Below are 125,041 nucleotides of genomic sequence, written 5' to 3'. Positions count from 1 at the left end.
CACCTGCACAACAAGTCCCAGAGTGGAGACAGTGACATGCTCTGCTCTGACACATAGTGTGCTGCATGTCACTATCTTTCACCACTCTGGGACTTGTGCAGGTGACCGGATGATACATGTCACGAACTGCCCCACTCTGAGACTTGTTCAGGTGAGAGTGTATACAGTTGGAACAATGCAGCAGAAGTCACAGTGGAGCAAGTTAGTGACATGTATCATCCGGTCACCTGCACAACAAGTCCCAGAGTGGATACTGTGACATGCAGCACACTGTGTCAGAGCAGAGCATGTCACCAACTTGCTCTGCTCTGTCACCTGTGGTGCTGCATGTCACGTTTTTGCCGCGATTTGGTGCCTTTTTTGCTGCGTTTTTGCTCACTGCGTTTTTAATCAGTGCACAATGCCATTAAAGATTGTTGATGAAAAAAATAAAAAAGGTCTGATGTCATTTCCTTATTCAAAATGTTCATTGTATGCAGGAGAGCAGACAGCAGCTGCAGAACTACAAGGCTCAGCATCCTCCATCCAGGACTGTATGCAGTTTTTTACCCAAAAAGAAAAAAAAAAAAATGACATGGGCTTCGCCATATTTTTGTATGCTAGCCGGGTACAGCAGGCAGGTACGGGCTGCCCCCAACCCCCAGCTGCCTATTTGTACCCAGCTGGGAACCAAAAATATAGAGAAGCACTTTTTTTTTTTTTAATTATTTCATGAATTTCATGAAATAATTTTAAAAAAAAATGACGTGAGCTTCGCCTAATTTTAGTGTCCAGCCGGGTACAACTAGGCAGCTGGGGATTGGAATCCACAGTGAAGGGGTGCCCAAGCTTGCAGTCCGCAGCCACCCCGGAAAATAGCGCTTTCATAGAAGCGCCATCTTCTGGCGCGGTATCCAACTCTTCCAGCTGCCCTGATGCCGGGTGGCTAGCTAGGTAATAATGGAGTTAGGGCTAGCTGTATATTATCAGCTAGCCCTAAGCCCGAAATTCATGGTGTCACGCCAATATTAGACATGGCCACCATGAATTTCTAGTAATGATAAAAAAAAAACACACAACACACAGAAAAATATTTTTATTAGAAATAAAACACAACACAATTAGTGACTCCATCTTTATTGAAATAAAGAACCCCCCTCCGCAGTAATCCTGGGTCAAGGGTCCCGCGCCGTCCAATCAGGATCCAATATCATCTGATCGGTTTGCTGGAAGGCAAAGCGATCAGATGATGTGTCAGGTTCTAGGGGCTGAATCACATCACACATCAGCTGATTGTATAAAAGCCGATTATACAATCAGCTGAAGCATCAGTGCAAAAAAATAAAAATAAATAAATACTCACGTCTGTGCTGATTACCGGCAGCTCCTGGAGCGGAGTCTGATCCTGGCCCATCACTGCAGGAGCTGCCGGTAATCAGCTGATGAAGTCCCCTGACGGCAGGATCAGCTGATAGCCGGCCGGTGCGCGAAAAAGCCGGCGACACCACGAGAATCGATCAGCTGATGCGTCAGGTGACTGCATCAGGTGATCCACCGCCAGGTCCTGCAAGCTTCGTGCGTGCCCCAGGGAGACTGCACACAGCCGAAGTGGCGGGTACCGAGACAGGGGCTGGAAGCAGGCATGGCACCGGGACCCTGCAGGTGAGTATGACATATACACACACACACTCACACACACACTGTATATATACACACACACACTGTATATACGCGCACACATACACATACACTGTATATACGCGCACACACACTTTCTTCCCCTGGCTGTGTAGAGCTGCTGCTGTCTCTGTATGATTGATCTCAGTGCATCCACTGGGAAGAGGCAGGGAGGAGGGTTTGGGTGGGAGCAGAGTGGGTGTATTAGACACAGTGGGTGTGTTAGATAAGCTAGACACCGCCCTAGAGCCACAAAGAATTCTGGGACTTGTAGGAACTGAACACAGGAAGTCAGAGGAGAGATTAACCCCATCAGAGCTGGAGCCAGCAATGAGCATGTGCTGCTGGTGCACAATAAAAGGTAATTTTGCTGAAAAAACATAATAGATGTGTTGAGGGGCACAGTATTAGCAAGATTTATCAGAAAAAAAAAAATCAGTTTTGGTAACTGGACAACTTCTTTAATTATATTTTTATTTTTTGGGGAGGGGTACCAATTAGAACTTTCGCTATGGGGTCCCATGATTGGGATTGGGATGCAAATTTTCTAAATCGTCCATGGGGGCGGGCTCTCTGGTGTCCATTATGTCCCTCCTGCCAATTTACACCGTCCCCCAACGCAGCATTTCATACTTCCAGGATGCTGCCCAGTGAGCCCGTGGTCCGGCGCATGCGCAGTGCCACTGTAGCGGGACTGTGCGCAGTGCCACTGTAGCGGGACTGTGCACAGTGTGACCGCTGGTGACGTTTGCGCAGGCACGAGATTATGGGCGGCGCTGTGTTGTCATCTCAAGTGCCCGCGCTTTCCCCTCTGCCTCCAGCGTTCTGCGCAAGCGCTGGCCAGATGACCGCACGTCCCCTCTTTCCCATCTTTCCCTGTAGCAGGAAATAGATGGGAGGATCGGAGCAGGACACCACCGGTTACGGCCAGCGCTTGCGCAGAACGCTGGAGGCAGAGAGGAAAGCGCGTGCACTAGATTATGGGTGGGCACTTGCAATGATAATCACAGCGCCGGCTATAATCTCGTTGGGGGACGTCGTAAATCGGCAGGATGGACATAACGGACACCAGAGAGCCCGCCCCCATGGACGATTTAGAAAATTTCCATTCCAAAAGGTACACCTTTTATAAAATATTATATTTGGTCTAAAAGGGAGCAAAAAAACAACAGGAACCTTGCTAGAATGCAGCCCACGAGCTGCAGAGGGGGAAACATTTAGGTTTAAAGCAAAATTTCTGATGATAGGTTCCCTTTAACACTAGAAGTCCCAGAGAGGGGTCATTTAACATTTCTACCTTTGGAACCCAGAGAGCTCGAAAGTTCTGGGACTTCTAGTGTTAAAGAAAAACAATTGAATAAAACTAATTTTCCTCAAAAAGATTTAAAAAAAAAAACAACAAAACAACATTGTTGACTAAACAAATTTTCAAATGACGGAAAAATAAGCATTAGGGCGTCCAAATTGTGAAGACAAAACAATGAAGGAAATCCCAATGTCATAATGTACCACACTAAGTGGATCCTGCCACGTCTGCTTCTATCCCTGCTGAACTGACTCTGGGGCCGCACGGGCGATATAGGAGGCGTAGAGGCCATGCATGGATTGGTCTCAGGGTCACACTGCTCTGGTAGCAGAAGCGTCCATCTAGAACCTTCCACATGACTTTCCCTTCTGTCCCTGACTTTTACATTATTTATTTTACAGCTTTGAAATTCAGGGAAAAGATATGCAGAACGCTGCAGACACAATGGAAAAAGGAGAAATGGATGTGCGGGGTGATGAACGGAGTAGAGACCTTTCCACAGGTAACCCTCCTCAGTGAAGAGTCACCATTAAATAACAAGGAGAACAGTCACATTCCCAGCTGCAAGGAAAAAATGAAGTTACATTCTCCCTGCTGCCGCTCGTATACAGTCACCGATGCAGTGCGGGAAACAGTAACACTTACAGCTCACAGGCTGTCAGCCAAGGAACAAGAGGGTTGATTACTGGGCACTCACTATTTAGTGACTGGTGACTATTTCAGCCTCTCCCACTGTGCTGGTGACTGGAAGTGAGCAGCTGCTGGGAGAATGTAACTGCATTTTCTACGTTTGTGCTTTTTTTTTTTTAAACGTACCAGAATCACTGACATACGCAGACCCATTATAATGAATGGGTCTGTTCACAAATCAGTGATTTTTCACTGCACGTGTCTCCGTGCGGCGTACCCGCGTGTGCGTGATTGCCGCACGGAGACATGTCCATTTTTTTCTGGCATCACTGATGTTCCACGGACCACGCAGTGGTGTGATCCGTGAAACACGTGCCAGAAAAAAACGTGCTTTTAAAATAAAAATCATTTTTACTCACCCGGCTCCAGCGATGTCCTCTGCAGCCCGTGCAGCTTGCTGCTTCTGAGCCGGCTCATTACTGTCGCGCATATTCATGATGCACGACACAGCCGACCCGGAAGCAGCTGCTGCGGGGGTCAGCACCGGCCGGATGTTGCACCGCGGGAGCGATCAGCACCATGAAAAGCGGGAGCGGGCACAGGTGAGTTAATCTCTAAGTGCAATCACGGAGAACGGAGCCCGGATTGCACTTAGACAACCCACGTGTGCCGTAATTTACGGCACACGGAGGGACATGTGCGTGTTTTACACGCCAGTGAAAAACGTCAGTGTTTTTCACGGACGTGTGAAACGGGCCTTAGATGCAGTGAGTGACAATTTTGCCTCCCTATGGAAGCAGGCCGTGCCAAGCTGTTCATTTGTTGAGCGACAGCTCAATTCAATCTGAAACTTAGAGGTGCTTGGTTTCTTCAGGGGTTCCCTGTTCTGAATGATCAGTCCTTTAGCTGAGTAGGCAGTCCCAAACAGAGGGTATCACAGAGGAGCAAAGGTAGCTGGAGCAGGGACCCCAAAAATGACCCGCAGACTAGGGTCCGTTATCCCAGAGGTAGGCTTGATGGTATCCAGGTCTGGACCACCAGCTTAACCCTAACTCTTGTCCAAACCCTGATCAAACACCCCCTCTCCCACCACCTGGAGTGGAGATGCAAACACCATAAATGCCACAAACCGGAAAAAAAACAAAACTCATACACACTGCACACAAAAAGGAGACACAGTACGTGTATTGGAGGGAATAAAGTATAAGGAAGGAAGTAAATGTACAACGGGGAAACTTCCACACCACTCAAACAGCAGTATACTGGTCACCAAGAATAGGATCGCCAGAAAGACCGGAATCACAGGAGCATAAGTTGGAGGTATCATCTGCACAAGAAACACTCTCAAACCTTAAATAGGGAGAAGACAGGTGTATATAAATTAGCATTCAGAGTCTCAAGGAGCCACACACCACTCCACAGGAATTAACTCAGGACTGGAAAGCGGTGGAAAAGACTCAGCTGAGGCTGAGCAACTAAGATCAGGTTGCCTGTGAACAGAGTCCGACGCCGCAGCGGCAGCCTGCGAATGTGGGCCTGAACACCACATGACACGGGGCCTTTGTTATCTGTGCCCTGATCTATAGCTGCCAGACCTTGGACCTCCTCTTACCATTCATTTGCCCTGATCCACTATCCTCCTTATAGTCTGACCCCAGACCTGACCATGCCTCTGTCTTTCCCCTTAGTTCACGGCATGCTCTCTTTGTATCTGACCCCAGAACATTTGACAACCCTGCCTCACGGCTTGTCCATGCAGTGACTAGTGTCACACACTGTTCCAATAAACCAGATAGATATCATTTAAATCATGGTTCCCCAATTCCAGTCCTCAAGGGCCGCCAACAGTGCATGTTTTTAGGATTTCCTTAGTATTGCACATGTGATAATTTAATCACCTGCACAGTTGATGATTCCAACACCCATGCAACGCTAAGGAAATCCTGAAAACATGCACTGTTGGCGGCCCTCGAGGACTGGAGTTGGGGAACCCTGAAAATGCTAGGTACTCAGATTACCACTATATCTTTAGGTAAATAGTGTTTTTGTAGCTGCCAGGTTTTCTTTAACCCCTTCTGGATATGTAACATATTATTAGATCCTATTACTTCTTGTGGGCTCAGAAGCTGAGTCTGCATTATTGACAGCAGATGATGCTTGAGTTATTCAGTGGAGGTAAGCTTCACCTACTGCTGTTAACTTTTTAATCTTTGACAGCAGTATTCGCAGCACGCAGCCAATGAGGTACAATGTACATATCCAACGCCCCCAGCAACATTTATCATTGGGTGCATATGGGTCGATATAATAGCTGGGGGTCTGCTAAAGGCCCCTAGCCCTATATAGGAGTACGCCTATGATCTCCACACCTAGATACATTCCTTCAGTGGTGTAGGTTTCAAAATGAGATAATTTGTGGGGTGTGATTCCACTGTTTAGGCACATCAAGGGCTTTACAAACGTGACATGGCATCCTCTATTTCAGCCAATTTGGTTCTCCAAAAGTCAAATGGTGCTCCTTCCCTTCCAAGTCCTGGGGTATCGGCGTATACATGAGAAATTGCACAACAGAATGATATGGTCCATTTTCTCATCTTACCCTTGGGAAAATGAAAATTTGTGGTTAAAGGAACACTTTTGTGTTGTTTATTTTTTTCTTTCCACATAGCTTTAATTTCTGTGACTCATTACTGCTGTAGGAATATTACAAAAAAGGGATAAATACATAGCTAATGTGAAAAATAAGTAAAAAGACATAGGCATTGCATTACTGCTTTAGAGATATTTGCACAGCGAGATTCCTTAGCTTATGTATTGGCCAATCCATGTGAGCCCGATAACCTCGACAAGGTGATCTCATTATATTGGGAACCTAATCTTAAATGCCTCTGTGTGAGATTAAATATCTGCATGTCTGGGCATGGTCTTATTCCTGACTAAATAATATGGTGGACACACCCTAGCTATAGGGCAGAGTGCTTGGTCAGGTGCTTGGCAAGGTTATCGGGCTCACATGGATAATGCACAATACACAAGCTAAGAATCTCACTTTACAAATATCTCTGTTGTTTTACTCATTTTTCTCATTACCTGTGTATTAATCTCTTTTTCTAATATTTCTACAGCAGTAATGCAATGCCAGAGTATCCTTATATTATTGAGTGCCACTGGATATGCTTTTGTAGATAGGTTTTATTGAATGTCATTTTGAGCACTTCGAAGGGTGCAGTTTTTAAAATGTCATTTTGGGTATTTTGTCACATAGGCCTTTTAAAGTAGAACACTACACACTTTGGAATTTATATGGATTTATGTGTGCCTGTATATGTTTGAGGTTATATTATTAAAAGCTTATAACTTCAATTTTATTTATGGCAGATGATGGTACCAGGAGTTCAACACAGAAAGCTAAGGGCAGTGAAAGTCACAAAGGAGAGAAGCCATATTCTTGTTCAGAATGTGAGAAATGTTTTGCTAAGAAATCAAATCTCATTACACATGAGAGAATTCACACAGGAGAGAAGCCATATTCATGTGCAGAATGTGGAAAATGTTTTGCTCTGAAAGCACATCTTATTAGACATGAGGTAATTCACACAGGAGAGAAGCTTTATTCATGTTCCGAATGTGAGAAATGTTTTGCTTGGAAATCGGCTCTCAGTACACATGAGAGAATTCACACAGGAGTGAAGCCATATTCATGTGCAGAATGTGGAAAATGTTTTGCTCTGAAAGCACTTCTTATTAGACATGAGGTAATTCACACAGGAGAGAAGCTTTATTCGTGTTCAGAATGTGAGAAATGTTTTGTTTTCAAATCAGCTCTCATTACACATGAGAGAATTCACACAGGAGAGAAGCCATATTCATGTTTAGAATGTGAGGCATGTTGTGCTTCCAAATCAGATCTTATTAGACATGTGAGAATTCACACAGGAGAGAAGCCATATTCATGTTCAGAATGTGAGAAATGTTTTGCTTGGAAATCAAATCTTGTTAAACATGTGAGAATTCACACAGGAGAGAAGCCATATTCATGTGCAGAATGTGAGAAATGTTTTGCTCGTAAATCACATCTTATTAGACATGAGAGAATTCACACAGGAGAGAAGCCGTATTCATGTTCAGAATGTGGGAAATGTTTTTTTCAGCAATCACATCTCATTAGACATGAGAGAAGTCACACAGGAGAGAATTCCTATTCCTATTCATATTCATGTTCATGTTCAGAATGTGGGAAATGTTTTTCTGCAAAATCAAATCTTATTAGACATGAGAGAATTCACACAGGAGAGAAGCCATATTCATGTTCAGAATGTGGAAAATGTTTTGCTCGGAAATCACATCTTATTACACATGAGAGAATTCACACAGGAGTGAAGCCATAGTCATGAATATAATGCCTGTTTTAGTAAATATTAATAGACTTTTACTATCTGTTAATAAAGAGTTCAATTTTGTCATTACAGTTGTGTACTTTTTATGATGGATCATTTACAAACTATTCATCTTTTTACCCTTATTTTTATTTTTGATGGAGAAAAAACTTTTTTTTTTTTTTTGTTATAGCAAAGTTGTACGCTTTTATTCATCCATTTGTGTATTGCTTAAATGAGAGCAGAATTCATTTTGTTAAATCTACACTCCATTTTCTCTTTGTGTAAAGGTACCGTCACACTAAGCGACGCTCCAGCGATCTCACCAGCAATCTGACCTGGCAGGGATCGCTGGAGCGTCGCTACACGGGTTGCTGGTGAGCTGTCACACAGGCAGATCTCACCAGCAACCAGTGACCAGCCCCCAGCGACGCGTGGAAGCGATGCTGCGCTTGGTAACTAAGGTAAATATTGGGTAACCAACCCGATATTTACCTTGGTTACCAGCGCACACCGCTTAGCGCTGGCTCCCTGCACTCCTAGCCAGAGTACACATCGGGTTAATTACCAGACGTGTAGTCTGGCTATGTGTGCAGGGAGCCGGCACTGATGGCGTGAGAGCGGCGGACACTGGTAACGAAGGTAAATATCAGGTAACCAAGGAAAGGGCTTCTTGGTTATCCGATATTTACATTGGTTACCAGCGTCCGCAGAAGCCGGTTCACTGCACATTCAGTTGTCGCTCTCTCACTGTCACACACAGCGATGTGTGCTTCACAGCGGGAGAGCAACAACTAAAAAATGGTCCAGGACATTCAGCAACAACCAGCGACCTCACAGCAGGGGGCCAGGTTGTTGCTGGATGTCACACACAGCAACATCGCTGTTGGGTCACAAAAGTCGTGCCTCAGCAGCGATGTTGCTAGCGATGTTGCTTAGACGTGGCCTTAAGAGCCTGTACTGTGTCCCCTGGTGTAATGCAACAGAGACCCCTCTGCTTACTTTAGATAAGGGCTTGTATAGTTTCAGTTTTTGTTAAAAGTGAAGTTCAGGAATTTAAAACTAAAAAGTTTATATAGTCTTATCTTATATAAATGAGTGACAATGATGTAATCTTTGATTTGTTTGAGACCAAGTGAGAGCTACTCCTGATACTTGATTGTCTCAGAGGGGCGTCTCCTATACATACATACATACATACATACATACATACATACATACATGATCTCTCTATAATTTAATTTAATTAGGACCCCACACACACACACACACACAATCTTGTGTCCCATGCTGAATGGCGACAACACAATCTGGTGTCTAAATAGTGATCCACTCCTCCTGGGAACTGCTTATCCAACCACCTTGTCTTCTTCAGAAAGGCAACTCAAGCTGTATCAAAAGGTAAGAAGCTTTTTCTTACAATATTTGAATTTAATGCTCAGACAATTTTGCAAATTTTCCCACCTGCAAAGAATGGAGAGGGCTGTAATTTGTTTTGTAGGTAGCTTCAACTGTGACAGAATAAAAAAAAATACAGAAAATTATATTGCATGATTTTTAAATAATGAATTTACATTTTATTGCGAGAAATAAGTATTTGATACAATGGAAATACAGAACTTAGCATTTGGCACAGAAACCTTTGTTTGCAGTTCAAGAGGTCAGACGTTTCCTACAGTTCTTGATTCAGTTTGCACACACTGCAGCAGGGAGTTTGGTTCACTCCTCCATACAGATCTCCAGATCTTTCAGGTTTCTAGGCTGCATTGAGTTTCAGTTCCTTCCAAAGATTTTCTATTAAGCTCAGGTCCTTAGTTGCCCTGTCTGTGTGTTTCGGGTCATCGTCATGCTGTAAGACCAAGCCACGACCCATCTTCAATGCTGTAACACTAATTCTATTTTGGTCTCACTTGACCAAATGACCTTTTCCTATGCCTCCCTGGGTCATCCAGATGGTCACTGGCAACACTGGCAAGATTCAAATGAGCCTTGATGTGCTGACATGAGCAGAGGGACCTTGCGTGCCCTGCAGAATTTTAATCCATGACGGTATAGTGTGTTACAGTAATATTTGAGAATGTGCTCTCAGTTTTGTTCAGGTCATTGACCAGGTCCTCCCGTGTAATTCTGGGCTGATTCTTGACCTTTCTCATTATACTTACCTCCAGGAGGCGAGATCTTGCATGGAGCCCCAAACCAAGTAAGATTGACAGTCATTGGGGGGGCGTGTGTGCGGCAGAGCATTGGGGGGCATGTGTGCTACAGAGCATTGGGAGCCTGCATGCGACAGCATTGCAAGGGTGCGTGCGGCAGGCCATTGGGAGCGTGCGGCAGAGCATTGGATGGTGTGCATACGGCAAAGCATTGAGGGGCGTGCATGCAGCAGAGCATGGTGGGCGAGTGTGCGGCAGAGCTTTGCGGACTGGTGGTAGTACGTCAGCATTGCTGGCTCAGGTGCAGAGCGCTATTTAAGGAGCACTATGCAGCTGTTCTTGGTGACACCTTAGACCTTAGGATCACTTTGCGCTCACCAACAAAATAGCTCCGCCCTGTGATCCTAAACTTCATTCTCTCTTATCCTTTTGCAAACACCCAGAACAGGAGGGGGAGGTGACATTACACACATGAGCAGATTACACCCACTTTTACTGCAGTTGTAATGTAAGCTAGTTCTACAGTAGGATTGCAGCAGCTGCTCTTCCTAATGCATAAAAGTGGAAAATATAATTTCAGCTGAAGACTTTGCCACTTTCTTCAAGCAGAAGATAACCATCAGAGTAAGCTTTGGTGCACAATCACCACAGCCCCTCATCATAGCTACTCAGCCGTCTTCCTCCAAATCCAGCTTCTCCACCATGACAGAAAACAATCTTTTCACTCTACTCTCAAGATCACATCTAACTACCTGTGCACTTGACCCGCTCGCATCGCACCCCATCCCCAACATCACCGCAGTCCTAATCCCAGCCCTAACCCATCTCTTCAACCTATCACTAACAAGTGGTGTATTCCCTTCATGCTTTAAACATACCTCCATTACACCCATCCTCAAAAAGCCCTCCCTTGACCCATCATCTGTGTCAAACTATTGCCCCATATCCCTTCTCCCCTATGCCTCAAAACTACTGGAATAACATGTCCACCTTGAATTGTCCTCATACCTCTCCTCCTGCTCCCTCTTTTTTTTTTTTTTTTTAATCAGATACTTTATTAAAACAGAATACATACAACATAATAACAAATCGGCATCCAAATTAAGATTATCACATCTATTACCCCTTCTTTAACTCCCCCTCCTGCCCCCTCCCCCACCCCGGCAGCAACACTTCTCCCCGATACTACATCCCATTTAGTACACACTTAGAATACCCTCCAACTGCAGTATAGCAACCATCCCGTTGTGCAGGAGGAACAACTAGTAACACAAATAAAACAAAACACACACATCAGAGGTCTCAGACGGCTATCCCAGTCCCAAATCAGTTTACTGGTCCATCACTCGTCCTATTCACATTGCAGCCAAGGAGACCATAGCTTCTCAAACATTTTAACATTCCCCCTTCTTTCATACACTCCCTGTTCCAGCTGAAGAATACATTTCACCCTTTTAATGTACTCTCCCCTGGTCGGGGGGTCTTTTTTTAATCCAGGACCTGGCGATCAGCTTTCTTGCCACATACAGCAGTCTAGCAATGGCAATTTTCATAGTATTTTCCACCCCAAGCTCCTCAACATATCCCAATATGCATAGCAATGGTTCCCTGGGAAGGACACACCCATATGTTCTTCCTATCTTGTGGATAACCTTAGTCCAAAAGGAGACCAGTCTCGGACAAGAAAACATCATATGAAAAATACCTGCGTCAGATCCCTGACACCTTGGACACTTCGAATTCCTTTTCAACCCCATTTTAAACATCAGTAAAGGAGACCTATATACCCGGTGAATCACGTATAGGTGAGATAGTCTGGCCGGTTCGCTCATGGAAAGTTTAGGGACATATTCCAGGATACTCTCCCACACCTCCTCCGTTATCGGCCCAACTTCCTCCTCCCATTTAGATTTAGTTTTAATTGGGTAGTCTAAAAGAAAGGTATGTAGTATATCTTTATATGTGCCAGAAATGATCCCTTTAGTGCTTCCTCCGCCCTTACACACATACTCCAGTACCAGGTCAGTCTGTATGTCCACACTTTTTTTTTAGCCGCTTGGGCTGCAATCGCATGTTTTAATTGACTGTAGTGGAGCCAGCCGGACGCTGGTAACTGAAACTCACTCTGTAACTGTGGCAACGATTTCATAATTCCTCCGTCCAATATCTGATGCATGTATATTACACCCTTGCCTCTCCACTCCTCAATATTTCCCATTTTCTGAATCTCCGAGAGATTACTGTTATCCCAGATAGGTGTAAACTTAATTAACCGGGTCACCCCTCTCACCCTTTTCAGCCTATCCCAGGTTTTGTTTATAAGTGCCATTGTAGGAGACGTTCCACCCAAGATCCCCACCACACCATCCTCTAGTCCCATTACCAATGGACTTCTACCCACTATGTATTCCAGCACTTCTTTAATCCCCCCATCTTTCTCTCGATCAGACCAGCCCCTGAGGTGTTGACATTGCGCCGCCATATAATACAATTCCGGATTTGGGATTGCTAGACCCCCCCCCCCCCTCATCTTTCGGCCTTTGTAAAGTCTCTAATCGCACCCTAGGCTGCTTTTTACCCCACACCAGGTCCCTAAACAGCGAGTTTATCACTTTAAATCTTTTCTTTGAAATACAAACAGGGGCATTGTGCAGTATGTATAGGAGTTTATGCATTACTACCATCTTTAGTAAATTAACCCAACAACTGACAAATGTAGCTTGTTCCAGGCATCCACTTTGGCTCTCAATTTTTTAAGAAGCGGCAATAAGTTCACCTGTATGTATTTTTCTACTGGCAGAGATATCTGGATACCTAGATATTTAAATTCGTCCACACTCTTCAATTTGTTAGCCCCAGTATCATCATTTGTCCAGGCTACTTCCCCATCCACTTTAAAGAGGCTCGATTTAGACCAATTAATGGTCAGTCCCGAAACTTCTCCAAATTTCTCTATTATCTGCATGGCATGATCCAATGAAGCTGACGGATCCCCCAAGAAAAGTAATAAATCGTCAGCATAAAGAGCTATTTTCTGGGGGGCGTAGCCAGCAGGCAGCATGAGCGGTCGCATTTGAGAGCAGCTCCGCAGTCCAACGCTGATATATTCTATTAATCCTGCCGAAATTGGTGCCTAAATACACCTCCGGATTGCCTGTGGTGCGGTGGTCATTCTGATCGGTAATATGAGTAGAGGTCGCAGTGCTGCGGCGGCTGAGAAGCTGAAGAAATTTGCCCGAGACTCCCAGCAAGATGGCGCCGGCAAACAGGCAGAGCGGGAAGCCAGTGAGGCGGAGGAGGAGGAGAACATGGAGGCCGGATCCAAGGAATCGCAGGAGCTGACCTTGCAGCAAGTCACTACGCAATTACTTGCCGCGATCCAGGATTCAAAAGTGTCGCTAATGGGTAAAATTGAGGAGATTAAGATCGATGTGGGTCTCCTCAGGCTGGATTTGCAAAATCTGAGAGAGCGGGTAAAGGAGACGGAGCGGCGGATCTCCACGCTGGAGGACGACGCAAGAGCGACGCCAGGCAGATTGTCCATTTTGGAAAGCGCGGCAAACAACTGGGCGCAGAGGGCTGATGATCTGGAAAATCGCCTGCGTCGCAACAATTTAAGAATCCTAGGGATGCCGGAGAGAGCAGAAGGGAGCGACCCATGTAAGTTCATGGAAACATGGCTTTCCGAAACTTTCCCTGATGCGACGCTCTCAGCGGCCTTCGCCATAGAAAGAGCCCACCGGGTGCCGGCCAGACCACCTCCTCCAGGAGCGCAGCCCAGACCCCTCCTGGCCCGACTGTTGAGCAGCAGGGATAGAGATGCGATCCTTGGTGCGGCGAGACGCAAGGGCCCGATCTTACACAACAACGCTCCCATATTGATCTTCCCTGACTTCTCTGCGTCTCTTCAGAAAACAAGGGCATCCTTCATCCAAGTGAAAAAACGCCTTCGAGAACACCAAATTGCTTACTCCATGATCTTCCCAGCCCGTCTCAGAGTGGTTCATCAAGAGCGCTCCCTTTTCTTTACTTCTCCTGCGGAGGCGGATGATTGGATCAACACACTGAAGAGGAAGCGCTGATGCGTTGCAGTTATGGGCGATGCCTGGAGGGTCGTTGTTGTGCTGGCTTCGTGGTTTTGATCCACTTATTTCTTCTTCTCCGGAGTGAGGTCGGTAATGCGATTCTAATTCCTGGGACGTCGTGTCTGAAATCGCTGTTGCGATCGCTTTATGATCATCCTATGCAGGTATTCGGCGTCCCTTGTTACTGAAGGCGCGAAATATTTTTGTTTTCTTCTCCTCTTCTGTCATGTGAGTGGAGCGGGGCTCGGGATCGCCGTTGCGTCCGCGCCCTGATCTCCTGGTTCCAGGACGCTGAGAAGCTGATGAACTTATCAGGATGCGCTGGTGCGCTTGTGGCCCTCCGGAAGCTTGTGAGCTACTGGGTGCGATTATTTTTGGCCTTCCATTGAGCCGGTTTCCAGGTCGGCCCCCCTCGGGTCTGGGTAGCTGGAGGTCGCGTCTTTGGATGTGACGTGGCCTGCAATCATTGCTAAGTCCAGTTTGAGCTCCAGATCACTCGGTCGCAGGTGCGTCGCTGGTGGGACCGGACCGAGGTGAAATCAGGCGGGACTTGGGCCAGACCGCTGTTGCGGCACCAAGAACACTTTCAAGCGAACTCGTGTCACCCTGTATCTTTTGATCTAACATGGGACTTTATTTTGGGTTCGCAACATTTGGTAACGCACTTAAGTTCATAATGCTGAATTTTGTTTTTAGAGCTGTATTAAGTTTCTAAGGTCACCATACATCATAATATCTTATAACCTAAGGTTACCTGCAAATTTTCCTCTCATCTCCTCCACACTTCCATTCCTTCTCTCCCCCTCCCCCCTTTTTGCTTAACTCCTCATCCCACCCTCCTACCCCCCTCTTGTTCCCTTACTCCCCTTCTTCTCTAAGTCTCCCCCTTGCTCCTCTCTCCAGCTTCCCCCTTCACCCTTCCTCCCCCCCCCAGGTTCCTCCCATTTTTGCCCTCCGCTACCTCTTTTCCTCCTCACATCTCTATATTCTCTCTCCCTCATCTTTCTTTTTATCTCTTATCCCCTTTTTTTTTTTTTTTCTTCTTTCTTTCTCTCTTCTCTCCCTTATTTCTATACCCATCTATTCTTGGTCCTTTTTATTTATGCATGATTTAAGGATATGTTGCAGGGTAATTCAATTTATTGGACTGCAGGAGAAGCTTAAGTCCTTGTTTGAGGACACCCCCGTACCAAGTACACCATCTAGCCACCTTGGTTCACCCTAGTCGTTGCTAGGGAAAAATCTCTCCTGGTCGCACTACTGGACCAGTTCTTATCGGCTGTGTGAGTGCAGCCGATTGTTTGTATTTAAGGGTACGTTTACCTAAGTTCTACTGTAGGTTAAGTTTTTGACATTTTCCATTCAATTTAGCAAGTGGTATCTTTCAATGGCTTTAAACTTGATGACATGGAATGTCAGGGGACTGGGCACATCCAGGAAAAGGGTGGCAGTATTTGCACATATCAAAAGATCCAAAGCTCAGATTGTATGTTTAAAAGAGGCCCATTTATTGTTGGAGACCACTAGAGTGCTTCAGAAGCCTTGGGTTCAATGGTCAGCTCATTCTGTTCATTCCTCATATTCTAGGGGAGTATCGGTACTAATCCACAAAACACTGCGGTGGGACCCAGGTAAGATTATAAAGGATAATGATGGGAGGTATGTGTTTATCCAGGCTCATATCGATGGGGTAATAATAGTGATCCTGGCCATATACATCCCCCCCCGCGATGGGAATCTCGATTCTGTATGAGGCCGCTAAGTTTGCCTCACAATTCTCACAAGCTTTGGTGCTCTGCATGGGGGACTTTAATTTGATTAATAACCCAGGACTGGATAGATTCAGCACCCGACAGGTCCCGATCTCCCCTACGATACAAACTAGACTGAGTGCATTCCTACAGGAGGTGGGATGGTGCGACATGTGGCGGTTTTACAACCCAGTACTGAGAGAATATACATGTTATACTCCCGGGAAGAACTCTTTATCTCGAATTGATTACATCTGTGGAAACAAGAGTCTGTGCCCATATACAATCGGTATGTCACCTGCCCAGATCAGTATCAGATCACTCCCCGGTATTTGTAGGCATTAAATGGGAAGGATGTAAATCTCGTAAAATGTCACGGAAGATTAACCCTTGGTGGCTTTCACTCTTTGGAACCAATGATAGGATTCCTGATCAGCTCAGGGCATACACTGAGACGAACTCCGTGGAAGAGAATCACTCGGCCTATTGGGATGCGCTTAAGGCGTATTTGAGGGGATGCTGTCACTCCTCTATCTCCTATCTCAAGAAACAGGCGGCCAAAGAGGAGGAGGAATTGGGCACTCAAAATAGAGTGCTCGAACATAGATTCACCTCGGACCCTTCTGAGGAAAACAGATCTCAATGGCTACAGGCTGGGAGGAAATATCTTTTGTACTTGCAAGATAAGGCTAAGAGACATGTCTTCTTCACGAACCAGAGATATTTTGAGCAAGGGAACCGATCTAGTAGTTTACTAGCGTTCTTGGTGCACCAATCCAATAGCTCACCTGCGGTCCTTAAGATTAGAGACCCTAGCGGCGAATCAGTCACTTCCGTCAATGGTATTCTGGAGGTGTTCTTGGACTTCTATAGGAACCTATATGAGTTCAGGCTGACCGTGTCAAGGGAGGAGATCGCTGATTATTTACGAGATCTGGAGTTTCCCAGATTGACTTTGGCCCAGAGATCGGCCTTGGATGAGCCCATTAGTATGGAGGAGATGGTGGAGGCGATGGGAGCCATCAATAGGGGTAGGGCGTCTGGGCCAGACGGACTACCGATTGAGATATTTGAGAAATATCAGGGGGAGCTGGCTCCAGCCCTCCTGGAGACGGTTGAGGCTTCGTTCCGCAGGGGACGGTTGCCTGACTCTTTTTATGAGGCAACCATCGTTCTACTATTGAAACCAGATAAGGACCCATTGGACTGTGTCTCGTACAGACCGATCTCTTTGTTGAACTCTGATTATAAAATTCTTACCAAAATACTAGCAACTAGACTCAACAAAGTGATCTCCTCCATAATACATGAGGATCAGTCTGGATTTATTCCGGGTAGAAGTACTTCGGATAACCTGAGGAGGGCGCAGGTGGTCTTACAGATGGGCACCAAGTTAGAGGAGGATTGGGCTCTGGTCTCACTGGATGCGGCCAAGGCCTTTGACTCTATAGAATGGCCATATCTGCTGGAGGTATTGCGGGCATTTGGTTTCGGCAACGAATTCATTAGATGGATTGAGATTATATATAAAGCTCCATCTGCTAACATTCAGGTGGGTGGCGGGGTGTCGGAAACTTTTCCTTTGGGGAGGGGAACCAGACAGGGATGTCCCCTATCCCCTCTCCTGTTCGCCCTTGCCATGGAACCGTTGGCGGTGCGCATTCGGGCGGACCCAATTTGCCGGGGAGTGAGGCACCGTAAGGGAGATGAATGCTTGTCTCTGTATGCAGACGACCTGCTATTGTTTGCGTCTTATCCGGATTCCTCCATTCCTAGAGCCGTGGAACTAATTGACCGATTCGGGGAGTTCTCGGGTCTGTCAATAAACTGGTCAAAGTCGTACCTCCTCTTTCTGTCTCGGGACAGAGAAGAAACGGCGAACACCCGCATATGTAGGGTTCCAGTAGTGGATCATTTTAAATACCTTGGGATTATACTGGCGGGAAGCCCTTCGGAGAGGATAGCAAGAAATATTGCCCCCCTGTTATCGCACCTCGGGGAGAAATTTAATAGATGGAGCCAACTCCCGCTCTCAGTGGCGGGAAGGATTAACCTCCTTAAAATGATAGTGCAACCAAAGTGTCTTTATATTACCCAGCATGTATTTGTACAGATTCCCCGCTCTTTCTTTCGGTCCCTGGAATCCTTAATGATCACCTTTGTCTGGGGCACATCCAGATCGAAGGTCCAATTGGCCAAATTACAGAGACCCAAAGACATGGGGGGTATGGCCCTTCCTGATCTTTATATATACTACCTGGCCGGACAATTGAAATATCTGGGTCAATGGACACTTCCTGGGGTAAGGGGTTCTCCGGAGGGACTCTTGGCAGAGTTCACAGGTGTGGATCTCCTATGGCCACTATTGACAGATCACAAGAAGGCCCCTGAGGGTCGTGTCCTCCCGATACACAAACTAGGGGCCAGGATCTGGAAAGAGGCTAAAGCCATATTCGGATTTTATGATATACCAACTGAGACCCCCTTATGGGATAACCTGGACCTTCCACACTTTTGTGGGTTGCCGGGGTTTGGTGAATGGAGGAATCGCGGAATAGTCTCCCTGGGATCACTTGTCCGGGATGGTGAACTCCGCCCCTTTGCACAACTGCGTACGGAATTCGATCTGCCGGAATCTCATGGGTTTCAGTATCTTCAGATCAGGCACGCCTTTCGGGCTCAGTTCTCTGGTCGTGGGGTTAGATTCTCTTCCTTTCCAGTCATTGGAATTATTAGATCGCAGGGCCCTGGCGGTCTTATTTCCAAACTATACTCCTCACTTATTCGGGCCAAAGCCATGAACAGTCCTCTTTCTGTCCGGGAGAGGTGGAGTGCCAGGATCTCTAAAATTGATGATGTAGTGTGGGACGACATTGTCGAATCCCACACATTGGTTTCTCCCGCAATTAATAATAGACTGATTCAGTTATATATAATATACCAGAGTTATATCACTCCCCAGAGACTGAAAAAGACAAATAATTTGGTGGGGGTGGGTTGTCCGAGATGCGGGAGAGACGGTGCAGATTTCTGGCACATGATATGGGATTGCCGGGTCATTCTGTCCTATTGGAGTGAGGTTGTAACGACTCTTTCCACCATACTTCAAAAAGCGGTTACTATGTGCCAAATCCTGTGTCTATTTGGGGTGGTAGATGTACACTCCTGGTCCCAAGATGAAAATCTATTAATAAAAAAGGTCCTGTTTCTGGCCCGGAAGGGCATTATACTGAATTGGATGAGCACTCATCCCCCAACTAGAGCCTCTTGGATTGCATTGGTAAATGCTATAATGCCGTTAGAACACTTTGTATATAAGACGAGAGGTTCTTTACATAAATTTGACAAAATATGGGGTAGATGGTTGGGATCGCCTTTGACCGGAGGATCACCCGGTTCCCTGACTGATAACCTACAGGCATTATTATCGCAGTAATAATCGATAATGCTCCAGTGAGGGGAAAGGAGAAAACATGCGATCCATGAAACTCCGTATCAGTGATATGACGAGGTCCCTGAAACCTGGGTTGCACATTCCTTGTTAACATGGGCTTTTTGCCCCAGGATGTATATGCCTCGCGAGCTGACACCTTTTGAAATGTTTACTGTACTAAGGCCATGCTGAAAGCAATAGACGTTGACTTGATTGTTGTTGCTTTCTTACTCTGCTTATTAACCAATTTACAATTATTTTTACGGTACAAATTGCTGATTTATCCTTTGCTGTAATGATTTACTTAACCTTCAATAAAACGAGTTTAAAAAAAAAAAAAAAAAAAAAAAAAGAGCTATTTTCTCCTCTAAATGCCCATACCTAAATCCATGGATCTCCTTTGATTTCCTAATGGCCGCCGCCAGAGGCTCTATTGCAATAGCAAATAGGAGCGGCGATAGTGGGCAGCCCTGCCTTGCTCCCCGGTGCAACTCAAACGCTGAGGAGGTCATACCGTTAACTAACTTTAGCAGTAGGCCAATTATACAACAGCTGCACCCACTTTACAAACCGTGGGCCAAAACCCATATGTTGCAACACTTTCCACAGATACCCCCACTCAACACTATCGAATGCTTTCTGGGCATCTAGCGAAGCGATCACCCTCCGGCCAGGGTTGTCAGGCGGCAACTGTAGATTAAGATATAATCTCCTGATGTTAGCAGCTGTCGACCTATTGGCCATGAACCCTGATTGGTCCATATGTATTAGGTTAGATATAACTCCAGTCAGCCGGTTTGACAACACCTTAGCTAGAAGCTTCACGTCCGCTGTTAATAACGAGATTGGTCTATATGAGTCTGGAAGCCTCGGATTTTTATCCTCCTTAGGAATTACTACTATTATTGCTTCTCTCATAGATTCAGGCAATACACCCTCCCCCTCCGCCACCTCAAAGACTTTCAATAGTTTGGGTAATAGGATTTCTTCTGTTTATAAATTTCAACTGGTAGCCCGTCTGCAACCGGTGCCTTGTCATTGCCCATGCCATGCAGAGCGCCCTCCAGTTCATCAATAGTAATAGGTGACTCCAGTTTATCTCTATCCGCCACAGACAACACCGGAAGCTCACCTCGCTCAAGAAATGAGTCCACCTCTTCCACCCTCATCTCTCTGCTAGAAGAATATAGCATGCGATAGAAATCTTTAAAGACCCCAAGGATCTCCTCAACCTCAGTGACCTGTGTCCCCTCCACTGTGTCCATACCATGCACAATGCACAATGAACTACTCCTTTGAGCTGCAGCCATGACCGATAATAGATGACCAACTTTTTCTCCCTCCTCATAAAAATGCAATTTTTGGAATGCCTGCTTCCTTACTGCCTTCTCCAAAAGCATCTTATTAACCTGTTCGTGCGCCTGCCTAAGATTTTGCTTCGCGTCCGTAGTTTTTTTCCGAATTGCTTCAAGCTCTGCCTTATCTAAGGCCTCCAGGCCATCTTTCTCATCCAGCCTCCTCTGTGTTTTACGTTTACAGATATCCCTGAACAGGAGCCCCCTTAGGTATGCCTTCATCGCATCCCATACCACCATGGGACCAGTGCTACCCTCGTTGTGGATAAAGAATTCCCCGAGATCCCGTTCTATATTCCCCATATTAATATGACAGATCCATGCTGGATGAAGCTTCCACTCTCCCCTCCTTACACCTGTCAGGATCCCCCGTCGTATGGACACTAGAATCGGGCTATGATCTGAAATCACTCTTGTCAGATATTGCACGTCGCCTATCATTACATCCATCAGATCACTAGCTAGAGCCATGTCAATGCGGGACAGAGTGTTATGCGAAGCCGAATAACAAGAGAAGCAGGATACCCTCCCATTCCTCACTCGCCAGGCATCCACCATTCCAAGTTCCCCAATAAGAGTGCCAAACGAAGTCATCCAACTATCCTGGATACCTGGAGGTCTACTACTCCTATCCCAGTACAGATTCATCACACTATTGAAGTCCCCCACCAGTAAAAAAAGGGATTACTCCCCCCTTCTCAGAGAACTCACTTATCTCCCTTAGTTTGGTGCACATATATGGAGGTGGTATATATATTGCAGCTATACACATGAGTCTGCCAAATATTTTACACTTGACGGCCACACACTGTCCCTCTTTATCCACATACACTTCTATCTCTTCATATTGCACAGAGTTATGGATCAGCAGTGATACACCCCTTGCATAGTTGGAAAAGGTGGAATGATAGGCCTTCTGCACCCATCTCCTATTTAAAACATGCGTTGTCTCCTTTGTTAGATGCGTTTCTAGTAGACATATTACTGACGGGTTCTGGTCTTGAACATATTTAATTATTGCCGCTCTCCTAGACCTATCTGATAACCCTCTAATATTCCAACTCAACACCTTAATTCTATCCCCCATTATCCCACCCAGTAAAACCATCAAACCTTGTAGTATCTCCCCATGCTGCCTCTACCCTACCCCTTTCCCCCCTCCCCCACTGCCTCCCACCACTTCCTGTTTTTGAGTACTCCCGTGAAGCATCGGGTTTTCCAAACCTGGTCCATAATCCCTACTAAATTCCCCCCACCTCCCTCGCCTTCCCCTCTTAGACACATTTTAAAACTCGTTCCTTTTCCAACAATTCTCCACTCCCACCCTTTCTATGTATAATCATATTCCACTCAACCAATATAACAGTAAAATGGCGAACAGTAATTAAACTGGAATCTCAAATTGTAAACACCACCACCGCGCCTAATTAGGCAGTCCTCATGTCCTGGGAAGCTCACATCAAACCCTTCGCATTCCCCCTGCATACTACCTCAATCTCAAAGGGAAGGAGGAAAAAAAAAGGGAGAAAAGAAAGAAAAAACAAGAAGGGTCCCCTGTAAGCTCCTAAGGATGTCGTAGAGTCTCAGCCGGCCTTCTCCAGCACACTGCAGATTCAGACAGTCAGCTCATTCCTTCAAACGAATCCGCTTTTTGTTTGCGTCCAACCACTGCATGGCTTCCTCCGGAGTTGTAAAAAAGTGCACCCGCTCCAACGCCGTCACTCTTAGCTTTGCCGGGAACATCATTGAGTATTGCACCCCAATCTCTTGCAGGCGCCTCTTTACTCCTGTAAAAGTCATACGTAGCTTTTGAACAGAAATGTCCGGGTATATGGAAATTCTCTGGCCGTCAATCATAAGATCCTCCATGTCTCTTGCCTTTCGCAGTATAGTGTCCCTGTCCCTGTAGTTGAGGAGCTTGGATAGCATAGTGCGAGGGCCCCTGCCTGCTGGTTGTGGCTGCATCGGGACTCTGTGTGCACGTTCCACGGCATAGAGCTTGGATAAGACATTAGCACCAATTTTCCCCCTGAGCCAGTCTTCTACATATTCAGTGGAGTTTCTTCCTTCCGCTTTCTCAGGGATGCCGACAATCCGGATGTTATTCCTTCTAGAGCGATTCTCTAAATCATCATTTTTTGCCATGATTTCAGCTATCTGCTGTGCAAATGTTTTTTCAGACTTTTGTAGTTTTGTAATATGATCCTCTGTTATCCCCACTCTTTCCTCCACAGCTCCTGTTCTCAGGTCTGCTTTTTTGAGGTCTTAATGCCAGCAACCTCTGCCTGTAATCCCTTAACTTGCTTTGTCAGGGTAGTCAGAGCTTCTTTACAAAAAGACACCACTGCAAAAATGTCCTTTAAAGTGAGGTTTTCTGGAGACTCCTCTGCACTATGTGCTTTCTCCACTTCTCCTGTATTATCTTGCTGCTTTTCACCATCCCCCATCTCATCAGAGCTGGCATTGTCTTCCCCCTCCTTTCCTTTCTCACCTCTGTTATCTATATGCTGACGTGATTTCTCTGGAGTCCAGGCAAACTTCTCCAGCCTTGCTGCGACCTGCATCCTCTGCTGACAGGCTGCATTAACTTTCTCAGCTTCCTGCCTTATCATGGCACCATCTTGAGAGCTAGGGACTTTCTCGCCTCCATTATCTTTTTGCCTGTGACGGACCATGGCACCGCTCTGCATCCACCAGACTCACCGCAGACAAGTCCTCACCACCGTATCTTCCTGACATCCGGCTGAGGCAGTGATAACAGCGGTGTTCAGGTATTTATCATGGGTGTTTGCAGGAGAGCTCCACAGACACGTCTCCTCACATTGCCGTCCAGGCCACGCCCCCTCCTGCTCCCTCTTGACCAGCTACAATCTGGCTTCCGACCACATCACTACTGAAACTGCCCTAACCAAAGACACCAATGATCTTCTAACCGCCAAAGCCAAGTGACACTACTCTATCCTCCTCCTCCTGGACCTGTCCTCTGCCTTCGACACAGTAGACTATTCTTTCCTACTACAGATTCTCTCATCTCTGGGCATCACAAACTTGGTCCTATCTTGGATCTCCTCATACCTAACCGACCAAACTTTCAGCGTCTCCCACTCTCACACCTCTTCCTCATCTCGCCGTCTATCTGTCGGTGTCCCTCAAGGCGCAGTTCTTGGACCCCTACTGTACTCCATCTACACCTTCGGCCTCGGACACCTCATAGAGTCCCACGGCTTTCAGTATCATCTCTATGCCGATGACACACAGATCTACCTCTCTGCACCTGACATTACCTCTCTACTAACCAAAATTCCACAATGTCTGTCTATTTCATCCTTCTCTGCGCGATTCCTAAAGCTTAACATGGACAAAAAAAGAGTTCATTGTCTTTCCTCCTCCTCACTCATCTCCTCCAACAAGCCTTTCCATCAAACTTGATGGTTGCTCACTCTCCCCAGTTTCACAAGCTCGTTGCCGTGGAGTAACCCTCGACTCTGCTCTCGCCTTCAAGCCACACATCCAAGCCCCCTTCACCTCATGCAGACTACAGCTCAAAAATATCTCCCGGATCCGTGCTTTCCTTAACCAAGAATCAGCAAAAACATTAGTGCATGCCCTCATCTCCCGCCTCGACTACTGCAACCTCCTGCTCTCTGACCTCCCTTCCAATACTCTTGCACCCCTCCAATCTATTCTAAACTCTGTGACCCGCTTAATCCACCTCTCCCCTCGCTATTCCCCAGCCTCGCCACTCTGCCAATCCCTTCACTGGCTTCCCATCACCCAACGACTCCAGTTCAAAACATTAACCATTACATACAAAGCCATCCACAACCTGTCTCCTCCTTACATCTGTGACCTAGTCTCCCGGTACCTACCTGCACGCAACCTCAGATCCTCACAAGATGTCCTTCTCTACTCCTCTCTTATCTCCTCTTCCCAGAATCACATACAAGATTTCTCCCATGCCTCCCCCATACTCTGGAACGCGCTACCTCAGCATATCAGACTCCCCCCTACTGTGGAAAGCTTCAAGAGGAACCTCAAAATCCATCTCTTCCAACAAGCCTACAACTTACAATAACCCTCAGTCCAGCACACCACTGCGCAACCAGCTCTGACCTCACCTATTGTACCATCACCCATTCCCTGTAGACTGTGAGCCCTCACGGGCAGGGTCCTCTCTCCTCCTATTCCAGGCTGTTTTGTACTGTTAATGATTGTTGTACATATACCCTCTTTCACTTGTAAAGCGCCATGGAATAAATGGCGCTATAATAATAAATAATATTAATAATAAACCTTTTATTTTTCTCTAGTCACCCTCCACTCTCCGCCCTAATAGGGACAGGAAACACAAAGAGGTTAAATAACTCCTCCCCATCTCCAGTGTTGTTTACTGTCCCTATGGGGCATGAAGAGGTTATCTGCGGTGCTTCCGTGGCCGGTGATGAGAACACCGCATACATACTTCCTTATCAACCGGGCAGCTGAGGTCTTAACCTGCTTCCTCCTCCAGATTCGGGATCTGCCTGCGCCTCCAGCACCTCTTGGAGGTAAAATGGAGCAGGCTGACTCGCCGGGGGCCTCCCTGAGTTCTGCGGCACTTCCTCCTCTCACGCGCGGTGGCTATCGGGCGCTCCTTGCCAGCATCACTTCCGGATTTCATGCGTTCCACTGTGGAACACACGCTCGATCACAGCCCCTTGGCAGTAAACCAGGCACTCGCCCCGTTAGGTGGTCCGTGCCCCCCCCCCGACCGATGGAGGAGGTGGAGTCACCCACACAGTGGGAAGCCTGGATATCATCCGGACTGCATAAAGATCCCAGTGAGCGCACTCTCCAGGCTGAACTGAGGATGGAGGGCGATCGCTCTACCCACTCTGCTTCTGTGGAGCCCAGCACAGCCCCCGGTTCAGTGAGTATACACCAACTTGGGGGAAGGACGGGGGAGACAAGAATGTGGATCGCCATTTTTTTTTTTTTCCTTGTCTTCCTTCCCTAAGCGCGCGCGTGTAGTTGGGCGGGCCAGCATGTCAGCCAATCCCAGACACACACACAGCTAAGTGGACTTTTAGCCAGAGAAGCAACGGCATGTGTGATAGGATGTCCATGTCACATGTCCCTGCATTATAAAAACGAGTATCTGCCCGTCCGGACGCCATTATCTCTTCTGCGTCCTTGGTGTCAGTCACCGCTGGCGCAGCTCCTATCTCCGATACTGCTGTGTACGCTCTATACACAGCGCTGTACAGAATAGGGATAGCACTTTCTATCAGTCCTTTTAAGGGCTAATACCGGCAGGGTCAGAGCCATAGGTGACATGTCCGTGAAAACAGAGTTTAACAGCTACACAAGATGACAGCGTCTGTGTAGCTAAGGTCAGGGATTTCCTCGCTGCATTTCCCCATTAGGAGGGATAGAAAGGCAGGCTTCCTTTCCTCTACCCAGAGACCCACAACCCTGCCACTGTACCCTCCTGCCCTTTGCACACTCAAACTCATTGTTACTAAGCCATTATACTAGCAAACACTGAGTGAACTTAGTGGCATCCTAAACGTGGCTGTTGGACTTCTGTATTGTCCCACTAGTGCAAAGATATTTGCAGCACGTCTGCCTGCATTGCACACTCAAACTCATTGTTACTAAGACATTATAATACCAAAAATTGAGTAAACTTAGTGGCATACAAGAACTGGCTGTTGTACTCCATTAGTGCCTCACTGGTGCAAATCTATGTGCAGCACCTCTGCATGACACCCTCCTGCTCTGTTTTTAATAAGCTATAATGATAGCAAAAAATGCTGCCATTTAGTGGCATACAAGAACTGGCTGTTGTACTCCATTAGTGCCCCACTGGTGCAAATCTATGTGCAGCACCTCTGCATGACACCCTCCTGCTCTGTTTTTAATAAGCTATAATGATAGCAAAAAATGCTGCCATTAGTGGCATACAAGAGCTGGCTGTTGGACTTCTGTATTGTCCCACTAGTGCAAAGATATTTGCAGCACGTCTGCCTGCATTGCACACTCAAACTCATTGTTACTAAGACATTATACTAGCAAACACTGAGTGAACTTAGTGGCATACAAGAACTGGCTGTTGTACTCCATTAGTGCCTCACTGGTGCAAATCTATGTGCAGCACCTCTGCATGACACCCTCCTGCTCTGTTTTTAATAAGCTATAATGATAGCAAAAAATGCTGCCATTTAGTGGCATACAAGAACTGGCTGTTGTACTCCATTAGTGCCCCACTGGTGCAAATCTATGTGCAGCACCTCTGCATAACACCCTCCTGCTCTGTTTTTAATAAGCTATAATGATAGCAAAAAATGCTGCCATTTAGTGGCATACAAGAACTGGCTGTTGGACTTCTGTATTGTCCCACTAGTGCAAAGATATTGCAGCACGTCTGCCTGCATTGCACACTCAAACTCATTGTTACTAAGACATTATAATACCAAAAATTGAGTAAACTTAGTGGCATACAAGAAGTGGCTGTTGTACTCCATTAGTGCCCCACTGGTGCAAATCTATGTGCAGCACCTCTGCATAACACCCTCCTGCTCTGTTTTTAATAAGCTATAATGATAGCAAAAAATGCTGCCATTTAGTGGCATACAAGAAGTGACTGTTGGACTTCCATTAGTGTCCCATTGGTGCAAATCTATTTGCAGCACCTCTGCATGACACCCTCATGCACATTTTGCTACGCTAATGTTATAGCAAACTCAGGGAATTCATTGCTGCATTTGATAATTCGGAGGGATAGAAAGTGAGGCTTCCTTTATCTTTTCCTTCTGTTCATAGACAGCATCTCCAAGTCCACACCCGAAGAGCAATTTCTCCTCCACGTCTAAGTGTGGAGAGGCAGCTAGTGCGCATGTGTGTGCCGATTTACCCCAGCCGCAGCCTAACTACAGTGTTTCGCCTAGTGAGTATGCTCAGCCTGACTGTGCCATTCCTGAGGCTAAGTCTTCATTTCGGGATACAGCGCATGCTCCCACACTTAGTGTGAAAAGCCTCTTTGCACAGGTACTTGCATTCCGTGCCGGGTCTAAGTCCTGTGTTGTGCCTAGACACCATGCTAAAGCTGATAGTCTTTTTTCGGAGACTGTATTTCATGCTACTGAGCATGCTCAGGCACTTACTGCATCAGAGACTAGGTCCGGTAATGAACTCTTTGGCACTGCCCCTGATGTGGGGGACCCATATAGACCACAGGGCATCAGATGTCCTGACGATGTGGCCAGGCCACTCCCAAATGGCTTACAGAGGCCCACCCTTATGACTTGTGACCTCATTATTGATGGTCAGACGATGACTGGTGAGGTGTTTGTGTCGTGGCAGCCATGAGGTCATTATTGAAGTTGCGGTTCCAAATAGAACGCTAGTTATGCCACTCATGATGTGTCACTCTGCTTTTGTCTTCAGGAGGTGCATTGTGGTCCACCCTAGTTTGGGGCGGACCCAGGTTATAAAACGGGCTGGAGCCAACAAGGAGGTGCGCAGTCTTCTATTATTCTCCGAAAGAGCACACCTCCATGTGTTGAACCCATTGCGGCTTTAGGCCAGAGGTAGGCAGTGATAGGGCGTCGATGCAGGCCGCCACCACAGTTGGTAACGCAGAACGGTTAAGACCAGCTCCTGTACTACAAGTCCTGCTTGTGCAGCTCAGTGGCATTAACAGGCCTGCTGCTGCTGATGCGCCTGCTGTCCACAGGTGTGGCCCCAATGCACACGGTCAGCATACTCAATGGCCCCTGTGATGTTAAAGGGAACCAATCATCAGGATTTTCGTGTATAAGCTGCAGCCAGTGCAGTACTGGCACTATCATGCACAGTGTGTACATACCATTGGGGTGCAGCTCGGGTGTTTAGGCAGTGAAATTCATCTTTATAAAGTTTGAAATTTCGTGCACTTTTTGATTGACGTGTGCACCTCTCTGTTAATGTCCGGGCGGGTTATGCAGGAGTTCCCCGCCCCCCCACCAGCCTGTTCCTCCCTCTCTCCTGATGTCCGGGCGGGTTATGCACGTGTTCCCCGCCCCCCCGCGCCGCCTGTTCCTCCCTCCCTCCCTCTGGCTGTATGTAAATATCTAATCTTCAGAAACATGGCGCCGGAGTGGGCCTCTGCGCACAGCGCTTATCTCCGGCGCCATGTTTCTGAAGCCCGCATCACACAGCTTGGTATTAGAGGGCGGCGCATGCGCCCTCGCTCCTTCAGATCCCGTTGTGACCGCAGGAGCGAGCGCGATCACAACAGGACTGCAGAACAGCTGACCAGAGGACGCGATTACCTGCTGCTCCTGTATCGTGCCGCCCCAGGACACCGGGCCAACACACCAGCCGGTGTGACATCGCTGTGGCGCCGCCCTCTCAGACACCAACTTGTGTAATGCGGGGGCTTCAGAAACATGGCGCCGGAGATAAGCGCTATGCGCAGAGGCCCACTCCGGCGCCATGTTTCTGAAGATTAGATATTTACATACAGCCAGAGGGAGGGAGGAAGGAACAGGCAGCACGGGGGGCGGGGAACACGTGCATAACCCGCCCGGACATCAGGAGAGAGGGAGGAACAGGCTGGTGGGGGGGCGGGGAACTCCTGCATAACCCGCCTGGACATTAGCAGAGAGGTGCACACGTCAATCAAAAAGTGCACGAAATTTCAAACTTTATAAAGTTGTATTTCACTGACTAAACACCCGAGCTTCCCCCTGATGGTATATACACACTGTGCCTGATAGTGCCAGTACTGCACTGGCTGCAGCTTATACACGAAAATCCTGATGATTGGTTCCCTTTAACAGGGAATTCCTGGGCTGAGTGGGCGTGTGGACCCTGTGACGCTAACAGGGCTCCCAGTCTCCAGATCCCAGTGGCGTCTAACTCGGTTCAGGCTACTATTAGTTTCATAGCCACACAGATCTGTATCCTCCACCTAACCTTCCAGTTGCCAACCTCTCCTTTTCCATCTGGGAGCACGGTGGACATTGACTGCTGATAGGGATATATACCTTTCTCTTTCTTTTCTTATTAATTTTCGTTATATAGCAGTAACATAGTATATACCACCTTATCCAAATCTGCCAGTCCCACCATAACAGATGGTGTTTCTTCATCAAATGTTACTTTTGCTTAACCACCAAACCCACGGACAAAAACTTTTTTCCCCTTTCCAACACAACTGTTCCCCTTTCCACCAGCATCTGTCCTTTTTCAACTCATTTGGTATATGACCAAAAGTGCAACTCTGCAGGGACACCGTACTCAATGCCATCTCAGCACAGCAGCCAGCCCTCGGTCCCTCAGATGTGGACAAGTAAAAGACCATTTCCTCCTATCCATGACAAAGCGTTGAGATTCACTCTGTGCAGCACTGGTGTTTACTGGAAAAGCAGATCTAAGAATCCGTACCACCTTCTGCAGATACTCCTGTATATGTGCGTCCTTTTTATGGCAGGAATTATTTCGCCAAATTTTGTCTTGTACCAGGGATCTAACAGTGTGGCAACCCAGTAGTTAGCATTACTTCGAATTCGTACAATCCGAGGGTCATGTTGTAGGTAGTGCAGAAAGAAGGCGCTCATGTGTCTTGTGCATCCAGGAGGACCAAGTCCTTGGTGTGTTGGTGGCAGAGAGGTGAGAATCGTGCTTCCTTCCTCTGCCCTCTCCCCCCAACCTCGCACAACCGAAATGTGAGCAAGCTCTCACTCATCTGCTGAGTCTTCCATGCCCATCGCCAGTTCGTCCTCCATTTCTTCATGGGTTCCTGCACCTTCCTCAACAATTTTTGCTGATACTATGCGCCCTTGTTAATCCCTCTCCCCCACCATGACTGCCGCCAAGGTGCCGCTCACCGTCTGGACCTTGTAGATCTTATTGTCCCTTCTGCATATGACTCCTCCTGTACTTCCTCCCCTTCCTCTTGGACCAACACCTGACTCCGAATAATGCTTACAGTGTGCTCCATCTTGTAGATGACTAGAATTGTCACGCTGAGAATGGCATCGCCAGTGCAAAACATCTTCGTCGACATTTGTAAACTGTGTAGAAGGGTGCATAGGTCCTTGATCTGACACCACTCCAGCAACGGGATCTGCACCACCTCTGGATCAAGTTAGCCCAGGGTATACGTCAGACCGTATTTCAGCAGGGCTCTGCGGTGCTGCCACAGACGCTGCAACATGTGCAGATTCCAATTCCTGCGTGTTGGAACATCGCATTTCCGGCGTTTAACCGCCAGACCCTAAGACTTCAGGAGCGATGAAAGTTGTTGAGCTGCTGGGTGCGAAGGATGAAAGTGAGCACATAGCAGCGTGCCTGCTGCACAAGGCCATGTAGGCCGGGATGGTATTTTAAAAATTGCTGGAGAATCAGAATCAACACGTGAGCCATACAAGGCACGTGTGTCATTTTGCCCTGCCGAAGGGCCGCAGACAGGTTTGCATCATTTCCGCACACGGCTGTTAAGTCACCAACGTAGTCCACTCAATCAATTTGTACTCCGGTCGCCAGGTGACTACGTGTTCCTTTCGTGCATAGTGCTGATGATGGGAAAGGAGTCGATGCCAGCGGCGCAGGTGGACGCAGGTTATGGTCACCCACTGGGTTGCGTTACCTTGACAGATACAGAACCACAGGCTGAATGTAGGTGGTGGGTATCTCACAGATGAAGTACCATCATTCAGCTACAACCAATGGGAAGACACCACACCCTTTTTTAGGCCCCTCCTGTCTGCAGACCACTGCCAGACAAAGCTATGAACCTCTTGTTACTGTTACCCCCACTTCAGTTTTATGATTTTGTGTGCTTGTTACCTGACTACTTTTCCTGCTTGCTGTTTATGTACCTCGTTGGCCGATCTGCATTTCACCTCTGCTTGTTTTCTGATTAATATAGAAAATAGTTCTGGCACACTCAAAGGATATATGGAAAGAGAGACTCTTGAAATGCTTGAAAAGTTTTATTTGTGCATAAGTCAAAAAATTTTTTTGAGTTGATAATTCGTCCAACGTTTCGACCATTACATTGAAGGTCTTTATCAAGGACAGAGTTTATCTAGTATAATAGAAACATGTGTACAATTAGTGCATAATACAAACATATAATAATGTAGTATTTTAGACAGAAAGAAATAGTCTGTAATTACAGACCCTCTGAACGTATCAAATAGCACATAATAAAATAAGAGTACATATGTGCACATCGAATCCATGCATATACAATATAAAGAAAACCCATCATAGGAAAACACATACAAGTGAAGACATAGTTCAATGAATGGAATAGAAGAAGGCAGTAGTAACACGCACCTATATGAACAAATGTGCGGTGTATGTTCTATAGTATGTGGACATCATCATAGGGTCAGGAAGGACAAAATTAAATCCTATGCAGGAGATAGAGTCAAATGAGTATTACATACAAAACGTACATGCATGCAAGTGATATGAGAAAGACATTCATTTTTCAAAAAAATTCCCGCAGGAACTGAACACAATGAAATTTACATATATTCAAATGTTTTTCTCTCTAAATACCTTATGCACTGAAGGGGATAGGTAAGTAAATGGTAGAGACCGTTTTCAATAAAATGAAAATGTCGTGGAATATAGGCAATTCTAGATGCAAATAGGTATAAACGTACATATTAGAGTAATACACAAGATATCGGGGACTACACGTATTGTGACAGATGGAAATTAAAAAATCAACATGAAGAAAATAGTCTACCTGAAAAAGTGAGTGGTTGTCAAAGGTAGGTACCCTAGGGACTAGGGGGGGGGAGTTCTCATGTTCCCTTCACTGTTGGTTATTCAATTGCCTCAGAAGAACAGGAAATGTTCTGAGCAAAAGAGGCATATATATTTGCATCAAAATAATGTTTTTTGAAAAAAAACACACACATAGAGAGAAGGAGAGGATATACAGAATGATACACGTGTACCAAATGTCATATAATGCGAAGGCAAACCACCTGGAGTGCAGAAGCAGTATTCTGATACTTTACTGTGAAAATTCTTAGTGACCACAGCATGTCATGAATACTATGAGCAAAATAAACGAAAATCAGTGGTTACAGTCAGGGTAAGAAAACCAGTATAAGGTACAGGTGATATGGTGGATAAATTATCCATATTACCTTAGTGTTATTCAGGAAGAAATCTATAAATATATAATTAGAGACTGGACCACCCGAGTCTTATGGGGTTCTATAGGAGATCCTATTTGGAAAGTATATGATAAACGTTATTAGATCCTATATAGGAGATATTGGCAACAGGCTGGTATGAGCACATACCTGTAGGTATTAGAGCCTGGAAGTGGTGGACAAGCCATAAATCTAAATGAGATAAATGAAAGCCGTAAATCTAAATGAGATAAATGAAAACATGAGTGATCAGATCTATAGCGCCATAAGGCCCTCAGGTGAGAGTTACACATACCTTGCATTGGTGGTATAGGCCCCAGGGAGGTGTGCATCGTGCGGTGGTGGCGTGTTCTTATATAGTGGGAGCAGAGTGGCGTCCACCGTCCTACTTCCTGGACGGTGGAACGCAGTGTGGGCTGGTGGAGCGCACGCCGCGCATGCGCAGTACAGTGTAGCGTACTGCGCATGCGCGAGGAGCGCAACCATAGACGGATGAAAGGGGGCGTAACTATGAGTATGTGTGGGTCCATAGAGAGTGGAGATTGGCCCGTGGATCGCACCGAGCACGCGCACGGCGCCAGTTAATAGCACAGTGCACGCGCCGGGCACGGAGCACGGGCCAAGGTGGAAGACAGTGGCATATTAGGGTGGGAGTGTGTGTGACCCCTTTAATATGAACTGGCCTGTGGACTGCACGCAGCCAATGTGCAGTGCCAGGCTATTTGCTCAACGCACCAGCCGGGCACAGGGCACAGGTCAGGAGGTCATACATAGTGGCATAAAATGTATGTGATCACAGTGAATAGGGAGTCACAGAGTGCTGGCCTGTTGACTGTATGCAGCGCGCGCGTACGGTGCCAGGCTATTTGCACCACGCACGAGCCGGGCACAGAGCACAGGTCAGGGTATATAATGACCAGGACAATATGGACAGTGATGTAAACACATACTACACAGTGCACATAACCAGAGTATCAAGTGATGGTCCATTGAAGTGAGCGTGACACGTAGCTGTGGTGATGACCGATGATAGGTGCATGGGTAGTGGAAGTTTCAAGTGGAGGGTAGAGCCTGGAAGAAAGAAAATATAATCAGGGAAGGAAAATGAATATTCCATTATGAACACTGGAATGATGTTATTACTTATCCTTATACTGGGTTTTAACAATCCAACACATGCATTTGAAGAGTATTAAGATTGACTGTATGGAGGCTGGAGAGTAACCGAAATCGAACAATATTAACTGTTGTTGTAAAAAGACAAACACAGTAAGACCAATGAACAGACATATCGACGTGACCTGTCATGCAATGAAAAAATTGTTATATGCACATGCCATGCTCCCTATTGAGACCTCTCGGTTCCAGTGTGTTAAGGGTGAATATCCAATAAGACTCCCTTTCCTTGAGGGTGCGTATTCTGTTGCCTCCCCTTCTAGAGGGCGGTACATGTTCCAATACCTGATATTTCAATTGAGCAATAGTGTGACCCTGTGTGATGAAATGATAAGGAATAGGGAGCATGATCTGTCTACATCTGATGGTAGATTTATGCTTGCTAATGCGGTCTCGGACATGTTGGGTGGTCTCCCCAACATATCCGAGACCGCAGGGACACTTGATCAGATAGACTGCAAACGAGGATTCACAAGTGAAAAACCCATGTATGGGAAAAATGCGTCCGGACAAAGGATGGGTGAAAGTGTCTCCCTTGGTGAGGTTGTTGCACTGCACACAATGGTGACAAGGAAAATTGCCTTTTTTAGGAGTGCCAAGAAAAGTCTGCCTTTGCGTAGTCTTATTGGAACCTATGTCTGCCCTAACAAAATTATCATGGAGATTCCGGGGTCTCTTGTTACAGAACAAAGGGGGTGCACTGAATTCGCTTACCTCTGGATAAGCTTTGCTCAACAGTGGCCAATGTTTGCATATTATACTCCTAATGAGGGGAGAGAAAGGATGGTAGGTATTGATGCATGAAATACGCGGGGTGTTCTTATTGTTATTGGGCCTTGGGGAAAATTTCCTATTCGCAATATCCATTGGATATCCCCTTTGGAGGGACTTCATACTCATTTCAGAGGCCCTTATATCACGTTGTGCGGGATCAGATACGATGCGTGCCACACGTTGGTGCTGGGAAATGGGAAGTCCTTGTTTCGTATGCCTGGGGTGACAGCTCGTATAGTGTAAAAGACTGTTGCGGTCAGTTGGTTTCACATATAAGTCCGTACTGAGGATACCGTCAGATGATATAACCATGGTATCGAGAAAACTAATGTTATGGGTATCTAATTGAATGGAAAAAGTAAGACCTGGTCTAAAGGAAGTAATTTCAGTGTGAAACCGGGATAAAGATGTGGTGTCACCCCGCCAAATCACAAAAATATCGTCGATATATCTCTTCCATGTAACCGAATGTTCTGACCATAGTGGGTGGTTATAGATGTGAAGTTCTTCAAAATGAGCCATAAAAATGTTGGCGTAAGGGGGTGCTAAGTTTGAACCCATTGCGGTCCCCCGTTTTTGCAAATAAAATTGGTCCTGGAACAGAAAAAAATTATTTTCTAGAACCAGTTGGAGCAGGTCAATGCAGAACTGATTTTGTGAGGCAGAGTAAGAACTATGTTTGTCTAAGAACCAGCGCACGGCCTGAATGCCATCAAGATGTAGAATGCTTGTATAGAGACTATTGACGTCCAAGGATACCAAGAGGCAGTCTGATGGCAATGACTTAATAGACTGTAGTTGTGTCAAAAAGTCAGTAGTATCCTTAAGATACGATCTGATATTCGGTATGAGAGGGGTAAGGATTCTTTCGACAGTAATTGCGAGGGGCGATAGTGCGGACTCCGTCGAGGCCACAATTGGACGACCCGGAGGTTGGCTCATATTTTTATGAACCTTGGGCAGGGTATAAAACACCGGTGTTATGGGGTGAGTTTTAATAAGATAATCAGCTAATTTCTGGTCTATGGTATTGTTAGCTGAATAAATGTCGACTATCCGTTTAATGAGACCCTATATATGAAAAGTGGGGTCTCGTGGAATGGGTGAATAGGTGTTAGTGTCACTAAGTTGACCCAAAATTTCATCAATGTAGTATTTTTTGTTCAATACCACAATCTCCCCACCCTTGTCTGCCGGTTTAATAATGATATTGGGATTACTTTTTAGATCCTGTATCGCCCGGCTTTCCTCTAAGGTAACATTACGTTTAATCCTAAAATTACCCTCACCAACCATTTTCAATGTGTGGTTGATATCTCTGGAGACCAGGGAAACGTAAGTCTCGATGGGATGATACGTCTTAGGGGGATTGAAGGAACTCGGAATTCCCAAATCCAATTGTTTTAACCGAAACATAGTGTCGGATTCACTGGGAGTAGCGTCGACCGGTGTAAACCTGTCAGTACTAAAATGAGCTTTTAATCTCAAGGTCCTAAAAAACCTCCTCATTTCTTGGTCTAATACAAATGTGTTGAGAGGTGGGGTGGGACAAAATGATAACCCCTTTTGCAGTACCTGAGATTCAGTTACAGACAAGTTATAAGATGAAATGTTGTATACTAGATTGGTACCTGTGATCTGGTCTGCACGTGATATGTTGATGTGGTCCCGGTGGCCCCTCTTACTATGCCTCATTTTCCTCTTTGGTTTGAACGCTGTCCTAAAAAACGGGATTGTCGTGAGGTGTATTGTTCCGTGTCAGATCCGGATGATGTTGAGTAACGGTTGTAGGACACAGGTCGCCTTGGGAAGTCATCCACGAATTGCCAGCGGTAAACCCGATTTTTGGAGTAGTCCTCCTGATCTCTCACAAATTTCGACCTCTTGCGTTCTTGTAGAGTCTTGCTGAAATCAGCTATAATAGCCTTGGTTTTGGAATGAATCTTCTCCCACTCGGCACTGGGAATAGTGTTCTGAAGTTGCTGTTCAATCGAATTGATGTTCTGTCCCAGGTCCTCAATTTCTTTTTGTAAGAACTCAATTGTCAAAATTATAATGTCCATGGAACATTTATTAATTATGCTTTCAAATTTCGTACAGTAATCCGGTTTGTCGGAAAAAAAGAGTCGGTTTCAGCGACACTCGCAAGCCTCTAGGGATTCGTTGTACTCTATGATACTCCGCTAGCGTAGCACAATGTAATTCCAGCGCAGTATGCCTTCTTAGTAGTGATGAGCGAGTACTAAAAAGCTCGGGTGCTCGAAGCTCGGGCCGAGCCTCCCAAGATACTCGTGTACTCGGCCCGAGCAACGAGCCCAATGTTATCCTATGGGAGACACGAGTATTTTTGTGAAATGACCCCCGGCAGCATGTAGAAACCCTAAAAATGTCACAAAAGTCTCAGAAGAGTGCTCAAATGACATGGCATCAGCATGGGGAAGACCCCTTGAAGCATTTATCACTCAAAAGTCACAGCTCTGAACAATTTTGTCCGAGTTTTACGCCATTTTTACGGACTCACCTGAAAACCTTCCAAAATGACACCAAAATGAATTTTCATGGCGGAAATGTTAAGGGCACATACCCAAGACACGCCCCCCACACTGAGTGACAGGTGTCACACTGCACCCAATCACAGCAGCCGGTGGGCGTGTCTATACTGTGCAGTGAAATAAATAATTAAATAATTAAAAAAAACGGCGTGTGGTCCCCCCAATTTTAATACCAGCCAGATAAAGCCATACGGCTGAAGGCTGGTATTCTCAGGATGGGGAGCTCCACGTTATGGGGAGCCCCCCACCCTAACAATATCAGTCAGCAGCCGCCCAGAATTGCCGCATACATTATATGCGACAGTTCTGGGGCTGCACCCGGCTCTTCCCGATTTACCCTAGTGCGTTGGAAAATCGGGGTAATAAGGAGTTAATGGCAGCCCATAGCTGCCACTAAATCCTAGATTAATCATGTCAGGCGTCTCCCCGAGATTCCTTCCATGATTAATCTGTAAATTACAGTTAAAAAACACACACACACGAAAAATCCTTTATTAGAAATAAAAAACACTAACAAAGTCCCTCATTACCAATTTATTAACCCCGACAAACCCTCCATGTCCGGCGTACTCCACAGTCCTCCAGCGTCGCGTCCAGCTCTGCTGCATGGAAGTGACAGGAGCTGCAGAAGACACCGCCGCTCCGGTCACCTCCACGCAGCTAATGAGATGAGTTTAGCGATCAGCTGAGCTGTCACTGAGGTTACCTGGATGCAGCGGTGGCCGCGGGTAACCTCAGTGACAGCTCAGCTGATCGCGCTACTCACCGCCGCTCCGGTCAGCTCCATGCACCAACTGAGGTGAGTATAGCGATCAGCTGCTGTCACTGAGGTTAATCGCGGCCACCGCTGGATCCAGCGGTGGCCGGGAGTTACCTGACTGACAGCAGCTGATCGCGCTATTCCCTTCATTAGCTGCGTGGAGGTGACCGGAGCGGCGGTGTCTTCTGCTGCTCCTGTCACTTCCATGCAGCAGAGCTGGACGCGACGCCGGAGTCCGTGGAGTACGCCGGACATGGAGGGTTTGTCGGGGTTAATAAATTGGTAATGAGGGACTTTGTTAGTGTTTTTTATTTCTAATAAAGGATTTTTCGGGTGTGTGTGTGTTTTTTAACTGTAATTTACAGATTAATCATGGAAGGAATCTCGGGGAGACGCCTGACATGATTAATCTAGGATTTAGTGGCAGCTATGGGCTGCCATTAACTCCTTATTACCCCGATTTGCCAACGCACTAGGGTAAATCGGGAAGAGCCGGGTACAGTCCCAGAACTGTCGCATATAATGTATGCGGCAATTCTGGGCAGCTGCTGACTGATATTGTTAGGGTGGGGGGCTCCCCATAACGTGGGGCTCCCCATCCTGAGAATACCAGCCTTCAGCTGTATGGCTTTATCTGGCTGGTATTAAAATTGGGGGGAACCACACGCCGTTTTTTTTAATTATTTATTTATTTATTTTACTGCACAGTATAGACCCGCCCACCGGCTGCTGTGATTGGGTGCAGTGTGACACCTGTCACTCAGCGTGGGGGCGTGTCTCACTGCAACCAATCATAGGCGCCTGTGGGCGTGGAAAGCAGGGAATATGAGATGGCTGTGTACAGAGCACAGCGCGCCCGCCGGTATAAAGGCTCGGTCACGCTGTGCAGGGCGGCCAATCACTGCAATTCCACAACTAACAGGGCTGTGGCATTGCAGTGGTCTGCCACCCAATCCCTGCATGAGGGCTGGCTCTCAAAAGAGCGCCAACATGCAGAAATGAAGACCACGAGTAAAGCACGAGTATTGCAAAATTACTCGGTACCCGCCGAGTAGCCCGAGTACAGTGATACTCGTGCGAGTACCGAGTAGTAACAAGCATACTCGCTCATCACTACTTCTTAGTTCTTTCTCATAATCTCTGGAACGTACCTCTTCAGTGGGTACTGATAGAAATGTATTAGGTATGGTTACCTTAGACAGTATACTACTGACCTCCTCCGCATCATAGGAGAAAGTAGTAAACGACATGTGGACTGATGGGCAAAAAATAGCTGGAGCTCAGGTAAAAAACAAAGTCAGTGTAAAGCGATTATTCCTGGCTCACTGCATACAATAATATAGTAGGTGCTCAGAAAAAAAGTAGTCCAATATAGAAAATAGTTCTGGCACACTCAAAGGATATATGGAAAGAGAGACTCTTGAAATGCTTGAAAAGTTTTATTTGTGCATAAGTCAAAAAAATTTTTTGGGTTGATAATTCGTCCAACGTTTCGACCATTACATTGAAGGTCTTTATCAAGGACAGAGTTCTATATTTTCTATATTGGACTACTATTTTTCTGAGCACCTACTATATTATTGTATGCAGTGAGCCAGGAATAATCGCTTTACACTGTTTTCTGATTAAAGGGAACCTGTCAGCAGAAATGTCCCCTAAAACCTCACAGATTCCCCCTCTGCAGCTCGTGGGCTGCATTCTAGAAAGGTCCCTGTTAGTATTGTGCCCACTTTCTGACCAAAAAAAAGAGTTTATAAAGAGGTACCAGGGATGACGTCCCTTTGTCACGTGATAGGGGCGTGTTCAAAATACTATCACGTGACAAAGGGATGTCATACCTGGAAGCAGCCCATACAGTCTAGCATCTACACTGAGCACAGTGTGACGCTGGAGAGGTTTGCGCGCTCACGAGATTATGGGCGGGTACTTGCTGATAACAGTCACAGTCCCGCCCATAATCACTTGCCTGCGCACACGTCACCAGCAGTCACAGTGCTCAGTCCCGTGAGACTGGCACTGGGCATGCGCGGGGATGGCTGGAGCAGTGGGCGGCGTCCAAAAGTATGGAAATCAGCGATGGGGGCGGCATACAGGACCAGGGGGCAGAATAACGGCCATCAGGCAGCCCGCCCCCGTGTCTGATTTATAGAATCCGAAGCCAAAAAGGTACCTCTTTATAAACTCTTTTTTTTGGTCAGAAAGTGGGCACAATACTAACAGGGACCTTTCTAGAATGCAGCCCACGAGCTGCAGAGGGGGAATCTGTGAGGTTTTAGGGGAAATTTCTGCTGACAGGTTCCCTTTAAGTCCTGGCCATCCCATTCTGTTCCTATTCCTCAATTAATGTTTTTGACCCTGCATGACTACTATTCTCTGGAACTGCAGCCTTCCACAGGTATTGATCAACTTGGGCCCTGTGTAATTCCAAATCACTGTATAGGGGTTAAAGGGTTTCAGGGTTCTGGGTGTCCAACTTGGTGAGTGGCTTGCCTCTAGCCTATCCTTTACAGCCCATCTGAGTGTGTCGATCCAGGCAGGCGTTACACCGTGCCCTCTGCAGAAGGCCATGTAGGCCGGGATAGGGTTTTAAAAATTGCTGGACAACCAGGTTCAACACGTGAGCCATACAAGGCACGTGTGTCACATTGCCCTGAAGAAGGTTTGCAGACTGGTTTGCATCATTGTCGCACCCGACCTTCCCTGGCTGCTGGTTGAGTGGAGACAACCATTGATGAAACTTGGTCCCACTCTCCAGAGCTTACCGTCCACAACTCCTCAGCGGTGTGACTCACAATTCACAGACATTTCAAAGAAAAGAGTCGACCGCCTCATGCTGTTGAGCTCTGCTGCCAGCATAGTAAGGAGGTGTGTGGGATTCCTTGGGCGCAGTTACAAGGAAGGGTGGCCTGACCACACAGGGTTTGGGCCGAGGTGGAGGACCCACACGAGGTTGAGGAGGCAGAAGCAGTGGAGGAACTTGTACATACAGAGGAAGGATTGACACACAAGTCGTGGGGACGGCAAGACTTGTACAGCAAACCCTTCTCCATCTCTCACCATAGTTACCCAGTGCCCAGTCAGCGACATGTAACTCCCCTGTCCATGCTTACTGGTCCAAGTATCGGTGGTGAAATGCACCCTGTCACACACAGAGTTTCTCAAGGAATCGGTGAGGTTGTGTGCGACCTGCTGTGGTAGCGCGGGCACGCCTTTCTTGGAGAAGGAGTGACGACTGGCCATCGGCTCTTGGGGCACTGCAATGGGCATAAGGTCTCAAAAATCCTCGGTCTCAAAAGGGTGTAAAGGCAGCCTTTCTGTTGCCAACAAGTTGCAGATGATGAAACTCAACCTCTTAGGCATGTCATGCCCTTCGAAAATCATGTAAAACACAGCGAGGGGACTCCAACCACAGTCTCCCTCGTTGCCACTAATTGGGCCACACACACCCCACTTGACTGGCATCAGTTGACCCCCCTTTTGAAAAAGAAAAAGATGCTTTGCATGAAGCACTCTCAAAAATACACGTGCCTTTCACCTCCCCTGGATGACCCAGGGGAAGAAAAGTCCTCTGAGAGCCATGACTTGTTCATCTTGGTTCTTTTACAAACACAGCGAGGGGACTCCAATTGGGCCACACACACCCCACTTGACTGGCATCAGTTGACCCCCCCTTTTGAAAAAGAAAAAGATGCTTTGCATGAAGCACTCTCAAAAATACACGTGCCTTTCACCTACCCTGGATGACCCAGGGGAAGAAAAGTCCTCTGAGAGCCATGACTTGTTCATCTTGGTTCTTTTACAAACACAGCGAGGGGACTCCAACCACAGTCTCCCTCGTTGCCACTAATTGGGCCACACACACCCCACTTGACTGGCATCATTTGACCCCCCTTTTGAAAACGAAAAAGATGCTTTGCATGAAGCACTCTCAAAAATACGCGTGCCTTTCACCTCCCCTGGATGACCCAGGGAAGAAAAGTCCTCTGAGAGCCATGACTTGTTCATCTTGGTTCTTTTACAAACACAGCGAGGGGACTCCAACCACAGTCTCCCTCGTTGCTACTAATTGGGCCACACACACCCCACTTGACTGGCATCAGTTGACCCCCCTTTTGAAAAAGAAAAAGATGCTTTGCATGAAGCACTCTCAAAAATACGCATGCCTTTCACCTCCCTTGGATGAGCCAGGGGAAGAAAAGTCCTCTGAGAGCCATGTCCACATTGTCAGTGGACAGACACGTGTGCTTATCTGCCTGCAGACCCCCAGCAGCACTGAAGACAGGTTCCGAGAGAACGCTGGCTGCAGGACACGACAAGATCCCCAAGGCGTTCGTGGCAAGCTCAGGCAATTTATCCAGATTGGAAGCCTAAAATGAGCAGGGCTCAAGTTGCACAGTAATGGCATCGACGTTTCCTTGCATATACTCATATATCTGTGTCTCCTCCTCTTTTTCCTTGTCCTGCTCTTTTTTTTTCGCATGAGTTTATGTCCTTGTCACTTTCCCATGTGTTTGTGTTGTGTTGTGAGTTGTTTGTCACCTTTTGGACACCTTTGAGGGTGTTTTCTAGGTATTTTTATGTGTTTGTGATTGCCTGCCATTGTTTCCTATGCGGTTCGAGTTTGGTTCGTCGAACGTTCGATGAACTGAACTCGAACGAGACCTCCGTTCAACGAACCGAACTCGAGCTGAACCACGACACCGGTTCGCTCATCTCTAATCAAGAAGCTTCCTTCAGGCCATAATAAGAAACTATGAGAACCCTGTACTGACCGAGTAGTTAGGAACAATCCTCGCTCATTGAAGAATTAAGAAGCCTGAAATGTCAGGAGGTTCAGTCTTCCCTAGCATCCCTTTCCCAGCCTCTTCCCACTGCAGCCCCAGCACCCAACAAGAGGACACAGCCCCATGGAGTCAGTCAGACTCTTTAGAAGGTCCGTCATCACTACCAGATAAGTTAATAGAGGAGAATGAAGGTATCTTTTTAGTGGATAAAGTAGTGACCAAATAATTCAGTTTTAATAGTTTATTAAGTTTTCATAAAGAAAAGAAACAACAAAACTGATGAAATAGACACCCTCGGATACAACATAACTGGCAATAATAAGGGTATAATCCTACGAATGGGGAAATATTGTTAGGGCCAGGTGGACGGGCAGACCCAGGAGGTGGATCCACTGGGCTGAACACCTCACCGAGAGCAAGGTGCCCGGTAGCCGGAGCACTACAGGTAGCAGGACAGTCCGTTCAGAGGAGTGTAGAAGTCCCTGCGACCACGGAGTCACTGAAGGTAGTCCGGGTGACGGAGCTCAGGTTCGGAGGCCGAGATGACGTCAGGCAGAGTCCGGAACCAATGGAGCGAGAAGACGGGTCACCACAGGGATCGGAGATGGTATGAACTTGACGGGATGGCAGGCCGTCACCGTTCGGGGTTCGGGTATCGTCAGAACCGGTTGGCGAGGCAGGAGCGGCTCTAGGAGAGAGATAGGTAAGTATACCACAAAACACAAGGAGACCTGACTCCTAGCTTAGCAAAACACGAAGAACAGGCCCCGCCCACTTGGAAAGGATCTCCCTATATACCCTGTACCTGATTCTTCAATATCCTGTTGGAGGACACTGGCCCTTTAAGAGAGGGTCAATGACCGCGCGCGCGCGCCCTAATGCGCATGCGCGAGGCCCGGGTGCCAGAAGCCAGAGCAGGGAGCGGTGAACAGGAGGCAGGAGAGCCGGGCTGGAGCAGGGTTGCCGACGGGCGCCGGGAGCGGGGACCAGGCTGCCTGGGGACCGCAGGTGATGGGGCATGGAGGCTGTGGAGCGGGGGACGCCTGGCAGAGGAGCCGGGAAGCGAGGCAGGGGAGCCGGAGAGCGTGGCCGGGGAGCCGGGGAGCGTGACAGTACCCCCTCCCCCACGTCCCCCTCCCCGCAACCGGGACAGGAAGGCACATATCAGGGGAGTACCCACATTCTCCCGGGGTTCCCAGGACCTATCCTCAGGACCATACCCAGCCCAGTCCACCAGGAAGAACTGTCGGCCCCGCACGGTCTTCATGGCCACGATATCCCTTACCGCATAGATGTCATCATCAGCAATAGGAGGAGGAGCAGAACTGGCAACAGCGGAGAAGGGACCAAGGACAACTGGCTTGAGCAGGGAGACGTGGAAGGAGTTGGGTATCCTCATCGTGGCCGGGAGCTGCAGCTTGTAGGAGACCTCATTGATCTTGCTGAGGACTTTAAACGGCCCGATGTAGCGAGGACCCAGCTTGTATGATGGTAGCTTCAATCGGACGTACTTGGAAGCAAGCCAGACCAGATCTCCTGGAGAGAAACACGGCGGATCCAGACGCCTCTTGTCTGCGTGTCTCTTCATCCGCAGGGAAGCACGTCCAAGGGACGTCTTGACAGAGTCCCAAATTGTCGTAAAGTCACGGACTACAGCATCAGCAGCAGGGACATCCGAGGAAGAGGATACAGGTAAAGGGACGGAAGGCTGAAGTCCGTAAATGACGTGGAAGGGAGAGCTGGAGGAGGACTCACTGACGTGGTGGTTATGGGAGAATTCAGCCCAAAGAAGAAGCGTGGACCAGTCGTCGTGATGGGCGTTAACGTAGTGACGTAAGAAGGAGGTCAAGATCTGATTGACTCGTTCCACTTGGCCATTCGACTGAGGATGGTAGGCTGAAGAAAAGTCCAGAGTCACTCCCAGATGTTTGCAGAGGGCCCTCCAGAAGCGGGAGGTAAACTGAGTTCCTCTGTCGGACACAATGTGTGATGGAAAGCCATGCAACCGGAAGATGTGCTGTATGTAAGCGTCAGCGAGTTCCTGGGCAGAGGGCAGTCCAGCCATAGGGACGAAATGAGCCATTTTGGAGAACCGATCCACCAAGACCAATATGACTGTGTTTCCGGAGGACAGGGGCAAGTCCGTAATAAAGTCCATTGCAATGTGTTGCCACGGAACGGAGGGTATAGGCAGAGGCAGAAGACGACCATATGGCAGGTGTTTGGGCGTCTTGTTCCTGGCACAAGAGGAGCAGGCTGAGACAAAAGAAGTGACGTCCGTGCGAAGGGATGGCCACCAGTAGTGACGTACAATTGTACTCCATGTTTTCTTCTGACCAGCATGGCCGGCTATTTTCAAGGCATGGCCCCAGTGCAACACTTTTTGCCTGTCAGTCTCAGAGACATAGGTCTTCCCGGGCGGTATCTGGGCCAGGGTGACAGGAGCCACCGGAATGATTTTCCTAGGGCAGATGATGGGCTGGGATGTCTCCTCCTCCTGCTCCATGGGCATGAATGACCTGGACAAGGCATCTGCTCGTACATTCTTGTCCGCGGGTCAAAAATGGAGCTGAAAATCGAACCTGGCAAAGAACAAGGACCACCTGGCTTGCCGTGGGTTCAGTCGCTGAGCGGACCGCAGGTATTCCAGGTTCTTGTGGTCCGTGTAAATGATCACGGGGTACACTGCTCCCTCCAGAAGGTAGCGCCATTCCTCCAGAGCCAGTTTGAAGCCAATAGCTCTCGGTCACCGATGGTGTAGTTGCGTTCAGGCGCTGAGAAGCTCTTGCAGTAGAAACCGCAAGTAACCATCTTCCCGGAGGAGGACTTCTGCATGAGCACTGCTCCGGCTCCCGAGGAGGAGGCATCCACCTCCAAGGTGAACTGTCGGTTTAACTCAGGACGGTGGAGCACAGGGGAAGAAGCAAATGCCTGTTTCAGGGAGCCAAACGCGGCGTCGGCCGCAGGTGACCAGTCCTTTGGATTAGCCCCTTTCTTGGTCAAGGCGGAGAGAGGTGCAGTCAGAGCAGAGAAGTGAGGGATGAACTGACGGTAATAGTTTGCGAATCCCAGAAAGCGTTGGATTGCCTTCAGTCCGGAAGGAGGGTGCCAGTTGAGAATGGAAGAGACCTTCTCCGGGTCCATCTGCAGGCCGGTATCGGAGATTACGTAACCCAGGAAGGGAAGAGAAGACTGCTCGAAGACACACTTCTCGTACTTGGCGTACAGACGATTCTCTCTCAGTCTTTATAGTACCAGCTGCACGTTCTCTCTGTGGGTCTGGAGGTCCGGAGAGAAGACCAGGATATCATCAAGATACACCACCACACAGACGTAGAGAAGATCCCGGAACACGTCGTTCACCAATTCCTGAAAGACTGCTGGTGCGTTACAGAGGCCGAAGGGCATCACACAGTATTCATAGTGCCCATCGCGAGTATTGAATGCGGTCTTCCATTTGTCCCCAGAGCGGATGCGGACCAGGTTGTAGGCACCCCAAAGATCCAACTTGGTAAACACACGAGCTCCTCTAAGCCGATCAAACAATTCGGGGATGAGCGGCAGGGGGTATTTATTTTTCACGGTGATTTGGTTCAATCCCCGGTAGTCAAGACATGGGCGTAGGTCGCCCTCTTTCTTCTTAACGAAGAAGAAGCCTGCTCCCGCAGGAGAGGAGGATCTCCAAATGAATCCCCTTGCCAGGTTCTCCGTGATGTAGGCAGACATGGCCCTTGTTTCAGCAGGAGACAGCGGATATATCCGTCCTCGAGGTGGTGTAGTTCCCGGGAGTAGGTCGATGGCACAGTCATAAGGACGATGTGGCGGAAGTACCTCTGACTCCTTTTTATCAAAGACGTCCGTGAAGGACCAATAGGCCGAGGGCAGTCCCGGTAGGGACTCCGGAACCGGAGGTCGTCGGATGGGCTGTATAGTCTTCAGACAGTTCTCGTGGCAAGAGGAGCCCCATCGGGTGATTTCACCAGTACCCCAGCTGACTGACGGTTCGTGTGTCCGTAACCAGGGGAGTCCCAGCAGGATTTGATGAGACATGTGTGGGAGGACGTAGAGAGCGATGTTCTCGGTGTGCAGGGCACCGATACGTAGTTCCACCGGCTTGGTGATCCACGAGATGGTGTCAGAGAGGGGTCTCCCATCTACAGAGGCAATCACGAGGGGTTTGTCGAGTGGAGTAACAGGCACCTGGTACTTGTCCACCGTGGCCTGCTGGATGAAATTGCCTGCTGCCCCGGAATCGAGGTACGCCTCGGCCGTGAACCGCGTCTCTCCCGTTGTCACTTGAACAGTCCACGTAACCGGATCTGAGAGAGTCCCAGCACCTAGGGTAGCCTCTCCTACCAACCCTAGGCTTTGGAGTTTCCCGGCCTCTCTGGACAGGAGCGTAGAAGGTGTGTGCCCTCTCCGCAGTAGAAGCAGAGGCCCTTGGCGAGCCGTTCTGCTCGGCGTTGTTCGGACTGCCGCAAACGGTCAATCTGCATGGGCTTGTGGACAGAGACACCAGACGACGCTGACTGAAGTACGGCGGGCTTCTGCGGAGGAGAGGAATGCCGTATCGGACGTCTCTCACGGGACACCTCTTTGGATCGTTCCTGGAATCTGAGGTCCACGCGGGTGGCTAGTGCGATCAGGGCATCCAGGGTGGAAGGAACATCGCGGCCTGCCAGCTCGTCCTTAATACGGCTGGAGAGTCCTTCCCAGAAGGCGGCGGTGAGGGCTTCATTGTTCCACCCCAATTCTGAGGCCAAAGTGAGGAAGCGGATGGCATACTGCCCCACCGTCATGGTCCCCTAACGTAGCCTGAGGAGTGATGAGGCGGATGCGGCGGCACGTCCGGGTTCGTCAAAGGTGTTTCTAAATGCCTGCAGGAAGTCCTGATGTTAGTGGTCACAGGGTCCTCCTTCTCCCACAAGGGGTTCATCCAGGCCAGTGCCTCGCCCTCTAGATGGGACATCACAAACGCCACCTTGGCTTGGTCGGAGGCAAACAAGTGCGGAAGCAGCTTGAAATGGAGGGAGCACTGGTTTAGGAATCCTCTGCAGGTCTTGGGATCTCCGGCATATCGTGGTGGAGAGGCCAAGCGGAGTTTAGAAGCTTCCGAGGTAGCCGCCACGGGAACCGTGGCCGTGGACTGTGCAGTAGTAACCTGAGATGCCAGGGACGTGGCAGATGCTTGCAGCGTGTGCAGGCGGGTATCCACCGAGGAGATGTTGGCCAGCATGCGGGACTGGGTCTCGCGCTGTCGTACGAGTTCCTGCTGCAGGGTGCCTAGCTGGGTTGCTAGTGCTTCAGCGGGATCCATGGCCTGTTCTTACTGTTAGGGCCAGGTGGACGGGCAGACCCAGGAGGTGGATCCACTGGGCTTAACACCTCACCGAGGGCAAGGTGCCCGGTAGCCGGAGCACTACAGGTAGCAGGACAGTCCGTTCAGAGGAGTGTAGAAGTCCCTGGGACCACGGAGTCACTGAAGGTAGTCCGGGTGACGGAGCTCAGGTTCGGAGGCCGAGATGACGTCAGGCAGAGTCCGGAACCAACGGAGCGAGAAGACGGGTCACCACAGGGATCGGAGATGGTATGAACTTGACGGGATGGCAGACCGTCACCGTTCGGGGTTCGGGTATCGTCAGAACCGGTTGGCGAGGCAGGAGCGGCTCTAGGAGAGAGATAGGTAAGTATACCACAAAACACAAGGAGACCTGACTCCTAGCTTAGCAAAACACGAAGAACAGGCCCCGCCCACTTGGAAAGGATCTCCCTATATACCCTGTACCTGATTCTTCAATATCCTGTTGGAGGACACTGGCCCTTTAAGAGAGGGTCAATGACCGCGCGCGCGCGCCCTAATGCGCATGCGCGAGGCCCGGGTGCCAGAAGCCAGAGCAGGGAGTGGTGAACAGGAGGCAGGAGAGCCGGGCTGGAGCAGGGTTGCCGATGGGCGCCGGGAGCGGGGATTAGGCTGCCTGGGGACCGCAGGTGATGGGGCATGGAGGCTGTGGAGCGGGGGACGCCTGGCAGAGGAGCCGGGAAGCGAGGCAGGGGAGCCGGAGAGCGTGGCCGGGGAGCCGGGGAGCGTGACAAATATCCAGGTCATTAAAAGAGGAAAGAAGAAAAAGAAAAAAAGGGAAAGAGTTAGGATAGATTTATCGCAGTTAAGTCTGAGTAAGGAAGGGTAGTGAGAGACCTCGAGGACCAATTTGATCCCATGCAACGCCTGCCTGGATCCACAGACTCAGATGGGCTGTAAAGAGGAGGCTAGAGGGAAGCCACTCACCAAGTAGGACCCCCAGAACCCTGAAACCCTTTAACCCCTATACAGGGATTTGGAATTACACAGGACCCTGGAGATCACTACCCGTGGAAGGCTGCAGTCCGATGAGAGTAGTAGTCAGGCAGGGTCAAACCAGGAATTGCGGAACAGGGACAGAATCGGCAGGCAGTGACGTCAGCAAACGTAGCAGAGGTCAGATCCGGGTCGGGTAGCAAGGTTCAAAAACAGTAGGCAGAAGGGTAGTCAAAAACACGCAGAAGTCAACGCAGGAATCACCAACAGAATAGGACGTAACAGGAGCCAGGAAAATCAGAACTATATGTGGCAGTGATCATGTGACAGGAGGGGAAATAAGAAGGGTGTGATGTCTTCCCATTGGCTGTAGCTGAACGCTGGCAACTTCAGCTGGAAGACACATGCCACCCACAGTCAGCCAGCGGTACTGCAGATCCCAAGCTAACCCAGCCCAGTGGATGATCGGAGCCTGCGCCCACTGGTGCCGCTGGCATCGATTTCTCTCCCATCACCAGCGCCATCAATGGCAGGAACACGGCGTCGCCTTGCGATCGGAGCAGAAGTCGCTGGAGCAGACTCCGGCGGTGACGTAACATCCCAGCAGTGTCAGAACAATTAATAAGAGGACAAACATATCACCCCCTCGATGAGGGGAACAGGCAGAGGCTAACGTGAGGAAAGAAACTTGGGACCCGACACAAATGACTCCCAATGGAACCACATGGTGGTGGTGGCTGCAACCACCCCACCAGACTGGGCAATAACTCTTTTCATGCGGTAGGTCATGTCTATTTCCACAAACCATTCCTCCAAAGAAGGAGGCTAGTTGGAGTTCCAGTGGTGCGGGATGACCGCCTTGGCAGCCAGAAGAAGATACCTTAGAATCGACTTCTTATGGGCCTTTTCTGGCATATGAAACATATAAAGCAGGGTCGCGTCTGGTCGTTTGGGTACTTTGATTCCTGTGACCTTGAGAAACACGTCCAGGACCCCACTCCAGAAAGTCGTCAGGCCCGGACTGTTATGGTCAGGAAGATAGTAGGATAGACCTAACTCAACTATATAGTCGGGTGCTCTGGAGAAAATAAGTCCAATAAATAACAAAAAGTTCCGGTACACCACAGAGAAATGAGAAAAAGGTCTTGGATGGTGCAAAAACGTTGTTTTATTGAAATAAAAGGATTTTTTTTTAAGAGTCTGTCCCCAATGTTTCAGTCCTAATAGGACCTTTTTCAAGGACTATATCAGACTAGTGACAAAGAAAAAAACAAAGTGTTACAGAAACGAAATAAAATCATAATCAAAACATTACAAAAATTGTCACATCATGAAAAGGAGAACATCTCCATGTGTGATATACAAACGTTTACATCAATCTCCATGTACATAAGTCAAGAGTTCTCTTAAATTATAGGACGTCCATAGAAAATATGCATATTTCATTACATAATAGAAGTGACAAAATTCATTCTGATATGTAAACATACCTAGATGTCAGAACTAATGGTCAAGTTGCACCAATAGAAACTGCGTACTGACGTCTTACACAGGGGGAGACTATACACATAGTCTAAATGAAAAATATAAAATGACTGTTAGAAAATCATGTCAAGATAATCCTGTCAGTATAATGTGATACGGGGTAGTGGGGCATGTTAATTACCTGTATATATATATGGAAAGAATGCCTGAGGCAAAGTCAACACTAATTGGCTATACAGCATATAGTGTCCATGAAGATGGTACGGTCTGGAAATATATATTACTGTGTATGTATATATATATATATATATATATATATATATATATATATATATAATGTGTTTGTCTCAAACCACAAAAGAACATGTGTATGAGCAAAAGAAACAAATGCTCAGGTTAATACCTTTTAGGCCGGCTTCTCACTTGCGATTTTCTTGCAGTAGTGCAATGCGAGAAATTCTCGCATTGCACTCGGACACATGTTAAACAATGAGGCAGCTCCCATCTGCTATTTTTTTTCTCAGTCCAAATCGGACTGAGAAGAAAAAAAAAGCAGCATGCTGCGTTTTGGAGAGTTTCTCGCGCGAGTCTCTCCAGTGCAACTCTATAGGAGCGTGAAAAAAACGCATGTCACACGGACCGACACTCACACCATTCTAGTGACATTCGTTTTTCTAAATACATTAATCGCATGTTTCTCAAAACACTGGAAATGAGTGAGGTCTCAAAATGTCGGCTAATCATAGAGATTGACCGACATTGTGAGACCTCACTCATTTCCAGTGTTTTGAGAAACATGCGATTAATGTCAGTCGGTCTCTTCCTCTCGGTCTCTATTCTCTCTCTGTCGGTCTGTCTCTCTCTGTCGGTCTCTCTCTCTCTCTCTGTCCATGTCGGTCTATCCCTCTCACCCCCTCTCTCATGCTCACTGATTCCCGGTCACTGGCGCGGCGCTGCACGGCATTCATACTGCTCCGGCGGCTTCTCTTTTGAAAAAGCCGGCCGCTCATTATGCAATCTCGTATTCCCTGCTTTCCCCGCCCACCGGCGCCTATGATTGGTTGCAGTCAGACATGCCCCCACGATGAGTGACAGCTATCTCACTGCAACTAATCACAGCCGCCGGTGGGCGGGTCTACTGTATATCGTGCAGTAAAATAAATAATTAAAAAAAAAACGGCGTGCGGTTCCCTCCAATTTTAATACCAGCCAGGGTAAAGCCAAACGGCTGCAGGCTGGTATTCTCAGGATGGGAAGCCCCACGTTATGGGGAGCCCCTCACCCTAACAATATCAGCCAGCAGCCGCCCGGAATAGCTGAATCCATTAGATGCGACTGTCCCGGGACTGTACCCGGCCATCCCGAATTGCCCTGGTGCGGTGGCAATCGAGGTAATAAGGAGTTAATGGCAGCAGCCCATAGCTGCCACTAAGTCCTAGATTAATCATGGCAGGCGTCTTAAGAAAATGAAGACATACAACCAAAAATCCTTTATTTGAAATAAATAACAAAAAAACAAAAAAACCTCTTTCACCACTTTATTCAAGACCCCAAATACCATTCCATGTCCGAAGTAATCCACAGAGGTCCCTCGACGCTGTCAGCTCTGCTACATCGGAAGCTGACAGAGAGCGGTCACAGACCACAACCACACTCTGTGAGCTCCCCGCAGCAACTGAAGTGAGTCGCGCTATCAGCGATGACATCACTCAGGTTACTCGCGGCCACAGATCTCAACGGGAGGACTTCTGCTGTGGCCGCGGGTAACCTCAGTGACGGCACCGCTGATAGCGCGGCTCACTGCGGTCACTCAAGGGATTTGCGGTCACAGGTGACCGAAAATCAGACCATGCCACACAGACAGAGCCGCGGGATGACAATGAAGTCGGGTGAAGTTCATCCGACTTCATTCTGATCGTGCGGCTCTGTCTGTGTCTGCTGTCAGCGGCTATTCAGCTCTGCTACATGGCTCTGTCTGTGGCTGCTGTCAGCGGCCATGTAGCAGAGCTGAATGGCAGATGACAGCTGCTGAGAAAAAAAGGATCACACACGCATTACACACGCTCTGCTAGCCTGGAAACAATAAAAAAAAAAGCATTGCACTTGCATTGCACACTGACCTAATGTGAACTAAAATCGGCCAAGTTTTTTTCATGCAAGTCGGAGCGATTTTACAGGCATAAGTGTGTTTCCAGCCTTAGACATGAGGTAGGAATGCAAATAAAGCCAGTGCTGCTTCGTGTCGCATTATAAATCATTAAGAGAACGCATAACAGATGCATAAAATGGAGGAGGAACCTTATGTCAAAAGGACAAGAAAAAAAGCAATGTAAAAATCTAGTGGGTATATCATGACTCATCAAAGACAAAAGAGATACACTACCCTCTGACCCGGTATCACATCATGACTCAAGGCAAAGTATAGAATACTCCCAAGGGGATGTCTGTGTGGAAGATGTAAGGCCTTGTGCGCACTGGGAAATGGAATTTTCTTGAGAAAATTCCGCATGCTCTCAAAGATTACCGCACCCGCGGTAAAAAAACGCGGGAAACCGCACCCGAAAACCGCATGCGGTTTGCCGCGGTTTGCTGCGGTTTTACCGCAGTATTATTCGCGGTATTGCCGCGGTTTTGCCGCGTGCGGGTTGGGATGTGCTTTATTGCATTCAATGCAATAAAGCACATTGAAAAAAAAAAAAAAAGTCATTTAATTCTGAGATAGTAGATAGGCAGAAGAATAGATAGAGGGATAGATAGATAGACAGACATAGGGATAGATAGATAGAGATGACAGATCGCTGCATTTCCCACGGTCGGCGGTGAGTTCACATTACCGGCCGTGGGAAATGACCGGTAATTACCTCTGCTGTCTGCTGCTTTCATTCAGCGCTGTGTCTGTGACAGTCGCGGCTGGATAGAAGCAGCGCAGGACCTGTGGATTACGCTGGAGCAGTGGATTACGCCGGAGCTTTGGTGCGGGAGGGGTTAATAAAATGGTGAACGAGGCTTGTTTGTTTTATTTAAAATAAAGGATTTTTCGGTGTCTGTGTTTTTTCACTTTACTTACAGGTTGATCATGTCAGCTGTCACATAGACGCTGCCATGATCAAGCCTGGAGTTAATGGCGGTGGTCCCCCACCACCATTAACCCCTTGTATTACCTTGCTGCCACTGCTACACGGTGGCAAGAAGAGCCGAGGACACGCCGGTGCTGCCGCATAATGAATGCGACAGTGCCGGGGCAGCTGCGGCTGATATTCTCGGCTGCCGGAGGGGGAGTGAGGCGGGGGACATTAACCCTGCCCCTCTCCCTCCCCAGCCTGAGGATACCGGGCCGCCGCTGTGTGCTTACCTCGGCTGGAAGGTAAATATACAGCGGAGCCCACGTTCTTTGTTTTCTATATTTCCGTTTTCTTTCTATGTGTGTTCTATGTGTCTGTGTCTATGTGTTCTATGTCTGTGATGTGTGTCTGTGTGTGTGATGTGTGTGTGTTTACTCTGCACGGCTTCCTCTTCCTGTAATGACATCACTTCCCTGCAAAACCGCAGACAGGCGATGTACATTACCGGAGGTAAACCGCGAAATACCGCAGGGAATAACGCAGGAAAACGCAGTGAACCGCACAGAATTTGCTGCCTGCGTTATTCCCTGCAGGATTTCATGATTAACATTGGAGTCAATGGAGTGAAATCCCGCAGCGATGTGCGGAAAAGAAGTGACATGCAATTGTTTTTGCTGCGGGATTCCCGCAGCAAAACATGCAGCTGTCAAATTCCGCCCAGTGCGCACAGGATTTTTTTTCTCCATAGGATTTGCTGGTGATTCACTGCAGAGATGTTATGAACATTTTCTGCAGCGAAACATGCAGCAAATCCGCGGAAAATCCGCGGCAAAATCCGGTAAGTGCGCACATAGCCTAAAGGCTGTTAGATGCATAATTGAAAAGTTAAACCAAGGTAGTATATGAAAAGCAAAGTACCTTATAGTGAAATGGTCCTGGGACCAGTGCAGGGAAATGGCATCTACCTGAAACCATGGGGAAATAGCATTAAATCTCAGGGTTTTTGTGCATGAATATATAATATAAATTGAGCATGTGCAAGAATGTGTGGCAGAATGAAGCATACCTGTGTCTGTAGACGGGGAGAGGATCCTGTCTGGCATGTGCGCTATGCTGTAGTGGCCGTGTGCTTTATAGGGGGGACGCTGAACTCCTGCATGCACTTCCTGGTTAGGAAGTGGATCGCAGCGTGATTGGAATGACACGCACACCGTCGCATGCGCAGAAGGAACCTGATTCACGCATGCGCACGGCGTGGGGGCGTGGTGAGCATTGCCTGGTTACAGGGAATGTGACAGGAGGAGGTGCCTGTGTAGTGCTGGCCAGCGATTGCGCAGTGTGGAGGAGATATGAAAGTGGGATGCTCGGGCAAGTGTGGGAGTGTACATTCACATATACTAACCATATGGTGCAGGATCTACGTGGAGCTATAGTGCTGATCTATAGCCTGGCTGGGAGAAAGTGAGTCGGTGAATATACTGTGCAGGACAGGAGAATCACGTGGTAAAAGGAACCTCGAAAAATGGAAAAGAGAATTAATGAATGCATCCAAGTACCAAGGAGTAAAATGTAGTCACATTAAATATCATGAAATATAGCAATATCACAATTATAACAAGATGCCGAGGAAACAAGAAATTGAGGGGTAACATGATATATAAACATGGCATTTAAGATTAAAGCCAAATGAAAAGGGAATTGGTGAATGCATCCAAGTACCAAGGAGTAAAATATAGTCACATTAAATATCATGAAATATAGTAATATGACAGTTACAACAAGATGCTGAGGAATCAAGAAATTGAGGGGTAACATGATATATATACAGTGTGTTCCAAATTATTATGCAAAAAGAGTTTAGGAGTGATAAGGTTAGACATTTTTTGTTTGTCATTTACGCTCATTGCTGGTGATGGTGTCAGGGCTCTTTATATCACTGAAAGCAAATGCAGATACCTGTGCAAATTAGTTTGGCAGGTGTGTCCAAATAAAGGCAAGACTACTTAAGAAGGATGTTCCACATTATTAAGCAGCCTACATTTTTTGCCAAAAAGGAAAAGAAAAAGGATGTGTCGGCTGCTGAGAAGCAACAAATTGTGGAGTATTTAGGTCAAGGCATGACTACAATCAACATTGCCAAGACACTTCATCGTGATCATCGCACAATCAAGAAGTATGTAGCTGATTCACAGCACACGCGTGTGCGTGCTGATAAGGAAAAATTGAGGACTCTTTCCAACATGCAATTGCATCAGGTTAAAAGAGCAGCAGCTAAAATGCCTTGTCATAGCAGCAGACGAGTGAAGCTGCTGGTGCCTCCAACGTCCCCCGAACAACAAGATGCAGGGTCCTTCAGAGGTTTGCAGCTGTGCGTAAGCCATCTTGTCGCCACCTCTATCCACTTCACACAAGCAGAAACGGCTCCAGTGTGCCAAACGATACATGAAGACTGACTTCCAAACTGTTTTGTTCACCTTACCCATTCTGGTAAGGATCCTCCTGCCTTGTATATGATCCTGCTCATATACCCCCCATCCTGCTCATAATATACCCTCCATCCATCCTGCTCATAATATACCCTCCATCCATCCTGCTCATAATATACCCCCATCCATCCTGCTCATGATATACCTCCATCCATCCTGCTCATGATATACCCCCCATCCATCCTGCTCATGATATACCCTCATCCATCCTGCTCATGAAATACCCCCATCCATCCTGCTCATAATATACCCCCATCCATCCTGCTCAAGATATGCCCCCATCCATCCTGCTCATAATATACCCTCCATCCATCCTGCTCATAATATACCCCCATCCATCCTGCTCAAGATATGCCCCCATCCATCCTGCTCATGATATACCCCCCATCCATCCTGCTCATGATATACCCCCATCCATCCTGCTCATGAAATACCCCCATCCATCCTGCTCATGAAATACCCCCATCCATCCTGCTCATGAAATACCCCCATCCATCCTGCTCATGATATACCCCCATCCATCCTGCTCATGATATACCCCCATCCATCCTGCTCATGAAATACCCCCATCCATCCTGCTCATGAAATACCCCCATCCATCCTGCTCATGATATACCCCCATCCATCCTGCTCATGAAATACCCCCATCCATCCTGCTCATGAAATACCCCCATCCTGGTAAATGGCGTGTATCCTGTGGCACAGAAAAAAATAAATAAACGTTTATACTTACCTTTCCTCACTCCCTGAAGCACCGATCTCTGTCTCAGCTGCAGCGCCGCCGTGTGGAGCCGTCACCGTTGTCTGCAGCATCGCGTCTTCCTGTCTGTACCGGCGGTCAGCTGATCTGGTGGACACTAGCGGCGAGCACAGCGATGACGTCATCGCTGTGCGCGCCGCTAGTGTCCAGATCAGCTGACCGGCACAGACAGGAAGACGCGATGCTGTAGGGGGGCGGCTTCACACACGGTGACGGATAAGTACACTGATTCACTGCACCCCGCGCTGATAATGATGCACGGGGGGCAGTGAATACAGCCGCACATGATCACTCCAGGCTGTAGTTGCCAGGGGTGATCACGGCCGGCTGTTAATTATGCATGCACCCCCCCCGCCCATCACCCCGCCCACCTGTCAGCGCCAGTTTCGCTGAGAGATGATGGGCGGGAGGATGGGCGTGCATATGTAATGAGCGGACCCACGTGGTCACGGCAGGCGCTGCTGCAGCTTGCTCGTGCCGTCAATGACCCGCTCCACCGCAGCACCCTCATTCCCGGCCGCAGCCCTATAGTTAGACCATAAGACGCACCCCCCACTTTCCCCAAACATTTGGGGGAAAAAAACTGCGTCTTATGGTCCGAAAAATACGGTATATATTAGATATAGATAAATATATATATATACTTCCAGACCGTACCATCCTCATGGACACTATATGCTGTATAGCCAATCAGTGTTGACTTTGCCTCAGGCATTCTTTCCATATATATACAGGTAATTATCATGCCCCACTACCCCGTATCACATTATACTGACAGGATTATCTTGACATGATTTTCTAACAGTCATTTTATATTTTTCATTTAGACTATGTGTATAGTCTCCCCCTGTGTAAGACGTCAGTACGCAGTTTCTATTGGTGCAACTTGACCATTAGTTCTGACATTTAGGTATGTTTACATATCAGAATGAATTTTGTCACTTATGTAATGAAATATGCATATTTTCTATGGACTTCCTATAACTTAAGAAAACTCTTGACTTATTTATGTACATGGAGATTGATGTAAACGTTTGTATATCACACATGGAGATGTTCTCCTTTTCATGATATGTGACTATTTTTGTAATGTTTTGATTATGATTTTATTTAGTTTCTTTAACACTTTGTTTTTTTCTTTATGTCACTAGTCTGATATAGTCCTTGAAAAAGGTCCTATTAGGACTGAAACGTTGGGGACAGACTCTTAAAATAATCCTTTTATTTCAATAAAACAATGGTTTTGCACCATCCAAGATCTTTTTCTCATTTCTCTGTGGTGTGCCGGAGCTTTTTGTTATTTATTCTTATGGTCAGGAGACCACGGCAATTGATCTTGAAAAAATCCCATAAGAGGTAGAAAATAATGCACAAGAGTAGTTGGAAACTTAGTTGGCTGCAATCCGCTGACTACACATACACAACTAGAAGTAGCAGTGGAGCGTTCCTAACCAACCTAGACGCCTCATCACCGCCTGAAAACTAACTAGCCTCAAAGATGGAATGAGGATTCCTGACTTGCCTCAGAGCAGCCCAAAAAGATAGAAAAGCCTCCAACATATAAAAACGATGATGTAAGAAAAAAGATAGCACACAGATGGTTAATATAGGGTTAAGCAAAGTGAGGCCCTGCTAGCTAGATACAAAAAGGATAGAAAAGATTACTGGTTGCAGCCAGTGAAAACTCTGAAAAAATACCAGCACCTGATAATCAAAAATGCCTTAAAGATCACACGATTTTTCCACCCACTATATCAGGAACTCTTGTGCAAGTACAAACTCCAAATCAGACTGGGAGTAAAGACTCCGTTCTTGCTGGGAATAAATCGTCCTCAATAAATAGTGCAGAAAGAACGCTTAGTCCTATTCAAGAAACAAAGAAAATTTTCTCAAACATTGAATTAGGAATAGACTTCAAAAGTTAAGCAGAAATGCCCATAAATACAATTCAGCCTAAACCAAGCCCAGACTAAGAGAATAAACCCTCACAAGGAAAAATCTCCGATATTACACAATTCCCACTAATTGCAAACAAAAGACAGAAAAATGAATGAGAACGAATTAATCTCAGGAAGAATAAACAAAATACTTATCAGGCATAGTATAAAACTGATGCAAAGGAATGAAAAAACTGCTGTAGAAATCATTCCTGGAGAATCCAAAAAAGGAGCAGAAAAAAAGCAAAAAACAATTCTACATGGAAAGGTAGAAAAGCCTAACGGCAGGAGGACGACTTCAGGACATCTTTTCCTGGAGCAGAAACAGTTATCACCAGCAAAGGTTAGACAGAAACTGCCTTCCTATATTCCCCCAGGCTGGACACCATTGGCTTTCCTGGAACAGCAATCATTCTCCACACCTGTCTGTGCGACAGATGCAGAATCAGACTTATTACCAGCACTAGTCACCAGAGGTAACTTAGAAACACTCTCAGGAACCGCACCAACCCTGATCATATTCTCAACACCGGACAGCGCCACCAAATATGCACCATATCACCTCCAGGGGCACCACATTGCCAGCATACGTCAGGCATGTCCGGACACCATTTATGAAACAGTGCTTGGACCCGATACCAACGGGAGACTATTCTGTTACAGGTTTCTTGGGACCTTGTGGCCACTGCTGATTTATGGGTTAGGCGGAAACAACAATCCCATTGCTCCCTAAACTCCGTCTGAAGCTCTGTCTCCAATACACTGCAAAAGTGGGGGAGAGCAATTAGGACCATTGCGGTCCGCATTTTGTAGACACAGGACAATGTGTGTCGGGTGAGAGTGCCGGACATACACAGAGATTCGAAGGTGGAGATGGTGGGCTCCGGTGACTCAGCTCGAACCTGTGAGTTTCAGTAATGTCGAAGTTGAGCATATTCAAAATGATAATGCATTTTGGGTATCTAACCACAATAATTATGGAGAGCGGGATTAGGTCCCTGTCTGGGGCCACATGAAGCAGATGTAAGGGGTTCCGTCTGGAGCCACCCAAAAAAGAATTAAATGAAGCCCCAGGCAGGAATGCCGGGTTGTCTGTGATCAGCATCAGGGGCCCAAGAGGGTGCAGCAAGGGCCTATTAGTTTTGGGGGAATGGACAGTTAACAAGGTCTGCTTAGTGGTGTAGGACATTGCAATGTTGTGACGGGGGAGCACGGGCCATGTCCATGGGAGAGTTGACACCGAAAGGGAACATAAGAACATAAGTCCCAAGCATGTCGGACCCATAGTTTAGACTCCAAATTGTGGATAATGTCCAGGATCCTTGCATGAGCAGCTGCCAGGGCGTAACGTCTACAGTCCATCAGGCCCGTCCCCCCCGCATCTTTAGGTCTGAAGAGAATGCCACTGCGAAGCCAGGAGCGATCCTTGGACCAAACAAATTGGTTAAATGACTTCTGCACCCTCACCCAGAAGGATGCCGGGATATGCACGCAGGGCTGTGGAGTCGGAGTTCATTTTGGTGAAGTCGGTATAAAATGGACCGACTCAGACTCGTAAAATATATAATAAATTGGGGACAGTAGTTCAATGCAGAATGTGCTGAATATTTTTTTCATAGGAATTTGGGAAAGTTATGAAATGTCCTATAAATGGCTGTTCTATTCCTGATCTAAGGCTACATTCACACACAGCGCTTTTGCTGCGTTTTTTGAGGATACGTTTTTCAGCTGCAAAAGCAGATCAGCTTTTTAAAAAACTGCATCACCTGAAAGGTTTTTAAGCTCATAGATAATGTTTTCAATAGCAAAAGCAGATTAGAAAAACGCCACACAATCTGACATGCTCATTTTTTTGTGAGGATCCATTTTTGAGCGCAAAAACAGATCCTCACAAAACGATGTCTGAATGTCATATCTTGAAACCCATTGACTTTGCTGGGATGCCCAGAGTCACTGCATTTCACTGCAAAAACCGATCCGCAAAAACGCTGTGTGTGAATGTATGTAGCCTGAGGATCTAGGCTTTGTCTTAGCTGAGATAAGTCTGTGCTGCACTTGAGCACCAGTGAAGCTCCTCCTCTACAGGCAAGGCTAAAAAGTAACCACACTCAGAAAGAAGGAAGGCCGCACTCATCTCAGGACTGCAAGAGTGAACGGGATAACAAGATTAAGGCCATTACTTCTTAAAGCATATTTAAACTTTCAATAAACTGTGCATAAATCAATAGTCCAGTATACTGTATGTCCTCTGTATGCTTGATCCTTGTTTTTTCTTTGAGCTCATGTACTTTTGGGAGGATAGCTTCTATACAATATACATACAATATACAGGGAAAATACAGCAACAGGATTGATGAGGACTTGTATAGGTATAGAAGCCAAAACATCAAGTTATTAGCGCTGTTATCAGTACCTTTGTACCTGGAGCATATATGATACACCACAAACTTGCTCCCTCCCTCCTCCCCTCTTCATAGACTGAAGCAATCTGATGTGAAACATTTAGTGATCTGTACCTAAGAAAAGCCTGAGATTGGAAATTCAAAGTAAAGCTATCTAATGACATATTTTACATACTCTATATTTGTCATCTGTACTATTGATTTGCGCAAAGTTTGTTTTATTGCTATCTAAAAATATACAGTGGGGAAAATAAGTACAGTGCTGGCCAAAAGTATTGGCACCCCTGCAATTCTGTCAGAGAATACTCAGTTTCTTCCTGAAAATGATTGCAATCACAAATTCTTTGGTATTATCTTCTTGTATTTTGCTTGCTATGAAAAAACACAAGAGACAATGAAACAAAAATCAAATCATTGATCATTTCACACAAAACTCCAAAAATGGGCCAGACAAAAGTATTGGCACCCTTATGCGGGCGTCACACGATACGATCTATCGTGCGATTGCACGAGCAATCGTACCCACCCCCGTCGTTTGTGCGTCACGGGCAAATCGCTGCCCGTGTCGCACAAAGTCGTTATATCGCCGTCACACGTACTTACCTGCTGAGCAACCTCGCTGTCGGCGGCGAACCTCCTCTTCCTGAAGGGGGAGGGACATACGGCGTCACAGCGACATCACACAGCCGCCGGCCAATAGAAGCGGAGGGGCGGAGATGAGCGGGACGTAAACATCCCGCCCACCTCCTTCCTTCCGCATAGCCGGCGGGTGCCACGGGACGCAGGTAAGCTGTGTTCATCGTTCCCGGGGTGTCACACTGAGCAATGTGTGCTGCCCCGGGTACGATGAACAATCGGCGCCATGAAAAATAAACGATTTTTTAAAAATAAGCGACGTGTACACGACGCACGATTTGTGACCGATTCAGCGTCACTCGGAGGTGTCACACGAAACGACATCGCAAACGATACTGGATGTGCGTTAAGAAAACCGTGACCCCGACGATGCATCGCACGATAGATCGTCTCGTGTGATGCCCGCATAAGCCTAATACTTGGTTGCACAACCTTTAGCCAAAATAACTGCGAACAACCGCTTCCGGTAACCATCAATGAGTTTCTTACAATGCTCTGCTGGAATTTTACACCATTCGTCTTTGGCAAACTACTCCAGGTCCCTGAGATTTGAAGGGTGCCTTCTCCAAACTGCCATTTTGAGATCTCTCCACAGGTGTTCTATGGGATTTAGGTCTGGACTCATTGCTGGCCACTTTAGTAGTCTCCAGTGCTTTCTCTCAAACCATTTTCTACTGCTTTTTGAGGGAGACCCAGCTTTCTCACACTGGGCCCTACATTATGCTGCAAAATTTTTTGGTAGTCTTCAGACTTCATAATGCCATGCACACGGTCAAGCAGTCCAGTGCCAGAGACAGCAAAGCAACCCAAAAACATCAGGGAAAACTCCAACCTGGCTTTTTATGTCTCGGGGTAAGAAGTGGGGTCTTCCTGGGTATCCTACCATACAGTCCCTTTTCATTCAGACTAGAGTTGAGCGCGGTTCGCGGTTCGAGGTTCTCCAGTTCTGTGGAACACACGCTCGATCACAGCCCCGTGGCAGTAAACCAGGCACTCGCCCCGTTAGGTGGTCCGTGCCCCCCCCCCGACCGATGGAGGAGGTGGCGTCACCCACACAGTGGGAAGCCTGGGTATTATCCGGACTGCATAAAGATCCCAGTGAGCGCACTCTCCAGGCTGAACTGAGGATGGAGGGCGATCGCTCTACCCATTCTGCTTCTGTGGAGCCCAGCACAGCCCCCGGTTCAGTGAGTATACACCAACTTGGGGGAAGGACGGGGGAGACAAGAATGTGGAACCAAAGAAGGAGAAGACCTCCAGCCGTAAATGTGTTGTGTATCAAGAATAGAGTTGAGTGCGGTTCGAGGTTCTCCAGTTCGCGGCTCGAGTGATTTTGGGGGCTGTTCTAGATAGAACTAGAACTTGAGCTTTTTGCTAAAGCTCGATAGTTCTAGATACGTTCGAGAACGGTTCTAGCAGCAAAAAGACCAGCTAATTACTAGCTGGCTTTCCGCTGTAATAGTGTAAGTCACTCTGTGACTCACACTATTATGAAATTTCAGTGTATAGTGTGCGGGAACAGCGCATTCAAATCACTGCTGTATGTATAATCGCCATTTTTTTTTTTTTCCTTGTCTTCCTTCCCTAAGCGCGCGCATGTAGTGGGGCGGGCCAGCATGTCAGCCAATCCCAGACACACACACAGCTAAGTGGACTTTTAGCCAGAGAAGCAACGGCATGTGTGATAGGATGTCCATGTCACATGTCCCTGCATTATAAAACGAGTATCTGCCCGTCCGGACGCCATTATCTCTTCTGCGTCCTTGGTGTCAGACACCGCTGGCGCAGCGCCTATCTCCGATACTGCTGTGTACGCTCTATACACAGCGCTGTACAGAATAGGGATAGAAGTTTCTATCAGTCCTTTTAAGGGCTAATACCGGCAGGGTCAGAGCCATAGGTGACAGGTCCGTGAAAACAGAGTTTAACAGCTACACAAGATGACAGCGTCTGTGTAGCTAAGGTCAGGGATTTCCTCGCTGCATTTCCCCATTAGGAGGGATAGAAAGGCAGGCTTCCTTTCCTCTACCCAGAGACCCACAACCCTGCCACTGCACTGAGTGAACTTAGTGGCATCCTAAACGTGGCTGTTGGACTTCCATTAGTGTCCCACTGGTGCAAATCTATTTGCAGCACCTCTGCATGACACCCTCATGCACATTTTGCTACGCTAATGTTATAGCAAACTCAGGGAATTCATTGCTGCATTTGATAATTCGGAGGGATAGAAAGTGAGGCTTCCTTTAGCTTTTCCTTCTGTTCATAGACAGCATCTCCAAGTCCACACCCGAAGAGCAATTTCTCCTCCACGTCTAAGTGTGGAGAGGCAGCTAGTGCGCATGCGTGTGCCGATTTACCCCAGCTGCAGCCTAACTACAGTGTTTCGCCTAGTGAGTATGCTCAGCCTTACTGTGCCATTCCTGAGGCTAAGTCTTCATTTCGGGATACAGCGCATGCTCCCACACTTAGTGCGAAAAGCCTCTTTGCACAGGTACTTGCATTCCGTGCCGGGTCTAAGTCCTGTTTTGTGCCTAGACACCATGCTAAAGCTGATAGTCTTTTTTCGACGACTGTATTTCATGCTACTGAGCATGCTCAGGCACTTACTGCATCAGAGACTAGGTCCGGTAATGAACTCTTTGGCACTGCCCCTGATGTCGGGGGCCCATATAGACCACAGGGCATCAGGTGTCCTGACGATGTGGCCAGGCCACTCCCAAATGGCTTGCAGAGGCCCGCCCCTATGACTTGTCACCTCATTATTGATGGTCAGACGATGACTGGTGAGGTGTTTGTGTCGTGGCAGCCATGAGGTCATTATTGAAGTTGCGGTTCCAAATAGGACGCTAGTTATGCCACTCATGACGTGTCACTCTGCTTTTGTCTTCAGGAGGTGCATTGTGGTCCACCCTGGTTTGGGGCGGACCCAGGTTATAAAACGGGCTGGAGCCAACAAGGAGGTGCGCAGTCTTCTATTATGCTCCGAAAGAGCACACCTCCATGTGTTGAACCCATTGCGGCTTTAGGCCAGAGGTAGGCAGGGATAGGGTGTCGATGCAGGCCGCCACCACAGTTGGTAACGCAGAACGGTTAAGACCAGCTCCTGTCCTACCAGTCCTGCTTGTGCAGCCCAGTGGCATTAACAGGCCTGCTGCTGTTGATGCGCCTGCTGTCCACAGGTGTGGCCCCTACGCACACGGTCAGCGTACTCAATGGCCCCTGTGATGTTAACAGGGAGTTCCTGGGCTGGGTGTGCGTGTGGACCCTGTGACGCTAACAGGGCTCCCAGTCTCCAGATCCCAGTGGCGTCTAACTCGGTTCAGGCTACTATTAGTTTCATAGCCACACAGATCTGTATCCTCCACCAAACCTTCCAGTTGCCAACCTCTCCTTTTCCATCTGGGAGCACGGTGGACACTGACTGCTGATGGGGATATATACCTTTCTCTTTCTTTTCTTATTAATTTTCGTTATATAGCGGTAACATAGTATATACCACCTTATCCAAATCTGCCAGTCCCACCGTAACAGATGGTGTTTCTTCATCAAATGTTACTTTTGCTTAACCAACAAACCCACGGACAAAAACTTTTTTCCCCTTTCCAACACACCTGTTCCCCTTTCCACCTGCATCTGTCCTTTTTCAACTCATTTGGTATATGACCAAAAGTGCAACTCTGCAGGGACACCGTACTCAATGCCATCTCAGCACAGCAGCCAGCCCTCGGTCCCTCAGATGTGGACAAGTAAAAGACCATTTCCTCCTATCCATGACAAAGCGTTGAGATTCACTCTGTGCAGCACTGGTGTTTACTGGAAAAGCAGATCTAACCACCTTTTGCAGATACTCCTGTATACGTGCGTCCATTTCTATGGCAGGATTTATTTCGCCAAATTTTTTCTTGTACCGGGGATCTAACAGTGTGGCAACCCAGTAGTTAGCATTACTTCGAATTCATACAATCCGAGGGTCATGTTGTAGGTAGTGCAGCAAGAAGGCGCTCATGTGTCTTGTGCATCCAGGAGGACCAAGTCCTTGGTGTGTTGGTGGCAGAGAGGTGAGAATCGTGCCTCCTTCCTCTGCCCTCTCCCCCCAACCTCGCGCAACCGAAATGTGAGCAAGCTCTCACTCATCTGCTGAGTCTTCCATGCCCATCGCAAGTTCGTCCTCCATTTCTTCATAGGCTCCTGCACCTTCCTCAACAATTTTTGCTGATACTATGCGTCCTTGTTAATCCCTCTCCCCCACCATGACTGCCGCCTAGGTGCCGCTCACCATCTGGACCTTGTAGATCTTATTATCCCTTCTGCATATGACTCCTCCTGTACTTCCTCCCCTTCCGCTTGGACCAACACCTGACTCCGAATAATGCTTACAGTGTGCTCCATCTTGTAGATGACCAGAATTGTCACGCTGAGAATGGCATCGCCAGTGCTAAACATCTTCGTCGACATTTGTAAACTGTGTAGAAGGGTGCATAGGTCCTTGATCTGACACCACTCCTGCAGCGTGATCTGCACCAACTCTGGATCAAGTTAGCCCAGGGTATACGTCAGACCGTATTTCAGCAGGGCTCTGCGGTGCTGCCACAGACGCTGCAACATGTGCAGATTCCAATTCCTGCGTGTCGGAACATCGCATTTCCGGCGTTTAACCGCTAGACCCTAAGACTTCAGGACCGATGAAAGTTGTTGAGCTGCTGGGTGCGAAGGATGAAAGTGAGCACATAGCAGCGTGCCCAAGGCCATGTAGGCCAGGATGGTATTTTAAAAATTGCTGGACAACCAGGTTCAACACGTGAGCCATACAAGGCACGTGTGTCACATTGCCCTGAAGAAGGGTCGCAGACTGGTTTGCATCATTGTCGCACCCGACCTTCCCTGGCTGCTGGTTGAGTGGAGACAACCATTGATGAAACTCGGTCTCACTCTCCAGAGCTTACCGTCCACAACTCCTCAGCGGTGTGACTCACATTTCCCAGACATTTCTAAGTAAAGAGTCGACCGCATCATGCTGTTGAGCTGTGCTGCCAGCATAGTAAGGAGGTGTGTGGGATTCCTTGGGCGCAGTTACAAGGAAGGGTGGCCTGACCACACAGGGTTTGGGCCGAGGTGGAGGACCCACACGAGGTTGAGGAGGCAGAAGCAGTGGAGGAACTTGTACATACAGAGGAAGGATTGACACACAAGTCGTGGGGACGGCAAGACTTGTACAGCAAACCCTTCTCCATCTCTCACCATAGTTACCCAGTGCCCAGTCAGCAACATGTAACTCCCCTGTCCATGCTTACTGGTCCAAGTATCTGTGGTGAAATGCACCCTGTCACACACAGAGTTTCTCAAGGAATCGGTGAGGTTGTGTGCGACCTGCTGTGGTAGCGCGGGCACGCCTTTCTTGGAGAAGGAGTGACGACTGGCCATTGGCTCTTGGGGCACTGCAATGGGCATAAGGTCTCGAAAATCCTCGGTCTCAAAAGGGTGTAAAGGCAGCCTTTCTGTTGCCAACAAGTTGCAGATGATGAAACTCAACCTCTTAGGCATGTCATGCCCTTCGAAAATCATGTAAAACACAGCGAGGGGACTCCAACCACAGTCTCCCTCGTTTCCACTAATTGGGCCACACACACCCCACTTGACTGGCATCAGTTGACCCCCCCTTTTGAAAAAGAAAAAGATGCTTTGCATGAAGCACTCTCAAAAATACGCGTGCCTTTCACCTCCCCTGGATGACCCAGGGGAAGAAAAGTCCTCTGAGAGCCATGTCCACATTGTCAGTGGACAGACACGTGTGCTTATCTGCCAGCAGACCCCCAGCAGCACTGAAGACAGGTTCCGAGAGAACGCTGGCTGCAGGACATGACAAGATCCCCAAGGCGTACGTGGCAAGCTCAGGCAATTTATCCAGATTGGCAGCCTAAAATGAGCAGGGCTCAAGTTGCACAGTTATGGCATCGACGTTTCCTTGCTTATACTCATATATCTGTGTCTCCTCCTCTTTTTCCTTGTCCAGCTCTTTTGTTTTCGCATGAGTATATGTCCTTGTCACTTTCCCATGTGTTTGTGTTGTGTTGTGAGTTGTTTGTCACCTTTTGGACACCTTTGAGGGTGTTTTCTAGGTGTTTTTCTGTGTTTGTGATTGCCTGCCATTGTTTCCTATGCGGTTTGAGTTCGGTTCGTCGAACGTTCGACGAACTGAACTCGAACGAGACCTCCGTTCGACGAACCGAACTCGAGCTGAACCATGACCGGTTCGCTCATCTCTAATTCAGACACCGACGGAGAGTAGGGTTGACACTGTTGTACACTCGGACTGCAGGGCAGCTTGAACTTGTTTGGATGTTAGTCGAGGTTCTTTATCCACCACCTGCACAATTGTGCGTTGAAATCTCTCGTCAATTTTTCTTTTCCTTCCACATCTAGGGAGGTTAGCCACAGTGCCATGGGCTTTAAACTTGTTGATGACACTGCGCACTGTAGGCACAGGAACTTTCAGGTCTTTGGAGATGGACTTGTAGCCTTGAGATTGCTCATGCTTCCTCACAATTTGGATTCTTAAGTCCTCAGACAGTTCTTTGGTCTTCTTTCTTTCTCCATGCTCAATGTGGTACACACAAGGACACAGGACAGAGGTTGAGTCAACCAATGATTCTTAATTGTGCAGTTGGCATGCGGTGGAGGGCGAGGATTTTTTACCTGAAAATAGGACCCGGTCCTACTGTATATTGTGCAGTGCCTGTAAAACCGAGCTCCAAGATATCCTGTCGAAAGCCTTTTCGGTGTCAAGCGACAGGATCATCATGGGGATTTTCTGAGTGGGTGCGTGTTGGACCAGATCGATAGTTTTCAGAGTGTTGTGTCTGGCCTCCCTGCCAGCGAGAAAACCCACTTGATCCAGGTGTATCTGACCAGGGAGGAGAGGGTTCAATCTATTAGCGAGGAGTTTGGCATAGAGTTTTAAATCTACATTAAGCAAAGAAATTGGCCTGTAGCTGCTGCAGCAATTAGAGTCCTTCCCAGGTTTAAGAATTAGAGCTATGTGTGCTAATGTAGAGTCAGCTGAGAAGAGTGTGGATTCTGAGATAGAATTAAAAATTTGCAGCATCATGGGCGCTAATTGTTCAGAAAAAGATTTATAAAACTTGGCCAGGAAGCCATCTGGACCAGGGCTTTTGTTTCTGGGTGAGTCACGGGTTGCAGAATGAAGTTCCTCCAATGTAAAAGGACTCTCCAGCTCATCCACCAGGACCCCATTGAGCTTTTTGAAGGGGGAGGATGGGGCAGGAATTATATTGGGGTTGGTAGGGGTTCTGGGGGACAAATTATAAAGTTTAGTGTAATATGAACGGAAGGTGTCTGAAATGTAAGGGGATGGCGTAAGACAGTTTATCATGTGTATTTTTAATACAGGGGATCAGGGTCTGGGTTCTTTTGGACCTCAAGGCATCAGCCAGCATACTGCCCGGTTTGTCCCCAATATCATAAAATGTACCCCTTCCCGACTGAAGTAGGCGCTGATAGGAGGAGTCCAGTAGCTGTTTGCTCATATGGTTGCGGGCAACAAGGCTTTTTTATGGAGCAGCTCTAGGTTGGTGACCAATTGTAGAGCCACCTTAAGGGCAACAGCCCTGTCCTTCTTAATACGCGATCCATGTTTGATAAATGTACCATGAAGGACGCATTTAAGATCCTCCCATTTATAAGCATGCGCCATATCGTCCCGCGAGTGATCAGTGATAAAGTGGTCAATTGTAGCCCGGACATCCGCCACACAGAGTTCATCCAGGAGCAAGGACTCATTGAGTCGCCACGACCCCCTCATGTTTGGCAAGGAGGGGACTTTAATGGCACAATAGGCTGGCGCGTGATCAGATAATGTAATGTTACCAATCTCAGTGGATGAGAGCCAAGGGATGGAACTGTGCTGTATAAGGATGGAATCTAATCGACTGTACGAGTCCTGGGGGTGAGTAAAAACTGTAGTCTTTATCGGATGGGTGCTGGATTCTCCATGTGTCATAGAGTTGTAGTTGCAATTATGCTTTTTTGATGCGCTTGATGGTCGCGTAAGGGGTGCTGGATTCACCTTTGGCGTTGTCAATCGTCGGGTCTAGGGTAACATTTAGGTCCCCGCATAGTAAGACTAAGCCTCGTACCGGGGGGGGGGGGGTTACGGTACCTACTAATTTGGAGATAAAATGGTCTTGGTGTTGGTTGGGAGCCTAGGTATTAATAATTGGAAAAGTTTGGCTACCAACAATTAAAGAGAGGATAATGTATCTGGCCTCACTGTGCACCCTACAATCCAGCACCTGGTGGGGTAGTAATTTGTGTTTGGCTATCGCTACACCCTTGGAACGGGAATCAGGGTTGTTTGTTAAAAACTAGGTTGTGTAATATTTGTTCTTGATTGCGGGTGGGTGTCCCTGTTTAAAGTGAGTTTCTTGGAAGCATATCAATTGAACCTTACATTTGTGAAAGTGGTAGAGGATTTGCGCTCGCTTCTCCGGTGTGTTGAGGCCTTTTGCGTTAACATAGTAACATAGTTTGTAAGGCGGAAGGAAGACATTATGTCCATCTAGTTCAGCCTATTTTTAGTGCAGCTGTTCTGCAGTGCTGAACCAGGGGAAGGTAAAAACCCACAGCGTAGGATTTTCTTCATAGGGAAAATATTCTTTCCCGACTTCTAAGCTGGGTCAACTATCTACCTGTAATATTATGTTATTCATAACCTTCTATTATGGTATAACCTATTATGTTATTCTATTATTATGTTATTCATTATCCTATTATTATCCTATTATGTTATTCTAACCTATTATGTTATTCATAACCCTATTGCTTTCAAGAAAAGCATGCATTCCTCTCTTGAATTCATTCAGTGAGTTGGCTATCACCACTTCCCCGGGAAGAGAGTTCCAGAGCCTCGCTGGTCTTACCGTGAAGAACCCTCTTCTATGCTGATGTAGAAATTTTCTTTCCTCCAAATGAAGAGAATGCCCCCTTGTTCTTGTCATAGTCCTTGGTACAAACAGATCATGGGAGAGATCTCTGTATTGCCCTCTGATATACCGTATTTTTCGGACTATAAGACGCACCGGACTATAAGACGCACCCTGGTTTTAGAGGAGGAAAATAGGAAAATAAAACTTTAAGCAAAAAAATGTGGTCATGACACACTGTTATGGGGCGAGGATCTGCTGCTGACACTGTTATGGGGGTAATGTCCCCAAATTCTCTACTAAGGTACCCCATCCTGGTAATGATCCTCCTGCCTTGTATATGATCCTGCTATAAACCCCCATCCTGCTTATATACCAGCATCCTGCTCATATTCCCCCATCCTATTCATATACCCCATCCTATTCATATACCCCATCCTGTTTATATACCCCCATCCTGTTCATATACCCCCATCCTGTTCATATACCCCCATCCTGTTCATATAGCCCCCATCCTGTTCATATACCCCCATCCTGTTCATATACCCCCATCCTGTTCATATACCCCCCATCCTGTTCATATACCCCCCATCCGGTTCATATACCCCCCATCCGTCCTGCTCATATACTCCCATCCTGTTCATATACCCCCATCCTGTTCATATACCCCCATCCTGTTCATATACCCCCCATCCATCCTGCTCATATACTCCCATCCTGTTCATATACCCCTATCCTGTTCATATACCCCCATCCTGTTCATATACCCCCATTCTGTTCGTATACCCCCATCCTGTTCATATGCCCCCCATCCTGTTCATATACCCCCCATCCATCCTGTTCATATACTTCCATCCTGTTCATATACCCCCCATCCATCCTGTTCATATACCCCCATTCTGTTCATATACTTCCATCCTGTTCATATACCCCCCATCCCTCCTGCTCATATACTCCCATCCTGCTATATGCCCCCATCGTGCTCATATACCATCCTGGTATATGGCCTGTATCCTATAGCACAGAGAAAAAAAACAAACGTTTATACTCACCTTTTCCTCACTCCCTGCAGCACCGATCATCTTCCTCTCTGCGCCGCTGACCTGCGTGTGTGGAGCCGTTCCCCTGCAGCACGCGATGTCTTCCTGTCTGTGCCAATCAGCTGATCAGCACAGATCAGCTGACCGGCACAGACAGGAAGACATCGCGTGCGGCAGGGGGACGGCTCCACACACGGGGACGGATGAGTGGACTGATTCACTGCACCCCGCGCTGATAATGATGTGCGTGGGGCAGTGAATACAGCCGCACATGATCACTCCAGGCTGTAATTGCCAGGGGTGATCATGTGGACCGGCTCTTTACTATGCGCGCGTCCCCGCTCGTCCTCCCGCCCACCTGTCAGCGCCGGCTTCTGCGCTGAGAAATGGGCGGGAGGATGGGCGTGCATATGTAATGAGCGGGCACACGTGGTCACGGCAGGCTGCTATAGTAGCCTGCTCGTGCCCCCGATGACCCGCTCCACCGCAGCGCCCTCATTCCCCGCAGCCACAGTCAGACCATAAGACGCACCCCCAACTTTCCCCCAACATTTGGGGGAAAAAAAGTGTTTCTTATGGTCCGAAAAATACGGTACTTGTACATATTTATTAGGTCTCCCCTAAGTCTTCTCTTTTCTAGAGTAAATAGACCTAATTTTGATAACCTTTCTGGGTATTGTGGTGCATCCACTCCATTTATTATTTTAGTTGCCCGCCTCTGAACCCTTTCAAGTTCAGTTATGTCTTTCTTGAGCACTGGCGCCCAAAATTGCACACAATACTCCAAGTGTGGTCTGACGAGTGATTTATACAGAGGGAAAACTATGTTTTCATCTCGTGCCCCCAGACCTCTTCTGATACATCCCATGACCCTATTTGCTTTGCTGGCAGCTGCCTGACACTGGGCACTCCAATTTAGCTTATTGACTAAGATGCCTAAGTCTTTTTCCATGTCTGATTTCCCCAGCAGTTTCCCATTTAGTAAGTAATCGTAGCATCTGTTTCTCCTTCCCATGTGCAGAACCTTACACTTATCTGTGTTACACCTCAGCTGCCATTTTTCAGCCCAATTCTCCAATTTACTCAAATCCATCTGTAGTTACAAACTGTCCTCCTTTGTGTTAACTACCTTACATAGTTTTGTATCATCTGCAAATACTGATATTTTACTCTGTAATTCATCCTCGAGATCATTCATAAATATATTAAATAGTAGGGGGCCCAATACAGACCCCTGTGGTACCCCACTAGTAACCCTGGCCCAATCTGAGAATGCACCATTAATAACCACTCTTTGTTTTCTAACATTAAGCAGCTACCTACCCATCTACACACATTTTCGCCGAGCCCAAGCTTTCTCATTTTACTTATCACTCTTATGTGGGACAGTGTCAAATGCTTTACCGAAGTCGAGATAAATGACATCTAATGATTCTCTTTGGTCCATTTGAGAGCTTACATCCTCATAGAAGCTCATCAGGTTAGTGTGACAGGAGCGATCCTTCATAAATCCATGTTGATATGGAGTTAAACAATTATTAACATTGAGACATTCCATAATAGTATCCCTTAAAAACTCTTCAAACATTTTAACCACAACAGATGTTAAGCTTACCGGCCTATAGTTTCCAGGTTCCCTTTTAGATCCCTTTTTGAATATTTGTACCACATTTGCTAGCCGCCAATCCAGTGGAACAGACCCGGTTTCTATGGAGTCTTTAATATATAAGGAATAGAGGCCTGTCTACAACATTACTTAACTCCCTTAATACCCGAGGGTGAATGCCATCAGGGCCTGGTGATTTGTCAATTTTAATGTTACTAAGTCGGTTCTGCACTTCTTCCTGGGTTAGGCAGGTCATACTTAAAGAAGTTGTCCAGTTACCAAAAGTGATTTTTTTTTTTTCTGATAAATCTTGCTAATATGTGCCCCTCAACACATCTATTATGTTTTTTCAGCAAAATTACCTTTTATTGCGCACCAGCAGCACATGCTCATTGCTGGCTCCAGCTCTGATGGGGTTAATCTCTCCTCTGACTTCCTGCGTTCAGTTCCTACAAGTCCCAGAATTCTTTGTGGCTCTAGGGCGGTGTCTAGCTTTTCTAACACACCCATTGTGTCTAATACACCCACTCTGCTCCCACCCAAAGTCTCCTCCCTGCCTCTTCCCAGTGGATGCACTGAGAGAAATTACAGAGACAGCAGCAGCTCTGCACAGCCAGGGGAAGAAAGTGTGTGTGCGCGTATATATAGTGTGTTTGTGTTTGTGCGCGTATATACAGTGTGTTTGTGTGTGTGCGCGTATATACAGTGTGTGTATGTGTGCGCGTATATACAGTATGTGTGTGTATATACAGTGTGTGTGTGTGTGCGTGTATATACAGTGTGTGTGCGCGTATATAGTGTGTGTGTATATACAGTGTGTGTGTATATACAGTGTGAGTGTGTGTGTGTATATACAGTGTGTGTGTGTGAGTGTGTATGTGTGTGTGTGTATATACAGTGTGTGTGTGCGCGCGTATATACAGTGTGTGTGTATATATATACAGTGTGTGTGTGTGTGTGTGTGTGTATAAACAGTGTGTGTGCATATACAGTGTGTGTGTATATACAGTGTGTGTGTGTGTACAGTGTGTGTGTATATACAGTGTGTGTGTATATACAGTGTGTGTGTATATACAGTGTGTGAATATACAGTGTGTGTGTGTGTATATACAGTGTGTGTGTGTGTATATATACAGTGTGTGTGTGTATATACAGTGTGTGTGTGTATATATACAGTGTGTGTGTATATACAGTGTGTGTGTATATACAGTGTGTGTGTGTATATACAGTGTGTGTGTATATACAGTGTGTGTGTGTGTATACAGTGTGTGTGTGTGTATACAGTGTGTGTGTGTGTATATACAGTGTGTTTGTGTGTATATACAATGTGTGTATATACAGTGTGTGTGTATATACAGTGTGTGTGTATATACAGTGTGTGTGTGTGTATATACAGTGTGTGTGTGTGTGTGTGTATATACAGTGTGTGTGTATATACAGTGTGTGTGTGTATATACAGTGTGTGTGTGTGTGTGTGTGTGTGTGTATATATACAGTGTGTGTGTGTGTGTGTATACAGTGTGTGTGTATATACAGTGTGTGTGTTTATACAGTGTGTGTGTATATACAGTGTGTGAGTGTGTGTGTGTATATACAGTGTGTGTCTGTATTCAGTGTGTGTATATACAGTGTGTGTGTGTGTATATACAGTGTGTGTGTGTGTATATACAGTGTGTGTGTGTATATATACAGTATGTGTGTATATACAGTGTGTGAGTGTGTGTATATACAGTGTGTGAGTGTGTGTGTATATACAGTGTGTGAGTGTGTGTGTATATACAGTGTGTGTGTGTGTATACAGTGTGTCTATATACAGTGTGTGTGTATATACAGTGTGTGTGTGTGTATACAGTGTGTGTGTATATACACTGTGTGTGCGTATATACAGTGTGTGTGTGTGTATATACAGTGTGTGTGTGTGTAGATACAGTATGTGTGTGTGTAGATACAGTATGTGTGTGTGTATATACAGTGTGTGTGTATATACAGTGTGTGTGTGTGTATATACAGTGTGTGTGTGTATATACAGTGTGTGTGTATATACAGTGTGTGTGTGTGTGTATACAGTGTGTGTGTATGTATATATACAGTGTGTGTGTGTATATACAGTGTGAGTGTGAGTGTGTGTGTGTGAGTGTATATACAGTGAGTGTGTGTATACAGTGAGTGTGTGTGTGTGTGTATATACAGTGAGTGTGTGTGTGTGTGTGTGTGTATATACAGTGTGTGTGTGTGTATATACAGTGAGTGTGTGTTTGTGTGTGTATACACAGTGTGTGTGTGAGTGAGTGTGTGTGTGTGTGAGTGTGTGTGTGTGTATACACAGTGAGTGTGTGTGTGTGTGTGTGAGTGTGTGTGTATACACAGTGAGTGTGTGTGTGTGTATACACAGTGTGTGTGTGTGTGTGTATATATACAGTGTGTGAGTGTGTGTGAGTGTGTGTCAGTGTGTGTATATACAGTGTGTGTGTGTGTGTATATACAGTGTGTGAGTGTGAGTGAGTGTGTGTGTGTGTGTGTGTGTGTGTGTGTACAGAAATTATGATTATTAGCCAGCGCAACATGTGAAAAAAATAATTGGGGAAAAAAAGTGACAGGGTGATGAGATTGCTTTTTTCCCTCTTGCCTAGTCTGTGTGTCGTCCGTATCATCCGCAAACCGCATATGACCGGATCCTGTGGATTAAATGTGCAGCGCATGCAACCGTTATTTTACCGGATCCTTCTGCAGCGGGACACAGAATTTATCGGCCGGTGCTGGAGTCAGCTGACTCCTGATCTCACAGCCCGCACACGCTGCAATGGCTGCAGGTGGGCTCCTTCACATGACCGTTCCGTTTGTTGTGGTCAGTTCCTGTTTTTTTGCGGCCCCACAGACAGGACCATCTTTTCAATGTCTTTTGTGTAGGATCGGATGGTACACGGTAGCACTTCCATGTGCATCCGATCCTACAAAAAAAACCCACATCGGATGCCGTATGTCCGCTCCGTTATTATGGAACATGTCCTATTCTGTTCCGTAATAACGAACCGTGACAATACAAGTCAATGGGTCCGCAAAATTCCCGGAAGCAACACAGAAGCACTTACATGTGATTTCCGTTGGGTGCCCGTGCAGTCAGTGTCCCGCTCCAGCCCCAGCCCCGCGGCTGCCCGCTCAGCAGTGTCAGCAGCGGCCCGCACTGCAGTGTCAGCAGCCATGGGGATGACAAGCGCTACTGTCAAGAGGTTAGTAAGTTCATTACCTACGGTGATGAAGTCCTGCCCTCCTGACGTCAGCGGTTGTCACTGCCTTCTATGCCCGCCGCTTGTCACATCACCTCTCGCTGTCGACCCGAGACTGACTAGTGGTGACGTCACGGGCCGCTCGCGACACTTGGTTTGTGAAGGCGGCGGTCATTGAACTCGGTGACAGCGCTGCTGTCAGGAGTTCAGCGATCATCGCAGGTAATATACCTCGCTAACCTCCTGATAGCACCACTCGTCATGCCCTGCAGTGACCTGGGCTGACCTATTGATGTTAGCTCAGGTCACTGCACGGCTCTCCCAGCCAATGGGGAACATTCTGTTCTTCATTGACTGGGACATTGACTATGGTATGGATCATCGTGGGACCCCCTTGTATTACACCAGACCTGGATTTGTTTTTCTTTCTAATAAATTGGTGAAAGAGGGAATGTGTTGGGGAGTGTTTTTTCAAATAAAAATGTGTTTGTTGTCTTTTTTTTATTACTGCCTGGGTTGGTGATGTCGGATATCTGATACACACCTGACATCACTAACTCCAGGGCTTGATGCCAGGTGACATTACACATCTGGTATTAACCCCATATATTACCCCGTTTGCCACCGCACCAGGGCAACGGGATGAGATGGCGCGAAGCACCAGGACTGGCACATCTAATGGATGCGCTACTTCTGGGGCGGCTGCAGCCTGCTATTTTTAGGCTGGGGAGTGTCCAATAACTGTGAACCTCCCTAGTCTGAGAATAACAGACCACAGCTGTCCGCTTTACCTTGGCTGGTGATCCAATTTTGGGGGACCCCGTGTTTTTTGTTTTAAATTATTTATTTAATTTAAAATAACAGCGTGGGGTACCCTCTGTTTTGGATTACCAGCCAAGGTGAAGCTGCCAGCTGTGGTTTGCAGGCTGCAGCCGTCTGCTTTACCCTAGCTGGCTACAAAAGATAGGGGGACCGCATGTCATTTTTTTTTATTATTTATTTATTTTTTGGCTAAATACAAGGCTAAGCACCCCTTAGTGCCACATGAAAGTCACAAAAGGGTGCCAGCTTATGCAGGGGGTGCATTATGCAGGGGGTAAGACATTATATATGTATTTCTTATCTATCTATCTATCCAGCCCTCCATTCATTCATTCATTCATTCATCCCTCTATCCCTATATCTATCTATTCATCTCTATATCTACTCATCTATTTATCTTTCTTGCTGCTTCCGTTTTTTGCGGTCCGCGAATAAAACGGAAGGCACGCAGATGTCACACGGATGCCACTAGGATGCATCCATGAAAAAAAGGACCGTTTTTTGTGGGCCCACAAAAACGGAACGGTCATGTGAATGTAGCCTTAACAGCAGTCACTGCCTGCTGCCGGTCACATGTGACCGTGTGCGGGCTGTGTGTGCGGGCTGTGTGTACAGGAGTTCAGCTGAGTTCAGATCAGCTGACTCAAGTGTCGGCCGATTAAGCTGGGGCCACACGGGGATTACTGCGATCCCCTCGCATTACACTCGGCTCACGCTCAGTACAGCAGAGCTGAGTGTCATGCGTGTGTCCCTGCGACTGAGGTCCGACTGTGCGAGCAGACCTCAGCTACGGGGGCGGACCGGCACTCGAAGGATGGGCCAGCACTGAGGAGGGGTGGGAGGGATTTCTCGCCCTCTTTCCTCCGTAGTCCACCGATGTACCGCAAGTGCAGTGCGATTTTTCTCTCACCACATACACTTGAATGGGTAAAAAAGAGAGTCTTGCATTACAGTCGCAGCATGCTGCGATTGTTTTCTTGGTCCAATTAGGGCGGAGAAAATAATCGCTCATGTGTGCTGACGCACAGGCTAATATTGGTCCGAGTGGAATGCGATGTTTTATCGCACTCCACTCGCACTGTTTTTCTCGCCGTGTGGCTTAGACCTTACTTGTTCTATGTCCCCCTGCATCCATCGCAGCGTGTGCAGGCTGGAGTTCAGCTGAGTTCAGATCAGCTGACTCCAGTGCTGGAGTGAACTCCGCTGACCTCACAGCCCGTACACGCTGCAATGGATGCAGGGGGACACAGAACAAGTAATCGGCCGACACTGGAGTCATCTGATTACTTGGGATGAATTGAGCAGTGAAATGCTTTGGTGCTCGATGGGCGAAGCCCATGTCGATTTTTTTTTTTTAAAAATTCATTAAAAATAAAAAAAAAAAAAATCACATTGTTTGTTGGGACCCGCTGCATTTTCTATTGTTAAGGGTAACCCAAGCAGCTACTGGCTGCTAAACCCCGCTGCTTGGTGTTACTTTCACTGGCAATAGAAATCCAGGGAAGCATTTTTTTTTTTATAAAGGTTTTTGCCTGAAAACTTTAAAAAATTTAAGTGGGCTTCGCCATATTTTTGTATGCTAGCCAGGTACAGCAGGCAGCTACGGGCTGCCCCCCAACCCCCAGCTGCCTATTTGTACCCGGCTGGGAACCAAAAATATAGAGAAGCCCTTTTTTTTTTTTTATTTCATGAATTTCATGAAATAATTCAAAAGAAAAAAATGACATGGGCTTCGCCGAATTTTTGAGTCCAGCCAGGTACAACTAGGCAGCTGGGGATTGGAATCCGCAGTGAAGGGTGCCCAAACTTTCTGGGCCCCCCCGCTGCGAATTGCAGTCCACAGCTGCCCCAGAAAATGGCGCTTTCATAGAAGCGCCATCTTCTGGCGCTGTATCCAACTCTTCCAGTGGCCCTGGTGGCAGGTGGCACGCTGGGTAATAAGGGGTTAATACCAGCTATGTTTTACCAGCTGGTATAAAGCCTGAGATTCTTAATGTCAGGCCAAGTTTGACCAGGCCATTAAGAATCTCCAATAAAGGGTTAAAAAAAAAATAAAATAAGACCACACAGAGAAAAATACTTTATTAGAAATAAAAACACAGACACAGTAGGGACTCCATGTTTATTACTCCCTCTCACCCCTCCACGATGGAGAGATTTCTGTACTGACCATACCAGGAGGGGGGGAGGAAAAGAGAGCGAGGGGGGGGAGGAAAAGAGAGCGAGGGGGGAGGAAAAGAGAGCGGGGGGGGAGGAAAAGAGAGCGAGGGGGGAGGAAAAGAGAGCGAGGGGGGAGGAAAAGAGAGCGAGGGGGGAGGAAAAGAGAGCGAGGGGGGGAGGAAAAGAGAGCGAGGGGGGGAGGAAAGGAGAGCGGGGGGGAGGAAAAGAGAGCGAGGGGGGGAGGAAAAGAGAGCGAGGGGGGAGGAAAAGAGAGCGAGGGGGGAGGAAAAGAGAGCGAGGGGGGGAAGAAAAGAGAGCGAGGGGGGGAGGAAAAGAGAGCGAGGGGGGGAGGAAAAGAGAGCGAGGGGGGGGAAAGAGAGCGAGGGGGGGAAAGAGAGCGAGGGGGGAAAGAGAGCGAGGGGGGAGGAAGAGAGCGAGGGGGGGAGGAAGAGAGCGAGGGGGGAGGAAGAGAGCGAGGGGGGGGGAGGAAGAGAGCGAGGGGGGGAGGGAAGAGAGCGAGGGGGGGAGGAAAAGAGAGCGAGGGGGGAGGAAAAGAGAGCGAGGGGGGGAGGAAAAGAGAGCAAGTGGGGGAGGAAAAGAGAGCGAGGGGGGAAAGAGAGCGAGGGGGGGGAAGAGAGCGAGGGGGGGGAAAGAGAGCGAGGGGGGAGGAAGAGAGCGAGGGGGGGAGGAAGAGAGCGTGGGGGGAGGAAGAGAGCGAGGGGGGGAGGAAGAGAGCGGGGGGGGGGAAGAGAGCGAGGGGGGGAGGGAAGAGAGCGAGGGGGGGAGGGAAGAGAGCGAGGGGGGGAGGGAAGAGAGCGAGGGGGGGGAAGAGAGCGAGGGGGGGGAAGAGAGCGAGGGGGGGAAGAGAGCGAGGGGGGGGAAGAGAGCGAGGGGGGGAAGAGAGCGAGGGGGGGGAAGAGAGCGAGGGGGGGGGAAGAGAGCGAGGGGGGGAAGAGAGCGAGGGGGGGAGAGAGCGAGGGGGGAAGAGAGCGAGGGGGGAAGAGAGCGAGGGGGGGAAGAGAGCAAGGGGGGAAGAGAGCGAGGGGGGGAAGAGAGCGAGGGGGGGAAGAAAGCGAGGAGGGGAAGAGAGCGAGGGGGGGAAGAGAGCGAGGGGGGAAGAGAGCGAGGGGGGGGGAGAGCGAGGGGGGAGAGAGCGAGGGGAGGGAGAGAGCGAGGGGGGGGAGAGAGCGAGGGGGGAGAGAGAGCGAGGGGGGGCAAGAGAGCGAGGGGGGGCCAAGAGAACGAGGGGGGGCCAAGAGAGCGAGGGGGTGCCAAGAGAGCGAGGGGGGGAAGAGAGCGAGGGGGGGAAGAGAGCGAGGGGGGGAAGAGAGCGAGGGGGGGAAGAGAGCGAGGGGGGGAAGAGAGCGAGGGGGGGGAAGAGAGCGAGGGGGGGAAGAGAGCGAGGGGGGGAAGAGAGCGAGGGGGGGAAGAGAGCGAGGGGGGGGAAGAGAGCGAAGGGGGGGAAGAGAGCGAGGGGGGAAGAGAGCAAGGGGGGGAGAGAGCGAGGGGTGGAAGAGAGCGAGGGGTGGAAAAGAGCGAGGGGTGGAAGAGAGCGAGGGGGGGCCAAGAGAGCGAGGGGGGCCAAGAGAGCGAGGGGGGGCCAAGAGAGCGAGGGGGGGCCAAGAGAGCGAGGGGGGGAAAAGAGCGAGGGGGGGAAGAGAGCGAGGGGGGGGGAAGAGAGCGAGGGGGGGATGAGAGCGAGGGGGGGAAGAGAGCGAGGGGGGGGAAGAGAGCGAAGGGGGGGAAGAGAGCGAGGGGGGAGAGAGCGAGGGGGGGAAGAGAGCGAGGGGGGGGAAGAGAGCGAGGGGGGGGAGAGAGCGAGGGGGGAAGAGAGCGAGGGGGGAAGAGAGCGAGGGGGGGGAAGAGAGCGAGGGGGGAAGAGAGCGAGGGGGGGAAGAGAGCGAGGGGGGGAAGAAAGCGAGGAGGGGAAGAAAGCGAGGGGGGGGAAGATCACATTGTTTGTTGGGACCCGCTGCATTTTCTATTGTTAAGGGTAACCCAAGCAGCTACTGGCTGCTAAACCCCGCTGCTTGGTGTTACTTTCACTGGCAATAGAAATCCAGGGAAGCATTTTTTTTTTATAAAGGCTTTTGCCTGAAAACTTTTTTAAAAAATTTAAGTGGGGCTTCGCCATATTTTTGTATGCTAGCCAGGTACAGCAGGCAGCTACGGGCTGCCCCCAACCCCCAGCTGCCTATTTGTACCCGGCTGGGAACCAAAAATATAGAGAAGCCCTTTTTTTTTTTTTATTTCATGAATTTCATGAAATAATTCAAAAGAAAAAAATGACATGGGCTTCGCCGAATTTTTGAGTCCAGCCAGGTACAACTAGGCAGCTGGGGATTGGAATCCGCAGTGAAGGGTGCCCAAACTTTCTGGGCCCCCCGCTGCGAATTGCAGTCCACAGCTGCCCCAGAAAATGGCGCTTTCATAGAAGCGCCATCTTCTGGCGCTGTATCCAACTCTTCCAGTGGCCCTGGTGGCAGGTGGCACGCTGGGTAATAAGGGGTTAATACCAGCTATGTTTTACCAGCTGGTATAAAGCCTGAGATTCTTAATGTCAGGCCAAGTTTGACCAGGCCATTAAGAATCTCAATAAAGCGGTTAAAAAAAAAATAAAATAAGACCACACAGAGAAAAATACTTTATTAGAAATAAAAACACAGACACAGTAGGGACTCCATGTTTATTACTCCCTCTCACCCCTCCACGATGGAGAGATTTCTGTACTGACCATACCAGGAGGGGGGGGAGGAAAAGAGAGCGAGGGGGGGAGGAAAAGAGAGCGAGGGGGGGAGGAAAAGAGAGCGAGGGGGGGAGGAAAGGAGAGCGAGGGGGAGGAAAAGAGAGCGAGGGGGGGAGGAAAAGAGAGCGAGGGGGAGGAAAAGAGAGCGAAGGGGGAGGAAAAGAGAGCGAGGGGGGAGGAAAAGAGAGCGAGGGGGGGGAGGAAAAGAGAGCGAGGGGGGAGGAAAAGAGAGCGAGGGGGGGGAAAGAGAGCGAGGGGGGAAAGAGAGCGAGGGGGGAAAGAGAGCGAGGGGGGAGGAAGAGAGCGAGGGGGGGAGGAAGAGAGCAAGGGGGGAGGAAGAGAGCGAGGGGGGGAGGAAGAGAGCGAGGGGGGAGGGAAGAGAGCGAGGGGGGGAGGAAAAGAGAGCGAGGGGGGGAGGAAAAGAGAGCGAGGGGGGGAGGAAAAGAGAGCGAGGGGGGGAGGAAAAGAGAGCGAGGGGGGGAGGAAAAGAGAGCAAGTGGGGGAGGAAAAGAGAGCGAGGGGGGAAAGAGAGCGAGGGGGGGGGAAGAGAGCGAGGGGGGGGAAGAGAGCGAGGGGGGAGGAAGAGAGCGGGGGGGGGGAAGAGAGCGAGGGGGGGAGGGAAGAGAGCGAGGGGGGGAGGGAAGAGAGCGAGGGGGGAGGAAGAGAGCGAGGGGGGGAAGAGAGCGAGGGGGGAAGAGAGCGAGGGGGGGAAGAGAGCGAGGGGGGGAAGAGAGCGAGGGGGGGAAGAGAGCGAGGGGGGGAAGAGAGCGAGGGGGGGGGAAGAGAGCGAGGGGGGGGAAGAGAGCGAGGGGGGGAGAGAGCGAGGGGGGAAGAGAGCGAGGGGGGAAGAGAGCGAGGGGGGAAGAGAGCGAGGGGGGAAGAGAGCGAGGGGGGGAAGAGAGCGAGGGGGGGAAGAGAGCGAGGAGGGGAAGAGAGCGAGGGGGGGAAGAGAGCGAGGGGGGGGAAGAGAGCGAGGGGGGGGGAGAGCGAGGGGGGGGAGAGCGAGGGGGGGAGAGAGCGAGGGGAGGGAGAGAGCGAGGGGGGGGGAGAGAGCGAGGGGGGAGAGAGAGCGAGGGGGGGCAAGAGAGCGAGGGGGGGCCAAGAGAGCGAGGGGGGGCCAAGAGAGCGAGGGGGGGCCAAGAGAGCGAGGGGGGGGCCAAGAGAGCGAGGGGGGGAAGAGAGCGAGGGGGGAAGAGAGCGAGGGGGGGAAGAGAGCGAGGGGGGGAAGAGAGCGAGGGGGGGAAGAGAGCGAGGGGGGGAAGAGAGCGAGGGGGGGGAAGAGAGCGAGGGGGGGGAAGAGAGCGAGGGGGGGGAAGAGAGCGAGGGGGGGGGAAGAGAGCGAAGGGGGGGAAGAGAGCGAGGGGGGAAGAGAGCGAGGGGGGGAGAGAGCGAGGGGTGGAAGAGAGCGAGGGGGGGAAGAGAGCGAGGGGGGGCCAAGAGAGCGAGGGGGGCCAAGAGAGCGAGGGGGGGCCAAGAGAGCGAGGGGGGGCCAAGAGAGCGAGGGGGGGAAGAGAGCGAGGGGGGGGGAAGAGAGCGAGGGGGGAAGAGAGCGAGGGGGGGGAAGAGAGCGAGGGGGGGGGAAGAGAGCGAAGGGGGGGAAGAGAGCGAGGGGGGGAGAGAGCGAGGGGGGGAAGAGAGCGAGGGGGGGAAGAGAGGGAGGGGGGGGAGAGAGCGAGGGGGGAAGAGAGCGAGGGGGGAAGAGAGCGAGGGGGGGAAGAGAGCGAGGGGGAAGAGAGCGAGGGGGGGAAGAGAGCGAGGAGGTGAAGAGAGCGAGGGGGGGAAGAGAGCGAGGGGGGGAAGAGAGCGAGGGGGGGGGAGAGCGAGGGGGGGGAGAGAGCGAGGGGGGAGAGAGAGCGAGGGGGGAGAGAGAGCGAGGGGGGAGAGAGAGCGAGGGGGCAAGAGAGCGAGGGGGGGCCAAGAGAGCGAGGGGGGGCCAAGAGAGCGAGGGGGGGCCAAGAGAGCGAGGGGGGGCCAAGAGAGCGAGGGGGGAAGAGAGCGAGGGGGGGAAGAGAGCGAGGGGGGGGAGGAGAGCGAGGGGGGGAAGAGAGCGAGGGGGGGAGAGAGCGAGGGGGGAAGAGAGCGAGGGGGGAAGAGAGCGAGGGGGGGGAGAGCGAGGGGGGAGAGAGCGAGGGGGGGAAGAGAGCGAGGGGGGGAAGAGAAGCGAGAGGGGGAAAGGAGAAGAGAAGAAGAAGGTGGTGAGGAAAGAAGAGCGAAGGGGGGGAAGAGAGCGAAGGGGGGGAAGAGAGCGAGGGGGGGAGAGAGCGAGGGGGGAAGAGAGCGAGGGGGGGAAGAGAGCGAGGGGGGGGGAAGAGAGCGAGGGGGGAAGAGAGCGAGGGGGGAAGAGAGCGAGGGGGGGAAGAGAGCGAGGGGGGAAGAGAGCGAGGGGGGAAGAGAGCGAGGGGGGAAAGAAAGCGAGGAGGTGAAGAGAGCGAGGGGGGGAAGAGAGCGAGGGGGGGAAGAGAGCGAGGGGGGGGAGAGCGAGGGGGGAGAGAGCGAGGGGGGGAGAGAGCGAGGGGGGAGAGAGAGCGAGGGGGGGAGAGAGAGCGAGGGGGCAAGAGAGCGAGGGGGGGCCAAGAGAGCGAGGGGGGGCCAAGAGAGCGAGGGGGGGCCAAGAGAGCGAGGGGGGGCCAAGAGAGCGAGGGGGGAAGAGAGCGAGGGGGGAAGAGAGCGAGGGGGGGAGAGAGCGAGGGGGGGAAGAGAGCGAGGGGGGGAGAGAGCGAGGGGGGAAGAGAGCGAGGGGGGAAGAGAGCGAGGGGGGGAAGAGAGCGAGGGGGGGGAGAGCGAGGGGGGAGAGAGCGAGGGGGGGAGAGAGCGAGGGGGGAGAGAGAGTGAGGGGGGGCCAAGAGAGCGAGGGGGGGGCCAAGAGAGCGAGGGGGGGCCAAGAGAGCGAGGGGGGAAGAGAGCGAGGGGGGGAAGAGAGCGAGGGGGGGAAGAGAGCGAGGGGGGGAAGAGAGCGAGGGGGGGAAGAGAGCGAGGGGGGGAAGAGAGCGAGGGGGGGGAAGAGAGCGAAGGGGGGGAAGAGAGCGAGGGGGAAGAGAGCGAGGGGGGGAGAGAGCGAGGGGTGGAAGAGAGCGAGGGGGGGAAGAGAGCGAGGGGGGAAGAGAGCGAGGGGGGGAAGAGAGCGAGGGGGGAAGAGAGCGAGGGGGGAGAGAGCGAGGGGGGAAGAGAGCGAGGGGGGGGAAGAGAGCGAAGGGGGGGAAGAGAGCGAGGGGGGGAGAGAGCGAGGGGGGGAAGAGAGCGAGGGGGGGAAGAGAGCGAGGGGGGGGAGAGAGCGAGGGGGGAAGAGAGCGAGGGGGGAAGAGAGCGAGGGGGGGAATAGAGCGAGGGGGGAAGAGAGCGAGGGGGGGAAGAGAGCGAGGGGGGAAAGAAAGCGAGGAGGTGAAGAGAGCGAGGGGGGGAAGAGAGCGAGGGGGGGAAGAGAGCGAGGGGGGGGAGAGCGAGGGGGGAGAGAGCGAGGGGGGAGAGAGCGAGGGGGGAGAGAGAGCGAGGGGGGAGAGAGAGCGAGGGGGCAAGAGAGCGAGGGGGGCCAAGAGAGCGAGGGGGGGGCCAAGAGAGCGAGGGGGGGCCAAGAGAGCGAGGGGGGGCCAAGAGAGCGAGGGGGGAAGAGAGCGAGGGGGGGGAAGAGAGCGAGGGGGGGAGAGAGCGAGGGGGGGGAAGAGAGCGAGGGGGGGGAGAGAGCGAGGGGGGGAAGAGAGCGAGGGGGGAAGAGAGCGAGGGGGGGAAGAGAGCGAGGGGGGGGAGAGCGAGGGGGGAGAGAGCGAGGGGGGGAGAGAGCGAGGGGGGAGAGAGAGTGAGGGGGGCCAAGAGAGCGAGGGGGGGCCAAGAGAGCGAGGGGGGGCCAAGAGAGCGAGGGGGGGGAAGAGAGCGAGGGGGGGAAGAGAGCGAGGGGGGGAAGAGAGCGAGGGGGGGAAGAGAGCGAGGGGGGGGAAGAGAGCGAGGGGGGGGAAGAGAGCGAGGGGGGGGAAGAGAGCGAAGGGGGGGAAGAGAGCGAGGGGGGAAGAGAGCGAGGGGGGGAGAGAGCGAGGGGTGGAAGAGAGCGAGGGGGGGAAGAGAGCGAGGGGGGGCCAAGAGAGCGAGGGGGGCCAAGAGAGTGAGGGGGGGCCAAGAGAGCGAGGGGGGGCCAAGAGAGCGAGGGGGGGGAAGAGAGCGAGGGGGGAAGAGAGCGAGGGGGGGAAGAGAGCGAGTGGGGGGAAGAGAGCGAGGGGGGGGAGAGAGCGAGGGGGGGAGAGAGCGAGGGGGGGAAGAGAGCGAGGGGGGGGAAGAGAGCGAGGGGGGGGAAGAGAGCGAGGGAAAAGAGAGGGGAGAGGAGAGAGAGGGATAAGAGGGGGGCAGAGAAGAGGGGGAAGAGGGGAGGGGGAGAAGAGTGGAGGGAGAGAAGAGAGTGGGGGAAAGAAGGGGGGGGGGCAGAGGTGCTCTGTCACCAACTGTCTGCACTCTGTGACTTGTGGTGCAGGTGACAGAGTGCAGACAGTTGGTCCCATGCAGCAGGACAGATGGCAGAGCACAGTGGTGACATGCCTGTCAGTGTCTTGCTGCGTCCTGCTGTGCTGCTGGGAGGAGCAGATGATCACACTGCCCGACACCGGCCGCTCTCCTGACATCGCAGCAGAGCGGGCGGGTGGGGAGTGTGAGCAGATACTTACGTGCAGGGGGGGATTCAGCTGAAGACCCCCCCCCCCTGTACTGCACACTGGCGCCCCGTGCCTCACCATCTGCAGGACGCCGGCTCCACACTGACGTCCTCCGGCTCCTCCCCTCGATGCTGGGCTGTGATGTGCGGTAGTCACCGCCCACAGCCCTGTCACTCAATCTGAGTGGTGCCAGCCTCCTCAGAGGATGCTGGCAGCCACAGCTCCAGGGGGTCATGTGACAGGCATTGAGCGTGCGGGATAGCGCCGCTCAGTGCCAGAACTGGAAACAGAAGCCAATGGAGAAAACGCCTAGAATGGTAAGTAGAACTCCTACAGAAAATAAAAAATATGGGTGAAGCACCCCTTTAATGGGGCGTTTACATTATCACTCTGCATTTCCCCTGGATTATCCTTTTCCTGTGTGAACACAGTCAATCAAAAAGTGCACGAAATTTCAAACTTTATAAAGTTGTATTTCACTGACTAAACACCCGAGCTGCCCCCTGATGGTATGTACACACTGTGCATGATAGTGCCAGCACTGGCTGCAGCTTATACACGAAAAGCCTGATGTTTGGTTCCCTTTAAACATTTGCTTTTCCCACATCGCTCTCTATGATTTTACCCTCATTGTTCTTTAAAGGGCCGACACCATCAATTTTAATCTTTTTTCTGTTTATATAATAAAGAATAGTTTGGATTTCTTTTGCTTTCCTTAGCAATGAGGCTCTCAGTTTCCACTTTTGCTAAATGTATTTGTTTTTTACACATTTTATTTTTCTCTATATCTTTTTAATGCTTCTTCGCTGCCTTCTTGTTTTAGCTTCTTAAATGCCTTGTTCTTATTATTTATTGCCCCATTTACATCCTTATTTAGCCACAATTGGTTTTCTCTTGTTCCTAGCCCTTTTATTTCCGTACGGTATGGCTCGCTCGCAGTGGGTGTTTAATACCGATTTAAACATTTCCCATTTATTTTCTGTGCTCCTATTTGTGAGGACATTGTCCCATCAATTCGGTGAAGGTCTTCTCTAAGGCGGCTTTCACACTACGTTTTTCTAACATGCGTCCTGAACGCTTTTTGCTGCAAAAGCGGATCCAGTGCAAATGCGTTTTCATTTCAATGCATTTGCAATGGACTCGCGTCAATATGCATTCAGATGCGTTCAGATGTGTTTTTGTGCAGTTTTGTCAGATTCCAGCGACTTACAGTGTTTTAACATTGTTTAAAAACGCTACTTGTAGCCTTTTTGAGCTGCGTCCAAATATTGCAAGTCGCTGGATTCTGACAAAACTGCACAAAAACACATTGTGAACGGAGGTATGCTGATAGACAGGATCCTGTTTGTGGTTTCTGGGCATGCTCAGTACACCAGAGAGTGAGTTTGTTTCTTTCTTTCTCTCCCCCTTCCCACAGGCAGAGCATCGCACCCTCTCTCTCCCCCTTCCCACAGGCAGAGCATCGCACCCTCCTCTCTCCCCCTTCCCACAGGCAGAGCATCGCACCCTCTCTCTCCCCCCCTTCCCACAGGCAGAGCATCGTACCCTCTCTCTCCCCCCTTCCCACAGGCAGAGCATCGCACCCTCTCTCTCCCCCTTCCCACAGCAGAGCATCACACCCTCTCTCTCCCCCCTTCCCACAGGCAGAGCATCACACCCTCTCTCTCCCCCCTTCCCACAGGCAGAGCATCACACCCTCTCTCTCCCCCTTCCCACAGGCAGAGCATCGCACCCTCTCTCTCCCCCTTCCCACAGGCAGAGCATCACACCCTCTCTCTCCCCCTTCCCACAGGCAGAGCATACACCCTCTCTCTCCCCCTTCCACAGGCAGAGCATCACCACCCTCTCTCTCCCCCTTCCCACAGGCAGAGCATCACACCCTCTCTCTCCCCCTTCCCACAGGCAGAGCATCACACCCTCTCTCTCCCCCTTCCCACAGGCAGAGCATCACACCCTCTCCTCTCCCCCTTCCCACAGGCAAGAGCATCGCACCCTCTCTCTCCCCCTTCCCACAGGCAGAGCATCGCACCCTCTCTCTCCCCCTTCCCACAGGCAGAGCATCGTACCCTCTCTCTCCCCCTTCCCACAGGCAGAGCATCGCACCCTCTCTCTCCCCCTTCCCACAGGCAGAGCATCGCACCCTCTCTCTCTCTCCCCCTTCCCACAGGCAGAGCATCGCACCCTCTCTCTCTCCCCCTTCCCACAGGCAGAGCATCACACCCTCTCTCTCCCCCTTCCCACAGGCAGAGCATCGCACCCTCTCTCTCCCCCTTCCCACAGGCAGAGCATCGCACCCTCTCTCTCCCCCCCTTCCCACAGGCAGAGCATCGCACCCTCTCTCTCCCCCCCTTCCCACAGGCAGAGCATCGCACCCTCTCTCTCCCCCTTCCCACAGGCAGAGCATCGTACCCTCTCTCTCCCCCTTCCCACAGGCAGAGCATCGCACCCTCTCTCTCCCCCTTCCCACAGGCAGAGCATCACACCCTCTCTCTCCCCCTTCCCCACAGGCAGAGGCATCACACCCTCTCTCTCCCCCTTCCACAGGCAGAGCATCGCACCCTCTCTCTCCCCCTTCCCACAGGCAGAGCATCACACCCTCTCTCTCCCCCTTCCCACAGGCAGAGCATCGCACCCTCTCTCTCCCCCTTCCCACAGGCAGAGCATCGCACCCTCTCTCTCCCCCCTTCCCACAGGCAGAGCATCGTACCCATCTCTCTCCCCTTCCCACAGGCAGAGCATCGCACCCTCTCTCTCCCCCTTCCCACAGGCAGAGCATCACACCCTCTCTCTCCCCCTTCCCACAGGCAGAGCATCACACCCTCTCTCTCCCCTTCCCACAGGCAGAGCATCGCACCCTCTCTCTCCCCCTTCCCACAGGCAGAGCATCGCACCCTCTCTCTCCCCCCTTCCCACAGGCAGAGCATCGTACCCTCTCTCTCCCCCTTCCCACAGGCAGAGCATCGCACCCTCTCTCTCCCCCCTTCCCACAGGCAGAGCATCGCACCCTCTCTCTCCCCCTTCCCACAGGCAGAGCATCGCACCCTCTCTCTGCTCTCCCCCTTCCCACAGGCAGAGCATCACACCCTCTCTCTCCCCCTTCCCACAGGCAGAGCATCGCACCCTCTCTCTCCCCCTTCCCACAGGCAGAGCATCGCACCCTCTCTCCCCCCCCTTCCCACAGGCAGAGCATCGCACCCTCTCTCTCCCCCCTTCCCACAGGCAGAGCATCGTACCCTCTCTCTCCCCCCTTCCCACAGGCAGAGCATCGCACCCTCTCTCTCCCCCTTCCCACAGGCAGAGCATCACACCCTCTCTCTCCCCCTTCCCACAGGCAGAGCATCACACCCTCTCTCTCCCCCTTCCCACAGGCAGAGCATCGCACCCTCTCTCTCCCCCTTCCCACAGGCAGAGCATCGTACCCTCTCTCTCCCCCTTCCCACAGGCAGAGCATCGCACCCTCTCTCTCCCCCTTCCACAGGCAGAGCATCGCACCCTCTCTCTCCCCCTTCCCACAGGCCGAGCATCGCACCCTCTCTCCCCCCTTCCCACAGGCAGAGCATCGCACCCTCTCTCTCCCCCTTCCCACAGGCAGAGCATTGCACCCTCTCTCTCCCCCTTCCCACAGGCAGAGCATTGCACCCTCTCTTTCTCCCCCTTCCCACAGGCAGAGCATCGCACCCTCTCTCTCCCCCTTCCCACAGGCAGAGCATTGCACCCTCTCTCTTTCTCCCCCTTCCCACAGGCAGAGCATCGCACCCTCTCTCTCCCCCTTCCCACAGGCAGAGCATCGCACCCTCTCTCTCCCCCTTCCCACAGGCAGAGCATCGCACCCTCTCTCTCCCCCTTCCCACAGGCAGAGCATTGCACCCTCTCTCTCTCCCCCCTTCCCACAGGCAGAGCATTGCACCCTCTCTCTCTCCCCCCTTCCCACAGGCAGAGCATCGCACCCCTCTCTCTCCCCCTTCCCACAGGCAGAGCATCGCACCCTCTCTCTCCCTTCCCACAGGCAGAGCATCGCACCCTCTCTCTCCCTTCCCACAGGCAGAGCATCGCACCCTCTCTCTCCCTTCCCACAGGCAGAGCATCGCACCCTCTCTCTCCCTTCCCACAGGCAGAGCATCGCACCCTCTCTCCCCCTTCCCACAGGCAGAGCATCGCACCCTGTCTCTCTCCCCCTTCCCACAGGCAGAGCATCGCACCCTCTCTCTCCCCCTTCCCACAGGCAGAGCATTGCACCCTCTCTCTCCCCTTCCCCCAGGCAGAGCATCTCACCATCTCTCTCCCCCCTTCCCACAGGCAGAGCATCGCACCCTCTCTCTCCCCCCTTCCCACAGGCAGAGCATTGCACCCCTCCTCTCTCTCCCCCCTTCCCACAGGCAGAGCATTGCACCCTCTCTCTCTCCCCCCTTCCCACAGGCAGAGCATTGCACCCTCTCTCTCTCCCCCTTCCCACAGGCAGAGCATTGCACCCTCTCTCTCTCCCCCTTCCCACAGGCAGAGCATCGCACCCTCTCTCTCCCCCCTTCCCACAGGCAGAGCATCGCACCCTCTCTCTCCCTTCCCACAGGCAGAGCATCGCACCCTCTCTCTCCCTTCCCACAGGCAGAGCATCGCACCCTCTCTCTCCCTTCCCACAGGCAGAGCATCGCACCCCTCTCTCTCTCTCCTTCCCACAGGCAGAGCATCACACCCTCTCTCTCCCCCCTTCCCACAGGCAGAGCATCGCACCCTCTCTCTTCCCCCCTTCCCCCAGGCAGAGCATCGCACCCTCTCTCCCCCCCCTTCCCACAGAGCATCGCACTTACTGCTGCACACTATTGCACCCAGAGTCGGTGACCTACAATCCCTTTTTATTCCCCCTGAGGCTCATATGTGATAATCTCCATCAGATATGACCTCCTGTTACATCACACCCAGGGCTGGAAACAGCAGAAGCAGAGAAGAGGGGAAACATCCTGCTGCTTGTACCGCAACTGCGCACTGACTGCCGGGAACTACAGGCTCCTCCCACACAAGAGGCCGGTCACATGGGCGTGACGTCAGCAGAGGTCCCTCTGGCCACTGGGATCTAGACTCTACCGGATCCTGACCCTGAGGTGGGGAAGATTCAGCTTTTCCTCATTAGTTATAGAGCTGAGGTCACACTGGATTTTGGGGGAAGAATAAAAGTGTCTCCTGTCACTACTGGGGGCTGCAGCTCGTGTATATATCACAGGGAAGGGGCTGAAGCTGCAGCACAGGGCTGTGGAGGCTTCCATAAGGAAGGGGGATATGGGGGGCTACACAGGGCAGGGGGCGAGGCTGCATATTGGGGGGCTACACAGGGCAGGGGGCGATGCTGCATATTGGGGGCTTACACTGGGCAGGGGGCGATTGCTGCATATTGGGGGCTTACACTGGGCAGGGGGCGATGCTGCACGATGGAGGAGCTTACAGGGTGAGACTGCACGTTGGGAGAGGGGGGCACATCTAGGATTTATAATTCCAGTGAATAAAGACCACAATGTGCGTCAATCAGTGACGTTTCGGTTCTTCCTTGGACCTTTATCAAACTCACACTATAAAGATACATATGAAAAATACAAAGTGAATATTCTCTGAAAGGTGCATGAATATTAGAGCAAACATCATACATATTACTTGTGGAAAGATAGAAAAGATTTATCTATAGAACAGAAAATGGGCACAATTGGAACATGGCCTCGTCCCCAGCGGCTGCAATATCCCATAATATTCACTTTGTATTTTTCTTATGTATCTTTATAGTGGGAGTTTGATAAAGGTCCAAGGAAGGACCGAAACGTCACTGATTGACTCACATTGTGGTCTTTATTCACTGGATTTAAAAAATTTTTTTTGTATATTTTGAGTGCTGGATTTATTTTTTCACTTTATTTTGATTTCATGTCAGATAGTGAGAAAAACCTGCAGATGTGTCTGTATAGAGATCGGAGGGAAAAACCTGCAGATGTGTCTGTATAGAGATCGGCAGGGAAAAACATGCAGATGTGTCTGTATACAGATCGGAGGGAAAAACCTGCAGATGTGTCTGTATAGAGATCGGAGGGAAAAACCTGCAGATGTGTCTGTATAGAGAGGGGAGGAAAAAAACCTGCAGATGTGTCTGTATAAAGAGGGGAGGAAAAAACCTGCAGATGTGTCTGTATAGAGATTGGAGGGAAAAACCTGCAGATGTGTCTGTATAGAGATTGGAGGGAAAAACCTGCAGATGTGTCTGTATAGAGATTGGAGGGAAAAACCTGCAGATGTGTCTGTATAGAGATTGGAGGGAAAAACCTGCAGATGTGTCTGTATAGAGAGCGGATGGAAACTTCTCGTTTTTCTTAGCGACTCCTCAGCCCTGGTGTGCAGTAAGTCGCTGTGGAGGTATCATACAGTGCTTGTATTATACATTATGGGGCAGTGAAAGGGGAATATTTGGGCTTTAAGAGGAAAATTACTGTGTAAGGGGCTGTAAAGTTGTGAGAGGTTCTTATATGACCCAGCTGAATATTAATTACATTTTTATTTTTTGGGGGAGGGGTACCAATTAGAACTTCCGCTATGGGGGCCAGTGGCGTACAGTCAATAGAGGCAGGCCACGCGACTGCTATGGGGCCTGTGAGCTAGACGGGCCCGTGGACGGCTGCCCGCGGTATCAGCTCCAGCACCGCCCCTCCTCCCCGATCGCACTTTCAAATGTATCAGCATCTGAAAGCGACGGTGACAGAGTGCAGCGCGCCCTCTCATCATTGTCCCGCTGTGCTCTGACAGTTCTTCAACACAGCGGTGACGTCACTAGTAAGCGCCAGCCGCCACTGTGTTAAAGTACTAATCAGAGCACAGACATCTGGTGAACTAGGAGCAGCGGCGGGGGACCGAGGTGAGGTGAGTATGCAGGAACAGCGGGGTATCCACCGGAGGACCCCGGGTCCTCAGTGAGGCCTCCCCCGTGCTTCATACTGTATGGGGCTGGTTATCTGCCCTCTGCTATTGGCTGGCTGGGCTAGGGCAGGGGGCCTCATGCGGCTTCACATGTCGGCCAGATCTACACTGCACCTTCAGATGTTCTTCTGGAGCCCCAGGAGTGTCACGGTTAACAGACGCTGCCGTGTCTGCACGCTGTGCGCCCTGGACTCCTGCTCCCTGCCGGAGAGAATCAATGGAGCCTGCAGACCAAAGACAAGCCAGGGGAAGGTAAGAACTCCGTGTGTGTGTGTGTGTGTGTGTATATATATACAGTTTATAGCTCTATTGTGTGTGCGTGTGTGTGTAATAAATATATATATATATGTGTGTGTGTGTATGTACAGTTAGGTCCAGAAATATTTGGACAGTGACACAAGTTTTGTTATTTTAGCTGTTTACAAAAACATGTTCAGAAATACAATTATATATATAATATGGGCTGAAAGTGCACACTCCCAGCTGCAATATGAGAGTTTTCACATCCAAATCGGAGAAAGGGTTTAGGAATCATAGCTCTGTAATGCATAGCCTCCTCTTTTTCAAGGGATCAAAAGTAATTGGACAAGGGACTCTAAGGGCTGCAATTAACGCTGAAGGCGTCTCCCTCGTTAACCTGTAATCAATGAAGTAGTTAAAAGGTCTGGGGTTGATTACAGGTGTGTGGTTTTGCATTTGGAAGCTGTTGCTGTGACCAGACAACATGCGGTCTAAGGAACTCTCAATTGAGGTGAAGCAGAACATCCTGAGGCTGAAAAAAAAGAAAAAATCCATCAGAGAGATAGCAGACATGCTTGGAGTAGCAAAATCAACAGTCGGGTACATTCTGAGAAAAAAGGAATTGACTGGTGAGCTTGGGAACTCAAAAAGGCCTGGGCGTCCACGGATGACAACAGTGGTGGATGATCGCCGCATAATTTCTTTGGTGAAGAAGAACCTGTTCACAACATCAACTGAAGTCCAGAACACTCTCAGTGAAGTAGGTGTATCTGTCTCTAAGTCAACAGTAAAGAGAAGACTCCATGAAAGTAAATACAAAGGGTTCACATCTAGATGCAAACCATTCATCAATTCCAAAAATAGATAGGCCAGAGTTAAATTTGCTGAAAAACACCTCATGAAGCCAGCTCAGTTCTGTAAAAGTATTCTATGGATAGATGAGACAAAGATCAACCTGTACCAGAATGATGGGAAGAAAAAAGTTTGGAGAAGAAAGGGAACGGCACATGATCCAAGGCACACCACATCCTCTGTAAAACATGGTGGAGGCAACGTGATGGCATGGGCATGCATGGCTTTCAATGGCACTGGGTCACTTGTGTTTATTGATGACATAACAGCAGACAAGAGTAGCCGGATGAATTCTGAAGTGTACCGGGATATACTTTCAGCCCAGATTCAGCCAAATGCCGCAAAGTTGATCGGACGGCGCTTCATAGTACAGATGGACAATGACCCCAAGCATACAGCCAAAGCTACCCAGGAGTTCATGAGTGCAAAAAAGTGGAACATTCTGCAATGGCCAAGTCAATCACCAGATCTTAACCCAATTGAGCATGCATTTCACTTGCTCAAATCCAGACTTAAGACGGAAAGACCCACAAACAAGCAAGACCTGAAGGCTGCGGCTGTAAAGGCCTGGCAAAGCATTAAGAAGGAGGAAACCCAGCGTTTGGTGATGTCCATGGGTTCCAGACTTAAGGCAGTGATTGCCTCCAAAGGATTCGCAACAAAATATTGAAAATAAAAATATTTTGTTTGGGTTTGGTTTATTTGTCCAATTACTTTTGACCTCCTAAAATGTGGAGTGTTTGTAAAGAAATGTGTACAATTCCTACAATTTCTATCAGATATTTTTGTTCAAACCTTCAAATTAAACGTTACAATCTGCACTTGAATTCTGTTGTAGAGGTTTCATTTCAAATTCAATGTGGTGGCATGCAGAGCCCAACTCGCGAAAATTGTGTCACTGTCCAAATATTTCTGGACCTAACTGTATGAGTGTATATGTGTGTGTGTTTATATGTTTGTGTGTGTATATTTGTCTGTTTTTGACTTTTTTTTGTATGAATGAGCATGTATCTGTGTACATGTGTGTATGTACAGTATATGCCTGTGTGTCTGTGTATTTGTGCTTGTCTGTGTATGTGCCTGTCTGTATTCTGTGTGAATGTATGTGCCTACGTTTGTGTGTCAATGTACATATATCGCATACTGTCCACATACACACACCACATACAGTGTGTGCAGGCTTGTGCCTGTGTCTGCATATGTGTGCGTGTCTTTGCCCTTCTGCATGTCTACATATCTTTGTGTGTATCCGTGTGCAGGTATGTGCCTGGCTGCATTCTTGTGCATGTCTGCATATGTGTGTGTCTGTGTGCGTGCATGTTACTGGCTGCATTCTTGTGCGTGCGTCTGTTTGCCTGATTATTAGTGTATGTCTGCATTCATGTGTGTGTCTATGTGAATATGTGCATGTGTGTCTACATGCACCTGTCTGCATGTATGTACATTTTTCTGTATGTGTGCATATGTGTGCCTGCCTATGTGTATGTGTGCCTGTTATTGTGTGTGGCTACGTATACAAGCGTATATGTGTGTATGTGCACATTTCTGTATCTGCATATGTGTATCTGAGTGCATGTCTTTGTGTGTTCAGGCCTGTGTGTTTACGTATGTATGAGTGTGTGTGCTTGTCTGCATGAGTGTTCATATCTGTGTGCATTTGTATGCATCTGTCTGTGTGCCTGTCTGCATGCATTTGTCTGTCTTTGTATATCTGTTTGTCTATGTATGTAAGCGTGTGTGCATGTATGTGTGTCTACATAAGTTTGCATGTCAGTGCATCTTTGCATGTCTGCATGCATGTGTTACTTTCACACATCCGGTTTGAGCCCTGCGGCTCAATCCGGCTGTGAAAACTATGCAACGGATGCGGTGAAAACACCGCATCCTTTGCATCAGTTTTTACATGCGGCCGGTCCGGTTTTTTCCGGTTGCGGCATGCTACTGAGCATGCGCAGTGGAAAATACCGCATGCGGCGACCGGATGCGGTTTTTTCCACATCGCGCCGCATCCGGCCTCCATAGGGATGCATTGAAAAATGCGCCGCAGCGGCCGGATGCGGCGCGATGCGGTGTTTTTTGCCGGAGCAAAAAACGTTGCAGGGTACGTTCGATCCGGCCGCCGCATCGGCTAAATCTGCCGCATGCGGCAAAAACCGGACCGAACGCAAGCCCCTACGGCACAATGCGGCACTAATGTAAGTCAATGCAAAAAAAAACCGCAATCGGCGTTACAAAAGCCGGTTGCGGTTTTTCTGCAGAACGCCGTATTGTGCCGCAGAGCAAAAATCCGGATGTGTGAAAGTACCCTTAGTCTGTGCCTGTCTGTATGTGTATGCATGTATGTGGGCCTACATTACATCTTTAAACATCGCTGCTATGCGCCGCGCTCAGATGTCATCGCATGATTTCGGATGGGTGGGGTGGCCATTTGACCACACAGGATATGAAGCCGTAGGGTGGAGGGGGGAGCGCAGAGAGGTGAGAAGAATCTTGTTGTTCCTCCCTCTGTGAATGGACAGAGTAGTGCATATAGGATCCCAGAATGGGGCAATTTAGAGGGCCTGGGATGGAGGAACATAGGGGCCCAGGATTGGGCAGTTTAGGGTCCTGGGATGGAGGAAGATAGGGGCCCAGGATTGGGCAGTTTAGGGTCCTGGGATGGAGGAACATAGGGGCCCAGGATGGGGCAGTTTAGGGTCCTGGGATGGAGGAACATAGGGGCCCAGGATGGGGCAGTTTAGGGTCCTGGGATGGAGGAACATAGGGGCCCAGGATTGGGCAGTTTAGGGGCCTGGGATGGAGGAACATAGGGGCCCAGGATTGGGCAGTTTAGGGTCCTGGGATGGAGGAAGATAGGGGCCCAGGATGGGGCAGTTTAGGGTCCTGGGATGGAGGAAGATAGGGGCCCAGGATTGGGCAGTTTAGGGTCCTGGGATGGAGGAACATAGGATCCCAGGATGGGGCAGTTTAGGGGCCTGGGATGGAGGAACATAGGGGCCCAGGATGGGGCAGTTTAGGGTCCTGGGATGGAGGAAGATAGGGGCCCAGGATGGGGCAGTTTAGGGGCCTGGGATGGAGGAACATAGGGGCCCAGGATTGGGCAGTTTAGGGCCCAGGGATGGAGGAACATAGGAGGCCAGGATGGGAGACATTATTAACTATAGGGGGCCAGGAAGGTAGACATTATTAAATAAAGGGGGCTAGGGTTGGAGAGACATTATTAAATACAGGGGGCCAGGATGGGGGACATAATTACTATATGGGGCCAGAGTGAGTTACATACATTATTGGTTTATGCTGGCAAATAGTAGAGATAATTACTGTCGGGGCAAATTAGGGGACATAATTACTGATGAAATATAGTTTATTTTTTATGATACTATCTTCCATGGTGGGAACAAAAGTCTGATGTAGTGTAGAAATTGGGGAAACAGTGTGGAATATGCTCTGGGAGTGATCAGCTATAGTGACTGTGTGTTATATTCTGCAGAGGCATTTTCTAGCTGGAAGAAATGATGGCGGTCAGCGCCAGATGGAGAGGAAAAGCGAAGGTGAACAACGTCAGCTAGAGACATCACTGGTAAGTCAGTGTATTACATGTCCAGACACACACTATACACTATATACAGAACTCCTGTGTATAATGTCACTGGTGATCACTGTATTACCTATATACAGATCTCCTGTCTATAAAGTCACCAGTGAGCACTGTTTTAGTTGTACCCTATATACAGAATTCCTGTGTATGTCACCGGTGATCACTCTGTTACCTATACACATACACTATATACAGAACGTCTGTGTATAATGCCACTGGTGATCACTGTATTACCTGTACACTGACACTATATACAGAGCTCCTTTTAATGTCAGATAGATCTTTTGCCAGAGGTGCTAAGGCTGTTTTGAGTATTCTGGTAATAAATGCCTGGAGATTGGCTTGTCTGGGCTATCAAGCAGTTCTGCTTCTGTGTCAGAGACATCTGAATTGTGGTCAGGTGTATGTTGTCCTCCTTTGCTCTGCTCTGTTTGTTGTTTATTTTTCTGTTGCTTGTTAACGAATTTGTCCATCTTTCTTGTGGGGTTTGGATACTTGATATACCTCTGTTGATGCGGATTTCTGGCCAAACATACTGTATTTCTCGGACTATAAGACGCACCGGACTATAAGACGCACCCTGGTTTTAGAGGAGGAAAATAAAACTTTAAGCAAAAAAATGTGGTCATGACACACTGTTATGGGGCGAGGATCTGCTGCTGACACTGTTATGGGGGTAATGTCCCCAAATTCTCTACTAAGGTACCCCATCCTGGTAATGATCCTCCTGCCTTGTATATGATCCTGCTATAAACCCCCATCCTGCTCATATACCCCCATCCTGCTTATATACCAGCATCCTGCTCATATTCCCCCATCCTATTCATATACCCCATCCTATTCATATACCCGATCCTATTCATATACCCGATCCTATTCATATACCCCATCCTGTTCATATACCCCATCCTGTTCATATACCCCATCCTGTTCATATACCCCATCCTGTTCATATACCCCATCCTGTTCATATACCCCATCCTGTTCATATACCCCATCCTGTTCATATACCCCATCCTGTTCATATACCCCATCCTGTTCATATACCCCATCCTGTTCATATACCCCCATCCTGTTCATATACCCCCATCCTGTTCATATACCCCCATCCTGTTCATATACCCCCATCCTGTTCATATACCCCCATCCTGTTCATATACTCCCCATCCATCCTGCTCATATACTCCCCATCCATCCTGCTCATATACTCCCATCCTGTTCACATACCCCCATCCTGTTCATATACGCCCCATCCATCCTGATCATATACTCCCATCCTGTTCATATACCCCCATCCTGTTCATATACCCCCATCCTGTTCATATACCCCATCCTGTTCATATACCCCCATCCTGTTCATATACCCCCATCCTGTTCATATACCCCCATCCTGTTCATATACCCCCATCCTGTTCATATACCCCCATCCTGTTCATATACCCCCATCCTGTTCATATACCCCCATCCTGTTCATATACCCCCATCCTGTTCATATACTCCCCATCCATCCTGCTCATATACTCCCCATCCATCCTGCTCATATACTCCCATCCTGTTCACATACCCCCATCCTGTTCATATACGCCCCATCCATCCTGATCATATACTCCCATCCTGTTCATATACCCCCATCCTGTTCACCTGTTCATATACTCCCCATCCTGTTCACCTGCTCATATACCCCCATCCTGTTCATATACCCCATCCTGTTCATATACCCCCATCCTGTTCATATACCCCCATCCTGTTCATATACCCCCATCCTGTTCATATACCCCATCCTGTTCATATACCCCATCCTGTTCATATACCCCATCCTGTTCATATACCCCCATCCTGTTCATATACCCCCATCCTGTTCATATACCCCCATCCTGTTCATATACCCCCATCCTGTTCATATACCCCCATCCTGTTCATATACCCCCATCCTGTTCATATACCCCCATCCTGTTCATATACTCCCATCCTGTTCATATACTTCCATCCTGTTCATATACCCCCCCATCCCTCCTGCTCATATACTCCCATCCTGCTATATGCCCCCATCGTGCTCATATACCATCCTGGTATATGGCCTGTATCCTATAGCACAGAGAAAAAAAAACAAACGTTTATACTCACCTTTTCCTCACTCCCTGCAGCCGATCATCTTCCTCTCTGCGCCACTGACCTGTGTGTGTGTGTGTGTGTGTGTAGCCGCTCCCCTGCAGCACGCGATGTCTTCCTGTCTGTGCCGATCAGCTGACCGGCACAGATCAGCTGACCGGCACAGACAGGAAGACATCGCGTGCGGCAGGGGGACGGCTCCACACACGGGGACGGGTGAGTGCACTGATTCACTGCACCCCGCGCTGATGATGACGCGCGGGGGGCAGTGAATACAGCCGCACATGATCACTCCAGGCTGTAATTGCCAGGGGTGATCATGCAGCCCGGATCTTTACTATGCGCGCGTCCCCGCTCGTCTTCCCGCCCACCTGTCAGCACCGGCTTCTACGCTGAGAAATGGGTGGGAGGATGGGCGTGCATATGTAATGAGCGGGCACACGTGGTCACAGTAGGCTGCTACAGCCTGCTCGTGCCCCCGATGACCCGCTCCACCGCAGCACCTCATTCCCCGCAGCCACAGTCAGACCATAAGACGCACCCCCAACTTTCCCCCAACATTTGGGGGAAAAAAAGTGCGTCTTATGGTCCGAAAAATACGGTAACCATGTTTTATCCTGTTCATCTGTAGGTTGAGCTGGGGTTCTCCCAGGTAGCAGAGAGACTGATTTATTGCATTCCTCTAAGACCCAGTACCTGCTAGTCTAAGTTAGGTGCTTGGTTCTGGTGTATGTATGAACCTGGTGTCCCAGGGGGTATGTTCAGTGACCAGGCCTCCTGAGACAAGCAGTAAAGAGATCTATGTAAGGGGATATCTTCTTCTTATGATCTACTTGCTAGGATGTAGGTCGTTTCCCCTTCACAATATAATCAGGTGTCTCCCCTTTAAAGCTAGGTTCACACATAGCGACAACGACATCGCTGTTACGTCACCATTTTCTGTGACGTAACAGCGACCTTGTAAGTCGCTGTAATGATCGCTGATTAGCTGTCAAACACAGCGACGCAGCAGCGATCATAACGTCGCTACATGTGCAGATAGCAGGGAGCCGCGCACACTGCTTAGCGCTGGCTCCTTGCTCTCCTAGCTACAGTACACATCGGGTTAATTACCCGATGTGTCCTGCAGCTACATGTGCAGAGAGCAGGAGCCGGCACTAGCAGCGAGAGCGGCGGAGGCTGGTAACGAAGGTAAATATCGGGTAACCAGGGAAAGGGCTTCCCTTGGTTACCTGATGTTTACAGTGGTTACAGCTTTCCACAGCTGCCAGACGCCGGCTCCTGCTCCCTGCTCGCTTCATTTCGTCGCTCTCTCGCTGTCACACACAGCGATGTGTGCTTCACAGCGGGAGAGCGACGACGAAAAAATGAAGCAGGACATTCAGCAACGAGCAACGACCTCACAGCAGGGGCCAGCTCGTTGCTGGATGTCACACACAGCGACAGCGACGGGACGTCGCTGCAACGTCACAGAAAATGGTGACGTAGCAGCGACGTCATTGTCGTCGTCGCTGTGTGTGACACCACCTTTAAAGGTCCAGTCACACTAAGCAACTTACCAGCGATCCCAACAACGATAGGGATCGCTGGTAAGTTGCTAGGAGGTTGCTGGTGAGATGTCACACTGCGATGCTCCAGCGATCCCACCAGCAACCTGACCTGGCAGGGATCGCTGGAGCGTCGCTACACGAGTTGCTGGTGAGCTCACCAGTGACCAGCCCCCAGCGCCGCGTGGAAGATGCTGCGCTTGGTAACTAAGGTAAATATCGGGTAACTAACCTGATATTTACCTTGGTTACCAGCACACGCAGCTACACGTGCAGAGAGCAGGGAGCAGCGCACACCGCTTAGCGCTGGCTCCCTGCTCTCCTAGTTACAGCACACATCGGGTTAATTAACCCGATGTGTCCTGCATCTACATGTGCACAGAGCAGGAGTCGGCGCTGACAGTGAGAGCGGCGGAGGCTGGTAGCGAAGGTAAATATCGGGTAACCAAGGACAGGGCTTCTTGGTTACCCGATGTTTACCGTGGTTACCAATGTCCGCAGAAGCCGGCTCCTGCTGCCTGCACATTTAGTTGTTGCTCTGTCGCTGTCACACACAGCGATCTGCGCTTCACAGCGGAAGAGCAACAACTAAAAAATGGCCCAGGACACTCAGCAACAACCAACGACCTCACAGCAGGGGCCAGGTTGTTGCTGGATGTCACACACAGCGACATCACTAGGAACATCGCTGCTACGTCACAAAAGTTGTTCGTTAGCAGCGATGTTGCTTAGTGTGACGGGGCCTCAAGAGTCACTGAGTACTGGACCTTATCTATATATATATAATTGCCTTATTCTGTCTGTCTGTCTGTCTGTCAAAATTGTGTCCTTACGGTGACATTGTGTCCTTACGGTGACACAAAGCTGATTGGCCGCTGGGCTCGCCATGGCCCCGCCCCCCCACACGGATTGGCCGCTCGCCCAGGCTGCGCCCCCACACGGATTGGCCAGCCGCTCGCCCAGGCTCCGCCCCCCCACAGATTGGCCTCTCGCCCCGGCACCCTGCAGGCATTGGCAACTCGGCCCCGCCCCCCTCACGCAATGCACGCTAGCTCTGGCCCCCCCCACCCCCCGCGCATTCCCCGAACTGACACGGTCACGGAGCCATGACTCCCAGGTGAGTACATTCCCCCCCCCCCCTCCCCCAGCGGGAGGCCACATCAGCGTATGCCGCCAACCCAGCCGACACTTACCCTCGCATTGCTGGCCTTGCCGCCGTATGCTGGTGTGGGCTCCCGTGCGAGTGGGGGACGAGATGCGCTGGTAACCATGGTAGCATAGTTACCAGCGCATCAAGGTCCTGCAGCGGCGGAAGATCCACACGCACACACATAACAGCACATACACACACATCAGATCACACTCACTCTCACAAACACCTCACACACACCTCACACACACATCGCATCCACACACTCACAGCATCCGGCGATATCGCTTGCTTCTCGGCCTCGATACTGTGCTGTTGTGACCTTCCAGGACCTGTCGGAGGATCACATGGCCAGAAGCATGTGGTATCTCCGGATGTTGTGAGTATGAGCGCGTATGTGCAATATCGTCAATGTGTGTGTGTGTGAGTGTATGCGATCGGGTGTGTGTGAGTGTATGCGATCGGGTGTGTGTGAGTGTATGCGATCGGGTGTGTGTGAGTGTATGCGATCGGATCTGTGAGTGTCGGCAGAGGAGCATGGCGTGCTGGAGGAGGCTGGGAGGAGAGAGGCTGATCCTGGGAAAGGCTGGGAGGGGGAGGCTGATGCTGGGATGAGAGAGGCTGATGCTGGGATGAGAGAGGCTGATGCTGGGATGAGAGAGGCTGATGCTGGGATGAGAGAGGCTGATGCTGGGATGAGAGAGGCTGATGCTGGGATGAGAGAGGCTGATGCTGGGATAAGAGAGGCTGATGCTGGGATAAGAGAGGCTGATGCTGGGGACAGAGAGGCTGATGCTGGGGACAGAGAGGCTGATGCTGGGGACAGAGAGGCTGATGCTGGGGACAGAGAGGCTGATGCTGGGGACAGAGAGGCTGATGCTGGGGACAGAGAGGCTGATGCTGGGGACAGAGAGGCTGATGCTGGGGACAGAGAGGCTGATGCTGGGGACAGAGAGGCTGATGCTGCGGGGAGAGAGTCTGATGCTGCGGGGAGAGAGTCTGATGCTGCGGGTAGAGAGGCTGATGCTGGCGCAGCATGGCGGATGGAGCACGTTTGGGAGTGCGCAGCATGGGAGATGGAGCACGATGGGGGGTGCGCAGCATAGGGGATGGAGCACGATGGGGAGTGCGCTGCATGGGGGATGGAGCACGATGGGGAGTGCGCAGCATGGGGGATGGAGCACGAAAGGGAGTGCGCAGCATGGGGGATGGAGCACGAAAGGGAGTGCGCAGCATGGCGGATGGAGCACGTTTGGGAGTGCGCAGCATGGGGGATGGAGCATGATGGGGAGTGCGCTGCATGGCGGATGGAGCACGTTTGGGAGTGCGCAGGATGGGAGATGGAGCACGATGGGGGGTGCGCAGCATAGGGGATGGAGCACGATGGGGGGTGCGCAGCATAGGGGATGGAGCACGATGGGGTGTGCGCTGCATGGGGGATGGAGCACGATGGGAAGTGCACACCTCCCCCCAACACACACACGCGCGCGCACTGCACAACACACCACACACACACACACTGGGAACCACAAACAACTGCCCTACACAGACACCCACACACAGACAACGCTGCACACACAAATATACGCACATACCGCACAACACACACATTGCACAAAACATACCTCCCCCCAAAACACACCTCCCCCCAAAACACACCACACACACACAAACCGCGCAACACACACACAACGCTACAGACACACAGCGCTCCACAAACAACGCAACACACAAACAACACCGCTCTCACCCCCCATCACACCCAGGCAACACCCAGAACATGTACAGCCCCTACACAAACACTTGGTAACTACACACAACAACATCTATATCTATCTATATATATAATTGCCTTATTCTGTCTGTCTGTCTGTCTGTCTGTCTGTCATGCTCCAAAATTGTGTCCTTACGGTGACATTGTGTCCTTACGGTGACACAAAGCTGATTGGCCGCTCGGCTCGCCATGGCCCCGCCCCCCCACACGGATTGGCCGCTCGCCCAGGCTGCGCCCCCACACGGATTGGCCAGCCGCTCGCCCAGGCTCCCCCCCCCCCCCACAGATTGGCCTCTCGCCCCGGCACCCTGCAGGCATTGGCAACTCGGCCACGCCACGCCCCGCCCCCCTCACGCAATGCACGCTAGCTCTGGCCCCGCCCCCCCCCCGTGCATTCCCCGAACTGACACGGTCACGGAGCCATGACTCCCGGGTGAGTACTGTACTCCCCCCCCCCCCCCACCCCCACCCCCCCCAACGGGAGCCCACATCAGCGTACGCCGCCAACCCAGCCGACACTTACCCTCGCATTGCTGGCCTTGCCGCCGTATGCTGGTGTGGGCTCCCGTGCGAGCGGGGGACGAGATGCGCTGGTAACCATGATAGCATAGTTACCAGCGCATCAAGGTCCTGCAGCGGCGGAAGATCCACACGCACACACATAACAGCACATACACACACATCAGATCACACTCACTCTCACAAACACCTCACACACACATCGCATCCACACACTCACAGCATCCGGCGATATCGCTTGCTTCTCGGCCTCGATACTGTGCTGTTGTGACCTTCCAGGACCTGTCGGAGGATCACATGGCCAGAAGCATGTGGTATCTCCGGATGTTGTGAGTATGAGCGCGTATGTGCAATATCGTCAATGTGTGTGTGCGTGAGTGTATGCGATCGGGTGTGTGTGAGTGTATGCGATCGGGTGTGTGTGAGTGTATGCGAAAGGCTGGGAGGGGGAGGCTGATGCTGGGGACAGAGAGGCTGATGCTGGGGACAGAGAGGCTGATGCTGGGGACGAGAGAGGCTGATGCTGGGGACGAGAGAGGCTGATGCTGGGGACGAGAGAGGCTGATGCTGGGGACGAGAGAGGCTGATGCTGGGGACGAGAGAGGCTGATGCTGGGGACGAGAGAGGCTGATGCTGGGGACGAGAGAGGCTGATGCTGGGGACGAGAGAGGCTGATGCTGGGGACGAGAGAGGCTGATGCTGGGGACGAGAGAGGCTGATGCTGGGGACGAGAGAGGCTGATGCTGGGGACGAGAGAGGCTGATGCTGGGGACGAGAGAGGCTGATGCTGGGGACGAGAGAGGCTGATGCTGGGGACGAGAGAGGCTGATGCTGGGGACGAGAGAGGCTGATGCTGGGGACGAGAGAGGCTGATGCTGGGGACGAGAGAGGCTGATGCTGGGGACGAGAGAGGCTGATGCTGGGGACGAGAGAGGCTGATGCTGGGGACGAGAGAGGCTGATGCTGGGGACGAGAGAGGCTGATGCTGGGGACGAGAGAGGCTGATGCTGGGGACGAGAGAGGCTGATGCTGGGGACGAGAGAGGCTGATGCTGGGGACGAGAGAGGCTGATGCTGGGGACGAGAGAGGCTGATGCTGGGGACGAGAGAGGCTGATGCTGGGGACGAGAGAGGCTGATGCTGGGGACGAGAGAGGCTGATGCTGGGGACGAGAGAGGCTGATGCTGGGGACGAGAGAGGCTGATGCTGGGGACGAGAGAGGCTGATGCTGGGGACGAGAGAGGCTGATGCTGGGGACGAGAGAGGCTGATGCTGGGGACGAGAGAGGCTGATGCTGGGGACGAGAGAGGCTGATGCTGGGGACGAGAGAGGCTGATGCTGGGGACGAGAGAGGCTGATGCTGGGGACGAGAGAGGCTGATGCTGGGGACGAGAGAGGCTGATGCTGGGGACGAGAGAGGCTGATGCTGGGGACGAGAGAGGCTGATGCTGGGGACGAGAGAGGCTGATGCTGGGGACGAGAGAGGCTGATGCTGGGGACGAGAGAGGCTGATGCTGGGGACGAGAGAGGCTGATGCTGGGGACGAGAGAGGCTGATGCTGGGGACGAGAGAGGCTGATGCTGGGGACGAGAGAGGCTGATGCTGGGGACGAGAGAGGCTGATGCTGGGGACGAGAGAGGCTGATGCTGGGGACGAGAGAGGCTGATGCTGGGGACGAGAGAGGCTGATGCTGGGGACGAGAGAGGCTGATGCTGGGGACGAGAGAGGCTGATGCTGGGGACGAGAGAGGCTGATGCTGGGGACGAGAGAGGCTGATGCTGGGGACGAGAGAGGCTGATGCTGGGGACGAGAGAGGCTGATGCTGGGGACGAGAGAGGCTGATGCTGGGGACGAGAGAGGCTGATGCTGGGGACGAGAGAGGCTGATGCTGGGGACGAGAGAGGCTGATGCTGGGGACGAGAGAGGCTGATGCTGGGGACGAGAGAGGCTGATGCTGGGGACGAGAGAGGCTGATGCTGGGGACGAGAGAGGCTGATGCTGGGGACGAGAGAGGCTGATGCTGGGGACGAGAGAGGCTGATGCTGGGGACGAGAGAGGCTGATGCTGGGGACGAGAGAGGCTGATGCTGGGGACGAGAGAGGCTGATGCTGGGGACAGAGAGGCTGATGCTGGGGACAGAGAGGCTGATGCTGGGGACAGAGAGGCTGATGCTGGGGACAGAGAGGCTGATGCTGGGGACAGAGAGGCTGATGCTGGGGACAGAGAGGCTGATGCTGGGGACAGAGAGGCTGATGCTGGGATGAGAGAGGCTGATGCTGGGATGAGAGAGGCTGATGCTGGGATGAGAGAGGCTGATGCTGGGATGAGAGAGGCTGATGCTGGGATGAGAGAGGCTGATGCTGGGATGAGAGAGGCTGATGCTGGGATGAGAGAGGCTGATGCTGGGATGAGAGAGGCTGATGCTGGGATGAGAGAGGCTGATGCTGGGATGAGAGAGGCTGATGCTGGGATGAGAGAGGCTGATGCTGGGATGAGAGAGGCTGATGCTGGGATGAGAGAGGCTGATGCTGGGATGAGAGAGGCTGATGCTGGGATGAGAGAGGCTGATGCTGGGATGAGAGAGGCTGATGCTGGGATGAGAGAGGCTGATGCTGGGATGAGAGAGGCTGATGCTGGGATGAGAGAGGCTGATGCTGGGGGCAGAGAGGCTGATGCTGGGGGCAGAGAGGCTGATGCTGGGGGCAGAGAGGCTGATGCTGGGGGCAGAGAGGCTGATGCTGGGGGCAGAGAGGCTGATGCTGGGGGGAGAGAGGCTGATGCTGCAGGTAGAGAGGCTGATGCTGGGGGCAGAGAGGCTGATGCTGCGGGGAGAGAGGCTGATGCTGCGGGGAGAGAGGCTGATGCTGGCGCAGCATGGCGGATGGAGCACGTTTGGGGGTGCGCAGCATGGGAGATGGAGCACGATGGGGGGTGCGCAGCATAGGGGATGGAGCACGATGGGGAGTGCGGAGCATGGCGGATGGAGCACGTTTGGGAGTGCGCAGCATGGCGGATGGAGCACGTTTGGGAGTGCGCAGCATGGCGGATGGAGCACGTTTGGGAGTGCGCAGCATGGGAGATGGAGCACGATGGGGGGTGCGCAGCATGGCGGATGGAGCACGTTTGGGAGTGCGCAGCATGGGGGATGGAGCACGTTTGGGAGTGCGCAGCATGGGGGATGGAGCACGAAAGGGAGTGCGCAGCATGGCGGATGGAGCACGAAAGGGAGTGCGCAGCATGGGGGATGGAGCACGATGGGGAGTGCGCTGCATGGCGGATGGAGCACGTTTGGGAGTGCGCAGGATGGGAGATGGAGCACAATGGGGGGTGCGCAGCATGGGGGATGGAGCACGATGGGGAGTGCGCTGCATGGGGGATGGAGCACGATGGGAAGTGCACACCTCCCCCCAACACACACACACACGCGCGCGCACTGCACAACACACCACACACACACACTGGGAACCACAAACAACTGCCCTACACAGACACCCACACACAGACAACGCGGCACACACAAATATACGCACATACCGCACAACACACACATTGCACAAAACAAACCTCCCCCCAAAACACACCACACACACACAAACCGCGCAACACACACACAACGCTACAAACACACAGCGCTCCACAAACAACGCAACACACAAACAACACCGCTCTCACCCCCCATCACACCCAGACAACACCCAGAACATGTACAGCGCCCTACACAAACACTTGGTAACTACACACAACAACATCTATATATATAAATATATATATATAACAAAAATCATACATGAACTACACAATACGTAAATTCTAGAATACCCGATGCGTAGAATCGGGCCACTTTCTAGTCTGGTTAATATTTGTTTAAGCTGCTGCCAGGAGGAGAAGGGGGGAGGTGTATTCCTGTATATCTGCTCCTCAGTGTCCTAAACAAGCTGTTCAGGACAGCGTTTCGCTGCCTCTAGGCACCAGCTCCTGGACCCAGTCACATACGGCAGATAAGTCACCACAGGGGGGAGGATTGTTTGCGGTGCTGCGGGTGATAAGGCCCTGTGTGGCCTCAGCAGCCGCTCTCACTAGCAGAAATCCCTGAGACAATGACTCCTGGGCAGTTCAGGGAGATGAGAGGGGTCAGGAGAGTGCTCTGTTTACCTCTGAGGGAGGGAGGAGGTTTGCTGGGAGCTATTCTGTGTCTGGGCAGAGCTTTCCTCCAGGCCGAGGCTTCCTCATGTGGACTAGGCCGCAACTTCTCCTCCCCAGAGATACCCCCAGGGCTTGCTGCACAGAGGGTCCCTCAATGCTGGGGTCACCAGAGGACAGGTCTCACCGCTGGGTAAGCTTTAAAAGACTCGATGCCTTCGGATTTTTTCACTTTTTAGCAGAGCTCTCCAGCCTCACGTCTGCTCCTTGCTCCAGTCAGGCCACGCCCCTCCTTGTGTCTATATATACAGAGCTCCTGTGTATAATGGCACTTATGGTAACATTAGTGTTATTAGTATTGTGGTTTTTAATTCATGATCATTATTGTAGTATTATTCAGTCAGTATGTGGTCTGGTCATGGCATGTTGGTATTTGACCCTTGTATGTGGTTGTATTCGGTCACTATGTCGTGTTAATATGTTGTCTGGTCACGATATGGTGGTATTTCTCTTTGTATGTGGTATTATTCGATCACTATGTGGTCTGGTCATAGTGTAGCGGTATTTCTTCCTCACTATGTGGTGGTAATATGTTGTCTGGTCACGATATGGTGGTATTTCTCTTTTGTATGTGGTATTATTTGGTCACCATGTGGTTTAGTCACAGTGTGGCGGTATTTCACCCTTGCATGTGCTATTATTCGGTCACTATGTAGTCTGGTCATAGTGTTGCAGTATTTCTTCCTTTGTATGCGGTTGTATTCTGTCACTATGTGGTGGTAATATGTTGTCTGGTCACGGTGTGACAGTATTTCCTCCTTGTATGTGATATTATTGGTCTTGGTATACTGGATTGTGTTGTGTATGGAGGTCACTTTTTCTCTCTGATATCAATATGGGAAATATACTTTCCAATAGAGATTAAATACTTGAATGTTTAACCCCTCCCTGTCCTGTGATTATTACACTGTAGCACATATGCACTTACAGAGGTTGTCTGGTGAAAACAAGTAATCGCCTCTTCATTTTACTATATGGAGGACTATCTGAGGCCCATTATTCTCTTCTAAAGCCCTTGCACACGTTGAGTATTTGGTCAGTATTTTACCTCAGTATTTGTAGCCAAAACCAGCAGTGGAACAATCAGAGGAAAAGTAGAATAGAAACACAGGCACCACTTCTGTATTTATCACCCACTCCTGGATTTGGCTACAAATACTGATGTAAGATACTCACCGTGTTTGGGGGGCACTTTTGTTGTCATCAAATTTTATGGCTGCAGTGAAAGGGGAATCTAGGGGCTTCAATAGGAGGAAAATTATTTGGTATGGGCTGTAAAGTTGTGAAATATGCTCTTCTGTGTCCCAGCTGAATATTTTTATTATTAATTTTTTATTTTTTTTTGTGGGGGTAGGGCCGAATTAGAAATTCTGCTATGGGGCCCCATGATTTCTATGTACGCCCCTGATGGGGGCCCATGATTCTATGTACACCTCTGTTCGTCCCCTTAACACTAGTCCCAGAGATGGGTCATTTAACATTTCTACCTTTGGAACCCAGAGAGCTCGACATTTCTGGGACTTCTAGTGTTATAGAAAAACAATTGAATAAAACTAATTTTCCTCAAAAAGACGTTCAAAAATACAACATTGTTGACTAACGCAATTCTCAAATGACGGAAAAATAAGCATTAGGGCGTCCAAATTGTGAAGACAAAACAATGAAGGAAATCCCAATGTCATAATGTACCACACTAAGTGGACCCTGCCACGTCTGCTTCTATCCCTGCTGAACTGACTCTGGGGCAGCACGGGCGATATAGGAGGCGTAGAGGCCTTGCATGGATTAGTCTCAGGGGCCATACGGCTCAAACAGGGGTGGGGAATCTCCGGCCCGCGGGCCATATGCGGCCCGCGATGACCTTTTCTGCGGCCCCCGGGGCAGATTCCCGGAGGCTGCAGTGCTCGGGCAGCCGCTCATCTTGTCTCGTTATATTCGTTATTGCTCATCTTGTCTATGGCCGGCAGACAGCACTGGGGTGGGACTTCCTCCCTCCCTCTGGCTCCTACATGCTCCTCTGTGAGATTGAAGCTAGAAGCAGAGTGATGGGGGAGGGGCCTGTATAGTGCCGTGCGTTCTGCCTCTCACCCTCCCGTTCTGTGCACTCTGCCTCTGTGCTCAGCTATTCAGGTCTAGCTCCGCAGAGGAGAGAGAAGACGAGAATGAAGCCAGCCCTTGAGCTGAGCTGCTGCATCCATCTTGTGTCAGGCAGGAACTTGTGCTGCACCTGATCTTACAGGGCAACTAAGCAGCAGGTATTTATATCTGAGTGAAGTGTGTTTATATCTAATATATACCACCATATATCAAATGTATTTGTGACTTCAATGTCCAGTAGGTGTGCGCTGTGTATACGGCGTGTGTGCGCTGTGTATACGGCGTGTGTGCGCTGTGTATACGGCGTGTGTGCGCTGTGTATACGGCGTGTGTGCGCTGTGTATACGGCGTGTGTGCGCTGTGTATACGGCGTGTGTGCGCTGTGTATATGGCGTGTGTGCGCTGTGTATACGGCGTGTGTGCGCTGTGTATACGGCGTGTGTGCGCTGTGTATACGGCGTGTGTGCGCTGTGTATACGGCGTGTGTGCGCTGTGTATACGGCGTGTGTGCGCTGTGTATACGGCGTGTGTGCGCTGTGTATACGGCGTGTGTGCGCTGTGTTTGGCAATTAATAAAGTTTCATATTTTAAGTCTTATTGGTATATCTAATTCCTGGTGTGCACATGTTTACATGCAGAGCTTTTCATTCTCCTTATGTGCTGTGTATATGGCTTGTTGAATGCTGTGCATGGCTTCTGTGTGTGCTGTATACGGCATGTGTGCTGTGTATACGACGTGTGAGTGCTGTGTACAGTATACAGTACCTCCTGTGCATGTGTACTGTATATGGCCACTGTGTATCGTGGGCGGTGTACAATATGACCAGTCTGTCAAGGCTGTGTGCAGTATACGGCCAGTGTGTGATTACAATGTGTGGTTTACAGCCAGTGTGCGGTGTGCAGCCAGTGTGTCGGGGCGGTGTGCGGCCAGTGTGTCGGGGCGGTGTGCGGCCAGTGTGTCGGGGCGGTGTGCGGCCAGTGTGTCGGGGCGGTGTGCGGCCAGTGTGTCGGGGCGGTGTGCGGCCAGTGTGTCGGGGCGGTGTGCGGCCAGTGTGTCGGGGCGGTGTGCGGCCAGTGTGTCGGGGCGGTGTGCGGCCAGTGTGTCGGGGCGGTGTGCGGCCAGTGTGTCGGGGCGGTGTGCGGCCAGTGTGTCGGGGCGGTGTGCGGCCAGTGTGTCGGGGCTGTGTGCGGCACACGGCCAGTGTGTCGGGGCTGTGTGCGGCACACGGCCAGTGTGTCGGGGCTGTGTGCGGCACACGGCCAGTGTGTCGGGGCTGTGTGCGGCACACGGCCAGTGTGTCGGGGCTGTGTGCGGCACACGGCCAGTGTGTCCGGGGCTGTGTGCGGCACACGGCCAGTGTGTCGGGGCTGTGTGCGGCACACGGCCAGTGTGTCGGGGCTGTGTGCGGCACACGGCCAGTGTGTCGGGGCTGCGTGCGGCACACGGCCAGTGTGTCGGGGCTGCGTGCGGCACACGGCCAGTGTGTCGGGGCTGCGTGCGGCACACGGCCAGTGTGTCGGGGCTGCGTGCGGCACACGGCCAGTGTGTCGGGGCTGCGTGCGGCACACGGCCAGTGTGTCGGGGCTGCGTGCGGCACACGGCCAGTGTGTCGGGGCTGCGTGCGGCACACGGCCAGTGTGTCGGGGCTGCGTGCGGCACACGGCCAGTGTGTCGGGGCTGCGTGCGGCACACGGCCAGTGTGTCGGGGCTGCGTGCGGCACACGGCCAGTGTGTCGGGGCTGCGTGCGGCACACGGCCAGTGTGTCGGGGCTGTGTGTGTATGTACAGTGTCTACTGTGTGATCTATATGATTTACCAATCTTATTATCATGAAGAGTTGTCTGCGCTCCAGACAAAGACAAACCTGGAAAAGCAGTTGTGAGAAGCAAACATTATTATTATTATTATTTATTATTATAGCGCCATCAATTCCATGGCGCTTTCCATGTGAAAGGTATATACATAATAGGGACAAGTACATTACATTACAGCCGCACCAAAGAGAAGCAGCTCCGGCTGCCACAGTAGGGGTATAGGAGTGAGTTAATTGTTTGACCAAATAAAGCCGGGTCATTTTCAAGTTGATAATTTTTTGTGGCCCCCGAAGGTTGTTAGAATTTTCCAAATGGCCCCCGGCAGAAAAAAGGTTCCCCATCCCTGATCTAGAACCTGCCACATGACTTTTCCTTCTGTCCGTGACTTTTACAATATTTATTTTACAGCTTTGAAATTCAGGGAAAAGATATGCAGAACGCTGCAGACACAATGGAAAAAGGAGAAATGGATGTGCGGGGTGATGAACGGAGTAGAGACCTTTCCACAGGTAACCCTCCTTCGTGAAGAGTCACCATTAAATAACAGAAAAAAATGAAATTCCCAGCTGCAAGGAGAAAATGAAGTTACATTCTCCCTGCTGCTGCTCGTATACAGTCACCGATGCAGTGCGGGAAACAGTAACCCTTACCGCTCACAGGCTGTCAGCCAAGGAACAAGAGGGTTGATTACTGGGCACTCACTATCTAGTGAGTGGTGACTGTTTCAGCCTCTCCCACTGTGCTGGTGACTGGAAGTGAGCAGCTGCTGGGAGAATGTAACTGCATTTTCTCCTTGTAGTTACTATGTCACAATCTCTCCGCTGTCTTAGACGCAGTGAGTGACAATTTTGCCTCCCTATGGAAGCAGGCCATGCCAAGCTGTTTGTTTGTTGAGCAACAGCTCAATTCAATCTGAAACTGAGAGGTGCTTGGTTTCTTCAGCGGTTCCCTGTTCTGAGTGATCAGTTACTTAGCTGACTAGTCAGTCCCAAATAGAGGGTATCACGGAGGTGCAAAGGTACCTGGAGAAGGGACCTCAAAAATGGCCCGCAGACTAGGGTCCGTGTGCTGTTCCTTATCCCACAGGTAGGCTTGATGGTATCCAGGTCTGGACCGCCAGCTTAACCCTAACTCCTGTCCAAACCCTGATCTAACACCCCCTGTCCCACCACCTGGAGTGGAGATGCAAATGCCACAGACACAGGAAGAAAAACAAAACTCATACACACTGCACACAAAAAGGAGACACAGTACGTGTATTGGAGGGAATAAAGTATAAGGAAGGAAGTAAATGTACAACGGGGAAACTTCCATACCACACCACTCCAACATCGGTATACTGGTCACCAAGAATAGGATCGCCAGAAAGACCGGCATCACAGGAGCATAAGCTGGAGGTATCATCTGCAGCAACAAACAGACTCTCAAACCTTAAGTAGGGAGAAGACAGGGGAATAGAAATTAGCCTTCTGAGTCTCAAGGAGCCACACACCGCTCCACAGGAATTAACTCAGGACTGGAAAGCAATGGAAAAGACTCAGCTAAGGCTGAACAACTAAGATCAGGTTGCCTGTGAACAGAGTCCGACGCCGCAGCTGCACCCCGCGAATATGGGCCTGAACACCACATGACACGGGGCCTTTATTATCTGTGCTCTGATCTATAGCTGCCAGACCTTGGACCTCCTCTGACCATTCATTTGCCCTGATCCACTATCCTCCTTATAGTCTGACCCCAGACCTGACCATGCGTTTGTCTTTCCCCTTAGTTCACGGCATGCTCTCTTTGTATTTGACCCCAGAACATTTTATAACCCTGCCTCACGGCTTGTCCATGCAGTGACTAGTGTCACACTGTTCCAATAAACCAGATAGATATCACTTAAATGCTAGGTACTCAGATTACCATTATATCTGCAGGTAAATAGTGTTTTTGTAGCTGCCAGGTTTTCCTTAACCCCTTCTCGATATGTAACATATTATTAGATCCTATTACTTCTTGCAGGCTCAGAAGCTGAGTGCATTATTGACAGCAGATGATGCCTGAGTTATTCAGTGGAGGTAAGCTTCAACCACTGCTGTTAACTTTCAATCTTTGACAGCAGCATTCGCAGCACGCAGCCAATGAGGTACAATGTTCCACATATCCAACGCCCCCAGCAACATTTATCATTGGGTGCATATGGGTCGCCATAAAAGCTGGGGGTCTGCTAAAGACCCTTTGCCCTATATAGGAGTACGCCTATAATCACACCTAGATACTTTCCTTCAGTGGTGTAGATTTGAAAATTAGATAATTTGTGGGGTGTGATTCCACTGTTTAGGCACATCAGGGCTTTACAAATGTGACATGGCATCCTCTATTTCAGCCAATTTTGTTCTCCAAAAGTCAAATGGTGCTCCTTCCCTTCCGAGTCCTGGGGTATCTGCGTATACACAAGAAATTGCACAACAGAATTATATGGTCCACTTTCTCATCTTACCCTTGGGAAAATGAAAATTTGTGGTTAAAGGAACACTTTTGTGTTGTGTTTTATTTTTTTCCTTCCACATAGCTGTAATTTCTATGTCGCATTACTGCTGTAGGAATATTACAGAAAATAGATAAATACATAGCTAATGTGAAAAATGAGTAAAAAGACATAGGCATTGCATTACTGCTTTAGAGATATTTGCAAAGAGAGCTTCTTAGCTTATGTATTGGCCAATCCATGTGAGCCCAATAACCTCGACAAGGTGATCTCATTATATTGGGAACCTAACCTTAAATGCTTCTATGTGTGATTAAAAATCTGCATGTCTGGGCAGATAGGTTCCTGGCTAAATAAGATGGTGGACACACCCTGGCTATAGGGCAGAGTGCTTGGTCAGCTGCTCTTCAAGGTTATCGGGCTCACATGGATTGGTCAATACATAAGCTAAGAATCTCACTTTACAAATATCTCTGTCGTTTTACTCATTTTTCTCATTACCTGTGTATTAATCCCTTTTTCTAATATTTCTACAGCAGTAATACAATGCCAAAGTATCCTTATATTATTGAGTGCCATTGGACATGCTTTTGTAGATATGTTTTATTGAATCTCGTTTTGAGCACTTTGAAGGGTGCAGTTTTTTAAAATGTCATTTTGGGTATTTTCTGTCACATAGGCATTTTAAAGTAGAACACTACACACTTTGGAATTTATATGGATTTATGTGTTCCTATGTATGTTTGAGGTTATATTATTTAAAGCTTATAACTTCAATTTTATTTATGGCAGATGACGGTACCAGGAGTTCAACACAGAAAGCGAAGGGCAGTGAAAGTCACAAAGGAGAGAAGCCATATTCTTGTTCAGAATGTGAGAAGTGTTTTGCTAAGAAATCAAATCTCATTACACATGAGAGAATTCACACAGGAAAGAAGCCATATTCATGTGCAGAATGTGGAAAATGTTTTGCTCTGAAAGCACGTCTTATTAGACATGAGGTAATTCACACAGGAGTGAAGCCATATTCATGTTCCGAATGTGGGAAATGTTTTGCTCGGAAATCAAATCTCATTAGACATGGGAGAATTCACACAGGAGTGAAGCCATATTCATGTGCAGAATGTGGAAAATGTTTTGCTCTGAAAGCAGTTCTTATTAGACATGAGGTAATTCACACAGGAGTGAAGCCATATTCATGTGCAGAATGTGAGAAATGTTTTGCTGACAAATTAGATCTCATTACACATGAGAGAATTCACACAGGAGTGAAGCCGTATTCATGTGCAGAATGTGAGAAATGTTTTGCTCGGAAATCAAATCATGTTAAACATTTGAGAATTCACACAGGAGTGAAGCCATATTCATGTTCAGAATGTGAGAAATGTTTTGCTCGGAAATCAAATCTTATTACACATGTGAGAAGTCACACAGGAGTGAAGCCATATTCATGTTCAGAATGTGGCAAATGTTTTTTTCAGCAATCACATCTCATTAGACATGAGAGAAGTCACACAGGAAAGAATTCATATTCATGTTCAGAATGTGGGAAATTGTTTGCTTGGAAATCACATCTTATTACACATGAGCGAATTCACACAGGAGTGAAGTCATAGTCATGATTAGAATGTTTGTTTTAGTAAGTCTATTAATATTTACTATCTGTTAATAAAGAGTTCATTTTCATGTCATTACAGTTGTGTACTTTTTATGATGGATCATTTACAAACTATTCATCTTTTTACACATTTTTTTAAATTTTTGATGGAGAGAAAAAACTTTTTTTTTTGTTTTGTTATAGCAAAGTTGTACGCTTTTATTCATCCATTTGTGTATTGCTTGAATGAGAGCAGAATTCATTTTGTTAAATCTACACTCCATTTTGTCTTTGTGTAAGAGCCTGTACTGTGTCTCCCCTTGTGTAAGGGGTACTTCTCACATAGCGAGATCACTGCTGAGTCACGTTTTTTGTGATGCACCAGTGACCTCATTAGCAATCTCGCTGTGTGTGACATTGAGCAGCGACCTGGCCCCTGCTATGAAATCGCTGCTCGTTACACACAGTGCTGGTTTATTTTTTGGACTTTGCTCTCCCGCTGTGAAGCACACCGCTGTGTTTGATAGCGAGAGAGCAACGATCTGAATGTGCAGGGAGCCGGCTTCTGACAGCCTGTGGTAAGCTGTAACCAAGGTAAATATCGGGTAACCAAGCGAAGCCCTTTGCTTGGTTATCTGATATTTACCTTGGTACTAGCGTACGCCGCTCTCAGGCTGCCAGTGCCAACTCCCTGCACACATAGCCAGAGTACACATCGGGTAAATAGACAAAGCGGTTTGCTTATTAACCCGATGTGTACTCTGGCTAGGAGTGCAGGGAGCCAGCGCTAAGTGGTGTGCGCTGGTAACCAAGGTAAATATTGGGTAACCAAGCAAAGTGCTTGGCTTGGTTACCCGATATTTACCTTAGTTACCAAGCTCTTCATCGCTTCCACGCTGGCTGGGGGCTGGTTGCTGGTGAGATCTGCCTGATTGACAGCTCACCAGCAACCATGTAGCGACGCACCAGCGCGAGGTCAGATCGCCGGTGGGATCGCTGGAGCGTCACTAAAGTGTGACGGTACCCTAATGCAACAGAGACCCCTCTGTTTACTTTAGATAAGGACTTGTATAGTTTCAGTTTCTTTGTTAAAAGTGAAGCTTAGGAATATAAAACTAAAAAGTTTATATAGTCTTCTATAAATGAGTGATGATAATGTAATCTTTTATTTGTTTGAGACAAGGGGAGAGCTACTCCTGATACTTTATTGTCTCAGAGGGGCGTCTCCTATACATACATACATACATACATACATGATCTCTCTATAATTTAATTTAATTAGAAATACACACACACACACACGTTATATGTCCCTTGCTGAATGGCGACAACAAAATCTGGTGTCTAAACAGTGACCCACTATTCCTGAGAACCGCTGATCAAACCACCTTGTCTTCTTTAGAAAGGCAACTCAAGCTGTATCAAAAGGTAAGAAGCTGATTCTTACAATATTCGAATTTGATGCGCAGACAATTTTGCTAATTTTCCCACCTGCAAAGAATGGAGAGGGCTATAGTTTGTATTGCAGGTAGCGTCAACTGTGACAGAATAAAAAACAATACAGAAAATTACATTGTATGATTTTTAAATAATTTTACATTTTATTGCGAGAAATAAGTATTTGATACAATGGAAATACAGAACTCAGCATTTGGCACAGAAACCTTTGTTTGCAGTTACAGAGGTGAGACGTTTCCTACAGTTCTTGACCCAGTTTGCACACACTGCAGCAGGGATTTTGGTTCACTCCTCCATACAGATCTTCTCCAGATCTTTCAGGTTTCTGGGCTGCATTGAGTTTCAGTTCCTTCCAAAGATTTTCTATTAGGCTCAGGTCCTTAGTTGCCCTGTCTGTGTGTTTCGGATCATCGTCATGCTGTAAGACCAAGCCACGACCCATCTTCAATGCTGTAACACTAATTCTATTTTGGTCTCACTTGACCACATGACCTTTTCCCATGCCTCCCTGGATCATCCAGATGGTCACTGGCAAGATTCAAATGAGCCTTGATGTGCTGACATGAGCAGGGGGACCTTGCATGCCCTGCAGAATTTTAATCCATGAAGGCATAGTGTGTCACAATAATATTTGAGAATGCAGTCTTTGTTTTGTTCAGGTCATTGACCAGGTCGTCCCGTGTAATTCTGGGCTGATTCTTGACCTTTCTCATTATACTTACCTCCACGAGGCGATATCTTGCATGGAGCCGCAAACAGAGTAAGATTGACAGTCATTGGGGGGCGTGCCTGCTGCAGAGCATTAGGAGCCTGCATGCAACAGCATTGCAAGGGTGCATGCGGCAGGGCATTGCGGCAGAGCATTGGATGGTGTGCGTACGGCAGAGCATTGAGGGGCGTGCATGCAGCAGAGCATGGTGGGCGGGCGTGCGGCAGAGATTTGTTGGCGGGCGCGTGGCATAGCATTGCCGGTACAGGTAGTACAGAGCGCTATTTAAGGAGCACTGTGCAGCTGTCCTTGGTGACACTTTAGACATTAGGATCACTTTGCGCTCACCAATAAAATGGCTCCGCCCTGTGATCCTAAACTTCATTCTCTCATCCTTTTGCAAACACCCAGAACAGGAGGGCGAGGTGACATAACACACATGAGCAGATTACACCCACTTTTACTGCAGTTGTAATGTAAGCTAGTTCTACAGTAGGTCTACAGTAGAATTGCAGCAGCTGCTCCCCTTAATGCTTAAGAGTGGAAAATATCATCTCAGCTGAAGACTTTGCCTCTTTCTTCAAGCAGAAGATAGACAACATCAGAGCAAGCTTTGGTGCACAATCACCACAGCCCCTCATCATAGCTACTCAGCCGCCTTCCTCCAAATCCAGCTTCTCCACCATGACAGAAAACAATCTTTTTACTCTACTCTCAAGATCACATCTAACCACCTGTGCACTTGACCCGCTCCCATCGCACCCCATCCCCAACATCACCGCAGTCCTCATCCCAGCCCTAACCCATCTCTTCAATCTATCACTAACAAGTGGTGTATTCCCTTCATGCTTTAAACATGCCTCCATTACACCCATCCTCAAAAAGCCCTCCCTTGACCCATCATCTGTATCAAACTATCGCCCCATAACCCTTCTCCCCTATGCCTCAAAACTACTGGAACAACATGTCCATCTTGAATTGTCCTCATACCTCTCCTCCTGCTCCCTCTTGACCAGCTACAATCTGGCTTCCGACCACATCAGTACTGAAAGTGCCCTAACCAAAGTCACCAATGATCTACTAACCGCCAAAGCCAAGCAACACTACTCTTTTCCCTTTCGCCCATGACTGCACCACCTGAGAGATAGGTTCCGCCCACATCAGGACAGGAAACCCACTGATAAAAAGGCGGTACCTCTCCTCCACATCAGTTTGGTTTCCTGTCCTGATGGGACAACCCACGGATTCTCCCAGGTCTGACCCGGTGTGGAAGTTTGGTTTCTTACCAAAAGCCGGCATTCGGGCCTGGATGCTCCTCCCCAGGGCTTCGGCTGTCTGCGGTGGTGGGGCGCGGGCCTGGAGCGAGAGCTTGGCTCTGCGTCGCCCCAGGCTATGTGATCCTCACACGGAGCCCGCGAGACGGGCGCCCTGCTGACGGAACACCGGGGTGAAAAGGAAGTGACGCGGCACCCGGAAGTTCATCACCTGTGCATGTGCAAGGTGTTCCAAGATGGCGGCGCCCAGTGAACGGATTTCAGGTGGGAAATTTGAACCAGGGAGGTATGAGGAGTCACCTTCGCTGCATTCTGGTGAGTATGACTTCTCCCCTATTCAGGATGGAAGACAACTCTCCTCCAGAGCAGGATGTGCTGGAACAGCATACAGATTCCCAGGGCAGCAACGGGAGCGCTCCTCCGGCAGGGCTAGTCCCTCCAGTCCGGCAAGTCGACATTCCAGGGGATCTGAGAAATCCAAATCTGGAAGTCATAAACTGCCTCCGAAACTGGTACCAGATCTGCCATCTTGGGGGGTGAGTGTCTGCTGCAGCATTTCATTGTTTAAAAGTCCCCCCTATGTTCCCTTCTTTCTTCAGGAGGTACCTCTAAGAGGAATCCTAGGAATTGTGGGGTTTACAAGGACAGTCTATCCTCATTACCAAGGGGGCCTTGTGCCACCTGTCTCAAAGAGTTCTTCTGTTTTATTTAGATCATAATGTTGAAATTACATACAAAATTAAACATGACCAAATCCTGACATGTTTCAGACCCTAGAACAGGGTCCTTATTCTTAGGTAACATGGACAGATATGTATGCTGAATTTATAAGAGGAAACATGAACTTGTCTCAGGGAATCAGTGTCCAAGTGAAAACATCTGTTGTAGACTGATTGTTCATTTAAGGCAAGACAGGGAGCAAAAAAAAGACACTGCTGAGTGTTGTGGTGCACCTTTAACCCTAGCTATATTGGGAGGCTTGGACTGTTTGTATCACTTGTGATTCTCAGTTCTGGTCCAGATTGTGCTATGTGGATCAGGTGGTTACTGTCCTCTGATGACTGAGGAAGGGGGGTACATAATGTTACCACAAAAAGCTTAATATACCATTTTGACACTCTAGGTGTGATCAAAGATACATAGTTTATAGCAACTGGGACAAGTCGGCTTTGATGCATTAATGCATGGGTCTGGAATTTCAATGGAGGGTAGGTCACCTTTGCAAGTGGTAACTAGCTTTAAATACCTGGGAATACACATACAGAAAGACCATACACTAGACCTGCAGACGAGTATAACACCACTTCTGGAGCACGTTAAACTTAAGTATAACTTGTGGAGCAAGCTACCCCTGTCAGTGGTTGGCAGAATAAATTTAATCAAAATGATATTACTTCCAAAACTCAGCTATACACTACGACATAGTGCAGTATCAGTACCCAAATCCTTCTTCTCAATGTTGAACTCGCTTACTACTTCTTTCATATGGGGGAAATCCAGACCCAAACTTCGGTTATCCATTTTACAGAGATCCAAAAGACTGGGAGGGATGGCTCTGCCGGAGTTCTTCCTCTACTACCTCGTGGGACAGCTTAGGGCACTGGAGACCTGGATGCCTGGATGTCAGCTGCCAAACTCTGAGCGTCACTTGGCACACGCGGCTGGGACTGATTGTTTAGTGGGTTTTCTCGAATCAGAAGGACTGAGAACACCACGGCAATTACCCCTCCTCAGGTTGGCAAGATTAGTCTGGCGACAAGCCAAGAGGGTGGTACACTTCGAAGGGCTGGTGGCGGAACTCCCATTATGGGGGAATAGCTACTTCCATACTCTGAGAGATCACCCCTCGGCGCAATTCTGGGCCACTCACAGCGTCAGTGCATTAGGTGATCTTTTTGTCCTGGGAACCACAACCTTCAAGTCCTTTGAACAAGTCCAGATTGAATATAATGTTCCAAGATCACAGTTTTTTTAGATACCTGCAGATTCGCACAGCGATTCAATCACACATACAGAAAATTGGAGTGAGGAAATTGATATCACTTCCTATGATAGGTATTCTAAAATCACAAGGACCTCGAGGCCTCATCTCAGCTATATATACTTACCTGTTGTCAGTGGGGGTGGAGTCGGACCCCTTGCCAGCCCAGGATAGATGGAAATCTCTAATTCCCTCTCTACAGGGAGAGGAATGGGAAGAGATATTGGAATCTCCGGCTGCGGTATCCCCGTCGGTTAACAATAAGTTGATTCAATGCTACATTGTCTACCAGGCATACCTTACTCCAACTCGATTATTTAGTATGGGCCGTTCTAGTACATCGGAGTGCCCGAGGTGTCATCTCTCAGGGGCAAATTTCATACATATGATTTGGAGCTGTCCCAATATATCTTCGTACTGGCGGGGAGTGACATCTCTGCTATCATCGATTGTGTCGATTCCTGTTTAGTGTGACCCTTTGATATGCCTGGTTGGGGTGGTGGAGGAAGAGTCCTGGGATCATTACATGACAATATTCCTCAGAGAGGCATTGTTTCTGGCTAGGAAATTAATAGCTCTGAGGTGGATGGGAGATTCGAATCCAACTGTGCGGTCCTGGGTTAAACTAGTCAATGCAACCATAGTCTATGAGCGGGTGGTATATTATAATAGGGGGTGCCCGGAAAAATTTAACAAAATCTGGGGTTTGTGGAATTCTTCTCCAGACACACTTGCGGAGGTTTGAGGGAGATTATGTGGATAATGGTGGTTCCCGTTAGATGTTGGGATATGAAACACTGTCCAATGGTATATTGAGGTATAATAATGCAATGTGGCTGTTGTTGTTCTTTCTTTCTTCCTTTTTCTATTCCTCTTTCTATCTTGTTTTCAAAATATGGTCATGCTGATGAATAGAGCTGTTCTTATGCTCAATATAAAATTATATATATATGCAAATGATAAGAAGTATGGATAATAACATTGTTCTATCTTAACTGCTAAAGATATTATGGACTTTATATGACTGTTTATTGTTATATTTAAATATTACTATCTATATACTGAGCTATCTTTATATGGCAAATGTCAGTTGTACGATGTTTGAAATTGTTAATAAAACGAAGTTAAAAAAAAAAAAGATACATAGTTTATAATTATATCATTCCAGATGTTATAAAGTGTAAATTAGCGAATCCCTCAGCACCGGAAAGACTGCTTCTATTGTTCTCTGTTGTCAGCCATTATACACAACTGTTATTGGTATAGAGAGGCTGCAACTATTATCCCTTGTTGTCAATCTTACAAGTCATAGAATAACTGTTATAATGTGGGAGAACTACTGCTTTTATTCTCTGTTGTCAGCTATTACAAACCAAGAAAAGGATGTTATAATATGGGGGAACCACATCCACTATTCTCTATTGTCAACCTTAACAAGCTAGGTAAGAAACTATTGTAATATGGAAACTAATGTCTATTGTTCTCTGTTCTCAGCCATACAAGCTGGGAGAAAAAAAAAAGAAAAAAAAAACAATG

The 125,041-nt window shown here is 49.4% G+C and overlaps 1 protein-coding gene and 1 long non-coding RNA gene across 2 annotated transcripts; one reads left to right on the top strand and one right to left on the bottom strand.

Annotated features, from left to right (window-relative positions):
• Positions 1–3,367: 3,367 nt before the first annotated feature.
• LOC142258722 (uncharacterized) lies at positions 3,368–118,159 on the top strand. The gene is made up of 5 exons (XM_075331338.1): positions 3,368–3,464; positions 6,971–7,979; positions 8,062–8,065; positions 114,429–114,525; positions 117,279–118,159. Exons 1-5 carry the CDS (start codon positions 3,386–3,388, stop codon positions 118,100–118,102), a joined length of 2,013 nt encoding a protein of 670 aa, XP_075187453.1. The 5' UTR covers positions 3,368–3,385; the 3' UTR covers positions 118,103–118,159.
• Positions 48,310–110,171, bottom strand: LOC142258732 (uncharacterized). Its single transcript, XR_012727857.1, has 5 exons — positions 110,057–110,171; positions 55,185–55,296; positions 54,701–54,747; positions 50,726–50,808; positions 48,310–48,608 (listed from the first exon to the last, which is right to left on the bottom strand). It is a non-coding gene; the product is annotated as an uncharacterized LOC142258732 (long non-coding RNA).
• Positions 118,160–125,041: the final 6,882 nt, after the last annotated feature.

Source organism: Anomaloglossus baeobatrachus, assembly GCF_048569485.1.
Source record: "Anomaloglossus baeobatrachus isolate aAnoBae1 chromosome 3 unlocalized genomic scaffold, aAnoBae1.hap1 SUPER_3_unloc_3, whole genome shotgun sequence".
In the NCBI taxonomy this organism is placed as follows: Eukaryota; Metazoa; Chordata; class Amphibia; order Anura; family Aromobatidae; genus Anomaloglossus; species Anomaloglossus baeobatrachus.
Note: the sequence above shows the minus strand (reverse complement) of the source record. Positions and strands in the feature narration are given on the sequence as shown.

Bases quoted from the DNA above. Each gene is read 5' to 3' on its own strand.
- LOC142258722 (XM_075331338.1), top strand. From the start codon at position 3,386: ATGCAGAACGCTGCAGACACAATGGAAAAAGGAGAAATGGATGTGCGG. The intron at 3,465-6,970 runs GTAACCCTCCTC...TATTTATGGCAG, and splicing joins GAGTAGAGACCTTTCCACAG to ATGATGGTACCAGGAGTTCA. The intron at 114,526-117,278 runs GTAACCCTCCTT...TATTTATGGCAG, and splicing joins GAGTAGAGACCTTTCCACAG to ATGACGGTACCAGGAGTTCA.